Below are 121,896 nucleotides of genomic sequence, written 5' to 3' on the forward strand. Positions count from 1 at the left end.
TGTTTATTTCTAAAATTCAAAGCGCTGGAGCAATTTAAACTCGAAACAAGAATGTTTGGATGATGCGACACAAAATAATAATGTGAGGTTGAAAACCCCATGTGCTCCAATCGTACCACCAACCTTTAATCACGTAATATTTTTGCACATTCTTTTTTGATACTTTAAGGTACAATGGCATCTCAAAATCTTCCTCCACCATGGGAAATCAAGGAAGAAAAACTGAAAATAGAAAAAAGTGGAACATTAGGAGTCGGTCAATACAGCAAGGTGCACTTGGCGAGGTGGTATAAAGATGACGAAGATGTTGAAGACGTAGCTGCTAAGGTTATTCCGAACGCGAGCGATAGCGAAAAAGAAATCGGTATGTATAAAAATATGGTAATAATAACCTTCGGCACAGGTCAAAACGCGGACTTCACTTAGATCGACATAGTCATTACAGCACCTTTTGTCATTTCCGAATTTTTCCAAAAGATGAGTTGATGAATTTCACTTTATCATCTTTTGTAAGATGATAAAGTTCAGGATCTTTCCAAAGCATTTTAATTCCATTAACCACGATATTCTCATCACTAAACATGAGCACTTCGGTATCCAGGGACAGCAAAGGGGGCCGGGGGCACACCCCCATTTTGTCAGTCGGTGAAATTTTGCAGTTGTGGGAAACGAAAGTTTGGTCAGTTGAGGAGAAACCTATTTATTTAGGATATAGCTTGTCGAACTTACGTACAATGCCGGGCTTGCGGCCTGTAAAAAGGCAAAAGCGCTCAAAGACGATATTGTTCAAGATGGCCTCGCAGGGCTACAAAGAAACAATTAGCGCTCAAATACAATAGCGACCAAGCTTAAATTATTTGAATTAGCCCCCGATAGAGAACAGGGTCTGACAAACAAACATTTAGCACTAAAACATAATAGCGATTAAACTATAAATTTGTCCCCGACAGAGGGCAATGCCTGAAGAATTAGGGAACTTATATGGTAAAAATCTATCACTCACTTGAGAGGTCCCTCAGGGATCCATTTTGTACTCCTGCTCTTTCCCATCTTTAAAACGCGTTTCGGATTTTCTCTCATAAGCTTTGCTGATGATACTAACTTACACACTCACAATAGTAATATATAATTCATATTTTTTCTGCTTTTTTTGTGGTAATTTTAATTCTATAACTGTGCAGATTGAGGGCGCTATTTATATGTATTTTAAATTAGCCAAATAATATGAGCTATACCTTAAATAAGTTTTTTGAAAATTACCTTGTCATTTGATAGTCGGTTTGCTGATGTTCTAATACCATTTTCCAAGTGTCTACACCTTGTAAAGATGAAAACAAGATTTTAGATAAATAGCGCCATCATTGTTCAACTTTTCTTTAAAATGACTCGGTTTTAGATGCAATTAAACAACCGTGACCAAGGTAAATCCGGCCCTGTCTTCTCTCCCCCTTGTCACATTTCCTCCTTTCGTACAACGTCTCAACATCTCATTTGTATGTTTTCTCTTCATTATAAATTCATTTCAGTTTTCTCTCAAGTTGACTTACGAATCAAGTTCCTTCTGTTGTCGAGCTTCAATTTGTTTTTTCTTGCTTCTATTGTCTTTGACTTCCTTTGTTTTTCAAACTTTGAATTGACTTGCCGGCTCTCGCTTGTTTTTATTTGTTTTTGGTTTTTTTGTTGTGAGCTCATTTACAAACTTTCTTGGGCTGCATGTGTCCTAGTGTGTCTTGTGTAGTCTCTGTATTGTTATTATATTTATTGACATCGTTTTGATACACCCAAACTAAAAAAAATGGTAGAAGATTCATTTTTTTTCCAAATAATCACAAAAAGCATGTGATTTTACAGTGCTCTATGCCAAATCTGATCACGGTTGTCTTAAACATCCCGCGACATGATTGTATTGTTAAAATATAATAATATGAAACCTTTATGCTTAGATACTCTGTATGAACTCAGCAAGAAGCCTCATCCCAACATCATTAAGTTCCACGGCGCAGTCAGGGATCTCAGTAATACCATCACAATCGTCACGGAGATAGCAAAAAGTTCCGTATATGATTACATGGAAGAGCAGAGGCGATTGAAGAAGCGTTTATCAAAAGAACTCATTATCGAGTGGGCTAAGCAAGCTGCACGAGGTATAAAGCACCTTCACGATAATGACGTCATACATCGGGATGTCAAATCGCCCAATTTGTTGATCATGGAGGATAACACCGTGAAACTCTGTGATTTTGGTATTGCCAACACTGAAAGAACCCACACGAAAACTACTGGTCAGAAAGGAGGCTCTCTAAAATGGATGGCGCCAGAAGTATTCGACGGACAAGTTTCCAAGAAGTCCGATATCTTTTCTTATGGTACCGTAATTTGGGAACTGGTAACTTGTCAAGAGCCGTACTACCAGTACCAAGATTTACCAGAGTACAAGCTGCTCAACAAAATTATGAATGAGAAAGAAGATCTAGAGATCCCAGAAGATTGCCCGGAGATTCTCAAGAAACTCATCACGGATTGCAGGCAACGTGACAGAGAAAACCGGCCAGATATTACTGCCATTCTTGAAGCCCTTGAAAAAGGTAAGATGCATAACAGTAAATATATTAATACAACTAGATATTGCTGTGGTCGTATACCACCAAATTCAGGTGAAGAGACACTCTGAAGGTATCTATTATCATGTCGCAGTATCAGGCGAGGCAGGAGGAAGGGAAGAGTGTTACCAGACGGCTTTTACCGGGCTGGCTAACTCCATATGTCGGGCAGAAACCCACCAGAATTCGTCGGCTGTATTCCATAGTGGCGTATTTCAAGAACATCCGGTTTGAAGAAATGGCAATTTAAAATCGAGTTGTGTAAATCAGACATTCATCATATTTTGTAAATGATGTGAAATATCTGTAGTAAACTAAATAAATTTAGATTTAATTTTTATACAGTTTTCAAAAGAAATAAATACATAATATTGCTGGCAAACTAAAATCAATAAGTACAAAACTATACGTCACTATGGAAAACATACAAAACGCAATACCCTAACCTAACGTTAACCTTACGCCACCTCGATCGCCGTGTAATCCTTATGGGGTTACTTTTCGTCGGCTTCATTCCATAGTGGCGTATAGGTCCGATACGTCACTATGACATGTAGCGAGGTGTACGCCACTATGACATACAAAGTTTTTCATTATTCGCGATATTTCTTTATTATGAAATATGTATAAAAAATGGCGTATAGTCGATACGCCACTATGGAAAACACAAAATTTCACTTTGTAACTATACGCCACATTTAATTAATTAATTATTAATTAATTAGCTAATTTGACAGATGAGACTTAGAAAAATGAAAGAGAACATCATAAAAACATATGTGCCCATTTTCAAAAACAAAATGACCAAAAATCACTATACGCCACTATGGAATACAGCCGACGAATTGTCCTGCGAATCTTCTTTTAAGCCCGGTAAACACCTTGAATTTTGGCTAAAATAGAGTAATTGTTACAGAAAAAAATCGGTCGAAAAGTCTGCTCAACAAAAAATTGTTTATCTTTGCCCCTAGATAGCTGATCCTGATACATCACTGGGTGGAATCTGTGAACGCATCATACGCACTTGCCAGTTATTTGTGGAAGAAGATTTTAAAGGCCCTAAAAATGCTGGTTCAGGAACAATCATGCTATTATACGCTGGCGAAGTTACGTAATAAATCGGATTAACTACCATAGCAATAGGTGAAAACAATTTTGAATATACCGCGCCGCACTACAAGCAGGTTGCACTCATCACCTGTGTATGTCTATAATCATAGATTGAATACAATACCGGTCTTTTCAAAGATACTTATCTTACAGGTGCAAGTGATCAACATGATATGGTTCAATGCAGAGCGTAACGTATCAGTGCAGCGCGGTATATTCAACAATTGTTTTCACCTATTGCTATGGTAGTTAATCCGATTATTACGTTACTTCGCCAGCGTATAGTTATGCGGCGTTGGGGTGTGCATGTGAATGTTTGATTCGGACTGCGAATGTATACATTAAGAATGTTTCGTAATTTGTATGTTATACATAATTATAGGGACTGAAGAAGCAGAACAGAGACCAGTCCAGGAGACACAAAACCCATACGACGAAGTTGAAAGTGGAGGTAAGGTAGCGGTGGAAATAAAATACAAACTCACTTAAAATAAATCTTGAAAATAAAATCAAAATCGTAACAACATCCGAAAATAATTCATTCTGGTTTTTATGACATTTGTTGCACCAATATGTCATGGTTATGTATTATTCTTTCAATTTTGCTTGGATTACCAGCCGATGTGGAAGTAGATGCTCATCAGCTAGAAAGCATCGATGGCAATGTCGTACAAGCCGAGGCACAGTTCACCAAATTGACCTTAGGAGATGCCACCGATAACAGCAACGAGCAAGGTAATCACATTATAGGACTTTATATATAGTCTTTTGGCAAGCAAAATAATGTTAATGTTCTATTTAATTTTGTTCAAATATTATGCAATATTTAACTAAACAACATTACAAATAATCTTTTAGGTAAATATCGATGGCTCTCCCAGCATCTATAACTGTGTATGTAAACAATGGTTTCCGAATGGTTTCTGAATATGACGTCCAAACTTTAACTACTTATTTTTGTCCGAGGATTTTCTCTTTCATTTTTTTTTTGTCAGAGGAACACTTTTCGCTTTCATTGAGCGGCTTAATCAATAGCAGGCTATGTTTAGCACATCTGTGTTTCAATCAAAGATGCCAAAAACCGAATTTGATAATTTTTTTCAAGTTTCGGAACTTGAACTGGGGATGAACATTGAACAACAAATCGTTGAATATGCCTTTAACCTATTCATGCTTGCTCAAAAAAGAGCAAAGTCTTAATTTTTTATGAGTTATAGGGTGTTCTCGATGATCAAAGCACTGATTGCCAATTTAAAGCTTGAGTTAAAGCTTAGGTGATTTCATTATTCAGGTATTAGTCATGTAACTATTTCAGAGCACTATAATAGTTACTGCTTACTGCTTACTGATCCCTTAACCGGCTTGGTCGTCGGGGCACCACTGATGACATCTTAACAATCTCTCTCCATCTGTTCCTGTCTTCCACTGCCCTCTGTGAGGTGGCAAAGTTCAGGCCAGTCCATTCTCTTATGTTGTCTTCCCATCTCTTTTTCTGTCTTCCTCTTCTTCTTGAACCGTTCACTGTACCCTGTAGGACTGTTTTTGCTAACCCAGAGGAGCGAGAGGTGTGGCCGTACCAACGTAGTTTACCGGACTGTTGTTAGTAGGTCATCATAGGGACCAATAGCTTGCTTCACTCTGGTCCGCACCTCCTCGTTGGTCACATGGTCTTTATATGAGATGTTAAGGATCTTCCGGAAACATCTCAACTCCAGTGCTTGTATTCTCCTTTCCAAGTCAGCTGTCAGTGTCCACGTTTCACAGGCATACAGGAAGATGGATATGGCGAGGGTGCGCATTAGCTTGATTTTGGAACCCAGTGAGATATTCTTGTCATTCCATAATGGCTTTAATTTTGCCATGGCACTGGTTGTTTGTGCAATCCTGGAAAGCACTTCAGGTTTTGACCCTTCATCTGATATAATCGCACCAAGATATTTGAAGCTGGTTACTGTGCCTAACCTTTGATCACTTAATTCCACTGTTTCACGGATTCCTGTTGGGTTGTTCGTCATCAGCTTGGTCTTTTCTGCACTTATTTCCATTCCATACCTCTGTGATGTTTGATGGAGGTTGTTAATCAGGGACTTGAGTTCTTTCTCACTGCCAGCTAAGCCATCTATATCATCAGCAAAGCGAAGATTAGATACTGCTCTGCCTCCGATGCTAACAGTTCCCTCATGGTTCTCTAGTGCAGCAGCCATAATTCTTTCCAGAAATATGTTGAAAAGTGTTGGTGATAGCAGGCAACCTTGTCTCACACCGACTGATGTTTGAAACCAAAATGGCCTGGCGCCATCATATCTTTCTTCCAAATGTAAATATGTATCTGTTTCTTTGTCGTACGGTGGTGTTGAGGTATGGAACAAAATTGATTATGATGTAAGGAACGCCTCAAATTTAAAATGTTTTAAGAATATGTATAAGTTTAAGTAAGGAAGTACTAGAAGTACTTTACTTCCATGGTTTAAGCTAAGTGTATTTATATATAGAGATGTTCAGTTGTTTGTTTGTTTTTGGTCAAATAACTGTTTCTCCTGTTGATGCTATATTATTTTGTCATGCTGGTTTGATTTGATATGTGTTAATAATTTTTGTTGTATTATATGTAATTTTAAATTTCTGTTGTGCAATTGTTATATGATGCAGGGCCCCGTGTAAGAACAGCATTTTTGCTGATCGGGTTACCCTGGGTAAATATGATGTAATAAATAAATAAATAAATAACCAATCGCCTATGTTTCCATTTGCCAGCACAGCACTCATGGCATTACTGTATAGCTGTTCAATAGTACGCACTAGTGTTGGGTTGATGTTATACGTTCTCATGGTGGCCCAAAGTGCAGCGTGCCACACCCTGTCGAATGCCTTCTTAAAGTCGATGAAGACATGGTATAGGTCCTGCTGATGTTGGAGATGTTTTTCACACAGTATTCTAAGGTTAAATATCTGTTCTGTGGTACTCCTTCCTGCTCTGAAGCCCGCCTGCTCTTGAGCAATGATGTTCTCCGCCAGAGGTTTCAATCTGTTTAAGATGAGTCTGAGCATTATTTTGCTCGGGTTGCTGATGAGGCTGATTGTGCGGTAGTTCTGACAAAGCTGGAGATTTCCTTTCTTGGGGAGTGTAATCACAAGTGACTGTGTCCAAGGTGTAGGCCATTTGCCTGTCTTCCAAATGTTGTTACATATCTTTGTAAGCACATCAATAGCTGCATCACCTGCTGCTTGAACAAGCTCACCTGGAATGTTATCTATGCCTAGTGACTTGCCCTTTTTCAATGCTTTTTCAAGACGTCTATACTAGTTACATACTCGTAATATAGTTATACTATATTTCAGAGTCCTTTTCAGAGCAGTGGCCTCTTCCAGACTGGAAAGATTTGGTGAGAAACCACAAGTAAGAAAGCGAATAAGCGAGTCGATCATACCAAGCTCCGTACTTCCTAACCTATCCGGCGCAATATCACTGGAAGAAGAGCAGGAAATTATAGCTACGGAAACTAATAAAGGGCATATCGTGGGTGCAAATGTGCTTCTTGGCTTTCTTGTAAAGTCCAAAGATGTTCAATGGCCCGACAAATTGATGCAATCTCTCACTCCTTCGGATGATTCCCCTGCAGTTCTGGTTGAGTTTTTGAAGCAAGAAATGACAGCTTATCAAAACCGTAAAGGTATTTACGAACCCGTTTAAGACTAAACGATTTTATATTACCATGATTACCACCTTGTTGTGTTTAGGTCCAATTGAATGCCAAAAAGAATACATTTTTTGATCTAAAATTTACATATCTTGGAAGATGTGGTTTCGTTTTTCCGCAAGCAATCTGGTTCACTGCTTCTGTGGTGTAAATCGGGTGATAGCCTTACATTCACAAGTGTAGCCAACACAACAACAACAACAACAACAACAACAACAACAACAACAATAACAACAATAACAACAACAATAAAACTACTGTATGTACATGTATCTCCACAGTCATGGTGAACATTGTAGGTTAAATTAACTGCCATACGTCCTAAAAAATGGTATAATTTATTTTGTGAATTGAAAATTTAGCAAGCCAAGCAAGTTAAAGCTGTAATTTTGGTGTTGATGTCTAAACTATTAACCATCCTTAAAGTTGTCCTTAAAGTGGTTAACATTGGCAGATTATAAAATATTTAAATGTTTATTACTTGATCCAGCAGGCGCTTCTTCGACACCATCTGAAACAGAAGATGCATTTGAAAAGAAACTCAAAGGTATTGTACATAATTGAATTAACTTGTTTACATTGGTTAAGAGGTATACAATTTTGTTTAACTTATGTTTACTTATATTTGTTGTGCCAGACGACGTGAAAATTCATAATTTTCAACGTGGCAAATGGCTGAAATATTTAGTAAAACAAAACAATACAACAATAACTAACAATATTACATCAACATCAACACATGAATGATATGAAAGCTCAAGTATTCCTGTTTTATCTATTTATTCATTTATGTATTTTTAATTATTAACTTGATTCCTAAGTATTCATTTCTGAATTAATCTTTTTCAGAGCAACTTGCCACTGATTTGGACTTCGAGTTTCTGGCAAACAACTCTAAACCAAGTTACCTGAAATCACTGTACCGTCATTTAAAGATAGACCAGGTCGCAATCGAGCACGCAAAAGTTGACAACCGCAACCTTGGCTCCCTGGAGTGTTCCGTTGCTATCTTACAAATATGGAGGAGTAGAAAAGGCCGCGAAGCCACACGATTTGCCTTACTAAAAGCATGCAAAGAAAGTGAAAATTTTGCAGCAGCACACATGTTAGAAGATGAACTTAAGAGGCAATTTCGCGAGCTCTCCTCTTTTAACCCATAATGTACGATCTTATAGTATGAAAAGTTAATTTGGCCTGATTTTTCGTTTTCGGCATATATTTGTAATGTTACACATGTCCCTGATTGTCCAAACCTACACAAAAATGGACTCAGCCAAATTAGCTGTGTATGTCAAGTCAACAGAGAAAAACAGAGACATATTCAATATTTAGATATTAAGCCTCCAATGCTGCAGAATCGTGTTAAGTATTGTGCAATTTTCTGGAAAAGCGTCAAATTTGGTTCAATTGTAGCTTTTGATATGTGCTGAACAAATCTACAGTAAGGGCCAAAAATATTTTCTTTCCAAGATGGCGGGAAAAGGCCATCAAAGTTTATGCAGTGGTCCCATTCAAAATTTCCGATCTTGTTGGAAACCACACCAAACTACTCCTCTAGCCACAAGGAATCAGAAAAAGTATAGGTTGACCTATCTATGACGAACTATAAGCACAAAGTCAAAGATCGAATTTTGACCTCCACAGGGGTCAAATACTTTCAAATGCTCTGATTTTAATCAAAATGGTCTCCAATTGTTCGTCTTGCAAACAGAGTAATTTCCCCGTTGATCTCTATTGACCGTGACCTATTTTGCGATGATACCAATGTTATCACTATTCTTGATTTGACATTTTATTTATAGCAATCAAGAACCGTATGTCACAAATAGGTCAAACTATACTTTTTCTGAATCTTTATACCCAGAGGAGTAGTTTGGCGTGGTTTTCAACAAGATACGATCAATTTGTGAATGTGACCACTGTATAGATTTTGATGAGCTTCCGCAATCTTGGAAAGGAATTATTTTTGGCCTGTACTCCAAATTTGTTAAGCATATCAAGAGCTACAACTGTGCCCATTTCTGTGCTTTTCCATGAATAGAATTCCACGTTAAACGGCCAAAATATCCAGTAGGGTTTCTTTCATTGTCATTTCGGCTTTCGAGCTTAATCGAGGTTAGTCCTTGATTTTTTGAAATTCGCGATATAATCCAAATTTTATGGCAAAAAAATTGATATTTTGATATTTAACAGTCGAAGTAAACTTTATAAATCTAATGATGTAGTGTGTTTAGCTGAGTTGAAAAGCCGTCCTTCATATGAAAATTGTGACCTTTCGTATTGAAGATATACACCCCCAAAGAAAAAAAACACCTTACAATGTTAAGTCTTTTTGGAAAAACAAAAATACTGCACGGATTGGGACCAACAGCGTGACGCGGTACACAGAGGTTATTTGGTATGAGCACCTTTGATCATGCAATCAGTGCCGCCGAGAGCCATATAGGCCCGGGGTAAAATGAACGTCGATCAGGACCCCCTTTTTAATGGGCCCCTGAGGTCTCTTTCTTTGCTTTTATGGACCCATTTAGGTACGTTTTCTTTATTTTTACGGGCCCCTAGGACATAAGACATTATTCTTGTAGACCTACTGGAAAATTCCAAGATCTAAATTAATTAGTGGACAAATATCAGACATCATATGGACAAACCTTGAGGGGAATTCCCACGTATTACAGTAATCTGTGGCATGTATGAGGAGGATTAAAAATATGATTTGATGTTGCATGAGTAGAAATCTCCAACGAGCATTTTCAATACTGCACAGCTTACCATGTGGTGTGGTATCACAAAAAATGAAGCTCAAAGGGTTGGTTTGGTAGAGTCCTGGGGATGCACATTAAAGCCCCGGTATATACTGGACTATAAGGTACCTCGAGAAAGTACCATGTGACATAAAATATACTTTAACTGGGATTATCGGTTTTATTCGCCAATTCACCAAAAGAGCTTTAAATTTAAAAGCTAAGCTAAGTGGTTTCCTTTCGTTTTACCTCATTATCATGATTATGAAAATGATCCAGAAAACCTCCTTGACAGTCGTTATTAATATTACGCAATATTATGGCTTTAATATGACGATTTGTATTGTACGTCATACATGTATATATAAACGATTGGATGGTACTAAAAATGAATGAATCGAATGAACATCCACAGTAAAGTTTGTAATAATAATTTTGTATTGCATTCAATGCAAAAAAATTAAAAATATTCTACTATGTAGATATTATGAAGGCCTAAATATCAACTTATAAGATGGAAAAAAATGTTTGATGTTACAAGAATGTGGAAGCTCATGCAGTGGGTATTTATGCAGGTCTTCAGGCCTTTAAAACTATTTGAATTAAAACTTTATTTCTGGCTATCAAGTCGAATCAATCGTTACCAAAATTTAAAACATTGTATATACGACTGTAAGAGCGAACATTGGTTATCCGTTACATTTGGGAAACTTTGAATAGTTTTGTTGAATCTTTTTGAATAATTTTCAAAGAAGATAATGCTTGAAGATATTGAACTACCTTGGTAACTCGGATTAAAACTGTAATTAAATATTTGTGCTCAAATTAATTGCAATTGGAACTTGAAAAAAAAATACACACAAAAAAAAACCCCACCGTTTGAATATTTATTAATTATAGATATATTATAGAGTGTATATATCTACCGCGTCCGTAACTTGCTTTCGCTTTGCTTATCCGGCTTTGTGTTACCCATATCCGTTACAACTTATGTCTGGCCCAGTCTGTACTTTATAAGGAAGTTCATTAAAGAGGTCGACAATTAACTTGCATGTAGTGAAAGTACTGAACATGAGTATATTAATACCAGAGAAGTCTCTGTATACTAAGTATGTACAATCTATGAGCGAAAGATGAAGAAACAATGTTGACAATAGTATTTACACTGATATCGTTAGCTAACGTGGTTATTTGTCAAAACTGTAAGTAAACATATATTTAATTTGTTGTAAGTTTAGCAATTACTTGATTAATATGTATATCTGACATGGAAATCAATACACTATGTATGGAAAACCTGTATCATCGCATGCAATTTTTCATTATTTTGGGGCAATTCCTTACCCCTTCCTTATACTCGCTCAGCAACCAATTTCTTCCTTGCCGATTGGTGCTAATAAAGTTTACTTCGTCATTTTGTGATCAATACAAATGCGAGAACTTTTACATATGAATATTAATTGTGTGCAAGCGTAGATTTTTACCCTCCAAGTTGTCTTTTATGGCCAAAATACTGACATATGAATTAGCATGATTAATGAAAGGGGCTATAAAGTATTAAACTACACTGTCTTAGGCAGCACAAATAAAAGACTTCTATAAAGAAAGTATTATTTTGATCAGCACCAACAACCACTTCAAATTGTAAACGTCGGGTCATACGGCTCTTTCCAAAAACCTACTAAAATAGTAGCCAATACTCCTAGTCTTGATTTTACCATCAAAACGTAGACCAACTTTATACTTGTCCACTTTAACCATGCCTTCAACCATAGGCCAACTCAAACTTTATCCAGATTCTTTTTGTGGCCAAAGTACTCGTTTCAATACAGTGTTGTTCCATACGCAGCACGTGGACCGTACGTTTTAAAGTACGTTTTTACGTACGTTAATACGGTGTTAAATATTGCTAGTCTCGGTTCCAAACTGAATTGTGCTCATTCGTCACGAATGAGAACATGGCGCCTAGAACAAAGACTATAAGCTACTGGTCAGCGCAGGCTACCGAGTCTCTTCGACATGAGGTAAATCAGCATATTTCAACGTAGCACCTGCGTTTTATTCCACGTTGGAATCCAAAATGTGAAATCGCAATGTCATTTTTATACGCAAAGTATCACATACATTTCAATGGGCAATCTCTGCGTATGGACACCGCGTATAAATTTAGTCAATTTTTAACACATCGCTGCACCTTTATTATAATGATTTGTTACAAACAAAAAGGATCATAATAATAGACTTATTGTACCTTCGTATGTTCATTATCCTGGACTGTCTTTAACATAATTTGTGAAATGGACAAATTTTGTACATTTTCAAAGATGTATCTAAGTTGATTTCGTACGTGGAAAATCTTCGAAAATACGTGACCTCGCTTCGATACAGGAGAGTGGTTTTGAATAGATCAATGTACGTCCGATACCTACGTTTCGAAATCGCAATCTCTCTAATATCTTTTTATTTAGTCCAACTTTATCACATTTTATATGTTTCCAAATCCGTATTCAATAATTCCAGATATTAGTGACGTACGTCTTGCAGACGATGCATTTTCGTACGGCCGGTTAGAAGTTTATTGGAATGACGATTGGAGGCCGGTGTGTAATAATGTAGACTTATATGGCAGTGTTGTTAGGCAATGGAACCATCAAGCAGCGTGGGTAGCATGTAGACAGCTAGGCTACCAAGGAGGAAGAGCATTATATTATGAAGGATTATCCGTAGAAACAACTAGCAAGGTCTATAACGTACAATGTGGATACGGTCCCAGGGGATACGGTACGTTAAAGGGCAAGTATATTCAACGTTGTGCGTACGTTTTGCCATTGTGAAAAGGGCAGCAGCAATTTTGTGCCAAGCGGCAGTCCCCGGTTCGAAACACCGGGACAAGATTGACCGAAAGTTGTAATGTTCATCTTCCTTTTATTGACACGCTTTTAGGCCATACTTCTCAGATAGCAAGACAACGTTGGCCCAACGTTGGCAATGGTCGGCATGGTCGCAGTCGGTAAGCCGACGCCAAGCCAACGTTGGACCAACATTGACGTGCCAACCTTAAATTATAGTTGGTGTGGGAACGTCAGACCAACGTTGGGTCAACGTTGTTATGCCAACCTTATATTATGATCGGTATGCCAACGTCAAGCCAACGTAGCCAGCCAACCTTAAAATGACGGTCGACATACCAACGTTGTTGTGCCAACCTTAAATGATGGCTGGTATGCCAAAGTCGAGCCAACGTAGCCAGCCAACCTTAAAATGACGGTCGGCATGCCAACGTTGGGCCAACGTTGTTGTGCCAACCTTAACATGATAGAAGGTATGCCAACGTTGTAGCAACGTAGCCAGCCAGTCGTAAAATGGTGGTTGTTACGCGGAGGTTGGGCCAATGACCTTGCACAAACTTTAATATGACGGTCGGAATGCCAACATTAGACTAACGTTGGTAAACTGTTGTAGAATTCATGGAAATGGCCATGTTTTTATTTTCTCTTTACTAGGCGTGTTAAAGAGTGACATTAAAATTAATAAAGACTATAAAATCCCCACTAGATAAATGTATAATGATAATAACAATAATAATAACACTAATAATGATAATAATAATAATAATAGGGCTAATAAATAATAATGATAATAATAATGATGATGATGATATAATAATGATAATGTTTAGTATAATAAACTACGCAAAAAAAGTTTCTGTATCGTTAGGAAATACTACTTTGGTAGGTTTGCTAAATAATCGCATGCGGGTGATTGTCCTGCGCATTTTGACACCTCAATCACTACCCTACGATACTCCTGAGAAAAGATATGAATGTTTAAGTAACATGAGGTCGAAAATTAAAATTGCAAAGAAGCCTATTCAATGGTTCTAGAGCTGATTCACTGATCGAAGACGGTTTCATTATTCCCGCCTTTTCAATTTGAACTGTAAAGCATTTTCCTTGATACATGTTGGATAATCCTTTGCTTATTGTGCAGATGAATGATCAAAAACAAAGGTGAGTGGGTACTAAGACATTTACGTTTTGAGAGATGGGTTTGGAAAAGGGATTCAAAACAGGTCATGATTACAGCAGTTTGGAAAATACTGTATGTTCAATATGTTCCCAAAACAGAAGAAATTGAGACACTTGAGTGGCCCTCCAGAAGCCATGATCTTAACCCCTTGGAGAACCTTTGGGATCAGCTCAAGAGACGAGTCAACAAGAAGATAATGGCAGATACAACTCTGGTGGGATTGTGTCGCATCGTTATCAATGATTGGATCGGGATTGAGCATGGTAACAACATTCGACGCCTCATTAGGAGCATGAAACGCCGCGTGGCTGTTGTAGGAAGTGAAGTTGGAAGCCGCTGCACTATGATGCCTGAAATGTGCTCAGCAAGTAAACCAAAATGTTATCTGCATGGTTTTTTTGTGTGTGTTCTTTTATGCTGAAAACTTGAATAGGCGTTTTTGCAATTTTTATTTTTCAGGAGTGTCGTAGAGTAGTGATTAATGTTTCAAAATGCGCAGGACACTCACCCGCATGCGATTATTTAGCAAACGTACAAAATTAGTCGCTAGATTTTAATAGTGGGTAAATTTCCAAACCATAAAGAAACTTTTTTTTTCGTGCGTAGTGTATAACCCTAATAAATATATAATAATAACAATAATACTTTGGAATTAAATCTTCGATAAGAATGTTATTTTTTATATTGCTTTTTGTTTCTAAATCAACATTAATATTTACAGTAAATTTGATCAATATCCCTAAAAAGATGCACTTTGATAGGTTTAGTCATCAACATATAGCTTATATTAACTTAAAACACTTTTTCAACAATGTAAACCCCATTAGCTCAATTGGTGGAGAATCAGACTTGTAAACCTAAGGTCACTGGTTCGAAAATCCCGGTAGGTAAATTAAGGTAAGTATAAAATTAAGGTAGTTAATTTGTCTTCGTTGTAATATAGGGAGCCAGGTAATTTAAGACTTAATGTAAGCACAATTAGCATCAGTAATTGATTTTTTTTTCATGATTTTTGTCTCATTGGGCTTGTTAGCCAATGGTTGGATCAACGTTGGCTAATGGTTGGATCAACGTTGATGAATGGATGGATTAATAACGTTGGCCCAACATCAAAGGTTTGGTGTTGGCCCAACGTCGCAAATTACATCTGTATTAGGGTTGGGGCAATGTTGGATCACGTTGGGCCAACGTAGAAAAGACAACGTTGGCCCAACGTACAAAGGTCAATTCACCCACGTTGGGCGAACGTTGGGCCAACGTAGTGTTGCTATCTGGGCTGTCCTAATTGTGATCCATTTTAGCGTTATGAATGAACTTCGCGATAAAGTATTTTCTAAATTTTTGAATATACTTTCCCCCCGAATCCTTATGACTTAAAATATTGTGTGGTTTTAACACAATCTAAGCGCAATTATTTGTGTTCATCTAAATGACATTTGACCCCTTTGTTTTATGGATTCCAGAAGTAGGTCCTTTTAGGGCCTATTCAAAATCCTATTAGGGCATATTTCAAAATAATTTGGCTTCCTTATATCGTAGTGATCAATATTTTTTAATTGATCGCTACGACATAAGGAAGCCACGTGACCAAATTGGTACTTTTGTCCACTCTGTCCCCATCTTCATGAAATCAACCTTCATTCTGTTTAAGGGTAGACGAGGTATTGTTGGTCGAAGCAACCTAAAAAATCGATTTTCATTATCTAGATCAATATATTATTGAAAATTAACACCTTGATGTTTTGCAAAAGTTTATTCTACAAATGGTATACTTTGCAAACTTGCTTAATTTATTGTTGTTAATGAGTTATGTACGTTTTACAAAAGTGTTGTTGTTTCAGCCCTCATTACAACGTAACTCAAGAACCGCAGCACCTATAAAAGTATTTCTGAGATATTTTAATTCTTCTACACACTCGCTATGAATTGAGCAATACAATTTTTGCCAAAGCTCACTACCATTCGTAAGATGCTTTGAACTACCAAATCACAACAGTTTAAAATAATGAATAACCTTAACTATTTCAACTATTCCTGAACACCTGGATCGATTTCAAATCACAGCTGATTGATTCGTATTATTCTGAAGTGCTTGAGAGTTTGAGACTCGTAGGGCTATGTCCTGTGCATCATATCGTTGTGATCACGGTATATTGCCGAATAGAATCCAAGAATAAACCTTTCACTGCTAAAAAATCAGTAACGTTGCAGTTGTATAAAAAGTTAACTTTGCAATTATGTCAATTGTTACATAACAATTATTTTGCGATTTAGCTATAGAGTGTATGCAATAAACCAACCGGAACGATATAACAATTGAGATGGCAGCCATGTTGGAGGACAGTTCTAAAATAGCTTAAGATGACAGAGGGACAGGTCTCTAGATCGATTCCACATCCATTCATACCTATCACCTGTTTTAATGTATTATCATGCGATTTGCCCCGTGGCACCTTATGGAGGACAGAATTTTATTTAAATGAGGATGACTCTGTCATGAGTGACGTCGTATTGCATACCCTCTATACGTACATAATGGATGTGTAAAACTTTACTTGCGTATTTTTCTTCTATGTGTGTACGTGTAGGCACGTATAAATAAAACCCATTCAAGCAAATAATTTCGGTTTTGGTTGTTTGGTTAGATATACTTCAAATTGAGTTTTAATCCTAATTTAAATTAGTCTTGGCTAAAAAAGCAGACTAATACTAAGACAAATCCGATCATGTTTCAAGTTTTGACCCTTGTGGAACCCAAAATTTGACATTTGACCTTTTAGTCTATATCTTAAGTACTATACATCGAAGATAGGTAAAACTATACTTGTTCTTAATCGTTATGATGACAGTATTGGTAATGCGCTGGTATGGGTTTGAATCAGATTTCGCGAAATTTGTAATTCGACCCTGTAAAGCAACCATTTTGGTTTGTGCAAAATTGGGGATCTTTCCCACACTGGGATTCCTTCGGACTTTTTTTACTAGACTATGTTGTTCTGGGGACTTCATAGAAATGCACTGTGGTAAAGTGAATTCTGTTGGAATTAGCTCCAAGTGAAATCTTACTTTTCTTGGACTATAATTATGATCGGGGGGGTGGCAGGGCCGAGCAGCACCCAGCGATTTTCTCGGCGCGACACCCCACGATGCCCCACTCAATTTGCCATTCTCCTCGCAATAAGATTGGGTCTGCGCAATTTCATGCCAAATTTAAGCAAAATATAGGGTTTTCCTACTTGCTTCTGGAACAGCCGGTACTACATTGGTGCAAAGCCAGGACACCTTAGAAGAGGTCTCATTTAGATTCTATGGTATCAGACCAATCGACCAGCCTGTATTTCTTATATTTTGGGTTTCCTAACACTCACACGGGGTTTGTCGGAGTGCCCTGTGTGTTGCTCGCCTGCCCTGCTTAAAGGGAGGTACACAGCCTGTGGTATTTGGTAGGGTTATGAATTAACAAAATTGGGGAATTAAGAAATGGAAAGTAAAAGTACAGTAAAAATCACGGAGTAATAATAATTAAAAATAAAAGGATTGGCGGAGTTCGTATTTTTGACCATTTTGAAGATGTGCTGATTTTTCTTCCAGACAAGGACATACTAAAAGACTGTGACTATGAAGTGGGTGCGGTTGATTGCAAAGATAACCGTCAAGCAGGTGTAGCTTGTTTTAGTAAGTTCGAAAACGTTGAGTATGTAACAGTATAAACCTTGAGTTTGGTACTTGCTTCGTTATAACACGATTGCTACTTGGCCGGATGCCCAGTTGTTAATTTGTGCGTCGTAACAATTAAATAATTAATCATACCGCATAATAATGTCTGGTATTCGCGCATTGCACCCAACTCTCCCTTCCCTTGTTGAATTTTGGATTTCCGTCATTCGTTTTGAAAACTGCGTAATTAGGTTAGATGTGTAGAAAAGTTTTGAAGGTTTGTGAGAAAACGTTGTAGAAAAGCACTTTGAAAATGTTGGAAGTAGGCCTAATTAGCTTTCTTTATTGCTCGCTATTCTCTTCAAATATCTATTTTCAGGTATGAAAATCTGGTTTCCAACATTTGGAATGTGCGAGAGGAAGAATATATATGGCATATCAAAATTCAAAAGAGGGCAAACAGTTTACGAGTCTTTTTTTAGCAGTAAACGTAATGTTGCTGCAATGTTTTGTTTATATATATATTGGTAATTTTGCACGGTACTTCTCTGGGGCACACCGTTCGAAAATTGTACCCTCCTCCCAGTGCTCGAAATTATTGAGTAGTCACTTAGATAAATTAAAATGATCCCAATTCCTATACTACTCAAAAAATACCTGAAGCAAGTTAAAATTCTTAAATATTTTATCTGAAATGTATTTTGTGATCAACGTATTCTTAATCTTAATATTTGTTTATTTACGAGTAGAACTTGTGGAACGAAAGTTGTAACTCTGAATTTCACGCGAATGCGATCATCAGACAACTCGTGGAACTTTCGTTCCACAGGTTCTACTCATATTATTAGCTCTGCTTTAACGCATCGAGCACTCTGCACGAAGATAGTTATCTTTATCCAAGTATTTATTTACTTACTTCTTTATTTATATTTATTTATTTATTTATTTATTTATTTATTTATTTATTTATTTATTTATTTATTTATTCATTTATCTATTATCATTATTACTGCTATATAAAAAAAGTAATACTAGTTTGATTTGTTTTACTTAATTATACTAAAATCAATAATCAGACGTTGATGATATATATATCACGAGGTATGGAGATGAACCAATATGGAACGGACGTATAGGGGTGTTAACATATAAAGAATGGAGACCGGTGTGTCAGAATGTAGTATATGGCACTGATGACACAGAATGGAACCATCAAGCAGCATGGGTAGCCTGCAGGCAACTAGGCTACCAAGGAGGAAAAGCAACTTCTTATCCAGGATTTTCTGTTCATAGTGAACGGAAAGTCTTTGATGTACAATGTGGAGACGGTATGTTATTGTTTCTAAAATAATAATTGGCTATAACACTCCAATTCCATTTACGTTGACTTTGATAAGATCGAATCCGTTTGTAAGCTAGGGTCCTAGAGTGTAGATTGAAAGACTCCGAATACTCGTGTAATTATTCTGAATAGCCAAACCTTTTTGTAACATTACAAACAAAACAATTAGGGCCTATATATTTGCCTAGTACTTGGACTCGATCCTCGGACGATCGGAATTCGAGTGTCTACTTATACCATACACAATATTTTTAAAAGGTAGTTGCATATCCCTGGTAGTTGTAACGCGCAAACAAGCTTAAACATATATAATATTTACAATATCTTTAGTCTTATATTAATGATGTAGGCCTATACATTAGAACTTTATTTTTGTATACTTTAACAATCTTCGGTCATTGGTATTTAGGTGATTTGGAATTTAAGTTTTGAAACAAAGCTTGCGAGATTATTTATGTTCATCAACCGATCATGAAACAATGTGACTAAATCCATATGGCAACACGCTCGGAAACCCTTGACATAAGGTAAAGGGTTTCTTAAGGGGGTCGATCTTTTGTGCGTAATTATAGAGGGCCAGGGGATTCACGCTATCATTAAAAAAAATTGTTTGAAGAAGTCAAAGAGCCCTAGGAATAAAAACTGTAGTGTAATTCACACCAGATACAATTTCTTTATACGACAAAAATTAATTTTTGTAATCGATCAAAAAACAAACGTTTTATATCAATTTTAAATTTAGCCTGAATCCGTAAATATGGTACCTCTCGCCCTTTTTTTTAGGTCAAGGCTATTTTTACCATTATGCAGCGAACCATTGTTGAAGCTATTTCACATACATGTACAAAACATTCTAGAGAAAGAATGAGGACTTATAGTGTTGAAATATCTTTTGTTGATTTCGAATGATAATGTTATGAAGTCGTAAATTTTAAGGTCACATTCCTAAAACCAAAACAAAACATTGCGACGCAGATAATTCCCGACTTACGCAATTTCATCATCACCTCTAGATTAGACATACTAATTGAAATAAGTCATTTTCAGATATGTTATCTCAATTAAACTTGGGGATGGGGGTAATGATCTCATAGAGTGCGCTCTGAGTTGTTCCGCTTTTCCTAGTCCTTTAGCAAACACCTTATTCTATGGGTTAAATTTAAATTATAATTAGTTAAGATAATAACCCACTTTTTGACGGAATTTGTTTCTAGGCCTATACGACGACTTGAAAGACTGTGAGTCTATCAAACTGGAGAATGTTGACTGTGACGGTGACCTCCAGGCCGGTGTGTCTTGCTTTGGTAAGATATTTTCGTTCTGAAATCAGGATTTTTTGCTTTTTACGAGGTCTGTTACATTTATATATTTATTTATTCATTTATTTATAACAATTCGAACATGAGACCAGGCGAAAACCCAATAGAATGGCCCAAATATGCACCAAAGAGTAATAAACAAGAAGACATAATATGAAAAAACAGAGAAAAAGAAAACATATGCAAAATAAAATACTGAAAAACAACTGAAATGGAAGGCTAAAATACTGGTACCGGATGTACCGAATGAATCTCGCACAAAGAAGAATGCCAAAATGGGTGAAATGTTGGGGATGATACCCACCCGATTTCTCTGATGACGACAAAAATGTTGCAAATAGCTTAATTTACCCAATCATACTGCCTACTTTATTACTTATTCATGATAGATATTATGTTGGTAATGTTTTATGCGGATGAAGTATAAGTAATACCTAGCCCAACAGATTCCCATATATGAATTTTTATTTATAAAGTAACATGCGCCCGTCATGTTAATTGCAAAATCGACAGTTTATTATTAAAGGTAAATTTATATTTGATAAATCATATTTCATCCAATTTCTTGAAAAAAAGATGATATAGATATTGGGTTCAACAACGACAGAACAAATGAGGGCAACGTGGAAATCAAGGTACAGGACGAGTGGCATGCAGTGTGTTATCATACAGGATATATCAGTGACTTCGTATGGAATGTGCGAGCTGCTTTACTTGCTTGTCGACGGTTTGGGTTTGTTAGCGGAACACCATTAGCTTTAGATGGCTTGTCAACATCAGGATACCTTGTTAATGATGTCAGATGCCCATACGGTGCGTATAAAACCCTGGTACCCCATTAGCTTTATATAGCTTGTAAACATCAGGATACCTTGTTATTGATGTCAGATGCCCATACGGTGCGTACATGTATATAAGACCCCTGGTTTGTTAGTGGAACATCATTGGCTTTAGATGGATTGTGAACACGAGGATATCTTGTTAATGATGTTAGATGCCCATGCTCAATATTATACATTCGAATAATATATATAAAAGACAGAGATATGTTGAATCTACAATGATAAGTGTAAACTTTAAACATAATTTGGCATGGTACTTAAAAAGTATTTAATTTGTTTATTGTGTAACCTATTTTCAATTTCAGGCTTATTCGATCATCTTCAAAATTGTTCGTTTGAAATTCAGAACACATCATGTGACGGCAACATGCAGGCGGCTGTTAAATGCTACAGTAAGATACAAGATACAATTAAAATAGTTATAATAATCATTTTCATATTTATTTTTCCGAGCGTACTGCGATACGCCTAGAATGTGTTCAATTGATTCGTAACAGGTTTAAACATTTCTATTCAATCGCACATATATCTTCTATTTTTCTGAAGGAGTCATTGTTTGCATCTCCTACTAAACATCCTAACTAATAATATATTTAGCCTATTAATAGATAAAATATGGTTGTCACGTAATTATGAACATGCAGAATATGGACTAGCGTGTACTACCGAGCATATTTTTTGTTTAATAGAATTTACTGTTACAACAATAAATAAATAGATAAATAAATAGATAAATAAATAAATAAATAAATAAATAAATAAATAAATAAATAAATAAATAAATAAATAAATAAATAAATACACGGGAGAAATGTGATATGACGGACGTAGCAGTAACTTTATTGATATTGATAATTGCTAGCTTTCGACTATGTCTTCATCAGGCAACTCAACTACAAAGAAAATTGATACGGGAACTAAATAATAATAAATAAACCAAAGTAAAAAGGTACGACATGAACATGAAAATGAAAATATTATTATTTAGTTCCCGTATCAATTTTCTTTGTAGTTGAGTTGCCTGATGAAGACATAGTCGAAAGCTAGCAATTATCAATATCAATAAAGTTACTGCTACGTCCGTCATATCACATTTCTCCAGTGCATTTATTATTTCCGGTATGACAGCCTCAACGTGTATACATCATCAAATTTCTCACAATAATAAATAAATAAATAAATAAATAAATAAAAAAATAAAAAAATAAATACATTCATTCATTCATTCATTCATTCATTCATTCATTCATTCATTCATTCATTCATTCATTCATTCATTCATCACTTATTATATGATTTCAGCTGGTGACGAATGTCCTAATGGTTATTTACCATTCCAACGTTCATGCTACAAAGTAACTAATACAGAATTATCGAGAGCAGATGCTGCATCAGCATGTGAGGATAGTGGTGGACATCTGGCAGATATAACATCATTGGACGAACAGGAGTTTATTGTCAGCATTCTTACTGCATCTGGTGGTGGAGATGCTTGGTTTGGAATGCTTAAAGACTTAGATGCTGAGGGGGAATATAAATGGTCAGATGGGTCACCTTTAATACATGATGAAACATGGCAGGATATATACACCTATTACGATGCTATCCCGGATGTTATTTGCATGCGACTGAGAGAAGGATCTGAATATGGTTGGCGTGATGACCGGTGCAGTGAAAAATATAAGTTTGTATGTGAACTTGAAGGTAAATAGCCTATACATTAGTGTAGCCACCCACATTCCCTCAATCTATTGTTAGTATCCGATACCATGGTTCCAACGGGGGTAGCTAGCTAGGGGCATGGGGGGGCGGTTGTCGTGTTGGAGAGGTGCCAAATCGCCCGATTTATGGCAATACATAAATCTGTCGGTTCAGCACCCCTTACAAACGGTAAAAGTCCGCGCTCTTTGCGCACATTTCATTAAAAATAGTTATCATGAGACCGTTAAGGTTATGAAAAAATTAGTAATACAGGGTGTCCCCAAAAAATTGCGCCCTCTTTTTCTCCTATTTCTGAAACGTTGATTAAATATATTTTGGTATGTAAAGAAACCTTTAATCGTTAGCTTTAATAAACCAAAACAGTTATTTCAATCGGCTCAAAACTGTTGAAGATATGCCCTTTTGAATAAAAGTGCCCGTTTTTTCACTCTGTCCACGGATAGCAAACAGAGTGATTGGAATGGCTCATGCTGTGGAGTGGCCTGCACGATCACCAGACCTCACACCACTTGATTGTTTTCCTTTGTGGCAAAATCCAAGATCTTCGCAAACGTATGACTGAATGCATTCGCATGTATCCGGCGCACAAGGATGGTACGCAACGCAATTGATGCAATGAGGACCAGGGCTGAAACCTGTATTCGCCAAGGAGGCAACCATGTAGAGGGCAGAGCAGCACAGTAAACTCACTTCAGAAGAACCAAAGACAAACCAAACAGCCTTTTAGGGCTACCTTTTATCCTAAAAAGAGAAATGACTTATGTTGTAAATAAAAAAAAGAAAGCAAGAAACAACAAAGTAAGAAAGTAAGAAACATAATAAAACAGAAGGTATAAATAACCAAGAAAAAATAAGTAATTGCAAGTAAAGCAAAAGAAGTCTCATTCGGCATCCATTTTACCCACAAATTAATGACACTATTAACAAAATTCATTGCCCATAAACCCACCGGTAAAGCCCATTCCATGAATAAAGTTATTTTATATTAAAAAGTTATCATTGAGGAATGTTTGATATTAATGCATGGTATGTGTACTCCTTTTCAATCTTTGAAGTAGCCAAACCTTCTCCGTGGACAGAGTGAAAAACGGGTACATTTCTTTTAAAGAGAATATCTTCAAAAGTTGTGAGCCGATTGATTTTTGGTTTATTAAAGCTCACGACTCAAGGTTTCTTGAAATAGGAGAAAAAGAAGGCGCAATGAGGGGCCTCTTTTTTTTTTTGGGGGGGGGGGACACCATGTATTTGTGAAAAACTTTCAAAAGTTATGCTCTGACTCAGAGGAAAAACCCCTCAGGCTCACCTCAGAAAGGGAACCATTCTTTATTCTTGCCCTGGACACCCGTGGGTCACGGTCCCATTATTGACTGCGTTTGGCCATGGTCAGATGGTTGTGCAGTGGTTAGGATACTCGCCTCTGTACAAGGCGGGCCAAATACTCGTCGATATTGTTAAACAATTCAGTTCGGGCCCGTACAAATCGATGAGGGCCAGTAGCATTTTAGACCTATACAGGTCCAAATGGCTCTAAAACACTTCGACTTATTTCCATCACTGCCTTTGTTTAATCTTTGTATCTAAGTACATGATGGCTACGGTCCTGGAAGTAGTTGTGATGATGTATCTTCTATAAATAGCAGTACTTTTCTGTAAAACGGAAATTGGTCTTACAAAAACAGAAAAAACCGCGATGTGTATAAATTGTAATGTGGTGTCAACACATTAGCATTCGGGATATTTTCTTCAATTTTGATTAACTCCTAATATGTAACCGGATATTAGGAAACTAACATCATTGATCTCATAATTAAGTTTCAATTTAAAATCATGATATAAATAAAGATGTTCAAATGCATACCGTATCTTTGGTAACTTAATATCGTTTGTTATTTTGATATGATTTAGATTTTTCGTCCCCAGTTACTTTGATATCATCTGACAGTCCCAACAAAGCAACATCTGAAATAACAGGTAAGCTATATACTATGCGGTAGTTTCGTTTTTTCTTTTTTGTTATGTCGAGAATATCTAGGCATTAACAGCTGAAATCTAAGAGATAACGCTGACGAATCTTCGGCCAGGCACAAGTGATCTGGTGAAGGGGGTTTCCGTAGATAGCTGGTTGGGGTATTTTTACAGGACAAGCAAGTGTAGCCGACAATCAGGCGATACCTTGATCGGATCGGAACCGACTGTAACGAGGTCTTTTTATCATGGATTATCTGCCCCGCCATTACCAGATGAACCACGGGGAGCACGGAGATTTTTTGGTCATTTTTTTTCAACTTTGGTATCATAAAAATGACTCAGTTTCAGCTTTTCTGACAATTATTGTGCAAGAAAACGGTAGCTTAGAGATTGGCTCAAGCATGTCGAGTGTTTGTGTACATGTTAACTGAAATGTATACAAATTTTTAAATGTCAACTTTTTTGGTCTTCGGTAACAGGTAGTTGTAAATCCTGAAGCATATCCCGGGCTACAATACTGCCATATAACTATGATTATGGTAATATTCTAAAACAAAAGCATATCTTGTTCCCGGGATCTTGTTGAACTACCTTCCTTCTTTTTTTGCTTATTTATAAAGGTATGGTGTATTTTAGTTACAAGTATGACATGTAATTCTAAATACGACTGATTTCAAATTGTAAATGGGTGGAATTAAAGAGTCCTATTGGCCTCAATTCCTCACGTTGTCTAGTACTAACGTGTGACGACCAAGTGGCAACTGATGAAACAATGAGTTTTGAACATCTTTTGAAATAGATATTGAGAATTTATGCCTTATACCATGTTATAGCATGTCAATGTGGAACCCATGTAACAAGTATATATGTGACGTGTCATGTCAAAATCAGACACTTTTGGAGCAGGTTATAGATTTTGAGGTTTTTACATGCCTTAAATATAGAGATATTTTGCTCATAACGCCATTTTCCCCAATGAAATCGGACATTCCTAAGCGAAGATAATGAGTTCGTAAGTTATGGTATTATAAAATTGGAAATTGAGATATCGGCCTTAAAAAATATTTTTGAAAATGTTGAGAGTAGGAATTACCTTGAAAAATGTCTCAAAAATACAAGATGCCAGTTATATTCCGGTCTGAAACTATCAGACAATATTTTTAACATTAATAACATCACAAATTCGCAACAAACCCAAATTGTGAAAAAATCACCCCGGGCAGACATTTGGCTATTCCTCCATTTACAGCTATTTACGATCCTGCCCAAAATGTCTGCTTTTGACTTGACACGTCACATATAGGGTATCACTGATGTTGTATACACAAATTCGGAAATGATGAAATTCATTGTTGCTTTCTCAAATACTAGTATGAAATAGATAAAATACATAAACGATAACCACCATCCAGACTCATACATAATAGGTCATACAATTCTTAAATATATAAGATAAAAGCTGCTTTGTTGTAGCTATTTCATAATAGTTTACTTTTTTAAATAATACTTGATCATTATGTTTATTAGAGAAACCAATCAATTCAACCTCTGCTGGAGAAGGTGGTAATGGCGAACAGCTTCAGAGTGATAATACAGGTATTTTTTCCGTGAATATTGTTAATATATGATAATACCAATAACCGTAGGTTGTCGTTATTGTTAAGCATTTTCAATAGAATATGAAATTTTGACAATCGTATGATCATACAATGAGTCGAAGTTTTTTTCATATTGACAGGTCGAGAATCCGGGTTGTTGCTCGTGTTTTTCTCACCAGAATGCACACTTCAACAATGTCCAAATGATATGATGATGCATGATGATCAACTTGTTAAAGTTGATATCAATTTATGATCTACTTGTTAAAGTATTATAATGTGACTTGCTACCACGAAATGAGCGTAAAGACGCAAGTTGATAATTTTGAGCCGTATGTTCTTTGTTTTACGCGCCTGTTCAAGCCAATGGCCCTGTATGAATGGGGCACAATGGGTCATTCACGAAGGATATACTGCTGGCATGTACAGGTGCGTGGCAAACAAAGAAAATCAACTCAGCAGTCAGGATGTCATGAAACTACGAACTTGCGTCTTAATTCTCATTTGGTGGTAGCAGGTCACATTATATCATTACATGTACCCTTCAACAGCAAGAAAGCAATATTGTACAAAATTTGCTTGTATTTACTCGTACCTTTAATTGTACTTGTATACAGTTGTCATTGCAGGCAGTATTATTGGTGTTTTGCTTTTTCTCATCTTGGCATTGGTTATTACTTTATTTCTGTACAAGTAAGTTATAAGAAGTTGTTGTTAAGCATTTAGAATTTTTCGTACAGATTTGTTTGTAATCTGTAATCAGACCGCGAATTTTTTCTAGGTTTCGCACTCATGTACAACTGTTACAACATGTACAACTTCATAACTGAACTGCGTGGAATTCCACAAATTATGCACTATCGCTGGGAACATTGGTGAAGTGTCGATTTGTATCTGAATTGAGCAACCGTTGAACATCAACATTTTTTCTTTTATCCTTGGTACGATATTTTTGCAACGAGCTCTTCTCATGTGTCGCCTGTGGATGAATAGGGCAAGCAATATTATTTGTAACAGCCGATACAGAGGACCAGAAGTGAGGGTGGGAAAGCATTTTTGGTACGACATTTTAGGGAACCACCATTACTGTACATTACTGTGCTAGAATTTATGACAATAGCAAAAAATATAATTACGAAAATTTTGTTGCTTGATGCGAGTTATTATGTTTTCCCCAAATATTTCATATGGGAACAGCGTCAAGTAGGCACGTCAAGTGGGAAAAGGATGTTTGGAAAGTCTTGGGGAGTGTTTTTGGCAGACCCTTATGCCCCTGGAGAACACCGTAGCTATAGGGCCCGATTGATTCTTAATTAAATAAAAAAAGGCTACCTATTGGCATTCTGTTTTTGTATTACCTCTTGCCATCTCTTGTCCACCTAGGCGCAGTAGAAAGGAAGTCATCAATACACCAGAGCCTCAAGTACAATCATATAACACCAATCCAACATTCGAACCAGATTCCACAATTGAAAATGGTAACGATGCCCAACCTCCTTACAACGCTAACGAATACGTCTATGTAGCTGGTGCCCAACCTGACAACGAATACAACTACGTAGCTGAGGCGCAACCCGACAACGAATATAACTATGTTGATGCTAACTATCTGCGTTCTACGGGGAATCCTGTGTCGGATGGTAATAATGATGACAATACCTATTCTTATGCTGAGACACCTGTCGGGGTTGGCCTTCGTCCATCAGCACCAGAAGAGCAACCAATGGAAGAAGGCTGGATGGAAAACAAAATTTATTCTACTTCAGATGATGTTGGTGATCCAAATGCCCAAGAAGAAGGATGGGCTGATAACACAATTTATGGGGATTAATATATTGAATATATGTGTTGTACTGTATCGGAAATGAACATATATGTGATACGATCAAGCAAAATCAGTCTATAGAGTAGGCCCATGTCAATTTTGGGATCCTATCGTTTTCATTTGCAGCAGATTAAAAGCTTCACATTAGTGAATGTCAATACGACCTTTGGTTAAAAAATATGTAACAATTTGAACACCGGTAAATTAAAAAGAAAGAAACGGAGCAAATCAAGTTAGAGTATTTTAACTGAGTCATTTTTAGCACACCTAAAATACATGTAATGTATAGTCAACTCAGTAATGATACCTTTGGTTTAAGATATGGCTACGAAATTTGGCATAACATGGACGCGCTAAGAAAAACGAACGCGAGTGGCGCTTTGAGACAACAATTTGTTATCCTTACAACTAAACCAAATTAGTAGTATTTGTTTGAGCGCTGCGCGCATTTGTGTCAGCAATTGGGAGGGCGAAACTCATTACCCCCCCACGGGCGCCACAACCCCTTGCTGCGCCACTGGTATCTTCCTCTGATAACATCCGCTAAGAATTATAAACTAGAGGTCCACGAAGGACGCTACCGGAAGATTATCCTTCACAAGGGATTTTACGCAAACTTTTACACAATCTTCATTCTATCAATCCAATAAAAACATCTGTAAAATTTAAGAGACTCGCTTATTCTGAGAAGCATTAAGGTTTTAAGGTCATACTCGCTCCGAGTCACCTTTAAAGGACACAATTTGTCTGCTGTTAGGACGTTACAAAACCAAGGTGTGAAGGGAGATTTGCGGTTTTTTTTATAATGCAGGGGTGTCGGGGCGAGTATAATACGGGGATTGGATGTGCTTTGATTTGTATGTTGGGTTGTGTTTTCAATTTAACGTAGGAATTCCCTAACAGACAAGTTCTGGCTCAGGGAAGTGAATCATGGAGTTATATAATGCATTACGGTTGTCGCGAATCTACTTTGACCCAATCTGAACTTTATGAGGAAGTTCGTTCATAAATACAAAATAACAAAACAGCTAATAATGTACTTGGTTTTGAATTCTTATAGTACTGTTGTTATAAACTAGTGTTGTTGTAACTGAGTACAAAATCTGATCGTTATAAAAGATAAGTCGTTTCTCGGTATACACACAATCTACAACCAGAAGAGGAAACAACAATGTTGCCGGTAATTGCCTTGCTAACATTTGGTTATATCATGAACGTGAATATTGTTGTATGTCAGGATCAATACGGTAAGTAGACCTCTATTGTAAGGATTTAATCTCCAAAAGAGATAGTCCAGGGCCTTACGTCACAAAAACGCTTCCCGCATGTTCATTTAGGGTTAAAAGCCAATCTACACAGACCAGGGATATGAGAGTAGACTACTCTCACACCCCTGCACAGACCAATGAATCACATGAACTAGGGATGAACCATGCTACCATTTTTTCAGATGGGGTTGATGGCGGCCTAATAATTTAAGGTAAAGCTTGACATGAATCAATGGACTTTTTTTTGCCTTATTACACAGGTAACGAAACACTGAGATGAGGCAAACTATTATTCAGTTAATTTTTCCAAGCGGAATAATTTGAGACCACTTTGATCAAAATCGAAGCATTTTAATTTTTTTTCACCCCTATGGACAATGGTGGGGACCAAACTTTTAAATATGACCTTTGTGCCTAAAACGCCAGAACTGTACATCGGAGATAGGTAAGACAGTTTTCTGAATCTTAAAAATGAGAGGAATACAATAAGATGAGTTTTATTCATATTCATCCAATTTTGAAATTAGAGCCCTGCATTAGCTGCCATTTTTGTTTAATGCTATTAGCATTGTATTGTGCGAATAATGTCGCCATTTATCAGAACCAAATGCAGTACCGATTAAATTTTTTGGGGAACAGTTTGGAGAATCTTGCATAATAAAAACACTGTTTTGTTATAATATAATCAATATTTTGATTGTGGAACGGTAATTTAGACAACTAACTACCTACATTATTTCTCAACTTTCTGCCTCTCGGTATCCCATTTCATTTTCACTCCGTCTTAAAGCCCTTTTTATCCAAACGCCTACGAATTAAAAACGAGCGTTTTGTTTTGCATGTGCTAGTTCAATAATAAGACCTTAGAATTAAAAAAAAACCTTTGAATTATAACATTTCTGCTTGAAAAAATAATTATGTGATTTGCTATTCACTCAATCTAAATTACACAACGAGGTGTGTGATGTGCATCTATTTATTTGTTTTCAGCTGGTGATGAATGTCCTGATGCCTACTTACCCTTGCAACGTTCATGCTACAAAGTAAATAATACAGAATTACCTAGAGCAGACGCTGCAACATCATGTGATAGTCCTTCAAGGAGGACCACGCTCCATTTAGTACGATAGTCCACGCCGTCAGGCGTGGGTCCTTCTAGATTAGACCATGGAAGTAATACACATGGAAGCTGGTCAAATACTACATCAAAGTGAGTATCATACTTGCCGCGATACTGAACAAAAGCAGTACAGTTAAAAGTGGAACAATTGAGTCATCGCATGGTCAACGTGTACCATGTCTAAAATCAAAGTTCCCGCTTAAAAATCAATAACAGTACGAGGTCGTGTACTAAGTCCTGACAATGGGCTGTGTTATATTACCGCAGTGCGTGACTAGTTTTATGAACACAAACAGATTTTATAAAATCCCTACGTAATGGTCAGAATGCTATCAATTTAATTTATACAATTTTATTAAAAGTATGTAATTATGTGAAAACCTACCGATTAAATGTATATATATGCTAGACTTTCAGATAGCAGTTTTAAAACAGAAAATGAAATGAAATACAATTTATTTTACGCAAAATGTAAAGATAATACCCGACTCTGGAACATTCTGGTCAACAGCAATTTCAGGCAGCCCCGGCACACAAATAGATGCGGGATTCATTTTATAATGTAAAGCATGTGCCAAGTGCGCATATCAATTATTACCGCTAATTAGCGGTTTAGACGTAAATGCATGATTTCCAATATTTTGAAGTTTAAGAAAATCTGTAAGTATAGGGTAGAAATCGATATTTTGAATGGATTTCTGTAATTATGGATTACAAATCTAACATCCCTGTCACTTTTTTCCGAATAAAAACAACATACTTGAAACATAATCAAGAAAAACACGATTTTTGCTCAAAATAATAAACCTGTAAATAAACGAACTGGCAATAAAGGCGGCAAGTCTGATCCACATCAAAAACACGCTGACTACATTGTTATCACAATAGCTTGATACGTACCCTCTATAGAATGTTACGTAAATAATTCAATAGGTGTTGGATCGACCAGCTTCCATGTCTCTTACTTCCATGATTAGACATATCCTGACCTGGAAAGTCGAGGGAAATGTCAAACTGATTAACCACGCCTACTGACAGCTACTAATGATATTCAGCCAATCCGATTGACTAAATATCATCAATAGCTGTCAGTAGGTGTGGCTTGCCTTCCTGCTACCAGAACACTAGCTTCCAGCTTGGAATTGACACCAGTATTGCGTAACAAAATTGATTATTAACCCTCTTCAGTTGCATGTGTTAATCCTGTTATAATACTCGGTTTTCTTCTTACCCTCAGTTCACTGACCTGTAGGTTGCACACAATCAATTCCTTTTGTCATCACTACATTTAATATTGTCCTGGTTAACCTCGATTCGTTACTATTTTTGTATAGAGGTTGTGCTTGAAATTATTGATTGGCTATATACAAACAAAGGATTTGAACCGGTGTCCTTCACCGTAATCATGGGGCAGTGCAGTCCATTCAATCAAATGTTGTCATAAACCTATTTGATCGTAGTGCATTTGTTATGTGTGTGCATGGAAGTAATACACATGGAAGCTGGTCAAATACTACATCAAAGTGAGTATCATACTTGCCGCGATACTGAACAAAAGCAGTACAGTTAAAAGTGGAACAATTGAGTCATCGCATGGTCAACGTGTACCATGTCTAAAATCAAAGTTCCCGCTTAAAAATCAATAACAGTACGAGGTCGTGTACTAAGTCCTGACAATGGGCTGTGTTATATTACCGCAGTGCGTGACTAGTTTTATGAACACAAACAGATTTTATAAAATCCCTACGTAATGGTCAGAATGCTATCAATTTAATTTATACAATTTTATTAAAAGTATGTAATTATGTGAAAACCTACCGATTAAATGTATATATATGCTAGACTTTCAGATAGCAGTTTTAAAACAGAAAATGAAATGAAATACAATTTATTTTACGCAAAATGTAAAGATAATACCCGACTCTGGAACATTCTGGTCAACAGCAATTTCAGGCAGCCCCAGGCACACAAATAGATGCAGGATTCATTTTATAATGTAAAGCATGTGCCAAGTGCGCATATCAATTATTACCGCTAATTAGCGGTTTAGACGTAAATGCATGATTTCCAATATTTTGAAGTTTAAGAAAATCTGTAAGTATAGGGTAGAAATCGATATTTTGAATGGATTTCTGTAATTATGGATTACAAATCTAACATCCCTGTCACTTTTTTCCGAATAAAAACAACATACTTGAAACATAATCAAGAAAAACACGATTTTTGCTCAAAATAATAAACCTGTAAATAAACGAACTGGCAATAAAGGCGGCAAGTCTGATCCACATCAAAAACACGCTGACTACATTGTTATCACAATAGCTTGATACGTACCCTCTATAGAATGTTACGTAAATAATTCAATAGGTGTTGGATCGACCAGCTTCCATGTCTCTTACTTCCATGGTGTGTGAGACGAACTGTCTCGGTAGATTGCAATCATGCTTTTGTTGAATGGATTTGAGTAGTCCGCCATATTTGCGGTATGATACGTCATATGCGCAACCTCTATTAATTGGGATAGTTGGCCTATTCGTTTAACATGTTTAAGAAAAATATAGAATTGGAGGACACAAGCTTCATAAAAATTTGGGTTTCACTCATTTATTTACTTTAATTCCTTTTCTTGAAAAAAAGAAAGAAGTTCAGCAAGTTCTTTCTTTCTTTCCTTCTTTCTTTCTTTCCTTCTCTCTTTCTTTCTTTCATTATTTAATACGGGCCTATAATTACATTTATTTCGTTTATCATCATTTATGTTTACGAATTTACGAATAATTAATGTGTATTCATTAATTATTCGTTTATATGTTTATTTCTATTCATTAGTATTTGTTTTATTATTCATTTATTTAACATGATTATGATTATTTTCGTTGATTGATTTATATATTGCCATTGATCAGGCTTGTGTTTTTTATTCATTTTAGTCGAATTATTTGTTGATTTACTACCATTTATTTATATAAATAAAATATTTATTTATTATTTATTTACATTAAATTTATATTATTTTATTAAATCATCAATTAATTTTTCGATTGATCAATTGATCATCTCCAATCTTATTTTTGTCACGTTTTTGGCTTCAAGTTTCAGAGTGTGAGTTTTGTATCCAAATTTTCAAAGGTGATTCAATAACTATACAAATGTATTGGGTTAAAGAATTGTGCCCTTATTAAGGTAATACGAGGTATTGTTGGTCGAAGCAGCAACAAAAAAATGTAGTTCACAGCATCTTGCGAATGGTAGTGAGCTTTAGCAAAAATTCCATTGCTCAATTCATAGCGAGCGTGTAGAAGAATTCAAATATCACAGATATATTTTTGTAGGTCCTGTGGTTCTTGAGTTATGTTGTAAATAGGGCTGAAACAACAACACTTTTGTAAAACGTACATAACTCATTAACAACAATAAATTAAGCAGGTTTTCAAAGTATATGATTGGTAGAATGAACTTTTGCAAAACACCAAAGTGTTATTTTTCAATAATATATTGATTCAGATAATGAAAACCAACAATACCTCGTATAGCCTTAATTATAGATGAGCATGTTGTGGATCCTAGTGTAAGACCATGAAGAGACAATTGAGAGACTGATTATAAATTGAGTGTTTGCTTGACTCGATTACTTGATTGATATTTTAACACCAAGATACGGTACATTAATTGCGAGACTACAATGTAATTTGTTAATAATTGATCGATTGATCGAACGAATGATTATTGATTGATGCTTGATGAGTAGTTCAATGATTGACTGACTATTAATTCATCGATATATCAATCTAATAAGTTATTTTGATTCTATTATATTATATTATTATATTGATTGATTGGATGACCATATCAATTAATTGATTAATCAATCAATTCAATAATGATTCTGATTGTTTTCTTGATTGTTTGTTGAATACTTATTGGACGGATCGTTGGTTGAATGAACCAACGATTGAGTGATTAATCAAAGAATCCCTTGAACTTGAAGAACAGTTTGCATCCATTTTTCGAAAATCGGAGTAACTTTTAATTTTTCAACCCTAGCGTGCAAATTGACCTTGGAGCTGTCGAACCTCAAAACTCAATATGTCCTACGTGCGCAAATAATGTTACACTTTTGTGATCCTTAGACCCAGACAAATAATTTGACATGTTTTTAGTGAATTTGGAGCATGTTTAATTTTTGTCCCCTATATGACATGAGCATGTAGGGTGCTTGAGGGTCTTTTTTGAGGGTCACGGAGTTCCAATATATATATAGCTTGGTAGACAAGAGTTTTGAATTCAGCATACCCGAATTAAACAAAACAATTTGGTTGCCAGCTTTTACGCGAACTTGCCGCTTGATGCTTAAATAAGCACATTTCCAAAATAGAGCCAGACTAATATAACAACACTGATTTTACAAAATAAATCAATATGATATCACGATTTAGGCCTACACTGGTCGAAACCCAGCTACTTCAAAAGTGTGAAGTGTTTTGATCCATGCAATCTCATAATCAATCGATTGAGATGACTAGCGTACTCGCAGAGCCCTGACACTGAAAAATTTGCATGGCAAAATGACCCGTCTCCTCCGCAGCCAATTTGGTTTCGCTCCATCGAAATCAAGCTGGTCACGGAGGAGACTACCCTCCTTGTGTTTGTTCATTTGTGTATGGAGAGCCCTTTTGGAGTCTATAATGACTTAGGCTACGCTCTCAGCTAGAGTCCGACGCTGCATTGTACTAGAAATACCTTTTTTGTGAAATCGCTATAAAGCCAATCGGGAACACGTATTCGTTTTGAAAATATAGCATTAAAATTAGTATCACCCTTGTGGCCCCCGTGCAGTGGAAAACCTGAATTCTTTCATTAAAAGGAAATGAAAATTAAAAAAACGCGGATCTACCTGTGCACCTATAAAATGGGCACAGCAATTTGTCTCAAATATGAATGAATTTTAAGAAACATACGGGATATGATGAAAATTGACCTTACGCCATGATAGTAGGATCTGTTAGTCGTTTTATATACAATGTATATACCGTATTGTCATAATACCAATATTTGTCATTATATATGATGAGTAAAATTTAGCAACGTAAATGTGCAGTTCATATGCGGGTAAGTCCATATGATATCAAGGAGGTCCCCCACCTGACCCCCTCAGATTTGCTTTATATTTTAGTCATGTGTTGTACCTGTAAAAATATTATAAACCTGCAAATTTGAGGTCTGTAGCTCTTACGGATTTTCTGTGGCAGCCATTTAAAGTTGAAGTATGGGGGTCTAAATTTGGACTCAAAAGTTGCCCTTTAAATAAATGTCATCTTTGGGAGTCTGTGACTTCTTTACAAAATAAGAGAGAGTCTGAAACCTTGTATACACACTAACTGCATGCCCAATTTGTCAAAAAGTAAAAAAAAAAAAAAAATCTGTAATTGCGCGTTGTGTCACGGGGTCATTAAATATGCAAGAAAAAATGTAATGTTTTGTAAACTGGCAAGTTTAGCCCTCTAAATTCACATTTTTGTCAGATTAATTATTTTTTGTTGTCACTGATGCTAAATATAGGATAAATACAATACATATCCAAACAATTGAGGTCACAACTCATTTACATTTCGAACAGCGCCCTCACGAAGATGAAATTTATTGCAAATTCAACATTTTCAGGCGGTCCAAAGTCGATGTGGTCCACCTTCAAAATTTATAAAACATTTTTTTTATATGACTACTAGTCTTATATTACAACTTTGCAAAGTCTCAGTAATTGTCTAGGTTGACTTCATATAAAACGACAAGCCCAAAGTTGACCATTTTCTTATGATTGCATGTACTGTAAAGGTGCCGAATTTGGAAGGCTTAAAGTCAACTTGGCCCCAATATTGAAAATAAAATGGAAATTAAAGTAAATAGGGCCAATAACTACGCATCTAGTCATTTATTTTCAATATTGTGGCCATTTTGACTTTTAAACCTTCCGAATTCAGACATGTGAATTTAGGGGGCTAAAACTTGCCAGTATACAAAACATTAATGTTTTAGCCCCCTAAATTCACATTTGTTAATCAGAATAATTGTTTTTGTTGTCACTGATGCGATATATAGGACAAATACAATGCATATCCAAGACATAGAGGTGACAATTTATTTACATTTCGAACAGCGCCCTCGCAAAGATGAAATTTAAGTTGCAAATTCAACATTTTCAGGGGGCCCAAAGTCAATGTTGTCAACCTTCAAAATTCATAAAACATCACTTTTATATGACTACTAGTCTTAAAGTACAACTTTGCTATATCCCAGTAATTTTATAGGTTGACTTCATATAAAACGACAAGCCCAAAGTTGACCATTGTCTTATGATTGTATGTACTGCAAATGTGCCGAATTCGGAAGGTTTAAAAGTCAAAATGGCCACAATATTGAAAATAAATTACTAGATGCGTAGTTATTGGCCCTATTTACTTTAATTTCCATTTTATTTTCAATATTGGGGCCAATTTGACTTTAACCCTTCCAAATTCGGCACATTTGCAGTACATGCAATCATAAGAAAATGGTCAACTTTGGGCTTGTCGTTTTATATGAAGTCAACCTAGACAATTACTGGGACTTTGCAAAGTTGTAATTTAAGACTAGTAGTCATATAAAAAAAATGTTTTATAAATTTTGAAGGTGGACCACATCGACTTTGGACCCCCTGAAAATGTTGAATTTGCAATAAATTTCATCTTCGTGAGGGCGCTGTTCGAAATGTGAATGAGCTGTGACCTAAATTTTTTGGATATGTATTGTATTCGAGTGCGCTGCTGGGGGTAGAGCACCAATCTATAAGGACCAACGCCTGACGGCGTTGATTATAGTGCTAAATATTGCGTTGGTCATGTATGAGCTTGTATGGACTATCATGTGAGGATAGTGGTGGTCATCTAGCAGATATAACATCATTGGACGAACAGGAGTTTATTCGCCACTTGCACGGTTCCGCCATTATGCACTATGTGCGGGAGAGCCTCGAACTGGCAGCATACATGAATGGGAATTGAACCAGTCATATAACATTCTGTGTAAGGTTACGTAATTCTTCCTTTCATGTATGCTGCCAGTTCGAGGCTCTCCCGCATATAGTGCATAATGGCGGAACCGTGCAAGTGGCGAATTGTAAGCATACCTACGGCATCTGGTGGTGGAGATGCTTGGTTTGGATCCAGATGCTGCCAATGAGGTGAACTTTACATGGTCAGATGGGTCACCTCTAATACCCGAGACATGCCATGATCTATTCACTAATGAAGATGACGTGTGCATTCGACTGCATCAACAGCTGATAGAAGTAATATTGTTATAGGCTACACTCTTAAACTCACCATTATTTCAACCTGGCTCATTTGTTAAATAGGTCAAAGAAAAAATCTTCCACTGAACAAGCGAATGAGCGACAGGGTTCGAGTGAACTTGGTGAAGTTGCCGTTTATACGGAATACAAGAAAACCAACGATAGTGACCAAGCCTATGAAGCTTTGCAAAAGAACAACACGGGACCGACATCATTAATAGATGGAATCGAAAACAACAGCAGTGATTTAGTAGAGCCAAGACATGCAGAGAACAACGAATCATCAGAGTATGCTTATGCCGATAGTGTTCCTCGACCAAAAAGTGAAGACAACATCGATTCTGGTTATCTTACGCCGACCGATCCAAACGAGCGACGTCCAGCCGGATGTATCTACATGTATTTCGGAAGCAAAACATCAAGAAAACAAAGAATCGCCAGAATACGCATGCGTATGCCGATAGTGTTTCTCAACCAGAATGCGACCAACCATGGGCATCCTAGTATTACGTAACAAACCGGAAGATGTAGTTTAAGTCTAGACAATAGGCGGATTAGCGGCCATTTTGTCTTCTACATGATTTTATTCACGTGTCCTTATACTTTAGTACACAAGTATATAAGTTAACAGGTTTACAATTTTAAAATTATATTTTGTGTATACAATATATTCTGTAGTAAATCGATCAAATGACGGTGATTGTTCAGGTATTATATGCTTGATAGAATTAAATTGTCTGACCAGCTAGTATTCTCCTCCGCTGTCATTGTGATTCCAGTCACTCCACGTACCGTGTTGCGAAGGTGGAGGAGACTAAAGCTGTATTAACGGAAACGGAAGGGGTTAAAAATGATGTAGTTTAAGTCGAACAATAGCGTGACGTAGTTTCCGGCATTGTTCCTATGCACTTTCACCCTCCTGATGCGACGACATCATCGATCACAGTTATTTTTCGCCTACGCAAACGAGCGTCCAGCCAGAAGCTGATAGTGTTCCAGTTCCTCAACCAAAATGCGAAATCAGCGTCGAATCTGGTTATCTTACGCCGATACAAACGGGCGGCGTCCAGCCGGATGCATCGATTCCTGAAGAAAAACATCCAGAAAACGACGAATCTTTAGAATACGCTTATGCATATGCTGATAGGGTTTCTAAACCAATACAATTGGGTAACTCTAAAAATACTGCTTATGTCAACTCCGAAGTAATGAAGAACGTCAAATGATGCGTTTCTGTATGGTCGCCTAGGTGGAAACTGAACTGTCAACGTGTTATATTCAAGTGATCGTCACACATATAAAAAGCATGTTCATTAAAACACGATGTATAGGAAAAATGTACCAATCCAAGGCTAAAATTGAAAAGTACCGATGCAAATTTTCTCAAAAACTGTTCTTTTATACGTCTGTTTACACAGTACAAACATGTCTTAGCAATAATAGTCACAGGTTATCAGTAATATTCACTTATAGGCTATAGAAATCCAGTGACTTCTATGAATCACGTGCGTCAGGGAAGTAAGAACATGACAGAGTATCACAGACTATGCAGAAGACTATACAGACAATGATACTGATCCTCACGTATGTACATGGAAAACACTGTGACAATATGTAGTGTATTGTCACGGTGAAGACCGTGCTTGGAAGAGTCTTCACCGTGACAATACACTATGTATTGTCACAGTGTTTTCCATGTACAATATGTGTGTATTGGGTCGCAGAAGAGCATTGGGCGCACTCTGAAGTAATTTTCTTAGAAATATACAGCTATGATAAAACACGAATAATTGCAGCTGTTATTGCAATGCTATAGATAAATTTGTGTGCTGTACTCTTTATCACTTTTCAAAAATCAGTGTCTCGAACCATTTGGTCCTTGTTTACAATTGAAGGGGTGTGTGTAATATAGTCCTAACCCTCCAAAAACGCATGCTACTGGTTTTAAGAGAAACCATTTTTTGACCACATAGTTGTGAAATCAGATGCATTAAGTACATAAGCATAAAGTACATGGGCACACCACTCCACGCCATACATAAATTCTGCCAGTCACATTTCCCCAATATGAAATTTTTTAAAGTAAAATTTTAATTTTAATTTTACTTCTTTAAAGTTTGGCGGAGGCGGGGTTCGAACTCACGGCGGCGGACTGCTTTGGACACACTATGAATCCAGCGCCTTAGACCACTCGGCCACGTGTCTCCTTGGAATTCATTTGAAACTTATTTAAAGATATAATCGCAACTTCAACATAGGCCTACCACGTGACAAGCAAAGGCAGAAAACGTACCATATTTTGGAATTTTATTTGCCTAAAAACATTTATGTGTAGGCTATTATTAGCGCTCAATTATTGTTAACTGCGTGTTTTATACAAAAAAAATCCAACTATAACTGGGCGTCTATATGGACAATACATTATATCGATTTTGACACGTGCTTGTGTCTTAGTACATTTCCATGGTCAGTAAAATACCATAGAGAAAAACCTACCATTTTCTTGTATACATGTCGATGTTTTGATCAAGTATGTTAATATTCGACATTAGACCCAACATGTTTTTTCGGGAAATAAAAGATTAGATTACCATAAAAACGAAACAGTAATCTTTGGTTGGGTCTAATGTAATATTCACATAGGATTTTCAACGTTTTTCTATCCTTATTCTTGCTCAATTAAAAAATATTTTGGCGTATATAAAATTGAAATAAAATTCTCTGCTTCTTAAACGACATCAAATGTGCCACAATTGGGTATCACGAATCGTTATATATGATGTGCAGTTAATATTCATATTTTCTTTTATACAGAGGATGCTTCAGTTTTGACAGGAAAAATATTTTCTTGAAAACCCTCTCACTCGGTTATTTCAAAACAGTAACCACGCTTCCCTAGAAAGTGCAATAAATTAGCATTAAAATTTTTCTTATTCTAACAGCAAGCGTTTCTAGAACTTATTATGGCGAAATGTGGTGTAGTACATGGGTTTTGCAACAGATAATGTGAGTTGCTGGAATTATTTGTGTAATTATTAATTTGAAACAGTCACTTGTAATTTGAGGGTTAGCACTATGTTGCACAATAGATCATATACTTATATCGTTGTTTTTGTACCTTCTTTCTATCTCTCTAGACCCTGAAACGCTAAATAAATTGGACATTTCTTATAAGAAAATGACAAATCTAAAAATTTGGGATGTAAAAAACATATTCTCAGTGATTCCAAATAGAGATTCAGCTTTCAGTGTTTCTAGATGATCTGAGAAACTGCACTGAAATGTTGGTGCAATATATATAGTGTTTTAAAACCATCAAAATAGAAGTGACTCGTTTAAGGTTACACGAAGAAACGTATAAAAAACGTATAAAAGACGTATAAAGTTGTTCTCTAAAACCGCGTTTTCTCAGCAATCCAATATCGCAGTGAGTCAAATGTTGGTGCATGGATGTATCTTAACATTATTTTTGTGTGTTTATACAAATTTTTAGAATCCGTTTGAAAATCCTTCGTTTAAATCATTTTTACGCACCATGTTCACAAGATCAAAAACACGTTCCATGCAGTTTTTTTCAAATATTCGCTCCGTATAAAACCACGCCGAGTGACTGTTTTCTCCTTTTTTGTATTGTACTACAAATCGACCAAAGAAATAATGTTGCCATGGGGAAGAACCAAATACAGTACCGATTAAATTTTATTAGCCCGTTTTTGGGAACAATTTTCGAGAATCTTGTACCACAAAACACTGTTATGTTACATTATCGATATCTGGATTGTGGAACGTTAATTTTGATTTCTAAGTGCCTACATTATTTCTCAAAAGTATGTCGATTCCTTTACCATTTGAATTTCATTCCAAATTTAAGCTACTTTTGCAAAATTCGAGGTTTTTCGCCATCGATACCTCCGACATTTACAGCGGTGATGAGATTGTTTACCATAAGAGCCTGGTATGCACTATTCCATAATAGTCAGTTTGAGATCAATCGATTTCACAGGTCACTCAGTAGCTCAATCGGTTAGCGCGCGGCCGTACTCACGTTCGACTATATAATAGGGCCTACTATAGTTTTGAGCTGGAAAACTTTGGTACGTGTTCGAGTCCCTATGTGGTCCATTCCATCTATTTTATTTTATTTTTCTCTCACTTTTTTCTTTTTTCTTGTTCGTTTCTCTCTTTCTGACTGCAGCGATTGATTGTTTTTGCCCGGTTTTTTTTTCATTATATAATTCAGGAATTTTTATGCTATACTAATCTAATTGGCGCGGCCTATGAATATATTTTTACAAATTAGATTAACAAAATATTGGTTGTTGGTTTTGTTACTGTTGTTGTAGTTATTGTTGTAGGCCTATATATTGCACAATCAGGGTATAAATAGGCATACTAGGCCTATTATAGCCTATAGAAGCATTGATTTATTTCACGACAGATATCATCCAGGATAATTTCAAAAATTGAAAATTTAGAAAATCCAAAGTAAAATTGCCGAAAACGGCTGCCCACAATCCCCCCACCCCCATCAGCCCATATGGTCCTATCATGGTCGCCCCTTCCCCCGCCCTTCCCTATCCCTGCAACATATAGGATGACTCACGAGCCGCGGTTTGTCCGTGGCCCAAGTTCAGATTGATACACTATTGTACGCGTGAGTTCATTCTTTTCTGCATGGCTGTTTCCATTATTAACTTACGCCCCTCTGGAATCAAGCCTTGAAAATCAGTTGTATTTAACCTTAAACCTGATTGTACATGCTATATCTTAGATTATCCTTGATATTCCTGATTATATAACACATAGTGTTGTTAAACACCAGCAAAGTGTTTTGAAACCAGTAACAAGTCGGTTGAAAAAAAGGCGAGGGTTAGAACTATATTACACACACCACTTCAATTTTTAAATTGATTAAAAGCTCTATTATTATACCAACTCGAAAGAAATAGAGCAAGGCATGCAAAATAAATAGCTGCATTTTCAAGAATGGGTGTTTATTAAGAGGTTTCCGTCAAGGCTGCTCATTATCACCTTTATTAAGTTTTATGAGAAATATATGAAAATATAATAAAAGGTGTCACGTTAATTAATGATGATCTAGAATTGCAATTAAAATTGTCATATTATGACCGCCCAACATTTCTTAAAACATTTGTTTTTAAATATCGGATTATTTGGATTTGTGGCTCACACTTGTGATGAAAATGCTTTAGGTGTCAATTCTTAACCAACTTATATAACACTAATATGAGGCATATATAATTGTAAATATTAAATGAATATTTTTTATTGTTACTGAACTGTACATGTGTGTAATGAAAACAGATAACACCCCGATTGACCGACCTATCTTCAAGAGGCTCTCTGTCCATGAAGGGGGTTTAAATTTTGTTTTAAAACAAAATGTTTTTAAAAGACGTTTAATTGCTGTTTTTGGTCAAAACATTTTAATATCAACAAATATCAGGTTATGTAAAGGTTATGAATACGTTTTAAAAGCTCTCTATATAAAAAAACACTAAAAAAACATTTTAAAGTGCTGTTTTACTGCCGAGGAGAATTGTAGTAGAGAATTGTAGAGAAAAGTATTGTGAAGATATTTTCAATCCAATTTATTTGTAAATTGCCCAAGATGATTGGCTACACATAATACGATACAATTCAAATCGAAGTTTTCCGCGGGAAAGGTAAAAAAAGCATCCCCAAGAGTGCGACGGTCATTTTTGCAAAGGTCGCGTTCGTTAATAATTTGACCTTTAACGGAAAACGCGCATGATGGCCCTCCGACTGTCTGTGCACAGAAGCATGATACAGCTTAAAGGCAAAATATAACGAAATTGCGCTGCTTACCTACAAAACAACAATTTTGGCTGATTCCATTTAGGCAGAAGTTGGGACATCTGTAAATATTACAAATATGCCAAAAAATTAGGTTTAACAAAAACAAAATCAATTTCATATTATAAGATGCAAGTTCGATATTTGAACTTAAATTCAGATGGATTTTATACTAGGCAAAGATCGAAGAATATATGAACTGGCACTGTTGAGTTTAACTTGACCTTATAGTTTAATAGCCTAGCTTAGGAACTGCAATTTTCACCTGTTTATTACTGCTGGATTCAAACCAATATGGCAATATGGTAGGTCAAATAAAGCCATAAACAAATCTTAAAGCCGACGCCTTTGGCATAGATTATGGTTATATAACTCACTCTACAACTCCCCCATACAGATAAAATAACTACAACCAACACAACTCGGTCTACAACTCGCACCACAACTCGCCCATACACAGCTCGCCCATACACAGCTCGCCACTTTTAGACAATCCCAAAATATAGTGTTTATTTGATATTGAGGGGATGTCAGTATTAACAGTTATATTTTGTGATGGTGTTTATTATTCAGCTGTTACTCTTCCATTCTATTCTACATTCTCATTATTTTAGTGACCAAAGGGGGGGTAACCAATTTCCTATACACAATTTATATGTGGGGAGGTGTTGGAATAAACGTGTGACTGTGCTCGGAACTACTGTTTGCATTAAGTATAATTCTAAACCTTAATAAAATATAAAAAGATAATAATAGTACGAGTTCATTGCCAAGAGCAGTGAACCATGGAGTTCTATTATGTTGACTCTACGATTGTCATGATCTGCTTTGACCCAGCATGAACTGTATAAGGAAGTTCAATAAAAAGAAAAATAATAATAAAAATATATACGAAGTTGATTTTAACTTGTAACTAAATTGCTGCATGCAGTGAAATAGTTTTATACAATGATATAAGGGGTTAGCTCTCAAACCTCCATGCATACGATCTACAACCGAAACCGGAATAACGATGTTACCAGTTATATTCACCTTGATATCGTTTGGTTATATCATGAACATGAATAGTGTTGTATGTCAAGTTGAATACGGTAAGTGCTACATTGGCATAATAGTCATTAACGTAAAATCACTTGATTTTACATCAGCCATGCATATACAGGCAGCGTTAATGATCTGCACCAGCTTAACTATATTATGGACGTCTACTGATATTTTATGAACAGACTTAATCAAGTGAAATAATAAGTAATCTTCTTCTTCTTCTCTTGGATACTTTGGTTGGTATAAGGAGATCTCTCGTCAAGTGAAGGGATTACCCGAAGAAGTAAGTAAAATGTGCCATTTGAGAGGAAAAGCCTGAATCTTGTTGTTATGCAACCCCTCAGCTCCAAACAAGAACCATTATCGGAAGCTGAACAAAGAGGTCGAATATCAAGTGAAACAGTTGAAAAGAAAGCTTCTTGAAAAGACGTTCAAGAAATAGAAAAAGCATATGCACAGAAGCCACTATCTTTTCAAGAACATGAAGAAAGTTACAAAGCTGGCAGGTGATAAAGCCAAAGAGCAATCTGCAGCCAAAGACAAACATAAATGAAATGGCATTTTGGCTTGACAACAGCAAGTGAATTGTTTTACTCACTACAATATTTCGTCCTTCACATAGAAGGACTTCATCAGGTAATGATCATCTGATCCCGTGAAACTGGGTTCCGTTGTTGTTTAGTCTATTTTCTAGTCTTTAAAAGCGGATCGTATACTTGGCTTAAGAAATATATGCCCTCCTCTCTGTTTAAGGTCTTGATCCCCTTTCATCTTATCCCCATGGCTTCTTGAACTTCTCTAGATTTTTTGTTATGCTCCCGCCCGAGGATCTTTGACTTATCATAATTTATTATATTGTTGGTCCGGGCGCCATGATCATAAATTGCTGATTTTGCCTGTTCTCTTTCTAATAACTTGCGTTCAGGGCGAGTGTTCTGTATTCTGCCATTCTAGTTCCAAACATACGATAAGTTTTAGCATCCGAGTTCCATATTTTGTTTTTGTTTGTTATTTGTTTTGTTTTTGTTTGTTTTTCCATTCTCACGTTTGTCTTTTGGGTAGACTAAAATCCGTCTGAGGGTTTGATGCGCAACAGAGAGTTTTGTTCAACATGGATATCCTGTGACCTTCGTGAAAAGTAAAAACAAAACGGTGGTTCCTTTTTAGCATATTTAGTTGAACGTCAAATAACTATTCTTACAAAATTTACAATTTGTTCATGTGTTTGTTATGTACTTATTTATTTCAGGTGAAGGAGCATGTGATGGTGATAGTTATATACCCTTCCAAAATTCCTGCTACAAATTGAGCAATGAGCGTCTCAATAGACCAAAGGCTATGTCAGCGTGTGCGAGTGATGGTGGTCATCTGGCAGATATAACATCATTGGAAGAACAAGAGTTTATTGTCAGCATACTTAAGGCATCTGGTGGGGGAGATGCTTGGTTTGGATTGCTTCAATATAAGTTCATATGGCCAGATGGATCTCCATTAATACCCAAGACGTGGCATGATATATACACGAATGAAGATGCTATTTGCATGTACCTACGAGAAGAATCTGGATATGATTGGCATGATAGATTGTGCGTCGATTACAGATACAAGTATAAATCTGTGTGTGAATTTCAAGGTAAATCAGCAATGGCAGGGGCGTACTAACATGTAGTGGCAGAGGGTAGAGACTGCACTCGGAAAATAATTTGGGTGAAATCAGGACAAATATAATAAAACCGAATGAAACTAGGTGTTATAATAAATTGTATTGGATGGTGGTAGTAATCAAAGTCGGTAAACTTATTTGCTATTAATATAATTATTCCTTTCAAGTGGAATGCCAACTGAATATTTTCAAGATATCTACCTTTTAATTTGTTAATAACACATTGTTAATTATTTCAGCTGAGGAAAGTGTCCTAATGCCTTCCAAAATTCCTGCTACAAAGTGCTTGATGAGAGTCTCACTAGAACAGAGGCTCATAGAGCTTGTACGAGTGATGGTGGACATCTAGCAGATATAACATCATTGGAGGAACAAGAGTTTATTGTCAGCATACTTAAAGCATCTGGTGGGGGAGATGCTTGGTTTGGATTGCTTAAAGATCCAGATGCTGAGGAGAGTTTGGTTTGGTCAGATGGATCACCTTTAATACCTGAGACATGGCAGGATATCGACACCAATGAAAACACTATTTGCATGCGATTAAGAAGATTCTCTGGGTATGGGTGGGGTGATATGACGTGCGATGAAGAAATTAAATTTGTATGTGAAATTGAAGGTAAATATACATTTGTTGGTGGTGATGATTAGGTTGGATTGAGTAAAGATCCATATGCTGAGACGAAGTTTACATGGTCTTATAGATCACCTCTATACCCGAAACATGGCATATGAATAATATATACACCGATGACAGGACTGTTTAAATGAGTAAATATCATTCATATGCTTGGAGTAATAAGGGGTGCTTTTTGAACACAAATATCCTAGCAAACACAAAACGTTTTCGACATCATTCGCAAAAGGTTAGAAAAGGTTGCCAGAAAATGTTTAAATGTCGGGTTATATAAAAGAAATATAAAGGGTATAAAACGTTCAAAAATATTCGTTGATAACCTACTGCAAATATTATAACATAATGTTATTTAAGTGTTGACAAAATATTTGGCCAAAAATGTTTGTAAAAAATAACATTTTGAAAACATTTTGTAAAATATTGTTGTAGTGTGTTTTCATCTATCTATCTTGCGGACGCATCCGAGAAAGAGTTTACAATTCTTTTCCAGGAATCTCTATCAGCCATCAGATTTGGGAGGTCATTAATTTCTTGATTGACGTCCCTTGCCACACAGATCAATGTAGTTGAATGGTCTTCTTCCTCTACATGTTCGTGGAAGCCTCATACAGATGACATCTGAAATTATTTGGTCTTTTGCTCGGTAGCAGTGGCCTGCAAATCTGGCTCGCCGTTGAGCAAGGATGGAGGACACCTGTGGAACACCATCGTAGATCTCTGCTTTGGTTTTATGTTCACGCCAGGATATATTTCGAACCCTCATCAACAGCCGGGTGTAGGTACCATCAAGACGGTCCTGAAGATCTTTCTTCATTGTCCAGGTCTCACTTCCATATAAGAGGATACTCTCTATGCAGGCTCTAAAGAAGGCAAGCTTGGTATTTCTTATTATGTTGGACTGCCAGATGGTGTGCAGCTTGTGCAAGCTTTCCATGCTTGAGCTTTGCGAGTCAGAAAGTCTTTCTTGCTGTCGGCAACAAATGAACCAAGATATTTAAAGTCCGACACCTCCTTGAGTTGTGTGCCATCCCGAGAAAGGATTGGAGTTGGGTTCTTATCTCCATTAATACACATATATTCTGTCTTCTTGGAATTGAGAAAGAGGCCAACTTTGGCTGAAGCATCTTCTAAAGATGACAGAAGATCTTGGGCATCTTGTGATAACGTAGCTGTTAAAGCTATGTCGTCTGCGTAGTCAAGATCGGTTAGATACTTGTTCTTCTCTCTGCTCGTCTCATTGGGCATGATGTCAATCCCTTTGGACTTGTCAGTGTCTATCGACTGTCTGAGGAGATAGTCTACCACTATCACAAAAAGGTAAGGGCCCAATGTGTCGTCCTGCAGGATTCCAGCAGTAGTGAGAAACTCTTCAGTTGGTCCAACACCTGTTTGTACAAAACTTGAAGGATTATCATACATTATTGCAATAGCATTCACAATCTCCTGAGGGATCTCATAATTATGAAGAATATGCAGCATGGCCTTCCGGTTAACACTGTTGAAAGCTTTTGAGAAGTCAACAAACACAATATATGCCTGCTTGTTTGAGATTTTAAGCTCTTCTATTATCCTTCTAAGGGCTAGAATCTGTGGTGTGGTTGATCTACCCTTGCGAAAACCATGGTATGTTGTCAGGACCAGGTGTTTTTGACTTGTTGAGCTTGCTCAGACCTTTTTGTAGTTCCTCCATAGTAAATGGACCAGTGTGTATTGGGAGATCGTCAGAGATGTTGCTGTTAAAGAACGTATCTTCAAGGTTTACGTCTTGCTCTGGTTTCCCTAGTAAGTTGGAAAAGTGTAGAAACCAGTTGTCACGACGCTCTTCAGATGTATTGCCTTTCACTCTAACCACAGGAGCAGACTTGGTGTCAGTTATCTCCCGGAGGAGTTCCCAAGAAGCTACATGTTTATATTAATGATGGAGGTTGTCAAGTTCCTCTGTCTTCAGAGTTTCTGTGTAGGCTTTATCAAGAGTTACTTTGGCCGATTCGAGGAGCTTTTGTGAGGCTCGGGTGGATCTAGCATTGTGTTTCATAGATGCACTCTTTAAGACATCTCTTGCCTCAGTGACTTTATCTGATGCAGCAATGTTGTAGGACTGCTTTGATTTTTTAGGGAGCATCTCCAGTGCAACTTCCTCATTAGCTGCAACTAAGGTATCATAAGTGGTGCTAATATTGGGTTCTTGTAGCTCATCGTGTAGAGAACTAAAGCGGTTATAGACTGCCACCACAAACCGCTCACCCAGGGTGGTGTCTCTGGTAACCTTCTTCCAGTAAATACGTTTCATTGGGTCTTTCATGGAAGTTCTGCATTTCCGGTAGCTGATTTGACATTTGCATGAAACAATCCTATGGTCCGAGTTCACACCCTCGAAGGAGCCGTATGCACGTGAATTCTTGATTGAGTTGATCCACTTCTTTCTTGCCAGGACAAAGTCTAGTTGAACTAGTTGACCATTAGGACGCCTATGTGTCCATAATCTGTTGATGCGGTTTTGAAACCTTGTGTTTGTGGCTATGAGGTTATGTTCCTGCAGGAAGTCTTTCATGTGGTTGCCATTTCTATTGGTTTCTTTAGCAGGTGTGAAGAGAGCATCCAATGGCCCAAGCTGAGCATTAAAGTCTCCTCCAATTATAAGTAAGTTATGAGCTGGGATGGCATTAACTGTAGAAGAGAGTTCTTGGTAGAAGGAGATAACAGCTTCTTCGGGTTGTTCGTTATGTGGACTGTAGCAACAGAGAACTGTGGATGTTGGATTGCCCAGCAGAGAAATTTCTACTCCACCAGTGGCCTACTCCACCAGTGGCAGCATTCCTTTGGTTCTTCCATGCTGATGAGGTGACTAATCTGTAGCCATTCAGATCTTCCTGCAAGAGGGAGTCACTGTGAAAAATCCGGTGTTCCTGCAGACATATGATGTCAATGCCATAATGTGCGGCTTTATGAGCAAGTTCTTCTTTTGTGGCTAGTGAGTTGAGAGTTCTGATGTTGAAAGTGCTGATGGTAAATGTTTTTTTCCTTTGTACAAATTTGTCTTGACCATCCTTATCTGCATCAGGTTTGGTCCGTCCAGGGATGGTATCAACTGGCTTTGAGACCAAGCCGTCATTGATGTTAGCATAGTCTAACGATGACTTAGATGGTCCAGACTTCATAGCAGGGGCTTTAACCCTGGTGCTTAATTGTAAACTCATATTTCTTGTGTTTGCATACAAACGTTTTAAAACTTTTCCATTACCTTTATATAACCCGACATTTAAAGTTATTAAAACGTTTAAAACACGGTTGTATTCGTGGTCATAGTGGTTCAAGAAAATAGTATAGCTCATTGTTTGATTCAAATGTTTTTGGAAATATCTAATGGAAATGACTACTAATTTTAAAAGACGGAATCCAGGGGCAAATGGCTTAAACGTGAATGATTAATTGATAAAATTATCATTAATTGTTTTAATATGAAAAATATCAAACAGGAATGAAACGGCAGTATTATTAAAATTAATATGAAGTTCCATTCAATTATTGTATGTAGCTGCAAGTGTCCGTACTGACAGACTACTCCAACTAAAAATGTGATCTTTTAATTTACCCTTATTAGGATATTCACTTGCTGGATATCTTAAACTCTTTACAAAAATGCAAAAATCTGATTTTCGATATAATATGATTGTCTGGTTTAGCGAATGTCTGATAGCGTCTTGGACACCTGGACCCCAACCCTCTAAAGAAGACAATTTACCTTGATTAGTAGCCACTGAGTGTTTCCATCTGCTGGACTATGTTCTCACAAGGCAGAGAGGTATCTGTGATATCACTTCCACCAGAGTTATAAGAGGTGCAGATTACTCTAAAGATCGCTTTCTTGTACGGACAATAAGTAAGCTGCATTTAAGCCCATGGGGAGGAAAACAAATCCTAAGCTCCCCAAGAAGGCAAATGTTAGAGGTCTCGATAACCTGGAAACAAGAACAAAATTCCAGGAAGCACTAGCCGTAAAACTGGATGCTCTGAGATTGCCAAATGAAGCTGCAATCAACGAACAATGGCAGTCTTTTAGAAAGGCAAACCATAAAGTTATGGGAGAACAGTTAAGTTTGTGGACTTCAAAAAGCCTTCGACTCCATCAACAGGTTCGTCATGTTTTCAGCGCTGCGGCATTATGGAATACCAAAGGTTGTGGTCAATGCCATCCAGGTGCTCTACAAGGACTCCAATAGTGCCGTTATGGTAGATGTAAGTATCTCAGAGCCTTTCCATGCAACAACTGGAGTGCTTCAGGGTGATGTGTTGGCAACATTCCTGCTCATTATCGTGGTAGACTACCTTCTGAAGAAATCAACTTCTTGAATGACGCTGGAATTCTTACCTATCCTGGTAGGATGCTGAATGAACTGGATTTTGCTGATGATATTGCCCTGTTGGGATCTTCCATAGCTCGGGCCTAGTCACAGCTTACTAGGACTGCAACTGCAGCAGCAGATCTAGGCCTCGTCATCAGCGCACCTAAGACAGAATATATGACTGCAAACTGTAACGAGTGTTGGATACCTAAAAAGAAGAAAAGCACTGGGTAGCTGTTTGGAAACTGGAACGCATTTGGAAAAACCCATCCCCGCCAATCGAAACAAAACTCAAACTGTTTGAGGCAACTTGTATTACTGTCTTTGGTATTCACAAAGTCATGGGTAATCACCAAGGTCATGGAAAACAAGATCAATGCCTTTGCAACATCTTGCTACAGAGTCATTTTAAACATCAAACGTGTTATCGGATTCCAATGGAAGCATCTATAATCTGACCAACAACTACTCCATTGGTTGCCAGAGTCTCCTCTTCTTAATAGCTCAGGTATAATTCTTCTAACTCATAAAGATGACATCAAGATCAGATGGCAGGAACATTTTCAGGTTCTCTTTAACAGACCCTCTAGCACTGCACCAAATGTCTAGGATAACCTTGTATATAAAACTATCAAGCAAAACTGGAATGGAAAAGCCGCCAACCATGCAAGAAATCAAAGATGCTGTCAAGTCCATGAAGAATGACAAAGCTCAAATATGGACGAAATTCCCTCAGAATTGTACAAGTTCCACGGGCCTTGCATCATCCAAGCTCTGTGCAGTTTTTTCCCAAAATTGCTGGGGTGCAGCTGAACTGACCCAAGAATTTAAGGATGCAACGATTGTCACCATTTTAAAGAAGGGTGGCCGCACTCAGTGTGGTAACTCTTGAGGGATATCCCTACTCTCATCTGCTGGTATAGTTCTCACAAAGATTCTCCTAGCCAGACTTCAAAAGGCTGACAGTAAATACTACCTGAAAGTCAATGTGGGTTCAGAGCCAGTCGATCCATAATTGATCCAATCTCCACCCTGCGCCAACTTCAGGAAAAATCAAAAGAGCACCAAAGACCACTTTACAGGGTCTTCATCGCCTTCACCTAAGCATTCCACACCATCGATAGCGAACTACTTTGGAAACTACTGGAGCATTATGGTTGTCCAGACATCTTTGTCAAGATCATTCGTGCATTTCATGATGGAATGCAGGCAACTATTCTAGTTGATGGTGATACAACCGAGCACTTTCCGGTTTGTGATTGTGTTAACCAAGGATGTGTATTGGCACCAACCTTATTTGGTCTCTACTTGGCAGCTGTTTTGGAAATTTCATCTGACAATCTATCAGATGGTCAGCATGGACTTTTCATCCGTTCTAGGACAGGTGGCAAACTGTCAAAAAAAGCCCCCACCTCGGCTCACTTTTTGAAACTTGGTCCCATTTTGAATATCAACAGCAATAGCATCATTGCCATTAACATGCCTACTTGTTATTCGTTTAATTCAATCATTGATCATGAACTTAATAATTATTATAAAACAAAACATATATAGGATATTGGCCAAGAACAACCTTTCTGATCGTTCCAGAATGCTGACAACTTAATATCGCATCGGCAAATTAAAGATACATAACACTTCTGCAAATGTTTTAAGTTGATAATTATGACAAAGTTTAAATCAGTATCTTTTACAAATGGGACCAAGTTTCAAAAAGTGAGCCGAGGTGGGGGCTTTTTAAACTTGCTGCTTTCTTTACGTTGTCAACGTTTTTTGGTAGATTTGCTTTCTTTTTATGAATGAAGCCGAGTAGCTCCAAGCTTGAAAAGTCATCCTGTTACGAAGTACTCCATAAGACGAATAAAGCGAAAAATAGAAGTTTGAATAATATTATCCTTGATTTATGATAATAAAAATACGAGTATATGTAGCTATACATATAACTAAAATGTAAGTGGTTCTTTGTAGCCCTGGGGCAATCTAGTTGGATATCCAAATGTCGCCGTTTGTGGTTCTTTGTAGCCCTGCAGGCAATCTAGTTGGATATCTCTATTGAGCGGCGGTTGTTGGCGGTCTTTCGCGGTTCGTGGTATTCCTTTATTCTTCAAACCCTGTCCTCTATCGTGGCTGATTTATTGTTTAAGCTTGTTGGATATCCATATTTCGCGGTGTGTGGTTCTTTGTAGCCCTGCGGGGCAATCTAGTTGGATTTCCAAATTTCCCCGTTTGTGGTTCTTTGTAGCCCTGCAGGCAATCTAGTTGAATATCTCTATTGAGGTGGTTGTTGGAGGTCTTTCGCGGTTCGTGGTTATAATGTTCCTTATCCTTCAAGCCTTGCCCTTTATCGAGGGCTAATTTATAGTTAAAACTTGTTGGACATCCATATTTCGCGGTGTGGGGTTCTTTATAGCCCTATAGTTGGATATTTCGATTGAGCGGCAGTTGTTGGCGGTTTTTCGCGGTTTGTGGTTTTAATTGGTAGGATATCCATATTTCAAGATTTGTGGTTCCTGATTCCTGCGGGGCAATCTAGCTGGATATCGAAATTTCGCGGTTTGTGGTTCTTTGTAGCCCTGCGGGACAATCTAGTTGGATATCCCTATTGAGCGGTGGTTGTCGGCGGTCTTTTGAGATTTAATTTTCCTTTAATTTCGGGCCGCCCTCCTCTACATCCCGAGGATGCTTTTCAAAAATTGTAATTATACGGTGTCAAAAATTACTATTACTTGGTATGGTAATTTATCTTACTATGTTGACTTATATTGTTTGTTAAGGCAACTTTCGCGGTTCGTGGTTATAATTTCCCTAATCCTTCAAGCTTTGCCCTCTATCGAGGGCTAATTTATAGTTAAAACTTGTTGGACATCCCTATTTCGCGGTTTATGGTTCTTTATAGCCCTGCGGGGTAATCTAGTTGGATATCCAAATTTCACGGTTTGTGGTTCTTTGTAGCCCTGCGGGGCAATATAGTTGAATATTTCTATTAAGCGGTAGTTGTTGGTGGTTTTTCGCGGTTTGTGGTTTTAATTTGTAGGATATCCATATTTCAAGATTTGTGGTTCCTGAGTCCTGCGGGGCAATCTAGCTGGATCTCCAAATTTCGCGGTTTGTGGGTCTTTGTAGCCCTGCGGGGCAATCTAGTTGGATATCCCTATTGAGCGGCGGTTGTCGGCGGTCTTTTGAGATTTAATTTTCCCTTTAATTTCGGGCCGCCCCCTCCTCTACATCCAGAGGATGCTTTTCATTAATTTAAATTCTACGGTGTCAAAAATTACTATTCCTTGGTATGATAATTTAATCTTACCATGTTGACTTATATTGTTTGTTAAGTCAACTGGACGTGACAAAATATCCTGCTATGTAGACATTAATTTGTTGCTAAATTGACTTGGCATAATAATTTATTTGGCGAAGACGATATCCATTTTTAGTATGTCGACTTAGCATGACAATTTATCTTGCCATGTTGATTTGTTTGTTCAGTTGTCTTGGCGAGATATTTTATATCGTCATGTTGACATAATGCTGATAATAAGTCGACATGGCAAGATAATTATCAGGTCAAGTTGTGTCACATAGACGCTTCCGTACTATTATGCTTGATAAATGTTATTTGGATATTTTTTTTCCTGCTGGCCTTCCATACTAGCGGAACAATTTTCCACACCTACAGAGTGTTTGTAATCAACCTACCGGGACGGTATGACAATTGTCATGTTCTACGATAGCTGAAGATGACAGAGAGTCAGGTCTCTGAATCGATTCAACAACCATTCATACATATCACAATCATGTTTTATTGTCCTATTATCATGCGAATTTGCCCGTGATAGGACAAAATATATTTAAATTAGAATAACAATGAGTAACGTCGTATTGCATACCCTATAATACCTGATCTAGTTTCTTCGTTATTCAGATTTCTTTTGATCCTTGATGGTGTTGTATCTCATTATGCTGTGTTTTTAAATAGGCCCTTAACACAATAAACAATTTCCATGAGAATCAAACAACTTGCGTTAATAAAAAAATAATATCACAATAGCACTGGATGTTTAAAATTATGTTATCCCTGATTAATGACAATAAATTGTTTAATAAAACATTGAAGAAAGAAATCAGTTGGTCACCGGGTTTCGAACTCGGGATAGCGTATCTGGAGTCAAGCGCCCTAACCATTAGACCACGGGCCTCTGCTATAAATTACTGTGTCGAAATACAGCATTTATTATATAAATAGATGCGTCGTCCGATATGAACAAAAGAATGGTGAAAAACTTGATTTTTTGGCGAATGTGGCTCAGAATTTGTATGTAGGGTATCCAGGAAACTGCTAGGGTATATTTGGAAGTGAATCTGAAAAAGTAGTGTGAAGGTGATAACCAGGTAGACCTGTAGCAGTGTCCAAAAATTCTGGATCAGTATGATTTGCAACTAATTTTCGCTATGAAATACCGCGTGAAATGGAAGCAAAAATATTTGTTTATTACGAACAATGATTGACTGTAGGATTGGTGGCCCTTTTGGAATTAATGAGTTGTCACGATATTACACCTGGGACTGTAAATAACATTTAGCATGGTTTTAGATACATTTTGTACCCAGCGAAAAATAACATCGAACAATAGAAGTCAAGTGTTTTAATGTTAGGTGTAAATATAGTCTCGCGGGAGCATCTGTTATTAGTCTTCTTTATCAGTCTTTTTTTTAAAACTTGCTGGTCACGGCTACCGCGTGACTCTAATGTTACCAATAATATAGGATATAAATAATGATAAAGGATGAATAAGACCAAATTCCTTGGAGTGACAATTGATGAAAATCTAACTGGGAAATTTCATATTAACTACATCTCAAAAAATATATCTAGGGGTGTTGGTGTAATAAACCAACTGAAACATTTTGTTCCCCAGCGAATAATGTATTCACTTTATTGTACTTTAATACTTCCTTACATGAATTACGGTATCTTAGCATGGGAAAATACTTGTCAACAATATTTGGAAGAGATTGTCAAAAATAAACAAACCCTTAGAATCATATCGAATAGTCACCTATAAGTCACTCAGCCCCTATTTACAAGAATTATAATTTGCTTAATGTTTATACAAGTACTATACTAATCAGTTACCAAAGGCCTTCAATAGTTATTTTGTTGAGCAGAGGAATCACCACAGGTATGACACAAGAAACCCTGAAGATTACAAGATGTACACTTAATACTTCTTAGTTTGGTTTTACTTCTTAGTTGTTTTTTTCTCCCTTAAATTAACTGATCTCATAACATTCGTGTGCAATATACAAAATGCCAGCTTTCGTGTGCGATATACGTGGTTATGTTATGAAATCTTAATTTGTCTTACACTTATGTTCTGCATATTCTTTAGCCTTCAAATCCTTTTCTGCTTAGTTCTTTATGAGTTTATGCATATGCCGTTTGAAGGCCTATGGTGTATGTAAGAGGGGGGGGTGTTGTGTGTTTGTATACATGATTGTTTTATTAGATAAATTATGAAACTTAGGCCATTATGTTAAGGGGGTGTTTGTATCGGGCCTTTTGGCCTTCTGAGCAATTCCTCATTAAAATGTGTATGTATTGCTGTTGTTGTATTTTTGAATTAAATATTGATTGATTGATTGATTGATTGATTGATTGATTGATTGATTGATTGATTGATTGATTGATTGAATGATTTAATTATTGATTGAGCTCAGAGTATGAGGAAAATAATATAGAAACTATTGTTTCAAATTATTCACATTGACGCCACGTGGACGTTCATAATAAATACATCTACTATTGATTTATGCGTTCACTTCAATTTCTAGAGGCTTTAATTTGTAGGATATCCATATTTCAAGATTTGTGGTTCCTGAGTCCTGCGGGGCAATCTAGCTGGATATCCAAATTTCGCTTAATTTTAAAATAGATAAAACTTTTGCACTGCATTTTCTAAACTCTCTAATATGACTTATTATTTTGCCTGGTAAATAGATGGAATCCTTGATACATCTGCGGCTTCACCAGTTACTGTGATATCAACAACTGAACTAACAAGTAAGTTAATATTAGTAGGAAGGGAGTTCCACCTTTTGGTGTTAAAATTAAAGGAGAATAGTTCGATCCATAACCTCATCCCCATATTTTATCCATCAATAATAGAAATTTGATATACTGTGGAAAGCCCGTACTTTTATCAGGAAGGAAGTGGTGGTGGTTCAAGGTCATTAAATCAAGATGAAAATAGGTGGAAATAGCATGTGATCTACCAAAAAAACGTTGACAACGTAAAGAAAGCAGCAAGTTTAAAAAGCCCCCACCTCGGCTCACTTTTTGAAACTTGGTCCCATTTTGAATATCAACAGCAATAGCATCATTGCCATTAACATGCCTACTTGTTATTCGTTTAATTCAATCATTGATCATGAACTTATAATTATTATAAAACAAAACATATATAGGATATTGGCCAAGAACAACCTTTCTGATCGTTCCAGAATGCTGACAACTTAATATCGCATCGGCAAATTAAAGATACATAACACTTCTGCAAATGTTTTAAGTTGATAATTATGACAAAGTTTAAATGAGTATCTTTTACAAATGGGACCAAGTTTCAAAAAGTGAGCCGAGGTGGGGGCTTTTTAAACTTGCTGCTTTCTTTACGTTGTCAACGTTTTTTGGTAGATTTGCTTTCTTTTTATGAATGAAGCCGAGTAGCTCCAAGCTTGAAAAGTCATCCGGTTACGAAGTGCTCCATAAGACGAATAAAGCGAAAAGTTTGAATAATATTATCCTTGATTTATGATAATAAAAAATACGAGTATATGTAGCTATACCTATAACTAAAATGTAAGTGGTTCTTTGTAGCCCTGGGGCAATCTAGTTGGATATCCAAATGTCGCCGTTTGTGGTTCTTTGTAGCCCTGCAGGCAATCTAGTTGGATATCTCTATTGAGCGGCGGTTGTTGGCGGTCTTTCGCGGTTCGTGGTATTCCTTTATTCTTCAAACCCTGTCCTCTATCGTGGCTGATTTATTGTTTAAGCTTGTTGGATATCCATATTTCGCGGTGTGTGGTTCTTTGTAGCCCTGCGGGGCAATCTAGTTGGATTTCCAAATTTCGCCGTGTGTGGTTCTTTGTAGCCCTGCAGGCAATCTAGTTGAATATCTCTATTGAGGTGGTTGTTGGAGGTCTTTCGCGGTTCGTGGTTATAATGTTCCTTATCCTTCAAGCCTTGCCCTTTATCGAGGGCTAATTTATGGTTAAAACTTGTTGGACATCCATATTTCGCGGTGTGGGGTTCTTTATAGCCCTGCAGGGCAATCTAGTTGGATATTTCTATTGAGCGGCAGTTGTTGGCGGTTTTTCGCGGTTTGTGGTTTTAATTGGTAGGATATCCATATTTCAAGATTTGTGGTTCCTGATTCCTGCGGGGCAATCTAGCTGGATATCCAAATTTCGCGGTTTGTGGTTCTTTGTAGCCCTGCGGGAAATCTAGTTGGATATCCCTATTGAGCGGTGGTTGTCGGCGGTCTTTTGAGATTTAATTTCCCCTTTAATTTCGGGTCGCCCCTCCTCTACATCCCGAGGATGCTTTTCAAAAATTGTAATTATACGGTGTCAAAAATTACTATTACTTGGTATGGTAATTTATCTTACTATGTTGACTTATATTGTTTGTTAAGGCAACTTTCGCGGTTCGTGGTTATAATTTCCCTAATCCTTCAAGCTTTGCCCTCTATCGAGGGCTAATTTATAGTTAAAACTTGTTGGACATCCCTATTTCGCGGTTTATGGTTCTTTATAGCCCTGCGGGGCAATCTAGTTGGATATCCAAATTTCACGGTTTGTGGTTCTTTGTAGCCCTGCGGGGCAATATAGTTGAATATTTCTATTAAGCGGCAGTTGTTGGCGGTTTTTCGCGGTTTGTGGTTTTAATTTGTAGGATATCCATATTTCAAGATTTGTGGTTCCTGAGTCCTGCGGGGCAATCTAGCTGGATCTCCAAATTTCGCGGTTTGTGGTTCTTTGTAGCCCTGCGGGGCAATCTAGTTGGATATCCCTATTGAGCGGCGGTTGTCGGCGGTCTTTACTTTTTAGATTTAATTTTCCCTTTAATTTCGGGCCGCCCCCTCCTCTACATCCCGAGGATGCTTTTCAATAAATTTAAATTATACGGTGTCAAAAATTACTATTCCTTGGTATGATAATGTATCTTACCATGTTGACTTATATTGTTTGTTAAGTCAACTGGACGTGACAAAATATCCTGCTATGTAGACATTAATTTGTTGCTAAATTGACTTGGCATAATAATTTATTTCGCGAAGACGATATCCATTTTTAGTATGTCGACTTAGCATGACAATTTATCTTGCCATGTTGATTTGTTTGTTCAGTTGTCTTGGCGAGATATTTTATATCGTCATGTTGACATAATGCTGATAATAAGTCGACATGGCAAGATAATTATCTTGTCAAGTTGTGTCACATAGACGCTTCCGTACTATATATGCTTGATAAATGTTATTTGGATATTTTTTTTCCTGCTGGCCTTCCATACTAGCGGAACAATTTTCCACACCTACAGAGTGTTTGTAATCAACCTACCGGGACGGTATGACAATTGTCATGTTCTACGATAGCTGAAGATGACAGAGAGTCAGGTCTCTGAATCGATTCAACAACCATTCATACATATCACAATCATGTTTTATTGTCCTATTATCATGCGAATTTGCCCGTGGTAGGACAAAATATATTTAAATTAGAATAACAATGAGTAACGTCGTATTGCATACCCTATAATACCTGATCTAGTTTCTTGGTTATTTAGATTTCTTTTGATCCTTGATGGTGTTGTATCTCATTATGCTGTGTTTTTAAATAGGCCCTTAACACAATAAACAATTTCCATGAGAATCAAACAACTTGCTTTAATAAAAAAATAATATCACAATAGCACTGGATGTTTAAAATTATGTTATCCTTGGTTAATGACAATAAATTGTTTAATAAAACATTGAAGAAAGAAATCAGTTGGTCACCGGGTTTCGAACTCGGGATAGCGTATCTGGAGTCAAGCGCCCTAACCATTAGACCACGGGCCTCTGCTATAAATTACTGTGTCGAAATACAGCATTTATTATATAAATAGATGCGTCGTCCGATATGAACAAAAGAATGGTGAAAAACTTGATTTTTTGGCGAATGTGGCTCAGAATTTGTATGTAGGGTATCCAGGAAACTGCTAGGGTATATTTGGAAGTGAATCTGAAAAAGTAGTGTGAAGGTGATAACCAGGTAGACCTGTAGCAGTGTCCAAAAATTCTGGATCAGTATGATTTGCAACTAATTTTCGCTATGAAATACCGCGTGAAATGGAAGCAAAAATATTTGTTTATTACGAACAATGATTGACTGTAGGATTGGTGGCCCTTTTGGAATTAATGAGTTGTCACGATATTACACCTAGGACTGTAAATAACATTTAGCATGGTTTTAGATACATTTTGTACCCAGCGAAAAATAACATCGAACAATAGAAGTCAAGTGTTTTAATGTTAGGTGTAAATATAGTCTCGCGGGAGCATCTGTTATTAGTCTTCTTTATCAGTCTTTTTTTTTTAAACTTGCTGGTCACGGCTACCGCGTGACTCTAATGAAACCGGACACCTTCTTTAAATGTTAAGGCTTGCGTTTTGCATTTCTTGACAATTTGTATATCAACTGGCATGTAATATAGGGATAAAGAATACATGAATAAATAATAATGTCCGTTGATATGCAATAAATATGGCTTCGGATATATGCGATATCATATGGTTAACATTATAGGCCTAACCGAGCGAAAAAAACCCAATTTAATAGGACGTGGACGCGGTAAGAGAACCCGTGACGTCAAGTTGATATAATTCAAGATGCCTGTTGGTTACAGCGACATTACGTGACATCACGCGTTCTCATACTACGTCCATGTATGAAAACTAATAACGCATGATGGTGGTGATGATACATACTGCAGTTACTGTCCGTTTTCCTATACACAATACACAGTGCTCTCACCATTGACGCGTGACCTCCACAAATGATGTACGTTGGAAGAATGGGCACTTGCCTAGTTAACATCACTGTGTGAAAAATAACCAGCAAATATTTTAGCTATTCTCCAAACTTCTAGCAAATATATTTCGCTAACATGACCTAAAATTACAGCTACGTTAGATGTTCAGAAATAGTCGCACTTTTGTAAAATATGAGTGAGGGCAAGGCATAGCTAGCCAACTCCCCGTGTTAATTGAATGGAGATTTGACCGAAAATATTGGTATCGGACCGCTCACTTCTGAAGGATGCCACAAAAAACGGTACAAGCTACATTTTAACTATTCTAAATAGGTTCTAGAAAATATAGTTTTGTAACATGTCCTAAATTTTTAACTAATTTAGATGTTTGGAGAGGGTCGCACTTTTGTGTTTTAGGAAGGATATGTAAACGACAGATAACACCAAAAATATGAAGAAATTATTTCCAAACCGTGTTAAGTCAACAATCATTATGTTGCTCATTTTCAAGAATGCTGGTTTACAAAAAGCACGCCATTGTCTCATTTCGTGAACAATGCCACACATACCATTGTTTCCTTGCGTTTCCTTTATAATCGGTTACCCAACTGAAGCTATGAATACCAGCTTTATTGCGATATCGCACATGAAAACAGACACTTGTGCACAACCAGAGAAGATCCGATTTAATCAGTTGAGCTGTTTCAATGAGTGTTATCTTGGTTTAATAGCTTTTAATGGGGTTAAGTCCTGCAAAGGTCGAGATGAATTCTACTGTAGACATGACTGCATCATGAATGACGTAGATGATAATAAAATTGATGATGGGGATGATTTTTTTTATCATTCAGTAGACATGAATAACGACATTTCATTGGTTAATAGCCAAATTATATAATTTCGTATTGTTCAGCGTTCATTAATTACCGTACAATATATAGCCGTATTATTCAGCTCTTTATCAGTACCGGCAATTAGCGTTGTATTAAACTAATAATATTTTGCATCCCGGTTTTACGATTACCCCGATGGAGCACTCTGTCCCTGTCTTCCACCGAATAACGTGTAAGTTATATAAGTTTGTGACGCATTCCCTAAATGTGAACACATGACGTTGTTTTTAAAGAGCTAGTACAAATAATTTTTTTAATTTCTCATCAAGTTGTTATTGACTTTTAGGCCAATCAAATTAAGTAAATCACACACCACTAATTGTGACAGAATCAATTTCGCATGCGTCCATCTCCCAAAAGCTATCACAAAAACATCAAAAGTCCCAAAAAATCCAAGTAGTGCAAAAGTTCCTAATTTGCATAAATCCAAAATGGCCGCTTATGCAGGGGGTGGAATTTCAAATTGGTCAAATCTTGCTAAAACCATACCAATGTATTCCTCTTGTCATAAGGATTCAGAAAAAGTATAGTTTGACCTATCTTCGATGTACATTTCTTGAGTTATAGGGGAAAAGGTCAAATGTCAAATTTTGGACTCTACAGGGGGGGGGGGGGGGGCAAAAATTAAAAATTCTCCGATTTTGATTTTTTTTTTAAATGGTCTCACATTGTTCCGCTAAAAGCATTTAATAAAAAGAATGGTTTGCCATATTTTAGGAGGTGGTTTAGTACCCTGGTAACATGGCACAGAAGACCAAATTCCATAGAACCGTATTGCTCTTGACCTATTTTGTGATGTTACCTATGCAACAAAACATCCAAAACAATGCAACTTTTTTCATTTTGATTTATTTTTACCAAAGTAACAATTTGAGACCAGTTGGATTAAAATTGGAGCATATTTCCATTGTAAACGACTGTAGACCCTAAATTTGACCTTTGACCTTTTTGTCGGACACTAGTCAAACTATACTTTTTCTGTATCCTTATGATGAGAGCAAGAAATGTGTATGGGTTTTAACAAGATTTGACCAACTTTGAAATTTCACTCCTGCATAAGCGGCCATTTTGGATTTATGCAAATTAGGCACTGTTCCTCTACTTGGACTTTTGGGGACTTTTGATATTTCAGATTAATGTACTTTTCTGAAATGAATGGTGATTAAATGGTTTCTGTTACCATTAGTGGTGGGTTAAGCCCTGAATTTCCTTAATTTGATTGGTCTATTTTTACATGTACACTTTAACAGCTGCCATTGGAGGAGGTGTTGCTGGTGCATTGTTTATTGTCATCTTGGCATTCGTAACTGTTCTTTTTATTTACAGGTAAGATAAATAATAATATGATTTAGAGTTTATTGCAGACCTGTGTGTTTGTTATTAATAGATTTTTCGCAATGTCGAAGAACAAAATGTACCCTGAAGCCTTTCTCTTCTCTATGTCCGTGTTATCGGTTTGCATTTACGAATTAAACTTCCTACTTATGGCCTCGTAGAGAAATGTTACACATTTTTGTACTTTTCCAATATAGGTCAATCAACTCAAAAAATCACCCACCACTAATTGTAACAGAAACCATTTAATCACCATTCATTTCAGAAAAGAACAGACTTGACATTTAATATGGAATATATTTTCGTAAAATTCCACCACTCGTCTGGGCGGAGTCTGCATAAACCGCACGGGCTAAACATTAATTTGAGTGTGTCAGGAGATGGTGTAAAATAAATGTTTGGTAGAAAATGTGCTTTCCATTTAGCAAATTTGCCTAAAATGGCGGATTTAGGGAGGCTGAATTTGAGCTTTGTGGGGGACACAGTTTTGGACTTTATGCATCATTGTTCTGTTATTATCAAATTTATAGAGTTTTGAGGTGATATATCTTAACTTCGTCCGCAATTGGCATTCATCACAGCTGAAATACACTTGCAATGTACCAATTTTTCAACATGGGAGGAGCTTAAAATGTGGCTCTTAAAAGTGGTACGTACTCAGAAAGTTTGAGTGCCCCCCCGGGTCAAATGTAATACACTTACGGTACATAAACAACTGCGCGGATTCATGGTTGTTCAATGAACTCACGCTGTTTCTTTGTGTACAGAATTTTTAAAACTTTTGTCCCCAGGGGCAAACTTGTTGAGTGCGTACCACTTTTAATTGCCATATTTTTTAAAGCTCCTCCCACTTTCAAAACTGGTAGATTACAAGAGCATTTCAGTTCTGACGAATACTTATTGCTATTTAGGTTCAGTAAAATATCACCTCAAACCTCAATAAATTTGATAAAATCAGAATAATGTTGCTCAAATTCAGAAATTTCAATCGCCTTAAATCCGCCATTTTAGGCTAATTCACTGCATTATGAGTGCCATAATGTAAACCAATGGAAAGTACATTTCCTGACAAACAATTATTTTACACCATCTCCTGACACACTCCAATTAATATTTAGCCCGTGTGGTTTATGCAGACCCCTCCAGACCAGTCTTTGAATTTTGCGAAAAAATATATTGAAAGTCCCCAAAAGACCTGGCCTATAACTCAAGAACTGTATGTAGGAGACTGGTCAAACTATATTTTTTTCTGAATCCTTATGATGAGAGCAAGACATTGGTATGGTTTTAAACAAGATTTAACAACTTTGAAATTTCACAAGCGGCCATTTTGGATTTATGCAAATTAGGCACTGTGGGCTGTTCCACTACTTGGACATTTGGGGACTTTTGATATTTTCTTTAATATACTTTTCTGAAATGAATGGTGATTAAATGGTTTCTGTTAAAATAAGTGGTGGGTTCAGCCCTGATTTTCGTTAATTTTATTGGCCTAATATACACAAACAGAGGAACACATGCAAGTCAGATTGCCGAGATCGAATCAGTCTTATACTTAAGGCAGCTGTGTACTCTAGGCATTGTTTCTTTCGCAAAATTGAGTTTTTTGATATGTTTGTACTTTGTTATGTTTTTTATAAATACAAGGAATGAAAATCCAGATTTGTAAACTCCAACTGCAATATTTTAAGGATTTTATTTCACTATTCCACTCGTGTTTGAAATTGAAAAGGAAAGAAAATCTTTGTTGTACCAGCAGGGTACACGCGCGCAACAACGCATCGCGTTGCGTATCGCGAAATTTGTTACGCACAAATACGATACGCATACGCGACGCTTATCTGCATGCGCGGCGCATCTTATGGAAACACCACGGAAGCACAAAAACCTAGTGGTCAAATGGCTCCGTTTTAACTGATAAAATGTGGGTTTTTTTCAAGTTCTTTCCCCCAATTTAAATATCAAGTTATGAATGGATTTCGCTCAAACTTCTCAAGGGGCCGTGTATTTACCCGATGTTTATGTAATGTAAGGTAGAAAACTGCCGCATTCTCCTGCGAGATTCGATGAAAGTGCAAAATGTGACCACTTTAAACTTCAACGGCCATTTTTCAATGTTCATTTTCTCGGTAAAATGACGATTTAGGTACACGATAACTCAAAAATACAGCATCTATAGGAAAGCAAATATGATCATCGTAAAAGCATGATCGACTCAAGAAACGGTTTTCTCATTTTTTTATATTTTGGTCTATTTCCGATTTTAGGCATCATTTTGTGCAAATAGGCGTTTGTGAATTTTAAAAGTTCAATTTGATGCCTTATATGGTCAATATCTCAAAAATAAGGCCAATATCAAAAAAAAAAAATACAAAAAAACCGTTTTTGTAATGATACCGCAACATTGAGCTAAAAACAAAATAAAATATTTTGCAAAGAGTCGTTTTTTGTTATGATGAACATAACAAATATTGCCAAAAACTCACTTTTTTTTTTTTTTCTTCATAATTGTTGTTTTTACCCCAAATCTGTATTTATATTAAGATTATTGATGTCTTGCCTTCTTGAAAATGTATACTTTTATATGTCTTGCGCGAATAATTACAAAGTTATTGCACTTTTACTACATGCATGTCTGAGAGTACACAGCCTCCTCAATTAGACGTCTATATTATTGCATGTAACATTTGTCAAATAATGATCCTCTGAAAACCTGAATTGTTTTAATATATACTGTATACTTTCATCAAATATTTAGCTCAGTTTAATTGTAAAACTCATTATAATAGTTATACATTCTTCAACTTGGGGTCATTTTGTTGCTAAACAGATTGAAGAAGAAATCCTCCGCTGAACAAGCGAATGAGCAACAGGGTTCGGGTGAACATGGCGAAGTTGCCGTTTATACGGAATACAAGAAAACCAACGATAGTGACCAAGCCTATGAAGCTCTGCAAAAGAACAACACGAGTCACACATCATTTAACGATATTATCAAAAACAACATCAGTGATTTAGTAGAGCCAAGACATCCAGAAAGCAACGAATCATCAGAGTACGCTTATGCGTATTCCAATAGTGTTCCTCGACCAAAAAGTGAAGTTAACATCGATTCTGTTTATCTTACGCCAATGCAAACGAGCGACGTCCAGCCGGATGTATATATTTCGGAAGCGACACATGAAGAAAACAACGAATCGTCAGAATACGCATATGCGTATGCCGATAGTGTTTCTCAACCAGAATGCGACGACATTATCGATCACAGTTATTTTTCGCCTACGCAAACAAGCGCCCAGCCGGAAGCTGCTAGTGTTCCAGTCCCTCAACCAAAATGCGAAGTCAACATCAATTCTGGTTATCTTACGCCGATGCAAATTGACGGCGTCCAGCCAGGTGCATCGATTCCTGAAGAAAAACATCCAGAAAACGACGAATCTTTAGAATACGCTTATGCATATGCTGATAGTGTTCCTCAACCAATACAATTTGGTAACTCTAAAACCTGTCTATGTCAACCCTGAAGTAATGAAGAACGTTAAGTGAATAATTCTGAAAAATGAAATGTCAACGTGTTATATTCAAGTGATATTCACAAATATAAAAAGCATGTTCATTAAAACACGATGTATAGGAAAAATATACCAATCCAATACTAATATTGAAAAGTACCGATGCGAATTTTCACCAACAATACGTCTGTTTACACAGTACAAACATGTCTTAGCAATAATACTAATAGTCACAGGTTATCAGTAATATTCACTTCTAGGCTATAGAAATCCAGTGACTTAACAGTACTTCAAATGAATCACATTCGTCAGGGAAGTAAGAGCTTGACAGAGTGTCACAGGCTATGCAGAAGAGCACTGGGCGCACTCTGCAGTAATTTTCTTAGAAATATACAGCTTTGATAAAACACGAATAATTGCAGGTGTTATTGAAATGGTAAGTGTGTGTGTTGTACTTCATTACAAAAATCAGTGTCTCAAACGATTTGGTCTTTGTTTATTTACTTTAAATTGAGTAAAAGCTATATAAATGGAAAGAAATAGAGCAAGGTATGAAAAAATAGCTGCATTTTCATGAATGGGTGGTTATTAAGAGGTTTCCGTCAAGGCTGTTCATTATCACTATGTCTGGAGAGTTGACCTCTAGCACTTTTCAATTGTAAGGCAGTTGACTTCAGCAACTTGTCGCTAAATATTCGGTGTGTTTTACCGAATAAAAACCATTATAAAAAGAATGGCGCTCGGTAAATTCTTAAACGCTTTCGGTAACTTTTCTCTAAAATCAGTTTCTCGTAACATTATGTAAGTTAAATGATCCCCCAATCTTCAGTTTTTTTAGCACATGTCATTTTTGTGAAAATTCATGAATACCGACATATTGTTTTCCTATTCATTTGTATGGAGTGAATGCTTACGGTGTTGTGTAATGGCTGCGCACATGTACCCCATGATGATTTATAAATAACTATTTATACATAATGAATACAGGACTGCTTATTGCTTTATGAGAAAAATAGGAAAATATAATAAAAGGTGACACGTTAATTAATGATGACCTAGAATTGCAATTAAAATTGTCACATAATGGCAAACCCTTTACTTATGTACAAATGACCGACCAATATTTCTTAAAACATTTTTTTAAAGATCTGATTATTTGGCTCTGTGGCTCATACTTATACTAAAATGAATCGAAGTATATAACACTAATATGAGGTATATATAATTGTAAATAATGAATTGTTATTGTAAAATATTGAAGAAATAAAGGGCAATACCCCATCCTTTGCAGTCAAATAAAATGTCTGAGTCGGTTGTGCTAAGGGACAGTCATTGGATGTGTTAATGGTCGTCCACACGTCATGTACGTACCGTGCAGTGGCGTGCGCAAAGGGGGGGGCAGGGGGCCATGGCTCCCCACTTTTGTTTGTCATTCGGGGGATTCGGGGAAAAACGTTTAAAACGTCAAAATTTGTTCTTAATCAGAGTCCATTTGAGGGAACTGAACAACCTGCCCCCACCCACACTTTCAATGTGCTGCGCACGCCACTGGTACTGTGTTATGGACATCGAGTACGCGTTCGACTAATATTTCTATCGTAATAATTAAACGACGCGTCGCGACGGTTCCTGCCTTTTATTTAAAATCTCTATTTTTTGATAAAACTACTAAACCAAAAGTCTTGATTTTTGCATGGTATATTAGTTTATATTACAATCCTGTGAAAAACAGGAACAATATGTGAAAATATTGAGGGCGTCCGTCTCAGCAAATGTTACAATATGGCTGATATATAAGGTAAAGTAAAATTATTTTGGCCGTTCTTTTGTGAACTTAAAAGCAAAATATAAGGAATTGCTCTGTTGACTTGATTTAGGTGCAAGTTGGGACATGTGTAAACATTACAAATATGCCACAAAAATACTGTAGCCAACTCTTAGGTTAAACAAAAAAAATCAATTTTATATTATAAGATAAAAGTTCGATATTGAAGTTTAAATTCAAATGGATTTTATACTAGGCAAAGATCGAAGAATATGACCTGTCACTGTTGAGTTTAAGCTTAGTGAACTGCAAACGTTCACCTGTTTATTTACTGCTTGCCTGACAATAATATGGTAGGTTAAATAAACCCATAAACATATCTTAAAGCTGACTCCCTTGGTATAGATTACGGTCATATAACTCACTCTACAACTCCATATACAGATAAAATAACTAAAAATAACTCACTCTAAAACTCCCTATACAGAAAAAATAACTACAACCAACACAACTCGGTCTAAAACTTGCACCACAACTCGTCAAAACACAACTCGCCCATACACAGCTTGCCATCCAAAAATATAGTGTTTATTTGAGGGGATGTCAGTATTAACAGTTATATTTTGTGATGGTATTTATTGTTCAGCTGTTACTCTTCCATTCTATTCTACATTCTCATTATTTTAGTGGCCAAAGGGGGGCACTTTCCTACAGAAAATATATATGTAGGGGATGTTGGAATAAACGTGTGATTGTGCACGGAACTACGGTTAGCATTAAGAATAATAATAGTACGCGTTCATTGCCAAGGGCAGTGAACCATGGAATTATATAAAGTTGACTCTACGATTGTCATGATCTGCTTGACCCACCATGAACTTTATAAGGAAGTTCATTAAAAAGAAAAATAATAATAAAAAATATATAATATGTAGTGGATTTTAACTTGTACTTGAATTGTTGCACGCAGTGAACTACTGAGACAACGGGAATTGTAGGTTTATAATGGGGATGTCATCTCCTGAGTCTTCATTACGATCTACAACCGAAACAGGAATAACGATGTCACAATTTATATTCGCCTTGATAACATTTGGTTATATCATGAACATGAATAGTGTTGTATGTCAAGCTGAATACGGTAAGTGCTACATTGGAATAACGCAGCTTCAATAGCCATTAACGTAAAATCACTTGATTTACATCCGCCATGCATAATGCAGGCAGAATTAAAGATCTCCACTAGCTCGACTATATTACTGATACATTTAAGAACAGACTTAATTAAGTGAAATAATAACAAAGTTATCTTACACAGAAATGTGATTTTCAAAATCGATGCTGTTGATGAGAAGATATGACGATATCAATTTATCTACTCATTTTCCCAGGTCAACAAATTTTGATTCATTTAAATGTATGCATTGTAATTGGACTAAAACAACAGACATGGGAGACAATTAATTATGTGGCGGTCATGTTATATACCATGTACCAAGGGGTGCGGGTAAGTGAGCCCGCCGTGGACGAGAAAGATAACAGACCGCGTACAAGTAGTCAAAGTCAGCATCACCCGATAATAAGGAGCGATTGGTCCATGAAATGCGACAGGCAAAACTGCTATGCACTTAAGCGTATTTTTACGGTATATCGCGTAATAGCGAAGGCACGCAACGCTCTATCGCGTGACAACACTGGCGTTCGATCGTTCGATCTCATTGACGTTTTTAATAAAAATAGTTGCTTTTTCCATTATATTATTGTATATAAAATACATCCTTATACGGCCCTCATGAGTATGCAAGAATTCACAGCATATAATACACGGGGACTTTGGCTGTTGATACATGGTCTGTAGTAGTCTATGGAGCCCGCCAATCAATTTAGTTAGCTTTTCACATGTGTGAAACACGGAGGTTTTAAACTCCAGTGCTAATGTTTGGTGACCAAATCTTTTGAACAATGGTTTTAAAGTGTTTTTGAAATGCCTGAAGGATATTAAACAAATTTGGCTAGGGCTGCCATCTTCAAATTGTCGGGCGTTTTTGGTAGGGGTCAATTAAGGGCAAACAGGGGTCAAAATGATGAAATATCCCAATTCTTTTAACAAATATACCAAATTAGTCGCCTGATCATAAGGAATCCAAACATGTACAGTTTGCCCTATCTGCGACCTTTAGTGTACGACGCTATGGCAGAAGTGTGACGAAGGTCAACGCACTTTCGACTGCAAATTTGCTAATACTGTCAAGATTGTCAAATTTAAATACTTTTGATGTCTAGTTAAGATTGTCCAATTTAAATGATTTTTTTATCGACACAAATATTTTTCTTGTGAATTGCTGACCCCAATATTTTGGGCTGGGTGTGCTAATCTAAAGTGGGGGAGGGAGGAGTGATGCAGACAAAAGTTCTTCAATAATTTTAAACTCTCCTTTATATACCAATATACTTCAATGTGGCAACGTAAAAGACCCGGATGAAATACTGAATCTTGCACGATTTACCTTTTCATTATTTTTATTATTCTTATCATTGAAATTATAAATATGGATTTTCGCTCAGAAATTAAATTGGAACAACCACTTTTAAAACTTTTATGCCACGTTTTTTAATCTTTTTCTTCTATTGCATAATGCTATTGATTTGAATTGAATTGTCAACATTTGAAGATGGAGACGTACGTCTTGTCGACGGCAAAGAATGGGAAGGTAGAATAGAGGTGTATTATGACGGTGGATGGAGGGTGGTGTGTTATGACACTGACAGTGAATCGGATAGCAAATGGAGCGATCGCGCAGCGTGGGTAACTTGTCAGCAGTTGGGCTATCCTGGAGGAACGGCAACTTCAGTCACTGCGTATTCTATTACCGGAAGCAGGAAATTTAGTGACGTGAGATGTCAGAACGGTAAGCTTTTTTCTGGAAGATTCATTTTAATTAACCGAACCCTCTCAAAGTTCTAGCTTGGATGTTTCCTTCAAATTGGTTTGAGGTAATCATAAATGTTCTCCTCATAGCGAGTATAGCATTGTGTATCTTCATATGCTTAAGGAAATGTAACTTATATCTGCCCCCATAAAGTGGTTTACCATTGTTAACCCACTGCACTTTAAATACATTTTGGTTACAAAATCCAATACATCAGTGAACTATGTTTAATATTTTCGCTGATACCGAAATCGTTATCTTCATTCATTAAGAACCCTTAAAATATTCCACATTCATGAAAAATGCAACAAAGGCCTTGACAAAAGAGCGTAATAATATACGCTTTTGCCAATACTGATTTTATGTACCTTTTGCCTCATCATAATCTTAATTTTTTAGGTGACTATAGCCTGCCAGACTGTAAATATGAGTTTGAAGAGACGGATTGTAGAGACGACAAACAAGCAGGCGTCATTTGCTATAATGGTAAGAGTGTTTAGTTTACTTATAGTCTGTCCCCAAAAATGGTGCAATCCCAAAACAACTGAGAAGCCCGAACATGTTGCACTTTTTTCCATTTATACTTATTTTTGTGATTTACCAAAGCTTTCAAAGACTTTTTAAATAAGCATTCGGCAAAAATTGTCACCTAGCTCCTTGCGAGATTATTAATACTTCTTTCGGGAGATCAATACAGTATTTTGTCATTCTTGAAAAGTATTTTCAACCCCATTGATTAAAGAAAACTTGAACAAGATTTACATTGCTATATATGGCATAGGCTGATTCAGAAATACTTAAATACATGTAATTTCATGAAATTAAGATAACCTTTAGAGGGTGCACCCGGGTTTTGTGTGTGAAATATGTAAGGAATTTTTGCCATTTTTACTCAACTGATATTTGACTTATTCAAATATGCCATAAAACTGTTAGTCTTGAGTATTCATGATATGGAACGCTATGTCACACGCCACTGGAGACAAGCAAACTTGCTCCATCCGTCGACACCGCCATGACTGCGTTTACATAGCTCGCTCAGGACATAAATAAACGTTTTTACATGTCGAAAAACACATGTTCAAAATAACTTCGCTGCTAAATATGTAATACATACTTTAAATTAGGTATAACTGATATATTTCAAAAATAATTTTACCTAGCGACTTCCAGAACTGTCACTCCTACTGCGCACCTGATGTAGGCTCAGATCACCGATCTAGTGATCGCTAAAGTGGTTTCAGCAGACTTTCCAACCCCTGATTGCAAACGAGTTCAGAGCATTGGTGGTACTATTGAATCCCTGCTTCAACTGGAGGATAATGATGTAAAAGACATGTGTGCTAAATTCAGAGACATCACAAACAAAAATCACAGTTGGTAAAAATCAGTTGGTATAAGGAGATCTCTCGTCAAGTGAAGGGATTACCCGAAGAACTCAGGAAAATGTGCCATTTGAGAGGAAAAGCCTAAATCTTGTTGTTATATAACCCCTCAGCTCCAAAAAAGAACCATTATCGGAAGCTGAACAAAGAGGTCGAATATCAAGTGAAACAGTTGAAAACAAAGCTTCTTGAAAAGACGTTCAAGAAATGGAAAAGCATATGCAAAGAAGCCACTATCTTTTCAAGAACATGAAGAAAGTTACAAAGCTGGCAGGTGATAAAGCCAAAGAGCAATCTGCAGTCAAAGACAAACATAAATGAAATGGCATTTTTTCTTGACAACAGCAAGTAAATTTTTTTACTCACTACAATATTTCGTCCTTCACATAGAAGGACTTCATCAGGTAATGATCATCTGATCCCGTGAAACTGGGTTCCGGTGTTGTTTAGTCTATTTTCTAGTCTTTAAAAGCGGATCGTATACTTGGCTTAAGAAATATGTGCCCTCCTCTCTGTTTAAGGTCTTGATCCCCTTTCTTCTTATCCCCATGGCTTCTTGAACTTCTCTAGACTTTTTGTTATGCTCCCGCCCGAGGATCTTTGACTTATCATATTATTTATTATATTGTTGGTCCGCGGGCGACATGATCATAAATTGCTGATTTTGCCTGTTCTCTTTCTAATAAATTGCGTTCAGGGTGAGTGTTTTGTATTCTGCCATTCTAGTTCCAAGCATATGATAAGTTTTAGCATCCGAGTTCCATATTTTGTTTGTGTTTGTTATTTGTTTTGTTTTTGTTTGTTTTTTCATTCTCACGTTTGTCTTTTGAGTAGACTAAAATCCGTCTGAGGGTTTGATGCGCAACAGAGAGTTTTGTTCAACATGGATATCCTGTGACCTTCGTGAAAAAGTAAAAACAAAACGGTGGTTCCTTTTTAGCATATTTAGTTGAACGTCAAATAACTATTCTTACAAAATTTACAATTTGTTCATGTGTTTGTTATGTACTTATTTATTTCAGGTGAAGGAGCATGTGATGTTGATAGTTATATACCCTTCCAAAATTCCTGCTACAAATTGAGCAATGAGCGTCTCAATAGACCAGAGGCTATGTCAGCTTGTACGAGTGATGGTGGTCATCTGGCAGATATAACATCATTGGAAGAACAAGAGTTTATTGTCAGCATACTTAAGGCATCTGGTGGGGGAGATGCTTGGTTTGGATTGCTTCAATATAAGTTTATATGGTCAGATAGATCTCCTTTAATACCCAAGACGTGGCATGATATATACACGAATGAAGATGCTATTTGCATGTACCTACGAAAAGAATCTGGATATGATTGGCATGATAGATTGTGCGATGATTACAGATACAAGTATAAATCTGTGTGTGAATTTCAAGGTAAATCAGCAATGGCAGGAGCGTATTACCATGTGGTGGCAGAGGGTAGAGACTGCAATCGGAAAATAATTTGGGTGAAATCGGGACAAATATAAAGAAACTAGGTGTTATAATAAATTGTATTGGATGGTGGTAGTAATCAAAGTCGGTAAACTTATTTGCTATTGATATAATTATTCCTTTCAAGTGGAATGCCAAGTGAATATTTTCAAGATATCTACCTTTTAATTTGTTAGTAACACATTGTTAATTATTTCAGCTGAGGGAAAGTGTCCTAATGCCTTCCAAAATTCCTGCTACAAAGTGCTTGATGAGAGTCTCACTAGAACAGAGGCTCATAGAGCTTGTACGAGTGATGATGGACATCTAGCAGATATAACATCATCGGAAGAACAAGAATTTATTGTCAGCATACTTAAGGCATCTGGTGGCGGAGATGCTTGGTTTGGATTGCTTAAAGATCCAGATGCAAAGTTTGCATGGTCAGATGGATCACCTTTAAAACATAACGAGACATGGCAGGATATAGATACCAATGAAAACACTGTTTGCATGCGATTAAGGGAAAACTCTGGTTGGCATGATAGGAAGTGCGATAGAGAGTTTAAGTTTGTATGTGAAATTGAAGGTAAATATACATCTGGTGGTGGTGATGTTTGGTTTGGATTGTGTAAAGATCCATATGCTGAGGCGAAGTTTGCAATGTCAGATGGATCGCCTGTCATTGCATATGAATAATATATACACCGATGAGAGGACTGTTTGTATGCGAATGAGTATATATCATTCATATGCTTGGAGTGATAAGGAATGCTATTATAATATAAATATGTATGGTTATGGTTAATATATGTAAGTTAAAGTAAAATCGTGTATAATCAGCATCACATTCCCTTGATCTTTTCGTGTTATAATTATTCTATTTCAATGCGAGAGATGAAACCATGGAACTATAAAAGCATAAAACTTCAGTTTCAAAGTCAAACTAAATATAAATACGTGATCGCTGAGATGTTAGGAATAAATCAAATCAGTAATAAATAATTAATAACAATGTGTTACCCAGCCATAACATAGTCACAACTATGTCTTCCTTCTTGCATGTTCTTTCTGGCACCTGATATATTGTGAAGCCCAAAATCTTTATTTCTTTCTTGGTCCAAATCGTCTTTGATTAAACGTTACATTACCTAACGCCATATAAACTGTTTAGTTTTCCGCGGTGATGCCAAGTCCTTGGAGCATGTCTCGTACTATACAGATACTCGATCATGCAATCATTGTGGTAATATAGATCTGTTCCAAACACTGAATGAGGGTGGTCAGAAGTACATGTGAAGATTCATCATCTTGAAAAAAAAGTTAGTTGCATGAAGAAAAGACAAAGCCCGATAAGATTCACTAATGCGCCATTTTTCTATACATTTTGCATTATGCAATTATGTTAATATGACAGCTGTACTAGGCGGATGTCGGGCAACCTCGGAGCGAGTTTTTCTAACATTGGTGTTCTGCTGAGATGCTTCTTGGTCTTGAGTCTTGGAATTCTGTTTTGATATTGTCTGTAAAACGGATTTCATGGTATGTTTCTTGTATCATTGATAGTCACATGATAACAAAATGTGTCTCCATCAACTAGCCTTAGCCTCTTGTCAACATGGCCATTATGTATTTCAAAGGCTACTCTCATTATTTTACAGCATGTTGCGGGTGCTTGTAGTTTTATCACCTGGCATATTATGTACTTATGATCTCACACCACCAAATCAGAGTCCCATAGAGATATGTGCTAAATTTGCCTTAAGAAAACGTCATTTTTCTTCACAGGAGCGACTCAGTTTTAAGCGACAGCTATGATGGTTGAAATCAGCCCTTGCCTGATCCCTCTGGCTGGGAAAAAATATAGGTTGACCGTCATTATTTTTTACGACTGGCCCTCAAAGTCTACGATGTCTGGGAATTTCCTATTTTCAGGCAAAACCATGCCGGTGTTTCTGTAAAGAAAAGGCTGCTTAAAATCATTAAAAGTTATTCGATCTCTCCCATCTGTGGTACACTTGCAGGAATTAATATTACTAATCATGACCAATCCAAATTTGGCTAAAATTATGCAAATTTCTGCTCATTTTAATGCTTATATTCAGAATCAATGGGTTTTTCTGAGAAGTGAAATTCAAGGGCGCACAACCATATATACTATTTGGTGGTGTGAAATCTGAATGATGCAACATGTTTCTGATTATCCTTAATTTCAGACTATTTTAATCTAATTAACTTATTTTTAGCATAATTTGAGCAAGAAGCTGGTTAAATTTTTTTTTTCAAGCAGAATCATTGTGTCTGTGACATCTGCTATCTACTGAAGATAGCATTGTGATTACCATGTTAAAAATTCACCAAGACTTAGGCTTTCAGCAATTTACAGTCAAGAGGGACAAGTAACCAGGCAGACACACAAAAACAAAGAAGAACATGACCACAATGTCTGAATTATAAGTGTTGAATTATATGGCCTATTAGTGAAATCTTAAGTCTAACCCCCCCTAAGCTTACCTGATCCATGGACACATTTTATGAGCTCCAACCAGTGCCCTAGCCCACGTGCCACCATATACTGATGTCTTCTACATCTGGCACTGAGTCATTGCATACCATCATGATTGTAAACATTACCTGGGTTACCAGTAGTGGAATCATAAGCTTAATTAGCCTACCCCCCACCAACACACAAACCGTAAGCTTACCTGATCCAGGCGCCTATTTCATGAGTTCCGACCAGTACCCTAGCACCATACTGCAATGTCTTCTCTATCTGGCACTGAGTCATTGCATGCCATTGATGATGTAAGCTTACAAAATATTATGATTACATTGCATGGGCCTACGAAATGGAATCTTTCACTCAAACACACATTTTGGGTCATAAACTCACCTTAGCACTGGTATATTAGTAGCAAATGTTGCAGTTCTCTTCAATTTTAACCTTTAATTACATAAATTCAGTCAATGCACTTCTTCGGTGAATCCAAACACGAATTAGGCACAGGGCTAACTTGCTCAATCAAAAGTTGAGACTCACACACACAGCTCCATTCAGATCTCACACCACCAAATCAGAGTCCCATAGAGATATGTGCTAAATTTGCCTTAAGAAAACGTCATTTTTTCTTCACAGGAGCGACTCAGTTTTAAGCGACAGCTATGATGGTTGAAATCAGCCCTTGCCTGATCCCTCTGGCTGGGAAAAAATATAGGTTGACCGTCATTATTTTTTACGACTGGCCCTCAAAGTCTACGATGTCTGGGAATTTCCTATTTTTCAGGCAAAACCATGCCGGTGTTTCTGTAAAGAAAAGGCTGCTTAAAATCATTAAAAGTTATTCGATCTCTCCCATCTGTGGTACACTTGCAGGAATTAATATTACTAATCATGACCAATCCAAATTTGGCTAAAATTATGCAAATTTCTGCTCATTTTAATGCTTATATTCAGAATCAATGGGTTTTTCTGAGAAGTGAAATTCAAGGGCGCACAACCATATATACTATTTGGTGGTGTGAAATCTGAATGATGCAACATGTTTCTGATTATCCTTAATTTCAGACTATTTTAATCTAATTAACTTATTTTTAGCATAATTTGAGCAAGAAGCTGGTTAAATTTTTTTTTTCAAGCAGAATCATTGTGTCTGTGACATCTGCTATCTACTGAAGATAGCATTGTGATTACCATGTTAAAAATTCACCAAGACTTAGGCTTTCAGCAATTTACAGTCAAGAGGGACAAGTAACCAGGCAGACACACAAAAACAAAGAAGAACATGACCACAATGTCTGAATTATAAGTGTTGAATTATATGGCCTATTAGTGAAATCTTAAGTCTAACCCCCCTAAGCTTACCTGATCCATGGACACATTTTATGAGCTCCAACCAGTGCCCTAGCCCACGTGCCACCATATACTGATGTCTTCTACATCTGGCACTGAGTCATTGCATACCATCATGATTGTAAACATTACCTGGGTTACCAGTAGTGGAATCATAAGCTTAATTAGCCTACCCCCCCCAACACACAAACCGTAAGCTTACCTGATCCAGGCGCCTATTTCATGAGTTCCGACCAGTACCCTAGCACCATACTGCAATGTCTTCTCTATCTGGCACTGAGTCATTGCATGCCATTGATGATGTAAGCTTACAAAATATTATGATTACATTGCATGGGCCTACGAAATGGAATCTTTCACTCAAACACACATTTTGGGTCATAAACTCACCTTAGCACTGGTATATTAGTAGCAAATGTTGCAGTTCTCTTCAATTTTAACCTTTAATTACATAAATTCAGTCAATGCACTTCTTCGGTGAATCCAAACACGAATTAGGCACAGGGCTAACTTGCTCAATCAAAAGTTGAGACTCACACACACAGCTCCATTCAGATCTCACACCACCAAATCAGAGTCCCATAGAGATATGTGCTAAATTTGCCTTAAGAAAACGTCATTTTTTCTTCACAGGAGCGACTCAGTTTTAAGCGACAGCTATGATGGTTGAAATCAGCCCTTGCCTGATCCCTCTGGCTGGGAAAAAATATAGGTTGACCGTCATTATTTTTTACGACTGGCCCTCAAAGTCTACGATGTCTGGGAATTTCCTATTTTTCAGGCAAAACCATGCCGGTGTTTCTGTAAAGAAAAGGCTGCTTAAAATCATTAAAAGTTATTCGATCTCTCCCATCTGTGGTACACTTGCAGGAATTAATATTACTAATCATGACCAATCCAAATTTGGCTAAAATTATGCAAATTTCTGCTCATTTTAATGCTTATATTCAGAATCAATGGGTTTTTCTGAGAAGTGAAATTCAAGGGCGCACAACCATATATACTATTTGGTGGTGTGAAATCTTATCGAACGAAACGTCCCATAGTGCAGTTATACTGCACAGCAAACATGATTCGACCTTTGCAGTGCTTAAAGACATTTTCTTCCACATCACACTCTTGTTATGTTATCAAATCAGGGAACCTCTATTATTATCGGGAATTGCCTGTCACACATGATCGCACACAAGGTCGTAGGCAATTGGTGGGACCTCATCTGCCTAGAACATATTGACCCAGGTCAGCATACCGCCATATCCTTCCCAACATGCTTAGTAGCCAAGTCCGTAGAAGAGTGGATCCACACACTATGTACACAAATATACATTTGGCCACATTTTATTATACGATTAATACGAATTTATTAAACATGGTAACAAATATTCTCTAGCAAATCGGTTATACGGTGGAACTGGTAGACATATTATAAATTCGGGATATTAAATATCTTCCTGACCAGCCAGATCTGCGCATGGTCAAAGACGAGGATAGACGAGTATCAGACCGACGCAAACTGGCTTAGTCTCCACATCAGCCAGTTTGGTTCCGCCCCTCCACAGGGAGCGTAACCTGTGTAGGAGACTCGGTCGGACCTGGTGGGACCTCATCTCTCCCCATCGATTGAAAAATTGTGATCTATAATCCCCGACATTGCTCTTATGAACTGACATCCACCTGATCAAATGCTCTTGTAACCCCTAATTTTGATTATGCTAGTTCAGTGTGGTGTAACTCTTCTCTTGAATATCAAAGAAGGCTTCAGGTTTTACAAAATAGTTTAGCAAGCGATTCTATGTGCTGATATTAGGACGCCAGTAATAGACATTTTAAACTCACTAGGGTGGATCAAACTAAGTGACAGATGGAAAAATCATATGCTTATTCTTACATTTAAATGTTTAAGAAATCTTAGTCCTTCATATTTATCATTTCAGTTTGAATTTGTTCATAATACTCATTCTCATGTAACCAGAAACCATTCGTCTAATACATTGATTGTTCCAAAATACAACACTAATTCTGGATTGCGTACATTTCACGTCAGAGCTGCTTATATTTGGAACAGTTTATCACCAATGATTCTAACTGATATGGAAAATATGTCTTTGAGACAATTCAAAACAAATGTTCTCATTTCATTTTAAAATGTATATATTCTATGAATTCCTAATTGTGATTGCATTTTTTTGTATATCTTATATTGTACCACTTTTGTGTACTATTATACTTTATATTATATTATGTTTTGTATTGACTGAGGGCCTGCTTGGAAAGCAGTGCTGGTCACTGAAGTTGTTACCCTCAATAAGGAAAAAATAAACTAACTAAACCTGGTCAACAGGAAACTACTCCAACAAAATCAATCGATAAAGTCTAGTCTATCCTCCACATTGAATAGTGGACTGCAATTATGCCCAAATATGGCACTTGCCAATCAATAATCACCCACTTGAAATCCCCTGACTCGCTGCACTGACCAAAGTTATGTATAGATATGGGAGCTGTTTTTGCTGTTATCTGTCATTTACATATCAAAACCGTATTACCTTACCGACGGGCGTACTCGTAGAAATACTATAGCTCATTATTTCTAAATTAGCTTGCTTGCACCATATAGGGCTACCATATATTTTCAGAGTGTATACCGTCTACAATTTTAACATTTAATATTGAGCCCCTCCATTCCACGAGTAACACTTGCACAAAAGTAAGGGTCGCTCCAACTAGATAAGGAATCAAATGTGATCTTTTCATTTTATTCAAACTCTTGAGAATTTACATGCACTTCGTCTTTTAATTCTTGAGGTATTTATAGTATATAGCAAAAGTTTACGTTAACTTGATCTTATTTTGTTTATTATAGAGACACCAACACATTCAACTTCTGCTGGAGAAGGTGGGGGCAAAACAGGTATAAATGTTCCGTGAATGTTTTTGATATATTTATAGTAATTATGGCAAGCACCATCGAGTGCGATATTGTTAAAAATGTTCAATGGAATATGGCGAGCGTCTTCAGGGATGGTAGTTTTCTCCCCATAACCATAATAACGCATCTTGATGATATGGTGATGGGGTGTGTGTGTGTCTCTCTCTCTCTCTCTCTCTCTCTGCTATATGGACCACCATTCTCTAAACATCCACTATCCATTTCCACCTTTTTCGTTGTATCCACGTAGATTCGTTTTGTTCGGTTCTGGTATTAATAATTTATTCATCTGACTCCTCATCATATGGCCACCTGTTCGTCAAAACCTCTTCATAATCATATTTTGAATTTGAATTTTTTTTCTAATTTTTGTAGTTAATATATACAATGACGTATTTTCTCACCTTTCTTTGAATATACAGCTGCCACTGCAGGAAGTGTTGTTGGTGTTTTACTTTTTGTCATCTTGACATTGGTTATTGCTTTATTTATCTACAAGTAAGTTACATTACACATGTTACACGAGGTTGTTGCTAATGTTTTTACATTCATGCAAATGTTTTTGATTGATTCTCTAGCGTCAGGTAGGACTATGTTTGAAAACACAAAACGTTTAACAGAAAAGGTTAAAATGTCGGCTTATATAAAGGGTATAAAACGTTTTAAATAATTATGTATTCATGACCTTTATATAAACCAACATTTAAATGATATTAAAACGTTTTGACCAAGACCAAAACGCGTTTATAACACGTTTAAAACATTTTAATAACATTTTATGTTAGGCTGAGAAGTTTCTACACATTGAGTGGGGAAAGATATTTGGTAGCTAACCCCAGGAACACCCCTAAATATGTCCATTGTCTTAACATTTCTTTTCTCTTTTCTGTCCAGGCGAAGCAAGAATCAAGCTACAGAGTCTGGCAAAGCACGATCAGAAAACAATAACTCAACACACGAACTAGATTCCAATGTAGACAATGGTAATGATGCCCAACCTGACAACGACTATAACTATGTAGGTGATGCCCAACCTGACAACGAATACAACTATGTTGATGCTAACAATCTGCGTTCCACCGGAGATCCTGTGCCTGATAGTAATAATGATGACAATACCTATTCTTATGCTGAGACACCTGTTGGGGTAGGCCTACGTCCATCAGCACCAGAAGAGCAACCGAAAGAAGAAGGCTGGATGGAAAACACAATTTATTCTGCTTCAGATGACGTTGGTGATCCAAATGCCCAAGAAGAAGGATGGGCTGATAACACCGTTTATGGGGATTGAAGCTGTATGTCCCGATTAACAGCCTAGGCCCCTCTTTACTTTACCTCGTTAAAATGCAGACTTCGGTATCAGAAGAACCCCCAGTACAGTTACATTTTAGACCCGATTTCGTTAACAATAAAAATTCCTTTAAAAGGAATAGGGCGGGCAAATGAAAAATTGTCAAGAGAAATGAAAGAATGAGTAAGTCAAGTTCACAATTAAAAACAGGGAAAATATGACACAACATCGATTTCCAATGGGGAATAACACAAAACGTATAAACAAAGTTAAAAGAGTTTTTAACTTTATACGTTTATACGTTTGTTATTCCCCCATTGGAGGTTGTGTCATATTTTCCTTGATTTTAATCTTATCTATTGCTTATCCTTTGTTCTCTGCTGGTCAGTTGGAACAGATTTGCCCTGTTTTTATATTAACCCTTCACATCATAACAGAAGACGTTTTATGTTAACATTTTATATAAAACATTGTTATAAAACTTTTGTAGATAATAGTTATTTAAAACATTTTCGTAATCATACCTAGAGTTTTTTTTATCATCAGATAGAAAGACTTCTGCTCATCTTCTCTGGTGAGACAACAGGGCTGGGGTATCTTTCCATATCAAAGTTTAAAAATCTGTCATATCAATTTCCTCAATATGTTGTTTTGATACAACTTATGAGGGAAAAGTTTGATTTTACAATATTTCGATATTATTTTTTAACTTTGTAACATTATTATGATTAACATAACTGTATTTCAAAGCGTCAAACTATATCATTATTTTGTCCCAACAAAAATAATCCAGGGAATAAAATATTCATTCATATGTTTATTTATTTTATTCAACCTGGGCCATTTCTACTGGTGCACATGCATTCTAATTATAATACCTTATACAAGCATCATCAAGCACTATTTGTCACAAGATTTGAAAAGTAAATAGCCTATGTACACACTGAACACAATGCACATACGTACAAGTTGTATTTAAGGACATGCCGAAGCTATCAGTATAAAATGATATATATGACCTTCACGATGCTATTAATTTAGCCCAAAGATTAGGAAAACTAGCAAAACTGGTGAACTGGTACTGTTCAAATAAAAACATCTGCAAATCTTGCTGCAATTTCCAAATAGTATTTCTATTACTTAAATAATTATTTTGTTATTTCTTTTAATACAAACACATTACTGCCTATGACGACTTTATCGTATTACTTACATATCAAAATCAAGTAATAATTACAAAACTCGCCGTAAACTATCACCTCTGTGGGTGTTTGGGATATAACCGGCACGAATATTTTCTCAACACTGCGGCATGTGAGAAAGTAGGTCAATAGTCAGAGAATACAGGGCGGGTGCGGCACGCCGCACCCGCCCAAAAACATGGTTTTGTGTTGTCATCACTCAGAACGCTAATCACTCGCTGGCTATTGTTATACAATTCGCACTCAGTTATTTAAACAATAATGTGTGATTTGCATAAAGAATGGATTCTTATTTAAATCTTTGTTTTCACTGATCACGTTATCCCCTTTTAATTTCGAGCCAAACAAATGAGGTATAATGAAGGAAATTGCGATTTCATTCCAACGCCGAGAATGCGTATACTACGCTCGCCGATCGTATTACATGTAACTGCACGGAGCATCGCGCTCGACGTGTGTACATACAAGCTGACATCCACGGTACATGTTAGGAAGAACTCGATCGTTGAACTCTGAATAAAACCTGGTCGACCCGGTTTTAAGGGCTGGGGTATGAACGTTTGGACAGTATTTATTTTGGGACATTAGAGCACATCAGACATATCGAATTGCATTCTGAATACGAAGAATGTCATTCTGATATCAAATAATTTTGATTTTTTAATACACATTTTATGATATTTAACAGTACTTGAAGTAAACTTTATAAATCTGATGATTTATACTTAAAGTGTATGTAGGTGGGATGAAAAGTCGACGATCAATTGAACATTTTGACCTTTCGTATTGAAGATATGGATTTTTTTCCCAAAACACCAAAAAAAATTAGGTCTTTTGGGGGGAAAAATCTATATCTTCAATATGAAAGGTCAAAATGTTCAATTGACCGTCGGCATTTCCTCCTGCTACATACACTTTAAGAATATATCATTAGATTTATATAATTTACTTCGAGGACTGTTATATATCAAAAATTTGAAAAATATCAAATTTTTATAATTTGTCATAAAATTTGTATTATATTGTGATTTTTAAAAATGAAAATTATTTGATATCAGAAAGACATGCTTCGTATTCAGAATGCAATTCGATAGGTCTGAGGTGCTCTCATGTCCCACAAAAATACTGTCGAAACGCAATAAACGCTCATTTTGGATCCCTTAATACAAAAAGTTAAATTGTACTGTTATTAAAGCTCTTCATGCTTAGTCTTTTACGTGGTATTTTAGAATACAAAGCAAATCACACATTATGGCTTTAATTAGGTACTGCACTGATCGAATTCGGTGTTAATATGAGCGAAATTGTGAGCTTCACCTTTTCACTCTAAAATACAATTTTTCAGCCAAATAAAAAGCGATAATTTTCATTCTTTCAGTAGGCCTAAATATCAGAAAAAAAACACATTATGGTTGATACTATATTTTATTTCAAATCCTAGTCTTAAACTTGGGTGTGAAATTTAGTCGTCTAGTGTATGATTTCCGATTTTGACAAGCCTTGAACATCGCCCGTGAGCTTTTTTTGGGTCAACTTTTTTAGCTTTTCAAAGTAATATAATTTTCCAGTGAAAGATACTTCCACACTTTCTTTCACATCATACTCGGCTGTATATCATAAACATCTAAAAAAAAAGTAACTAACCCTCCTTAAATAATGGCCATTATTCAGAGACGGGCGATTGTATCATAAATCTGTAAAATGCGTTGGAAGCCGAATTTATTCCTGCACATTTTGACACCTCATTTGTAGCAATTGCCTAAATATTGACGTCACAGCGTACATTTAAATCAATGTATTCCAAGATTTAAAAGTTGCAGTAAATTCTATTGATTTGTATTCAGTATAATGGAAGGAAATCTGTGTAATGATATCTGAGTGTTTTTGTATTGTTGTAAGTGCAACTTTCAAATCTGGACCTCACTACATTAAATTGACCGGTGTTTTATTGTTTTCTAGGCTATTGTATCAAATGAGGTGTCAAAATGCGCAGAAATAAATTCTGCTTCCAACACATTTGTCAGATTTGTAATATATACAATAGCCCGTTTTTTAAATAATAGCCATTATTTAATCGGGGTTAGTTACTTTTTTTTAAAGATGTTTAGGTTTGTCAGAATTTCGGTTCTGAATGCACCATTTTTCACTTCCGACTGCCATTTAAAAAAAAAATCAACCCATGGATGGATGATTTTGCGTGTCACAATAGAAATCGTTTCATTCTGCTGGTTGTATTCTAAATAAAGTAGGTCATGCGCCATGAGTTGGGACACCTAATTTGGAGGGGGAGTAACACTTTTCCGCTTTCAGTGATGTTTATGATGTCACATTTTCCATAATACTTGTCATACAGTGATAAATCTGGTGTCATTTCAAAGTGTAATTAATACTCTTTCCATACCAACAAATAAAATAGGTTAAAATTGTTTCAGTTTTAATTATGATTAATTAATTAATAAATTGGTGATTGAAGGGGGGTAGGGAGCCGGTGGCTAGGGAGCCATTTTCACACTTTAAAAGTTTATTTTAAAGAAACAGGAAGGTCCATGTGTCATGAAAACACAATTTCTGGATTAACAGACCCCAAATACATATAAATAGACACCAAAATGAAATAAAAAGCTTTAAATAAGAAATTATACATCATTTTATTACAATTATATATTTTTGATGAAATTTTCCTGAAAATGGTATTTTGGCCAGCACGAGCTCATTTCTTGGCCAATTTTCATTAAAAAGGTGTCAAAATACTCAGGAAAACAAGCCTCATCAAGTAAGATGTTACTTAGCTGCAAGATGAAAGCCATTGTAATTTTCAAAATTTTCCATGTGTTACCGAAAGGGGTCCCAACTTATGACACAAAGTTGGACATTTTGGCAGTCGCAAGTGAAAAAGGGTGAAATCAAAACGGAAATTCTGACAAAACTACATGTATAATATATAGACCCGTCCGATGTGCCTTACATAGATTTGGGGAAAATCTTTCTTTAGCGAAATAAATTAATTTGAAACGCTAAAAAGATAAACACCAAAAAAGCTCATGGGCGAAGTTTAGGTCTGTAAAAATCACAAATCTTGCCGTAAAAGACATTTACATTCAAGCTCATGCTGTCACTTTTGGCATTAAATACTTGCATTAGACCGGTACAAAAGTTGTCCAGGTGATTTTACGCCCAGGTTTTGCGACTATCAAAGCTTATTGGGCAGCTAAAAGAATGTACCTCTACTGGAAGGAAAAATTAGCACAAACAAGTGACATATAATTTGTAATACTTTTCCCCCCAAATTGTAACGCGTTTTTAATACAGCCTCGACACAAAATTAACATCGGAATCAGAAGGATACAGCTGGTACCACCCCAACCTGTGCAAAGTGTATTGATGCTTATAGTAATTACACTCTCAGATCATCAGCGTCTGGGAATTTGGTTATTAAAGCCATAATGTACGATCTTTTAATATGAAATTGGCTATTTTTTTTTCAAACCTGCATATTTGTAATGTTTACACAGGAAACAGCCAAATTTGTTATGTTTGTAGTTCCACAGAGCAGAGTTTGACATGATAAAGTCATAATTTTTTTATTATCATTTTATGTCCTCCCATATAACTGCATGTTAAATGGCCAAAATAACCAGTGGGATTTCTTTACATTGCTATATTAGCTTAAAATGGACAGAAACCCTTCCTGGCAGTTATTACTAATATTATTTTAACATTTTAAATAAAGAATAACAAAATTAAAATTTGACGGAAATTGTACATAATGACTTTAATAAGATGCACACTGAGACTGGCAAGAGAACTATCCGGGTTAGGGGGGCTAAGGCCTGGAAGTGATCTTCCCCAAAACATTAAAAATCCCCTACCTGTCAACTCAAATGTCTTCGAATACATATGTAGTATGTAATAATATTTCTTAATTTTCTTGTTTACCAATCGTAAGGTTACGCCTAGTGGTGCATATGGGATACCTTGACAATCAGGATTTTGGGTGCAGGTTGGAAGTGGGTTTTTCTGTTTGTTCGTGATTTCTTTTTCATGGCAAGGGAGCCTATGTTTACCGCTGGACGAGTCCTTGTAGTATTTGGGCTTATGCCCTTCTTAATATTATATAGGGAAAATGTAAACATTTTCTTATTCTTTTATGCCGCAGTTTGTAAATGTAATAATCTTATGTTATTGTAACTTTTTGTATCTAGTATGTGTATAATTATGATGATAATTTTATTCGAAATTTTGGTTGTCCGTTCGCCCGGGACAACCAAAATGAACGCCGGACAACCCAAAATGCTGACGGCAGTTGTCCGAGGAACAACCATAAAAATGTGTACCAATGTTACCAAGTAAGCTTAACATAAAATGCATTGTATACATTTCGATTTGGATTTGCAAGATACCTTCTCTTAAATAACAGTATTGCGAACCACCAGCATACATAACTCGATGTAGAGAGTCTTTCCTATTCAGAGGAAATATTGCAATTACACACCTTATTGCTTTTTAACAATAACCATTGACACTAGCACATATCAGAGAAGATGTAAGAAAAGGAGGGAGAACAGAATTATATCCTTGAGATAATCCCGTAGGTAATCCTGTTGCACCTATTCATGGTCCTTTATTCTCAAGTGGTGGGTTAACCAACAATTAACAATGAGAGGACATTCCTGAACCTCAGTTGGGGATGATTTGAAGTGACCGCCAATTATGACCATTTGATATTTAATACCAGCAATGTGAAAAAAAAAAGAAATAATGTAGTGCCAAAATAATGTACCCTTCTACGGAAGGAGCAAAGTTTAACAAGTTATAACTCCGCTTCTGCAGTACGAATGTCAGCGGCGAATGTCAGGTTATTATTTCCCAGTCTTTAAAAAAAATTGCAGGCAGAGGTGGGAATCGATCTCGGTACCTCCCGGTTAAACAGCACTGTGAAAGACCACTAAGCCAACTAAACATCTGTTGTGAGATGTGTGACATTAATCTTTGATATTAGACTGATATTGCTTAATGGAACAAATCGCGGAATTAAATCAGTAATAAAAGAAGTAGATTCTTATATAGCGGTCAAATTGGATAAAAGGGGAAATATTTGTCCCTGCTCTAAAGAAAATTTAGGTTAGAAAATTGTCAAATAAATTTAAATTAAAAATTGAGATTTTATATTTCTTTCTTTCACGAGGCGGCATTGTATAAACACTGTATAAGCTAAAAACTCGACCCTCATCACTAGATGCTGTCATAGCTCAATGGTAGAGCATCAGACTGCTGATATCAATATCGTTGGTTCGAGTCCTCCTGGCAGCAATGGTTAAATTTATGATTTTAATGCTACGCTAAATTTTTTTCGTTTATTTATTTATTTATTTATTTATTTATTTATTTATTTATTTATTTATTATTTATTTATTTATTTATTTTTGTTTATTTATGTAAATAATTTAATATATTTGAAAGAGGTATTTGAGCAATTCGAAATTTTGATTTTATAATCCTATGGGGTCATTTTGAACCCCCACCCCCTCCCAAATTGCCAAGCGCACAACATCTTTATATTACATCTTTCCTGCTCAATCAAAATAATACTTGCAAATAGACCATAGTTAACTAATCTAATCCTGTAATATATAGACCTGTAATATCACCTGTAATATAGGTGATCATTGTTTACATGGTTTGTTATGGTTGGGATTAGTGTCCGATCTCTGTAATGTAATGTAAATGAAGCATATTGATATGCATAAAGAATCGATCAGGGCGCTAGCTTTATTGTGCTATGAGATGTAGGGCCTAGTGCGAACTGTCCAAGCTGATTGTTCATTCAGTATCATAATCTATTAGGGAAAGATAAACACTATTCAAAATATCAAAAGATAAGAAGAAAGGGATTTAGAGATTTGTAATTGAGTCATGCATGATTTAACAGAAGGTTCTTTCCAAAACCCAAACGTAATGAAATCTTTAAATGTTCAGAAGAAATCATGTCCAAAAATGTTGCTCTTCCATAAATTTGTAGCGAGTAATGATAAAACATGTAATTTATCTAACCTTGGCCTGAGCAGGTGTGCAGTATCGATCGGTACATGAGCTAGCACATGGCCGGGGCCCCTGGTAATTGAGTGAGAACCTGACCAGAGTGACCTGACCTCTGACTCCTAGTCTCTGACGTCAGGCTCCACAGTTTCAAGACCCCTTAGGCTATACCCTAACTTTGCATAAACAATTATGACGTGTAGTTTCAAAATACCCATTCTGTCTTCCAGGGAAACCCCTATGAGCTCATGAATAATTAATGAGGTACGGTACTTTATCAATGGGGATATGTTTACGTCTTTTGACTTCTTAAAAAGAATCATTAATTCTGATGGCTTTTTAAGCATAAAATCCGGCACATATAATTATGAATGATGAACTTTTACTTGTATTTTCTTGAAATAGCAACAAGGTGAGTTTGGGAAAGGTGTGAACCTGTGTACGTGTGAATACTGGCGGCACGTTAAACTTGCAACTTATGGCTCAAAAGGTTCATAAAAATTCGGACAACCAAAAATATTTTCGGACAACCGGCGGACAACCTCAAAAAATGTCTTAAACGGGTTTCTTAATATCACGAATATTCATTTTAAAAGCCAGGGGCAAGTGAGGGGGTGAAGGAAGGGTCGATGGGATAAAAGAGAAAGGCAAATAATGAATGAATTTTTGGGTTTTGGGTTAACCCCTGTTTTTTTATATATTTTTACTGAGCTATTAGGTGGACTAAAATGCGTCTGAGAGTTTAGCTAGGTTTCCTGGCTGTATCTACCTTGTGTTTTTTTTAAATTCTTTGTATCCATTCTGACAAGCCATTAACATACGGGATAATCATCATGTCTTTACTTTTCTCTTCAGTGGTCTTTTTCGGCGTTTTGGATTTTGTTTTTCATTTGATCTTTCACTTTGTCCATTGTCCATTTCGGGTAGCCATAGTTTTAAGGGTGGTGCGAATATGCTCACCTGTTTCTGTGACGGCAGAGTTCATACGATCAAAGAGGGTTCTGATCACTCCCATGTTTTGATGGAGAGGGTGCTCTGAATTGAAATCATGATACTGATCAGTATAGGTGGGCTTTCTGAAATAATAATTTCATTTCATGTTTGAAATGATAATATTTTTAAAAATCTATTAAAGATGGGGTTAGATAATAACTACGATATTGTTAAATCAAATCATGGCTGCCTCGCAGTTCCTAGTGGTCGGTGCAACTCGCCACTACATACGAGGGATATCAGAACCGGTTCCGGGGTATTAATGTGTAGCAAGTCATGTTGTCTTGCGAAGCTTTACAAGCAACACAAAGTGCAGCTAAAATACGGCAGGTTTCATGGCATAATCTGAGTTACATCAGGATCAGTATCATGCCCAGAAGTTTCAGGAGGTGAGCCCAAGCTAAATTTACCCAGAATCAATTAAAGATCCCAAAATGACTCTCAAACATGATTTGGTCACGAAGTCTACAGGCTGGTCCTTTACTAAAGTGTTTTAAAAGAAGCCAAATCTGCGTTTATTTTGTTGAAATCCTTGTAATTATAAATGGTCACGTGCTATGTGATATTTATACATTATAAATCGTATCACTGTAGCGTGCCGATCACGGGAGTTGGTTGTGGTGCAGTTGATTGGGAAAGTGAATGACAATCGGTCCTTGCATCAGAAGCGATGAAATACTACAATATTCAGTTCATGATTTTCATTTCTATTTCTGTGCTGCCTGCAAATGGTAAGTTTTATTGTATATTGATATGCAAGCTTAAGGTTTTCATAGAATTGAGATGAGTCCCATTGATGCTACATTACCAGGTGTTGAGGTATCAAAACAGTTCTTAGTTGTTAAAATGAGCATATCATGCTTTTCTTGTTTATTAGAAGCATCATTATCTTGCTTAGTGAAAGACAGCGTAAATATGAGTTTTATAACTTTGAAACTGACGGGTTCTGAAAGATTTCATAAACCTTGTGCCCTTAAAGCTATAATGTACGATCTTATAATATGAAATTGTTTTTTTTTTCAAGCCTGATTGTTTTGCATATTTGTAATGTTTACACATGTCCCAACTTGCACCTAAATGGAATCGGACAAATTTCTTGTCTTTGTAGGTCAACAGAGCAAAGTTCGACATATTATCATAATTTTAAAATTATGATAATGTGTCCTTCCATAGAACTGCATGTTAAATGGCCAAAATAACCAGTGGGGTTTCTTAAAATGGACAGCAACCCTTCCCGACAGTTATTACTAATATTATTTCAACATTTTGAATAAAAAATAATAAAATTAAAAAAGACAGAAATCGTACATTAAGGTTTTAATATTGGGCAAAATCTGGTACACAATGTTTATCCGTATATCCGTATATTAATTCTCATCTGAATTAGTTAAAGACTTAATTCGGAGTCTTCTGTGAACAAATTCATGATTTGTAATTAAGTTCCACATCCGTAACTTGATCCTCAAACACAGTTCAAGAGCCGACCAGCTGCTATTTACACAGCGCTAACTATATGTCTCCTGAGTATTCAATCTATGAAAAAAGGCAATGTTTTATCACTTGGCTTTTTGCGAAATCTCTCTTTTTGCAAAAGCCCTTTAACGTGTCCAAAGACATCTTATTATAGTGGTTTAGCGTACAAGTATTGAATACATAGAAGACACATTTCTATCTTTTCCGTATTCCAGATGGAAGCTGTATGTCATCAGCCACACACAAATGTCTCGTAGAAGAGCTGCTGGGTAAATATGGACCTCCTTTTACTAGGCCAGTAAAACAATACAACAAGACAGTGGACGTATATCTCTTTATGTTCATTCAGCAAATTATTGATCTGGTGAGTCAGCAAGGTTTAAAATTGATATTTCGCAAAATTGAAATATCTTTGATCAAAATCAACTTGTCTAACATGAGGCCGTTTGTATAACATGGTGTCGTGTGTAGATTTGTTATACGTATACCAAAAAGGTTTTTTTTCAGTATCTACATGAATTATGTAAAGGATGTAAATTTTGTGGTATTTATTATAATTTTTGCATTATCAATAGTTCATTTGATATCAGGTTTATGCATCTATCTGCACAGACCCTGTGTTGTTCAGTAATTTCCTTGTCCTATTCTGTTTATTATGCATTTTATTCGGAATATTTCGAAAAGGGATTCATCACTAGGTGTCTGGTTTTGTTGCCTCTCCACCATCATTTTGTTGCATAAAATAAAGTTATTTTTTATCATATTACAACTTATATTTGTTTTCAGAATGAACGTGATCAACTTCTTAAAATGGTTGCCTTGCTGGAACTGGTAAGAATCATAATATAAAGGTAACACTACGTAATTCAAGTATTTATAAAAATAATATGCCGAATTATCATATGCAGCGTCAACATGGTAATTTGAAATCTCGAACGATATTCACACAACAGCGGTCAACGTAATACTACAACATGCCATTTCTAGAATTACTCATATTACATTGTTAGTGAACCGGTTAAATTTAATATAATTTATGGTATTAATGAAAGTATTTGTAAATAATAGCTAATGGGACTTGGCATAGATATTTGTTCTACGCTTACTTTACATGGAAATCGACTTCTATTGTTTATACTAGCATCATGCCATGGCAACCTAGTACTAGTAGAGCTAGAGGGCATTTGGGGCTCAATTAAAGTTGAACACAAGCACACCTTTGAATTCATTTTGCTTTATTATTCGCCATACAATTTATATTATATCGCCAATTTAAAAAAGGTAAATTATTTGATATCAGAAGGAAATTCCTTGTATTCAGAATGCAATTTGATGTGTCTGATGTGCTCTCAAGCTCCACAAAATACTATGTAAAACGTTCCTATCCGAGCCCTTATAAAAGACCACATTCGCAGACTTTTGAAAAGTTAAATAGGAACCCTCATCCTTACTTTTGATATGTGGTATTTTATATTTGGGGTTAAAGGTCGTCATCTGTTGTTACAAATGACAATTTATATCTAAGCGATAACTTAGTGGTTCATTAGACGATATGAGATATATTCAAAACACGCTACTGATTGATGGATCTCATAATATGATTTCATACACCTTACTACACTATTCAAAATGAAGCAGTATTGAACGAGTTGCATCGATCTTGTATATGGCTAATATTGTTCACGAATTACTGTTTACGTACGGAAGCTAATTGCTTAACAGACACCTTGGTCTGAGGCGGACATTTTATAAACGAATTTAGAATTTAGAATTTATATTGCTTTGATACTGCGGTATTTTGAAGCTCTTTGGCGTGTAAAATAAAACAAATACTAGACGATGATATATCAAGTATATAAAAATGGCGGTTTTGACGTAAATCAGAGGCCAGTTGGTATTATCTTGGTCGGGCTAACGTCACAAAGGGGAATTAGCTTTGTAAAACCAGTGTGCGCATGTGCCGTTCCCCTTTCTCGAGCTGGTTGCTATGCGAGCGCTTGTGCAAATAGGACAATGTTCCCGGATGTCCGACTGACTGAATTCCAATTGTTTTTATTTTTTCTTTATCTTTATTTTAGCAATGGACGGATGAATTTCTCACATGGAATACAACAGAGTACCCTGACATTACCGCATTACACATTCCATTCACAAAAATTTGGCGTCCGGATATATATTTAGTGGAGAGGTACGTCCACTCCGTACTTCATTTAGAAATACGTACCTTTAACATAATTATGTTTGCTGTTATTTTAATCCCTGTACATTGTTAACACAATCTATTACGATCATTTGTTTGCTCTGTCTTTTATAGGATAAAATCTGATGACGCTGACAATACGCTACCATTAATATCCCCTGATGGTAACGTGTTTTGGTCTTCTCAAACTACCTTCACCACATCCTGTAGAATGGATGCCCGATTTTTTCCATGTGACACCCAAAATTGCACACTAACCTTCGCCTCATGGGTTTACGAACGTAAATCGTTAGACCTCTTCGTCAGTTCGAACCGCCCGAGTGGCTCGTTTTTTACTGAAAATGGCGTTTGGAACCTAACTGAGGTAACAATAATACGTTACAACCGAACCTATGACGGATTTGACGGCGTATTCCCTCAAATACAGGTATCCCTGATATTGAGCCGGCGACCACTGTTTTACGTACTGTTAATTATTATACCGTGTACCTTGCTGTCCTTTATTAACCTGATGGTTTTCATACTGCCGACGGAATCGGGAGAGAAGGTATCATTGGGAATAACCAATTTCTTAGCATTGGTACTGCTTCAGCAACTGATTGGAGAATCCATTCCACCTGCATCGGACAATATTCCTGTTATTATATGTGAGCAATTCTTTTTTTCTCTATTCATGTAAATCTTTTTGATCGGTGAATTCTCAGTTTGGTATTCAATAAATCAGTTACAACTTGCATTCCATTATATTTTACAAGCCTTTTTGAAACCTTCCTTTCTTAAAGGGACCATTGAAAGAAAATATGATTTGGTATCAAAATAAAGCCCATAAAATATAGAATCAATATCTAAAACAATTGAAGAACTAACTTTTTTAGCAATAAAAATACAATGAAAACAACGTACTCGATTTACCCCCTTCCGACGCTACATTGCGCGTCATTTATCAAAAGTAGAAAATTGGGCGCTTTCTGATGACGTCATTGTGGTTACGCGTTTTGTGTTGCGTTGACATTTTTGACGGAATAATTTTACAACAGCGATCGCGATCTAAATATCAGATGCAATAATCATGGTAATACAACCACTTATAATTATTTAAAGGTCAAGTAAAAACAAAATTCCAGTTGATTGTCCACATGTTATCAAAAAGAGGAAGTGGAGGGCCTTTTTATTTAATTATTAGTTATTTTTTACAATGCAAATGGATCATTTAGGCCTATGTAGGCCTATTATTCCCGGACATTATTACTAGTTGTGTAATTTGTAGAGGAGGATGATAGGATCGAGGGTCTTGTTATTTGATGGTTCTCTGAGAGGATGATTAAAACAAAGCCTCTAAATTGAAATGCTTATTGGACAAAAGCAAATCTAAACTATTATTAACTTTTGAAACATTTAAAAAAAGAAGTTTTCCCTTATTATAAAGAAAATAGCATTAAAACAGACTCCCTCAATTGCAATGCCATGCAAAAGGAAGTGGGCGGGGACGATCAATTGTTTTTTATCATCATCAAGCATATGCAGCTTATTGTTTTACTTATTCATAAATTCAACCCCCCGGTCAACATGACCATGATTCCGATGACTTTATGTAGGCCCTACATGGCATATATAAAACCATAAAACTAATTATGAGTATGCCTATAGCTAGGCCTATGATATAGTGACGATGTTGAGGGGAATATCGCCAAGATTTGGCCCAACACATAAATTGCAGATGATGTGCCGGCGCGAGCACCTCCCATGGGTATTATTATTATAGGCCTATGTATTTTTCCGTAGGACCTACCTTAAAAAATATTCAAGAGATGATTATTTTTTCCAAAACCTGACAATTGGTATAAAAAAGCTTTTTCTTCCATAAGTTAACTTTCAAAAGTGCTTATTTTCATACCCCAAACAATGCAAAATAGGCCTAGGCCCTTTTATTTTGCAAATTTATTCCCCTATAGACCTACCATGTGTTATACGGGAGACTTGCAAATATTATTTGAGCCGTTGGCACTGGGGCAGTAGCTGAACGGCAGATGAAGAAGTTGGTTCAGAAGAACATGACATGCAAGCTGTTCTGGAAATAAATTACGAGGAGCGCCTATAAACATACATATAGGCCTTCAAAAATCCTATATGCTACAAACATCAAATGGGAAATATTATAGGCCTTATTTTAATCCATGGATGGTTAGGACCGGGGTAGGCCTAGGCTATGCGAAATTGATGTCAGTCATTTCTAAAAACGAAATATCCAGCCAGGCGCGCTGTAGTTTACAAGATTTACCCAATCAACATAAACTTTATAACTGTAGGCCTACCTTTGATAAAACGCTCGGACACTTTGCACTTTCAAGTATCAGTTAGACTACTCCTTAGTCCACTTGCCCATTGTCATGATTGTGCATGATATTGCATTTAAGCTTAGAACTCCGATTTAATTAATTTGTGCACAATTGATAGATTTTCACAACTGATTATCTTTTCAGTCACCGTACTCCCTCTACGTATGTTAGCTTCCCAAGTGATTTTTAACTCGTAATAAACTGGCAGATTCTAAAATTAGAATTGTTCAGTATTGAAGTTCCATTATAGTTATGCCATTATGATATGTTGCATTCAATAATATAAGCCTACGTATACTTTACTTTTTCTGTCACAAATATAAAATATAAACTTTTTCATACCCATTTTATACTAGTATTTTGATGTAATAGATATCAGTATAAGTTCAACTGAATGCGTTCATCATGATTAATAACGTATTTTTATTTATCAAAAATCGACTATGGCATAAGCTAAGTATCAGTGGGAGTTGAGATTGGATTAGGCCTAGGCCCTATAAGCATTTTCATAACGTAAACTAAAGGCTGACAGTAAATAGCCGCACTTGGATTGTAACATCCACCAATTATCTTTTCAGCTCCCCAAATTTCATTGGGTGAAGAAAGTTTTTGATAACTAAACAACTAATCACCCATTTTTGAGAAGCAGGAGGAAACTGGAGATCCCGAAGAAAACCTGCGGGATCGAGATAAACCAAGTTCACATGAGTCTTTGGGCCGCGCGCCAGGGGCTTGAAGTTGAACCCGGGACTTCAGTAGTAGTAGTGGTAAAAGGCGAGGAAACAACCGCGCCAACTCGCTCTCCCGAGCCTGACTTTTGTTTTGAATCTGGTCCCATAAGTGTGTCTCTACACGGAGCGACCGTTTAGAAACAAGCAACACACTTTAATCACTCGCAATTCAGCTTCCAAACTTCGGAGTCAGGATCGGCTTGCGTTAGGCCTGGCGGTTAAGGCCGTATAAAATTAATTTGGTTCTCGTCCCCTCCCTCCTCAATTTCTGGGATTTGTCAGATTTTTTTTATAGATTTTTCAATTAATTTAGACTTTGGAATGATTTATGAATTTTTCATACATAGGCCTATAAATAAGTTTATTAGAGAACAAGAACCAGTTCCAAGTCTTTTTGTGGTAGGGCCTACTCTAGGGGGTTATCCCTCAGAATCTCACATTTGAAAAAAAAGTGCGTCATCGTTTCCTCGAGCACTGTTGGAAAAGACCGAAAACTGCAGACAATGCTGATTTTACACTGAAAAAAAACCACCTCCTCCCTCATCAATTCATGAAAATCCTCTGGACGAGAACCAACATATTAATTTTATACGGCCTAACCTAGGCCGCACGTCCGGGAGGTAGGCTAATTAGGCCTAAAGAAATTAAGTCGCATGTCATGAGCTAACCCGAAACATCATTGCCTCTTTCCTATCCTCACCAGATATTTCAGAGGAAATATAAGTAAAGAGTTGCTATATCAGAATGCCTTGCAGACGCCGAGCATGCAGCTAGCACTGACAGCTTTGACTTTGTCAATATGAAGGCCTAGGCCTAACTTACTTATGTTTCCCCGTTGTTGGCCAATTTTGTAGGCCTAGCTAGAATTTATATATAGGCCTATCATAGAAGTCATTGTAGCTTTGTAATTTATATTATAATATCCTTTTTAATATACTTGTTAGGCCTAAAAGGCACATAAAAATTCATTGCTGCAAACACGTTCATGCGTTGGTTTAGGACCAAGTCTGGACTATACAGTGTTGCCATGCAGCGGAAAGCATAACCACTTTGACGTCACAGGGGTTGCCACGTGTCTCTGCACATATGAATTGGGCTGAACGACGCGACATTGGGCGCTTTGTCTTTATTTGCTGATTTGGGGGGGTAAAATAAAGGAAAATTGCGTTTATCATTTTAGAAATGGATTCTATATGTTATTAGCTTTATTTTGATACCAAATATGTTTTTCTTTCAATGGTCCCTTTAACCGCGCATTTTTAAAACATTATCATTTTCATGTCGTTTAAATTTTGCACTCTTTTCCATTACATGCATATAGAATTCCAGTCACGAAATGAAAGACGGCTATAAATGCTTCAACTCCAATCTCACCAAATAAGGAGATAATAGCAACCTAGCATAAATGAAGATTTGTCCACATCAACTATACTGATCATAATATTTTGTATTGTTCTCTCGTTTTAACAGCTTATTACTTCAATCCCATGATTGTGATTGGATGCCTTTCTGTAATGACCGGTGTTATCACGGCGTATTTTCAACAACAACAGTCATCAAATGATGTACCAACATGGCTTTTTAAACTTTATAAAATAATGACACCGAATAACCATATGCAAGAGGAACAAGTCATTCGTAAAATAAATGACTCAAACCAAAAAAGCTTTGGTGATAAAATGATGATGGAAAACAAAGAAGATGACGGCAACAAGGGAGAGTCCGACGTCGATACAGTAGATGTTGCAGATCGCGTGAGTTTAAATGGGAAGCAGGTGGCTTCGATGATCAATCGATTATTAATGGTAGCGTGTATATTTATTACAACTCTTTCCATGATCGTTCCTCCTATTATGTTTATAGTACAGTAGAATATCATGCCGATATAGTGATTTTTATAGGCCAACTAATGACAGACTTGAGCCCTTAAATGAGCTCAACGAGTCTCTTAGCAAGTTATCGCAAAATGGTGGTCTGCCAAATGTAATTCTTGCGGGTGATTTTAATTGCCACCGCATAGACTGGGATGATCAAGTTGTATTACCTAATCCCCAATATATGGCCATGTTGTCAATAGGTTATTGCTGGATACGGTGAACGAGCATGGATTACATCAACATGTTCATGAACCGACCCGGTTAGATAATATGTGACCCGGCAGCACAAATGGGCCGTAAATTCCCTAAATTGTATTCTGATTTATGATGTAAAATGTGTACGAAGGTCGTATTCATCGGTAACTTAAGCTGGCCCGACATCTGTCTCATTTTGATAGTCAAAAACTAATCAATGATCCTATTGTTGAAGTGGATAATAAGCTTCTACCTTAGATGGCTATAGAACTTTTAATAGCTCTGGTCTTTGTTTGCTTTTGCTAAATCCTGTTCAAGTGGTGGGTTACCAGGCATTGTATTTTGTACAGGTATGCATAACCAACAATTAACAATGAGAGAACTTTCTTAAACCTCGTTGACTTGGGGATGATATGATTTGACCGCCAATTATGACTGTTTGATATTTATTGCCAGCAACGTGGAAAAAGAGACACACGTAAAAACGTAAAAAGCTATAATTTTGTTGAAGGGGCAAAGTTTAACAAACCATAACCCCGCTTCTGGATATCGTTTGAAGTCAAATGATATACCATTTTTAAGTTTATGATGTTTATTTTTAAACACGAAATAAAACAAAATTGACCGGGGAGGAATTTACGGCTCATTCGCCGTGAACGGTCACATATATTGGATCTTCTATTTACCACTAACCCTGATCTTGTGGAAGAAGTAATTGTCTCCCTGGTATGAGTGATCACTCTGTTGTAACAGCCACAGTCAATATCAAGGCTAAGCTACGCAGGAAACCTCCTTGTAAAAGTTTTATTTTTTAGGAAAATGAACGTGGAAGAGATCAAGAAGGCTGCATCTGCATCTGAAAATACGAATTCTGCCAGTGACAATTGGGTACTGCCAGTGACAATTGGGTACTGTTCAAATCACAATGAGTTGCTAACTATTCATGTGCCTCAAAAAATTGTTAAACAGAGATGGGACGTTCCTTGGATGACGCAGCCAATTCGTAGACTCATCCGTAAAAAGAAAAGGGTATATAATGCTTCTAAGAGTCATAAACACAGCAAAACCTGGGAAAAGTTCTCAAAACTTAGAAAGAAAGACAGTGCAAACAGAATTAAGATGTTCCAAAAAATCTAATGGGTCTTCTTGAAGACAGCAATCAAGAAAACTCAAAACCATCTGTCAACAAAAAATTCTGGGGACATGTAAAAAGCCTTAAACGTGATGGCACAGGGGATGCTACACTTCAGGTTGATGGCAAAGACATGGTGAGTGGGAAAGATAAGGCAAATGCTCTTAGTAACCCTTAGTAACCAGTATTGTAGTGTATTTACCACAGAAAATCTATCAATTATACCAACTGCAGCAGGTAACCCTATACCTACAATAGATGTTCTTAGAGTAGATACCGAGGGAGTTGAAAAGTTGCTTAGTAATATTAATCAAAAGAAAGCAAGTGGCCCCGATGATGTTCCGTCTGCGCTGAGTCACATTTTTCAACAATCCCTTGATACAGGTGATGTACCCGTCGACTGGCTCATAGCAAATATAACAGCTATTTTTAAGAAAGGTGACAAGAGTATCCCTGCCAACTATAATACACCAGGCACAAAAAGAAACTCGTCAGTTATATTCATCCTTGCTGTTCAATAACTTGATAATTTTGGATTATTCTGAAATATACATTTTGTTAATTGGACTTTTCTTTCTCATTTGACACCCTGTTCGTGAACATTGACCAAGAATTGACCAAGATATGCGCCTCCAAACTCTCAAACCCCAAAATGAAAAGTTGCAACTATCAAGTTATTGAACAGCAAGGATGAATATAACTGACGAGTTTCTTTTTGTGCCTGGTGTAGACTTGTATCGTTGACATCAGTATCTTGTAAATTGTTCGAGCACATTCTATTTTCTCATATTATGTCACACCTAGAGAAATTCCAATATTATTCACTTTCCAGCACAGATTCAGAGCACAGTACTCTCATCACTGTGGAAGACTTGGCTAGAAATCTTGACCATAAATTCCAAACTGATATATTAATATTAGACTTCCAAAAAGCTTTTGACACCGTTCCCCACCAGCGATTGATCCAGAAACTTGATTTTTATGGTATACGTGGCAACAGCTTGAATTGGATTAAAAAATGGCTGACGACCCGAACACAACGGGTCGTTGTGGATGGAGAATGTTCAATACCAACTTCAGTCAAGTCATGAGTACCTCAGGGAACGGTGTTGGGACCTTTGATGTTTTTAATTTACATTAATGATATAGCAAACAACCTTGATAGTTCTACGCAAATACGTTTCTTTGCATCACCCATAGCTCAGTAGTAACCTTAAATGGTCAAATCACATCAATAATATTGCGGTTAAAGCCAACAATGCTCTTTGGTTTATTCGCAGAAATCTCTGGAGGTGCCCAAAGTACGTAAAACAGCAAATGTACTTTGCATTGGTAAGACCGCACCTTGAGTTTGCTTGCGCTGTATGGGACCCCATAATGTATCCGACATCCAAAAAATTGAGGCAATACAGCGCAGGGCAGCTCGGTTTGTATCCAACAATTACAAAAGAACAGAGGGCATTGTCACTAACATCCTTCAAATTTGCAGTGGCCTACCCTTGAGCAGCGACGGAATGCAACATAGATTAACAACCATGTATAAAATTCAAAATGGTGAAATTGCAATTCCCATTCCTGATTATGTTCAAACACAGACAGTTAAAACTCGTCAATACCCATCCCCAAAGGTTTTGAGTTATGACACCTCACGTAAATGCCTACAAATATAGTTTCTTCCCTCGGACAATCATCGAATGGAACTCCCTACCTCCTTCCGTGTATATTGCCAAATCAGCTGACTGCTTTAAGAGTTTTATTAATAACACGTAGTTTAGGTTTTTGTTTAGCCATGTTGATTTCAACTGGCGCCTTTAATCACCTCATAGATATTGCTTTCATGCAACTTTGTTGAGTGTTTTTGTAGATGTAGATGTAGATGTAGATGTAGATGTGACACATGACTTCTTGAGAACTTGAAAAAAACCTTTTTTTAATGATATGAAGCAAGTGATTGATTGATTGATTGATTGATTGATTTTATTCGATTAAAATTTAACATACAAAGACGAGAAAGTAATACAATATAAATTTTAACAAATACAATGTATCAAACAATGCTGAATTAAAATATTGGATTACCCAAAAAAAGCCTCCAAAAGGAGGCTAATTTCCATTGGGATTCAATTGTAAAGCAATCTGATAAGAAAAGCAGACAAAATGCAATACAGAATCACTAAAAAAATATGCATATTAAAAGAGAAGTTGAAAAACAAGCTATAAAACAAACACTGAAAAAAAAGCGAAGTAAACCACGCAGACGCGCCGATTCAATCATGTTTCACCGTTGTTCATCACCGATTAACAACGATGCGTCAGCGTCGTCTGCGTGGTTTACTTTAGCACGCAGACGCGCCGGGCGCGAGTGGGTGTTGGGCTGGCCAGCGAAGTCCAACACCCATGGCAAAGTGTCGGCGACCCAGTGCTTGGCATGCTAGGGGTATCGGGTTCGAATCTCACCCAGAGCAAACAACTTCTTTCTTTGTGTTCTCTCTTTATTCCTTCCTTCTTGCCCTTAGGCGGTTAGGGTTAATTACCAGGCCGAGGCCCTCTGATCATGCCCCCTTCCCCACCAAGTTTCGTCATCATAGCAGTATATTTTGTCACATACGCCGACAATAAACCTCTGTTCACGCTTTCAAAATGTAGATTAACTTGTCCGACTTCTCTGCTCGAGCATATTGCAATGCGAAATTTTAAAAGTTCTTTTGTATATTTTGATCAAGGTAACTCAAACCAAATGATTCTGCGGTCACACGATTATGTTACACACTGAAATGAACTGGGAGAGCGAGTTGGCGCATTGGTAATTCCCTCGCGGTAGTACCCTCGCCTTTCACCACTGAGGTCCCGGGTTCAAGCCTCGGCCGTGCCCAAGGACTGTATGTGCACTTGGTTTATCCCGATTACATACTCGCTCTCGCAGGTTTTCTCTGGGATCTCCGGTTTCCTCCGGCTTTCAAAAATCGGTGATTAGTTGTTTGGTTATCAAAAACTTCTTTCACCCAATGGAATCTGGGGAGCTGCACAGATAATTAGTGGATGTTACAATCTAAGTGTGGATAGGATTGCGCCGGCGGTAGCAACCTAGTTGATGCGATCTGATTGTGATGATTCACCATGGCAGCGAAATTACAGCGCTTCGATTCCTCCAAGATCTGGAAAAAGGCGCTATATAAATCCAAAATTTATTTTATTTTATTTATGAAAACCAAAACTGCTTCTACAACTTTTAAGTTTCTAACAAAGGGTGCAGACAAAGGTATCGGTAATGGCGTCAGTTAAGAGCCTAGGCAAGATAATAGAAAAGCACGTGACTCAAACCACAACTTGAACCGATCAAGTGTTTTATTTTTTTGTTTTTGTTTTTTGTTTTTTTTGCCTTAAATGATTATGTCTTCCACCATCACCGGGTTGTCAATTCCAGCCATTTCATTTCGTTGTTTCTTCATTTCTTTAAGCTGCTGATTTGCCCGTTTGGCATAGAAGTGAATGTAAATAGGTAGTACAATTGTCAGCATACACGCCCCCAATAGTATCAGATTAACCTGAAAAGTTGAATACAAAAAGGAAAACAATCATTAGAGAACTTTCGGTTCCCTTCGCAGTACGAGTGCCACTTCACTCACAAGCCGGTAAAGACGGTTTTAAAAAAACCCCAATAAATGGAATGTGACACGAGTCATTTCCCACTTGATTCCGGTATTGTGCTCAGGTTAAGTTTAGGCTAAAGCAGCAATCTCTGCGAACTAGAATTTTAGTATACTTTTTTGTCAAAACAAACCCTAGGGACATTTGGCGCGAAATGGGAAGTAGATGCTTGATTCATCGCACCTTGTGTTGGCAACACTGACTAAGATCCAGCTAAAGTTAATTCTTTATTACTTCCCTGGTCTGTGCTGTATGCTGAGCGTACACGAGCGTAAACACAGATAATTTATAATAAACAATCACGCTTATTGTCTGATCAACGGTCTTGACAACAAGACGGTTGACCCAATGGGGAGGAAACATTGCCAAACATTACCAAAATGATGTGACAGGAAAAGGCCTTGGCTATCGTACGACTATACCGTGCGAACATTTGATCAGGATTGTTGGTGCTCGGAATGTACTGTCAAATTAAAGGTTTTACTCCGAGGTCAAACAGACGTGAGATATGCATAACGGATGTGCGCAAGCGGCGGTGGGCAAAAACTCTCCATTATCGGTACATTAGGTCAAACATAGTTAAACAATTATTACTAACCAATAAAGTAATACTCAATAAACAGCGGCAATATTCGCAGGCATGATAATACATATCAATTAAAAAAAGGAAAATTCTGAAGAAAAAAAACGGGAAAAGTGCGTAACATATGGCACAAATACTCAAAACGGGCTAAAAAGAAATAAAAACGCGGAAATTTGGGCAAGAAAATCCTTTAAAAAGTATAAAATTCTCATGCCTGTATTCGCCGTCGTAGTGTGACGTAACGTCAAAATCGATCTTTGCCAGGTCAACTGGTTTACACTATCTGTGTTCGGAACCACAATGAAAATGATCACAGCATAAAGTCGTGTAAACGAAGCCTAAACCAGTAACTAAGGTATGACGTATTCATTACGACGAATTATTTGATAAAACATATGTAACGAATTGTAAGTACCCAAAATGTACCCGATGGGATGGCTCAGATGATTACTTACCACTAACGGATCGTTGTCAAAGAATGTCTGCGATACAATAAACAATGGAAACTGCAGAAGACCGATGATGCTACTTAGACCCATCAGAAGCCCGAATAATGTGCCGAAATATTGACTGGGAAAGCTGTGAACCATATAACGCAATGATTAAGAATAAAGTTAGATGTGATTGGGTCAGCGTCCTGAAAATTATGCAAATTGAAGGCCCAAATAAAGCCATTTGGTGGGCCATTTTGGCACTTTTATTGTGTACAATTTTAGTTTGAAAAATCCGAAAATGTGTTGAATGAACTCAGGCCCAAATTGAAGCCATTCGTGGCCAAGTTTTCGCTCTTATTGTATAGATTATTGCTGTAAACATAATTATATAGTGTTCGGTGTCCAAAACAGAAGCGAAAAGGGGGATTTGTTTATCCATACACAGGGGGTTGGAAGATGAAGGTCCAATTGCAGCCATTTGGTTCATCATTTATACACTTTCATTCTAGATCTATAATAGAAAATATATTATTGATAATTTATGTACACCCAGACATGTGACACACATTATGGATTAGATTCAAGTGGGATTGCCAGCCCCCTCCCCCGTCGAAAAAGTTGAGGCACCCCCCCCCCACACACACACACACAAACCGATATGCTCCGTGCCGCAAGCCCCTACAAAAATAAAAGTCGAGTGCCCCCCCCCCCGACTATTGTGTAAGATGTTCCTTAATTACTCGCCCTTTATTTATTATTAGCTGTTCCGTTTCACAATTCCAGGAATGTGAGGTGGGAGTGCATTCCAAGTGCGGGCTGTGGATGGAATGAAAGACCGCTCATGACTAACAAGGTTAGATCTTGGAATTTGAACTGCAAGGTCGTGAGATCTAACTGAGCGGCGAAGGCGAGGGCCAGTCTCTCTTTCCTTTCTCTCTCTCCAAATCCCACTGTCTTTCTCTGTCTGTATGTCTTTGTCCCCGTCTGTCTCTCAGTCTATGTATCCCTCACTCACTTACTCACTGTACGTTTCTCATTACTCAATTTCTCATTTGTTTGTTCCTCATTACACTTTTGACTTACAATATTGGCATTGCAGCCGCGGCTAAGGCATACATGAATCCTCTGGTAATAACGTGTAGAAGATACGTCACATATAAGACCTCAATGACAGGGATAACATTCGATATTGAGAATACAACATAACTTAAGGTTGTCACAGTAAATGCAAGCCCACTATCGCGTATATCCTCGTATGGACCTCGCGGTGAGCCACCTGAGGAAAAAATAGTATGATTCTTTGAACATGTTCATTTGGAATGTTCGTAAACACCTCAGATTTTTGTTTCTTTTTTGCAATTCCAAATAAAGTGAAGATCGTAGCTCCGATATTTTAGTGGCTTAGCCCCGGGGGCTTAGTGGTCTCTTCAGACTGATAACCCATCACGTCTGACTGCTTCGTAAAACGTCACTAAGAGTAAAGATCTTCGTTTTATTTGAAATATCAACAATCTCGGTTAATTAGTACGACTTTCCAGATCCCCATAAAATATGCCAAATGCCCCATAAAAAAGAAATGGTAATAACTCGTGCAAATTTGCATTTGATATTAAACATTTGACCTTCAAACTCGGCCCTGGAAGTTTATATAATGTTAAATATACATACATGGTGTAACTCATTGATACATCTTTATGATGAGGATCTGTATAGACTTCCACAACATTTTATATTTATGCAAATTTTCTTGAAAAAACCCACTCACTGTTATTAATGTTTGCAAATTATAAAACAACTATAACTGTTGAAGCAATAGTTCTTGTCCGCGTTTATAGTTCCCATAGTAATTATGTATCGGCACAGCATAAGATGACCAGTTTGCGACCCAAATGTGGAATTACTAGTTAAATTAGGAGGTCATGCCTCCTTCAGTCTAGCTTTTCAGGTGACTTTCGTCTCATGCAAATATTGAGTTGGCAACAAGTGTCGGTGGAGGGGGGGCAGAGAATGAATGAGTGAGTTATTATCCTTTTTACCTGAAACGTATGACAAAATATTTAAGAAATATGAAAAGTAATTAGAGAATAAACGATAGGAATTTTTGTTTTTACTATCCCGGCGGACTGCGATAAAAATATTGGACCTGCCTGTCGTCTATCATAGGTAGAGGATAGTAAAAACAAAAATTCCTATCGTTTATTCTCATTCTTTAATAGTCAGTTAAATATTATATTAATAACTGTAAACTATTTTTTAAAGCAAAAACTAAGTTACCGTCATAAAAACTCCCCTCATTATAAAATGAACAAAACTTGTTTACCAATGCACGTATTCCGATGAGCGTATATTACCCCGGGTATATTACTAGCGAGTGCGAATATTCCGCACTAGTCTACGCATACAACACGATACATACACGCACCTCTACAAGCGTGTTATTCAGGGGCGGACTGGTGGTTTAAGGCGGCCGTGGCCACTTTATTAAGACGGGCCCCTACTCAAATAGAGCGCAGGGAGCGAAGCGAGCGTAGCGACTAGCGCATGGGGTCCAGGGGCCCGCGTAAGGGCCCTGGTAGGGTCCAGGGCAAAGCCCCTGGTGGGGTCCAGGGGCGAAGCCCCGGACAACTAAGGGTTTTAGCTATTCTAGGGGGTCAGGAAGCCCGGATTTGACAACGATTTCTGAAGCCAAATTCCATTTGTACAGACTTGAAATATTGTTTATCCATTGTCACTCACTTGCAATAATCAAGATCAAACCAACAGTTATTCAATTTATAAGTAGTGCATGTTTTATGTTTTGACTCATTTGCACACATATAGAATTACATCTTTGCACAACTGTGTTATCATATCGTGAGTACCGGTATATATTCAATCATTAAAAGACAAATGCTAAAAATTGTTTAGGCATACTGGGTAAAGGTTAATAGCAACTTTTTAAAACTATTGCGATTTGGTAGTTCACAGCATCTAGCGAATGGTAGTGAGCTTTGGCAAAAATTGCATTGATCATTTCATAGCGAGCGTGATAAAACTCCACCCACAGTGGCGTAGATTTGTTATTGACATTGGGGTTGCAAAAATATTCTTGAAATAGCACCTTTTGGCGACATAAATTTATTGTACAAATGCGCGCGAAGCGCACAGACATTTTTGGCATATTGAAGCTAAACTGGTGATGATGCAGTGGAATAAATTCGCGTGAAGCACGAAAAGATTTACACTTTTTAGGCTAAAATGGCCAAATGTGAGATTGATTTGGTCAGAAACTCACATAGGCCTACAGGTGTCATCATGGGGGGGGCTTGTATGGACCATCCCTTTTAAAATATTGGGGGGTTTATCCCCATCCCCCTGGGATCTACGCCTATGAGTTGAAACATCAAAAGGAAAGAAATTGGTTTGAGTATTGAACTGAGTAATGTGGCTGTAAGTATTATGTAATGTAATCCCTGCATTACAAGGAGCACCCCAGCCCAGAGGTTTTCGAATGATGGTCTAGCCGTGCTAGTTTTGACAGCTGATGGTGGTCCAAAGGGCCAAAGGCCGGGAGGGGGGCACTCACTAAAAATGAGTGAAGCGATGTGCGTGCAGTGCGGCCACAACCCACATTAACCCCTATTTTGAACTCCCTCTCACTCAATGACCACTTTTTTATTTTTTATTTTACTGTAAAGAATTTTTGACAAATTTCTGGTAATCTTTCACTGTTGTTTCTCATTCCCATTTTGATGACTTTTGAAAAACAATTACCGGTATCAAAAATTTGTCAACTTTTATATTTTGACCCAAGTTTTGTCCCAGTCTCACTGAAAGAACCCCCTTTTGAGGCCTCCTTACTGAATGACCCCCTTGGTTATATGGCGTCGAAGCTCTCACCAAAAGACCCCTATCTCATGTATAGTTTCAAACTGGTGTCCCATGTCCGCACATCCCCGTCACTTCGAAAGTCGAGTGCCTGTAGGCCTATCAGCCCCTATTTCTACAGGCCTTAGGCCCTATCACTATGTAGACAAACAGCGGGCACACTGTGTAGGCCCTTATATTACTCATCCCCCTCAATGATCCCCTCCTTTCTTCTCATTTTCCTTTCTTTCTCCTATGTCTGCCTAATACCAAATGCCCATACCGGCCCTAGCCTCATTCCGCAGCCGCAATGAAATACCAATATTCCATTGACAGCCAGCCCAATATTTTGCTGTTGGCTTAAAATTTAAACATTTTACTGTATCGCATCTAGAGTATTGGCCTTTTGCTGTGTTTACGGTCTAGAGAATTGATTCAGAAGGCCATTTGTAGGTGATGCCGCGACGGTGTACTAGTGGCCGGCCTATAATAGCTTAGTGTTAGGGCCTATACCTTAAGCCCTAGGGCCTATGTCTTGGGCCTTACGCCTTCGGCTCTTGGACCTATGCCTCAGGCCCTAGGGCCTATGTCTTAAGATACTCCTTCCCCCTTCTCTCCCCTTTTCTTCTATTTTCCCTTTCTTTCTCCTCTTTTCCTTTTCTCTCTTTCTTTTTTCTCCCTTCTCCTTTCTTTTCCTTTTCTTTCTTTTTTCTCTTCTTTTTTGAGCAACCGGCCCTGAGCGGCCCAGAACCAAGCGGCCCATGTGGCGATCGCCACAACGCCACAGTGGCCAGTCCGCCCCTGGTGTTATTCGTTATCAACACTCATGATGACGTGGGGTCGTCTACGGCCTGATAGACGGCACCCGAAATCATGCGTTTGTCCAATCAGATTACGTGTCTACGAACTAGACCACTCCCACTGACTAAGAATGTAAAGTTAATGCCGGAGCAATGCTCACAGTTCGATGTGTGTGCCCATCTCGTTAATATCCCTTGTACTTTCTCCCCGGGCCTTTCTCCTTGAATTGAACAGCTTGTGAAACCTTTGATGTGAAAAGCTTTATAGCTACGATATTTCTTTACAAGAAGGAAAAAAATGCCTGAATGAGATTGACGCAAATGTCTGACATTATGTCATTATTATCTGACCAATCATACAAAACCACACATCGGCGTAGATCCCCGGGGATGGGGGATGAAACCCCCTACCCAATATTATGATAAGAAGGGATGGTCCATAAAATCATTCCCCAATGTTGGTACCTGTATGTGGGTTTCTGACCAAATTAACCTCATATTTTGCCATTTTAGCCTAAAAAGTGTAAATTGTTGCGCTCGTCGCATGAATTTGCTCCACTTTTGCACTGGCATATTTCCCCATTTTAGCTTCAACGTGCCATTTTTTCTTTCGCATAGCGCGCATTTGTACAGTCAACTTATTCTGGACCCAAACGGTGCTGGATTCACTACTTTTTTCCAACTCCATCCACCCAAATCTGTCAAAAGCAAATCTGAATCCACATACACACACACCCCAGTATGACCGAGAAGTATGACGTATGTCTTTCGCCCTTATCCTTTATGCGCTCTTATGCTTATGCTCCACTTCGACTTCCGTACTTAGCTTCATTAACGACCCGTTACTCACTTTGTCGTGACTTATTCCTGTCTAGAATCAGCCCCGAAAATGGCGCCACAAAAATACCGCACAACTGAAAAAAGCTGAAAATCGTTGTGTACTGGCTCACTGAAAGCAAAATAAAATTATCAAAAAGATTGATTTTTTAATGATAGACATCACACTTCAATGTTCTTGTAGGCATACGTTTTCATCACGGTCATCATCTCTACATTTTACTCACCAAGTTTATCATCGCCATCAGTTAGCTGGACCAGAAAAGGGTTTAGAGTACCCATGAAATACAGTAGGCGTAATTGTAGAACAGAAAGCCAAATAAGGAATAGGGCAAATAACGGAGAGCAGATACATGATTTAACTGTCGGAAAATCATTGTTCCTTTGACTCTCAGCAAGCTGACGGGAAACTGTATAGGAGTAAACACAGTAGTGAAATATTATGTTGTTATTATTATTGTTAAAAGGTGACTTTCGAGCGTTGTGAAAATAACGCTCAAAAGTCACTTTTTCTTTCATTATACTCCTCCAGATTTCAGATCTAGGTTGAGACATTTTCACAGAAAATTGCATTACGATCAGTATTTCTGAGGGAAAGAGAAGCACTTTTTACTATTGCTATAGATTATCATAGAGCGTGTTTATAGTGGGAGCAGATGTGCGGTACATTGCGGTACAATTTCTACCCGGTTAGAGATTATCCGGATACTTGCCCACTATAAACACTAGCAGTATATGTATGTATGTACGGTCCATCCATATCCTTCTCAACCGAAGGATATTGTGGCGAGATATTCCCACTATAAACACACCAGTATAAACTGTGTGCGGTATTACCGGAAGTAGGAGCTTCTTCATGATGCGTAGGATGCGCGCAGGACATTTGGAACGATTCTCATCCCCAAGAGTTATCAAAACAGAAGCTACATGTTCACCGCCATGATCATATTGTTGAATGGGCTGTTTATAGCTCGCGCCACAATATTTACACATTCCCCGTGTGACCTCGGGGTCATTGCAAATGTACGATAATGTTAGTTGGTATATAATTTGTGCGGTAACTGTGTCCCACTATAAACAGCAAGAGTATCGGTACATATACAAGGATTATCGTGTACGGTATACTCAAAATGCGGTATATTCACTATAAACACGCTCATAGACACTGTTCAATTCGAGCAAAGTCTATGCCGAATTGAAAAGGTTTACAAAACGTATTTAATGCATCTCCCTCGTTGTGTGGAGGATTAAGATGAATTGTAATGGGCCCAGATTTTCCATAGCGATAGTAAAACATGCTTGACACGCGTGCAATATAGCCTCGTCACACGATTTTCTGTGAATTTCTCGAAAACATGTCTTAACCTAAGTGTGAAATCTGGAGGGGCACTTTTCAAGAAAAAGTGATTTTTGAGTTAATTCTTCGACAAATTTTCAGTGCAGAATTGAACAGGTTGCTTTTTTTGTGTGTATAAAACATATCCGCATGCATCTCGGCCGTTGTGTGGTTGTGTTGCGACGATTTCAAGTTTACGTTGTTGATAATCAAAATGTCAAGGAATTTTTATCATAATTTGATCATGATTGCTTTTTATCTTAATTTAGTCCCCAAAATGAGCTGTTTACTGCACTGCTCAGCGTCACCATAGCAAATTAGTTACGTAATTCAATTAAAATGTGCTTAATAACAGGGGATTGAGGCCTTCGCAATCGACAGGCTGATTTGGGACTATAATAGTATGCAACGTTCAATTTAAGTATGAAACGCATATATCCCAGCAAAATCGGGACGAAATAATGTTCACTAGGTAATTGTGTTTTCTTTACCCCCTCCCTCGACAAAAAGTCCAGGCACGCCCCGCACGCCCGGGGGGGGGGGCAATCAGCTATATTGGTGTACACATGCGTGAACAACGGTTTTAAAATCACCCCCTAAACAGGTTCTACCCTGTTTTTCAAAATCACCCCCTTAACAGGTTTTTAGCGCGCTTTCCTCCAAAAAAGTACCCCCTAAACAGGTTCTGGTCAAAATTAGACCCCTTAGCAGGTTTTTTTTTTATAAAAGGGGGGTAACCCACACCGACATCGCCCGGTTAATAATTACATTATACAACCAGAGACACTGACATGAATACACGGGATCGATACACGTAAATGTGCTATGCACGATTGATATTCAGACGATAAATCTTTGGATACCGGGGTGGAAAATGATGAATATCTCCCGTAAATGATTTCGTATAAAGAAACCAGATGTGGTTCCTTGCACTTGAATATATATTTTGAACAGATATGATAGTCGTTAGTTTCCGCTTTGAGAGAGTAGCTTGCGTCTTGAGCTGAAAAAGTGACCAAAATTCAAGATTTTAAATAGCGCAGCGTAGACCCTCGTGGAGGTAGTCTCGGGCCAGACTGTATGTGGCTATCACGAACATACAGGATCGACGAGTGTCAGACCGACTGACACAAACTGGCTGTGTAGGAGACTATCGTATAGGTAATCTATAAGCAGATGACAATGGCGAATGTATGCTCGCTGACCGTACAGAGGTCAGTCACAGGCCTTAGCATTAGCCTTAGTCGGATGTCCTTCAGCCCACTATGCATTTAAAAACTATTAAACAGGTGGGAACCCAATGGCCATGCGTGGCTGTGGATTCAACCTACCACGGCATTTTCTGCCATGAAGATATCGGGGCGATGACACTGTGTAACCCTATTGGTTTTGAATATGGATTGTCTTTAAAATTACATTCATTAAACCCTTTATGCAGCTTTGTGAAAAAAACGAGAGCATTTTCTGCGTAAATGTGAATAAATAGCAAAATTTCCAACCCAATATTTGGTATGCTTGAATTGCATTCTGGGAAGGCAAGCAATAACATGTGCCGTATACTCCCTTTCGTCATGTGCCATGCGTGTGTGGTTGCACTGACATCAACCAAGCTCCACTGTACTAGGTACACATATTCCAATACTACGGTGACATTTCCCCACAACCAGTCTTTTCGTGTTCGTCTGTATATCGTTCATGATGATTTCTGTATATAAATTATGGCATAATGGCAATAGACCTCAAAGCAAAACAGAAATGCCCCGACGACAATGGCTATGCTGGAAATGTCCGTATTGAACGGAAAATTTAGATTTTTAAAAACTCTTTTTCGTACCGATTCTGAAAAAAACAAAACAAATATATTTCCCCTGCAATATGTACATTTCAAATGAATGTAAATAATTTTGGGTTTAAAAAATGGAGCAGAAAAAAAAATAACTACCGGGATTTGAACCGGGGACCTCTGGTACAAAAATACGATGCTCTAACCAAATGCGCCACGCGGGCAGCTTCTAATTTCGGAAGGAAGTTTGAAAGCTTTTATAGTAACATCGTCGATCTGAAGTCTCTTCAGCAGTTATTGCGGTTCGCTCTTTTCATACAATGTGAATGACGCGAAACCAAACTAGCTGTTGAGGAGACTATAATTATCTACGATAAGCCTGTCCAGAATTCCAGAAATTGGTAGCCAGCAAGGGAGGTATATTGGCATGAATTCTCCGATTTCTCCGGAAATACATCGACTTGGAGCGTCAAATTTCAGAATAGGAATAAGAAAAATACGAACTATTTTGATACCAAAAACTCATTAACAATGACAAAAATCGGGGGGATGATGTTGTCGATCGGGTTACGGACCTTTAATATCAACAATACACTTTAATGGAGAGTAAAAACGATCGAGAAAGATCGAGCATGTGGTGGAATAATGGGTGGAAAATTCATCTCGTTTCATGCAGAAATGAACGCTATAGCTATACTATGGGGGACGGTCATCAATACACTGTATTGGGTATAGCATACATGGAGGGCCGGGATGGGGCGCTGTATTATCATAACGATTGGTACGATGCTAATTCTTAATTGGGAAAATTTGCGAGGGGATCGACAAGTGTTCAAATCTGGTACTACTTATTTCCTAGAATTTCCGAAAATTTACCCCCATAACGCGTTTTGCTGGTTACAAAAAAGACACACTTTTTTGTTGAAAAACGGCGTTTTTACTTTTAGACCCCTAAACACGGAACGCGCGTTACGCGTTCGTCAAAAAAAAGACACCTTTTTACGCTTTTTTTTTTTGTTCACGCATGTGTACACCAATGTAGCTGAGTGCCCCCCCCCCGCACGCCACTGAAAATGAAAGTCGCAAACTGCTTCAATTAGGTCTTCATATTGAACATTTTTCAATTTTTTTTCCAACTAGTATTTTACACAATATTATTGTAAAAAGTGTCCACCAAATGCCTTCATTTGGCGCCCATTTTGTAAAACGACTAAGGGGGGCACATCCTCTCAGACTCCCCTTACTTCGCGGCGCAGTCGCGACAAGAGGCCTGCTTCGCGGTCATATTGTAAAGAACGCTCCGATTTTGATCAAAGTAGTCTCAGATTATTCCGCTTGGACAAACATTTTAACCAAAGAATAATTTGCCATAACTCGGTTGTTTCGTTACCTGTGTAACAGGTCAAAAAGGTACCTGTTTTACGCACAATCTGATGCGTGATGTTGCGTGTCAATGACACGTCACTTTGTAGGAAGTTGCAATTTAAAAAACAGCGACAATTTAAAACTATTGCAATTTGACAAAATAAAAATAAAAACCACAACAAAATTTCAAGTTTTTGTTTAGACAATTTAGTGCAACATTTGGACATTTTCCCCCTTTTTTTGTGGGACATGAAAGCACATCAGACATATCGAATTGTATTCTGAATACGAGGAATGTCCTTTCTGGCAATTTATTAAAAATCCGTATTTTTTAATTGTTGATATTAATTTTTAACAGTCCTCGAGCTAAACTTTATAAATTTAATGATATGTACTTAAAGTGTATGTAGCTGGAGGAAAAATTTTAGGTCTTTTGGGGGAAAAATGTTTATCTTCAATACGAAAGGTCAAAATTTTCAAATGATGGACGGCTTTTCCTCCCAGCTACATACACTTTAGGTACATATCATTAGATTTAAGAAGTTTATTTCGAGGACTGTTAAATGTCAAAAATATTTTTTTTAAATAATTTGTCATAATATTTGTATTATATCGCGAATTTCAAAAAATAAAATTATTTGATATCAGAAGGACATTCCTTGTATTCAGAATGCAATTCGATATGTTTGATGTGCTCTCGTGTCCTACAAAAATACTGTGCACATTATCCTTGCTTTGCTATATGATATTGTAGTCTTTCTATATGTTGACAACTTCAGTGTGTAACTTCCTGAAACAAGTGGCTGTTAATTAAATTGAAAATAAATTTAAAATGGCTGTAGGCTTTTAGTATTCATCCACAGAGTACGTACCACCAGTCAAAGTCCCCGTGTATTATATGATGTAAGTTCTCGCATATTCATGAGGGCCGATTGTTCGATCGTGCCGTGTCTAACAATCACGCAGCGCCGCGTGCTTTCGCGTATACGCGATAGAGAGTTGCGTGCTTTCGCGATTACGCGATAGACCGTGAAAATACGCGGTAATTGCCTAGCAGTCTTGCCTGTCGCATTGTATGGAACAAGTGGCCCTCATTATCGGATGATGCGGAGACTTTGACTGGTGGTACGTTCTCTGTAGTACTCTGTGTATTCATCACTCACTATTGCGGCCTAGAAACGATCAATTTGGTGATCAATATCAAAGACCCTAGATAAAAGAGTGGATACAAGATCTGCCATTTTACACTGTACACACGAATAGAGTGATTTTATTTTCCAACCTTCAATAAAATCAAACTAGATTATATCTCTTCAATAATATTGAAGAGAAATATTATTTTGTATCCAATCCTATATCTAGGGTCCCCAATACTGATTAATCAAATTGATCGTGTATGATTTGTTAAAATTGTTGCTATGATCTTCCAAGGTTTAGGCCCAAAATTACAACACAGTGGCCTATGGGTCGCTGTAACACATGTAATTATCCGGAACTCGCTAATTCAATTTCCGAATCAAATGAGTTTTTGGCTGTTTTCATGGATGTCTAGTGAAAAGTACCCTAAAAAGAGGATGCTAAAATCCCGAAATGCCTCTTTAAAGAAGCTATCTCATAAAAAGATCAACTTTTAGCCTTCAGTGAGAGTTTGGCTCTGTTTATCACCCCCATGAACGAAGTTGATTGCAAAAATAACATAACAGTCACTTACTTTCATCATTGGTGGTTTCACTGGGTCCGTTTTCTTTGACCTGATCTTCCACTTTCTCCGCGTCAAAGTTGTCTTTCTTCTTCTTTCCATAATCTGGCGGCAACGGCCAAGGAATATGACGCTTTGGCAGGAATACAAATGTATTTATAAAGAAGCAGAAAGTTGCTCCAGCTAAAGTAGCAAATGCTATTCGAATAGAAATTCCACCTTCATACCCAAGCTGCATGTATAATAATTATGGAAAATATACATGAAAAATTAATATAAACAAATTAAGCCAGTCCCCTGGCGCTATAAATGAAGTAGATGTACAGGGTTAACAAAACATTTAGAGCGAAAACTGACGGAGCCTTTTCATGGATATGCATACAACTTTTCCCTATTTTATAGTAGAGATAAGAAAATGCAACTTTGATTGATGGTTTAAACCCCATTTTGTTAGCGCACACATGAAGTAATATAATTTTCAGGACATTTTTTTCATTGTGTTCTACCTTGATGAGCAGCATTACAAAGCTAGAAGAATCGAGGCATCCATTTAGTAACGTCATTACAGTTGCTCTGTGGTTTCCAAACAGATTACCTATCTGTAAAATATATTCATCAAAAGCACATTGTTTAGAACTGAGGTAAACGCCAAATTGCAATAAAAGTGTGATTTTACATTCTATATACATTTACATACATGTAATCTTATAGAAAAAACATACCACGTATTTCGATCATTTTTAAGGATAAAAAAGTGGCATGGGTATTGTTACTCATGATTAACAAATGTAAGGAATGAACAAATACACCTTCCCACTCAGGTCTTTCCCCGGTCCGCACGGAGCGATAAATTAGGGAAACGGGAGGAGAAATGGAAAAGGAAAAGGCGAATAGTACAGAAAATACAGACGAAAAGAGAGAAAAAGGAGGAAGACAAAATAGGCATAAGAAAACAGGAGGAGGATAAGGGGAAAGCAAAGAAGAAGAACATGAAATTGTGTTAACAGTTAAACCTTAAACCCCACCCAACATGCCCAACTTCAATCAGAAAATGATCACTACCATAATGAACCCGTGTAATGAACACATAAAATGTCTTAACAGGGTATTTCATGAATCGTACCTGCATATTAGTAAACAGGATTGCAATACCACCAATTGATATGCAAACCATTCCTGGGAACAGAAGAACTGGTATTGATGGGCTCGAAAATGCCATCATGATCAGCCCAGATGCTACTAAAAGGCTGCAAAATAATATGGACAGATTATTTAATTGTTTAATTCCATTTAAAACATAACAAATGCCGATCATTGAAAATTTGAATCCGAGACGCTAAAACTAAAAGTTTGGCATACAATTTTAGGCAATCAGACTGTTCACAATTTGAAAAGGAAAATTAAGCCATATTAAAAGCAATATACCTAGCAATATAAGAAGGCTTCAAAGCCTTGTATCCATATGCCTTATAAGCAATATTTAAGGCGTACCTCAGGCATACCTTAGGCATACGTACCTTAGGCATACCTTAGGCATATTTAATTAATATTTTAAGGCTTCGTTTCTGATATTTAGGCATATATTGCTTACACAAAAAGCAATATATTGCTTACACAATATTTTTGATATTTAACAGTACTCGAAGTAAACTTTATAAATCTGATGATTTATACTTAAAGTGTATGTAGGTGGGATGAAAAGCCGACGATCAATTGAAAATTTTGATAATTCTTATTGAAGATATGGATTTTTTCCTAAAACACCCAAAAAATTTGGTCTTTTTGGGAAAAAAATCCATATCTTCAATATGAAAGGTCAAACTTTTTAATTGATCCTCGGCTTTTCCTCCCAGCTACATACACTTTAAGAATATATGATTAGATTTATAAAATTTACTTCGAGGACTGTTATATATTAAAAATGTGAAAAATATCAAATTTTAATTATTTGTCATAAAATTTGTATTATATCGTGAATTTCAAAAAATGAAAATTATTTGATATCGAAAGACATTCTTCGTATTCAGAATGCAATTCGATATGTCTGATGTGCTCTCATGTCACACAAAAAATACTGTAGAAACGCCCAAAACGCTCATTCCAGATCCCTTAATGAAAAGAAGGCATTTCATAGCTGAAAACATTAAAAAAACAACCAAATGAGGTACATCATCTCTGCAGTCATCACAATTCAAAATGACAGTTGGAAATATATTCCCATAATGCACCATTTGACCCTGAGGTCATATTGCTAAATATTTTATATTGCTAATTTTATATTGTTTAATACTAGTTGTTAACAGTATATTGCGTGAAATGTTTATATTGTTTATTTAGTTTTATACTGCTAATGGACATTGATGCTGTTAACAATATATTACCTAAAATATTTATATTGCTAGTTACTTGATTTAATATTAGCAATATGCTTCAACACTGCTTGTGGTATTGCTAAAGTAAAGCATATTTTGTTTATTGCTTGTGATATTGCTTAAATACTGCTTAATAAGGCTTCAACATGGTAAGGGGGACGCTGAATCTCTTTTGACATAATTTGCTGTCTAGCATATTCTGTTCAAACACACTCTAGGGTCTAATACTATTTTAATATCATTAATATCATTTTTATACATGTATATATCAGATATCCAGCAATGAGTGGCACTTACTGTAGCAATAAACGTAAAAACCTTGTTCCAAAATAGTCGAATAACAATCCAGTGAAAATTTCACTTCCACACAGTGAGAATATGCCCACTGTAAAAACCAAGTTCAAAATAGCATCTTGCTCGCCACATGTTGCAGGCGTATCTTCGTCATTCGTTGTTTCTATGGCGGTTTCATTGGTACACAGGTTGCTGTAGTAGCCATCTGCTTTTAGGACGTAAACCAAAGTTGCCCAGCCGTATATAGGCCCACCGTAAAATAAAAGTTCACCAACACCCAAGCCAATTGGCGCGTACCGGTGAAACCGCTGCCTTTGCCCCATCCTCTTTCCTTTAAGCAGGAATATGAGACAAGCAGGTACCTGACTTCTTCTGCTTGAAATGAAAAACAAAATTGTCCATAGGTTCGCGACTCACAAGTATTGCCTGAGTGATTTCGCGATTACCTTGGGCTCGTGCCTTGTGCTATAGAACACATTGTCCTTTATAACAATGCCAAAGAACAATATTCCTGGAAGCAGCAATCCCTAATGAGCATTAGCATTGTTATTAAAATAATAATAACAATAACAAAAATGGATTTATAAAGCGCTCATTACAAAAGCCTCTGAGCGCTGAACATAATACAGAAAAATAATTACAGCAAAGTTTAAAATTACACATCATATAACAGCAGCATCAGAATATATAATAATAAAAACTAATTAGTCAAAATAATCATTTAAAAGAAAAGACTTGAAGACTTCTTGAGTCTAGATTTGAATTCTGCAATTGAAGCAACGCTTCTAACCTCCATTGGCAGAGTGTTTCAGAGCATTGGGGCGGACACTGAAAATGCTCTATGTCCATAGAAGATTGATTCGTGGAGGTGGAGACGGGAATTTGAGAAGATTGAGCGATGAAGAAGGCTTGTAACGTGCAATGAGGTCGGCTAAATAAGTGGGTGCATGTCCAATGAGAGTTTTGTATACCGGCACAGCAGGAAAACTTTGTACCTAATGCGAAGGGAAATTGGGAGCCAGTGCAGTTGTTTAAGGATGGGAGTTATATGTTCATTGCGTTTGATGCAGGTGACAACGCGAGCTCACGCGAGCAGCAGCGTTTTGGAGTCTTAAGTTTGGACATTATTGGCTTGTAAATATTCTCTTTGACTTTTGCTGCATGATCTCTGAAGGGGGACCTGGCAATACAAAAATGCACTTAAATTGTGAATTAAGTACAGTATATGTTTGAGATTTCTTATGTTAAGGGGAGTAATTTGAGACCAGTTTCGATGAAATCGGACCATTATTTAATTTTGACCTCTGTATATGAAATATTTGACATTTGACCTATTCGACCTTATAACTCCTAAACTAAGCACCGTAGAAAAATATGACAATTGATTTTTTTATTCCGTGTGATAAGAGGAACAATTTGAGAAACATTAGAACATAATGGGACTATTTTTAAGGTTACCCCAATGTGACCTTCGATCACCCCCCCCCTGTGTGAACCACAGGGGCAATAGAAAAAAATGGAACCAATCAAATTTTTATCATTTCAGGTTTAAGGATACAAAAAAACATTGGTTCCACTGATGTAGGAATATAAAATCCCAAACCCATAGCGCCCTGTACTAAAAAGTACATTCTA

The 121,896-nt window shown here is 37.0% G+C and overlaps 6 protein-coding genes across 7 annotated transcripts; 5 read left to right on the plus strand and 1 right to left on the minus strand.

Annotated features, from left to right (window-relative positions):
- Positions 1-12,110: 12,110 nt before the first annotated feature.
- LOC140160232 (neurotrypsin-like) lies at positions 12,111-21,341 on the plus strand. Its single transcript, XM_072183509.1, has 6 exons — positions 12,111-12,176; positions 12,621-12,933; positions 17,773-17,856; positions 18,915-19,166; positions 20,395-20,484; positions 21,076-21,341. Exons 1-6 carry the CDS (start codon positions 12,111-12,113, stop codon positions 21,339-21,341), a joined length of 1,071 nt encoding a protein of 356 aa, XP_072039610.1.
- LOC140147183 (uncharacterized) lies at positions 17,784-29,479 on the plus strand. The gene is made up of 10 exons (XM_072168966.1): positions 17,784-17,856; positions 18,915-19,166; positions 20,395-20,484; positions 21,076-21,312; positions 21,647-21,733; positions 22,644-23,045; positions 24,969-25,034; positions 26,559-26,627; positions 27,247-27,322; positions 28,013-29,479. Exons 5-10 carry the CDS (start codon positions 21,709-21,711, stop codon positions 28,458-28,460), a joined length of 1,086 nt encoding a protein of 361 aa, XP_072025067.1. The 5' UTR covers positions 17,784-17,856; positions 18,915-19,166; positions 20,395-20,484; positions 21,076-21,312; positions 21,647-21,708; the 3' UTR covers positions 28,461-29,479.
- Positions 29,480-44,742: 15,263 nt separating this feature from the next.
- Positions 44,743-83,340, plus strand: LOC140147192 (macrophage mannose receptor 1-like). 2 transcript variants are annotated; one of them, XM_072168976.1, is made up of 8 exons: positions 44,743-45,095; positions 71,932-72,168; positions 72,589-72,675; positions 74,597-74,980; positions 75,240-75,608; positions 81,733-81,780; positions 82,221-82,296; positions 82,693-83,340. In XM_072168976.1, exons 1-8 carry the CDS (start codon positions 45,017-45,019, stop codon positions 83,087-83,089), a joined length of 1,677 nt encoding a protein of 558 aa, XP_072025077.1. In that variant the 5' UTR covers positions 44,743-45,016; the 3' UTR covers positions 83,090-83,340. The 2 variants fall into 2 exon arrangements, with proteins under 2 accessions (XP_072025077.1, XP_072025075.1); XM_072168974.1 differs by lacking the exon at positions 44,743-45,095 and adding an exon at positions 70,183-70,400.
- Positions 45,530-68,769, plus strand: LOC140168162 (uncharacterized). Its single transcript, XM_072191491.1, has 6 exons — positions 45,530-45,554; positions 46,298-46,681; positions 46,956-47,327; positions 57,684-57,746; positions 63,898-63,973; positions 66,813-68,769. Exons 1-6 carry the CDS (start codon positions 45,530-45,532, stop codon positions 67,504-67,506), a joined length of 1,614 nt encoding a protein of 537 aa, XP_072047592.1. The 3' UTR covers positions 67,507-68,769.
- Positions 83,341-91,990: 8,650 nt separating the features above from the next.
- Positions 91,991-95,066, plus strand: LOC140160249 (neuronal acetylcholine receptor subunit alpha-10-like). Its single transcript, XM_072183527.1, has 4 exons — positions 91,991-92,051; positions 93,009-93,157; positions 93,580-93,624; positions 94,872-95,066. The coding sequence occupies exons 1-4, from the start codon at positions 91,991-91,993 to the stop codon at positions 95,064-95,066; spliced, it is 450 nt and encodes a 149-aa protein (XP_072039628.1).
- A 9,578-nt stretch (positions 95,067-104,644) lies between these two features.
- LOC140160254 (equilibrative nucleobase transporter 1-like) lies at positions 104,645-120,584 on the minus strand. Its single transcript, XM_072183534.1, has 7 exons — positions 120,265-120,584; positions 118,719-118,842; positions 118,102-118,194; positions 117,608-117,827; positions 107,013-107,205; positions 105,951-106,074; positions 104,645-104,809 (listed from the first exon to the last, which is right to left on the minus strand). Exons 1-7 carry the CDS (start codon positions 120,582-120,584, stop codon positions 104,645-104,647), a joined length of 1,239 nt encoding a protein of 412 aa, XP_072039635.1.
- Positions 120,585-121,896: the final 1,312 nt, after the last annotated feature.

The sequence above is a fragment of the Amphiura filiformis genome, chromosome 1, assembly GCF_039555335.1.
Source record: "Amphiura filiformis chromosome 1, Afil_fr2py, whole genome shotgun sequence".
Classification (NCBI taxonomy): Eukaryota; Metazoa; Echinodermata; class Ophiuroidea; order Amphilepidida; family Amphiuridae; genus Amphiura; species Amphiura filiformis.

What these genes read in the sequence shown, in the direction of transcription:
- LOC140160232 (XM_072183509.1), top strand. Translation starts at nt 12,111, where the DNA reads ATGGCGCCTAGAACAAAGACTATAAGCTACTGGTCAGCGCAGGCTACC. An exon ending in ATACGGTCCCAGGGGATACG is followed by an intron (nt 12,934 to 17,772) that starts GTACGTTAAAGG and finishes TTTTTCTTCCAG; the next exon opens with ACAAGGACATACTAAAAGAC. An exon ending in TGATGTACAATGTGGAGACG is followed by an intron (nt 19,167 to 20,394) that starts GTATGTTATTGT and finishes ATTTGTTTCTAG; the next exon opens with GCCTATACGACGACTTGAAA.
- LOC140147183 (XM_072168966.1), top strand. Translation starts at nt 21,709, where the DNA reads ATGCAGGCGGCTGTTAAATGCTACA. An exon ending in AGCAACATCTGAAATAACAG is followed by an intron (nt 25,035 to 26,558) that starts GTAAGCTATATA and finishes TATGTTTATTAG; the next exon opens with AGAAACCAATCAATTCAACC. An exon ending in ATTACTTTATTTCTGTACAA is followed by an intron (nt 27,323 to 28,012) that starts GTAAGTTATAAG and finishes TTGTCCACCTAG; the next exon opens with GCGCAGTAGAAAGGAAGTCA.
- LOC140168162 (XM_072191491.1), top strand. Translation starts at nt 45,530, where the DNA reads ATGAAGAAAGTTACAAAGCTGGCAG. An exon ending in GAAAGTTACAAAGCTGGCAG is followed by an intron (nt 45,555 to 46,297) that starts GTGATAAAGCCA and finishes TATTTATTTCAG; the next exon opens with GTGAAGGAGCATGTGATGGT. An exon ending in ATCAACAACTGAACTAACAA is followed by an intron (nt 57,747 to 63,897) that starts GTAAGTTAATAT and finishes ACACTTTAACAG; the next exon opens with CTGCCATTGGAGGAGGTGTT.
- LOC140147192 (XM_072168974.1), top strand. Translation starts at nt 70,265, where the DNA reads ATGGGGATGTCATCTCCTGAGTCTTCATTACGATCTACAACCGAAACA. An exon ending in ATCTGTGTGTGAATTTCAAG is followed by an intron (nt 74,981 to 75,239) that starts GTAAATCAGCAA and finishes TAATTATTTCAG; the next exon opens with CTGAGGGAAAGTGTCCTAAT. An exon ending in GTTTGTATGTGAAATTGAAG is followed by an intron (nt 75,609 to 81,732) that starts GTAAATATACAT and finishes TGTTTATTATAG; the next exon opens with AGACACCAACACATTCAACT.
- LOC140160249 (XM_072183527.1), top strand. Translation starts at nt 91,991, where the DNA reads ATGAAATACTACAATATTCAGTTCATGATTTTCATTTCTATTTCTGTG. An exon ending in TTCTGTGCTGCCTGCAAATG is followed by an intron (nt 92,052 to 93,008) that starts GTAAGTTTTATT and finishes TCCGTATTCCAG; the next exon opens with ATGGAAGCTGTATGTCATCA. An exon ending in TGGTTGCCTTGCTGGAACTG is followed by an intron (nt 93,625 to 94,871) that starts GTAAGAATCATA and finishes TCTTTATTTTAG; the next exon opens with CAATGGACGGATGAATTTCT.
- LOC140160254 (XM_072183534.1), bottom strand. Translation starts at nt 120,584, where the DNA reads ATGGGGCAAAGGCAGCGGTTTCACCGGTACGCGCCAATTGGCTTGGGT. An exon ending in TTTTTACGTTTATTGCTACA is followed by an intron (nt 118,843 to 120,264) that starts GTAAGTGCCACT and finishes ATTATTTTGCAG; the next exon opens with CCTTTTAGTAGCATCTGGGC. An exon ending in TCCTGTTTACTAATATGCAG is followed by an intron (nt 118,195 to 118,718) that starts GTACGATTCATG and finishes TATATTTTACAG; the next exon opens with ATAGGTAATCTGTTTGGAAA.